Here is a 125,943-nt window from a genome sequence, read left to right on the forward strand (position 1 = left end):
CCTGTCACCGATGTCGTAGTTGACTTCCGCCGGGCTGAGCTTGCGGGAGAAGGCGGCGCATGGGTGGAGTCTACTTGGCGTCCCCTGCTGCTGCGACAACACCGCTCCCACTCCGGTGGTAGAGGCGTCCACCTCCACGATGAAGGGCAGCTCTGGATCGGGATGGACGAGTAGGGAAGTGGTGGTGAAGGCTTCCTTGAGGCAGTTGAAGGCGTTGGTGGCAGCTGGTGTCCAGGACAGAGACTTGGGCTTATTTCTGAGTAAACTGGTGAGAGGATGAGTGATGGAGCTGTAGTTCTTGATAAACCAGCGGTAGAAGTTAACGAATCCAAGGAAGCGTTGTAGTTCTTTGATGGTAGTGGGTTCTGGCCAGGTGGTGATGGATTCCACCTTCCTCTCGTCCATCCAGATGCCACTGTGGTCGATGATATATCCCAGGAATGATACTGTAGACTGATGGAAGGAGCACTTTTCTGCTTTGAGGAACAGGTGGAATTGACGAAGGCGGGTGAGGACCTCCGCAACGTGTTGGCGATGTTCGGCCTGGCTCCGGGAGTAGATGAGTAAATCGATGTATACTAGGACGAACCGATGGAGAAACTCCCGGAGCACCTCATGGATGAAGTCCTGGAATACGGAGGGGGCATTGACCAGGCCATACAGCATCACGAGGTACTCATAGTGGCCAGTAGGTGTAATGAAGGCGGTCTTCCACTCGTCCCCCTCACGTATCTGGATGAGGTTATACGCGCTGCGGAGGTCCAACTTCGTGAACACAGTGGCACCACGGAGATGTTCCAGGGCCGCTGGGACGAGAGGAAGGGGATATCTGAACTTTACAGTAATCTTGTTGAGTTAACGGTAGTCGATACATGGCCGCAAGCCTCCGTCCTTTTTTGCCACAAAGAAGAAGCTGGAAGCAGCAGGGGAAGTAGACGGCCGGATGTATCCTTGAGCGAGGGCCTCCTTGATGTAATCCTCCATGGCCTTCTCCTCTGGGATGGATAAGGGGTAGATCTTACCCCTTGGCACTGGTTCACCCAGAAGCAGATCGATGGCACAGTCCCATGGCCGGTGTGGAGGCAGCTTGGAAGCCCTTTGAGGGCAGAAGACGTCGCTGAAGGGGGCGTAACACTTGGGGATGTCGATGGAACGTTTCTCCACTGGACTCTCGATGGATGTTGCACAGATGGGAAGATCTGAAGGAGGAGTTCGTGGTACAGGAAGTTCAGCGAGGCATCGAGAGAAACAGGTTTCGCCCCACTTCAGGATTTCGCCTGTTTTCCAGGAGATGGTGGGATTGTGCTGCTCCAACCAGGGGCGCCCTAGAACCACATCAGCGGTGGAATCCTCCAGAACCAGCAGATGTAATTCCTCTTGATGTAGAAGTCCTACTTGCAGCTTGAGTGGTCCTGCCACAGTTCGGACGTGTTTACGGCTGAGAGGCTTGCCAGTTATGGAGTTGATCTGGTAGATCGTCGGAGACGGAGAGGTCTTGAGACAAAGTTGCCGGCAGAGGGCGCCGGAGACGAAATTGCCAGCTGACCCTGAGTCGAGGAGCGCAACCACTGTAAGGGAGATTTCAGCGGCAGTAAGATTGACGACAGTGGTGAGTGGTTTCATTTTCTGAATAAAAGGGATTATGGCACTCACCATGGGTCGAGGAGGTCGTGTGGGGCACGCTGCAATCGCATGCCCGGGAGCGCCACAATACAAGCACAGGTTCAGGGTCAGCCGACGATGGCGCTCAGAGGGAGTTAAACGAGAATTTTCTACATCCATAGGTTCGTTGGCTGGTTCTGGGGAGCTGACGGGTTTGGATCGGCAGAGGAGCATGTTGGGAAGAGACTGGTCCTGGTGCTCTTGGAGGCACGCCTGCATACGAGTGGCGCAGCGGATGGAAAGCTGGATGAACTTCTCGAGGCCGATGGAATCCTCGTATGCAGCGAGATGCAGCCGTACCCGGGGTTCCAGTCCTTGACGTTAGGTGGTTATCAAAGCCTGTTCGTTCCATCCGCTAACAGCAGCAAGCGTTCTGAAGTGCAAAGCATAATCATAAATTGACATAGATCCTTGTTTAAGATTGTAGAGTTTCTCACCAGCAGATGAATCTGTAATCGGTTTCCCGAAGACTTCCCGGAAGTGGGAAATAAAGGCAGGATATGATTGAGTGACAGCACCGCGTTGTGACCAGATGGAATCTTGGATGTGTCGTTCGGGTACAGGTGCGGCTGCATCTCCAGGACCAGTTCGCATTGCAGCAGGAATCCGCTGCAGTCCTCCACCGATCCTGAGTAAGGCGCTGGTTTGGCCATGGGACTGGCGTACAACGGAGGTGAAGGAGAGCTGACGGTGCTGACTGAGGTTCCCGCTGGTGCAGGTGAGGGAGAAGTGGCTGGAGATGGTGACGGTGGATTGGTGGTGATTGTTCGCCGAAGCGCATCCACCAGGGCTTGGAATGGGTCTGGTTGGCTCATACTGGGTCTACGGTGTTGGTCCGGTCTTCTGTTACGGTACACAGGAGTCAGACACAGATGTAAACAGGTAATGGTTGTTTATTGACACCAGTAGAGCAAATGGCAGAGAACAGGTAAGCAGTAATGGATATGGAGATGGATATAGAGGATGTATGGAGATAGTTACTGTCCTTTTCTTTTCAGATATGGAAATCCGTGAACACGCTGGAGCTGGAGATCGCTGGAGAAGGGTTGAGCACTCACACACAGGAGACGAGGAACACAGAGGGAAGGAGACACGCTGGAGACAGGCAAGTATGAAGCAGGGAGTCCTTGAGGCAAGCATTAACGTGAGTATCTGCAAACGAGACCGACGTGGAGTGCTGTGTGTGCGTGCTCTTTGTAGTGCTGTTGATTGGTGCAATGATGAGGTGCAGGTGGCGGTGATCAGTACTCTGGAGATGGGGTGCGCTGTGATTGGTGGATGTTGGAGCCTGACGTGTCTGTGACAGTAATAGGATCTCGGAGGATGAACGGATCAATACAGCTCAAATAACCATGCTGGAAACTCTGTGATGGGTCAAGATCACAGGGAAGGGAAGAAAGGATTTGCTTGATTCTGATTGGCTGGCAAACGTTCAAATATTTTCCAGGAAACACAGCTAAAGTAGATCCAGACAGGTCTTGACCACATTACAGTTCCATCCATATCACTTTGCCAAATTATTTCAGTTATTTCAAATGTCCTTACAGCCTGAAACTGAAAAAGAACCAAAGCCCAATAAAAGCAAATAAATATGACAAACAAAACGACAAAAATGACAAGCTATTTTCATATTTCTCTGTCTCTCTCTCTCTCTCTCTCTCTCTCCTATACAAATGCGCAAAACACACACCGTGACTTTATCAGTAAAATAGTTTCGCAACTGAATAATTATGTCATTTCTCAGTATCAAGGTCAAAACATTGCTGTTCTTGAAGCAATTAAACTTACAACTTCACTATTTGTAGAGACGCTGTGCAGAACACCATTGAGACTGAGAGACACACAGACACAGAAAATACACAAAAGCAAATGTACAAATGTCTTGAAATAAAACATCTGAACAATGTAATAAGGTGTGATAGCCATAGTATAAGCTAATAATTTACTCCAGGCCATTAAATTATTAAAATATAATGCAGGTACACCCAGATGTAACAGATTATCAAGGTGTAATGCATTACCTCCTCTGGTGTGCGCTTTTTTCTTCTTCTAATAATTCAACAGCCCGGAGTCAATTATTCCTTACATACTGAACCTTTTCTTCTAAGAGTGTATCGTGTGTAACATTATGTTTTTGGGGTGTTGCACAACATGAAATTTTACAACTATGTTTTTTACAACCTAAACTAACCTTGCCTTATCAAAAAATTGTCAGATTATCTGTTATGTATTTAAGAGACTAAGGCCTGGAACACACTGGACGATTTTCAAATCTTAAAGGGTTAGTTCACCCAAAAATGAAAATTATGTCATTAATGACTCACCCTCATGTCGTTCCAAACCCGTAAGACCTCCGTTCATCTTCGGAACACAGTTTAAGATATTTTAGATTTAGTTTGAGAGCTTTCTGTCCCTCCATTGAAAATGTGTGTACGATATACTGTCCATGTCCAGAAAGGTAATAAAAACAGCATCAAAGTAGTCCATGTGACATCAGAGTGTTAGTTAGAATTTGTTGAAACATCGAAAAATACATTTTGGTCCAAAAATAACAAAAACTACAACTTTATTCAGCATTGTATTCTCTTCCGGAATCCTTTCCATTGAATTGATTCCATTGAACTGATTCCATTGAATCCTTTCATCTGTCGGCGCTGGTAATGCACTTTTACGTCACCGTGGTTGTTTTTGGCGATTAGGACATCCGCGACATGCACACTTACGCACCATTTTAAAAAATATAGAAATACCAAAATACAAACAATGTAGAACAACTTGAATACAGTGTGCATCTCCCTCAGACTGTAAACGAAGCTCAAAGCATCAATTCAATGGAAAGGATTCTGGAAGAGAAGACAATGCTGAATAAAGTCATAGTTTTTGTTATTTTTGGACCAAAATGTATTTTCGATGCTTCAACAAATTCTAACTAACCCACTGATGTCACATGGACTACTTTGATGATGTTTTTATTACCTTTCTGGACATGGACAGTCTACCGTTCATACATTTTCAATGGAGGGACAGAAAGCTCTCTGACTAAATCTAAAATATCTTAAACTGTGTTCCGAAGATGAACGGAGGTCTTACGGGTTTGGAACGACATGAGGGTGAGTCATTAATGACATAATTTTCATTTTTGGGTGAACTAACCCTTTAACCAATTTTAAAACTTAGAGACCACAGACATAAGGGCAGTTCCAACCGATTTTTAGCATTATAATCCTCCAAATGTGCACACAAAAAGATTTGTCCGGACCGCGAGACCACACACCTGTCGATTGTAGTAACATTTCACAGTGAGACGAGATCTCACAGAGACTCAAACATGACTTGAGAAGAAAAACAAATGAAGAACCAATCAATGTCATCAGCTGGCTCTCATGGTGTGAGTTTTGTTTTATGGAAAGAATTGGGGATTTTTTGGACAAAAAGTCAGTTACGAGAAGCCTTGAATTGGGCCACACCCACCCTGTTTCTGCAAGCTCCACCACATGACTTTGGCAGATAAACTTTTTTATTAATATAATAAGCAGTTTTGTTCAAATGTATTTTTAAATAAATATAATAACATATATGCCATAACTATTTGATACAGTTTTTTATTCAGTAATTTTTTATTATTATTAAATGGAGTTGTATCAACATTACATTTTTATAAGCTTATTTTAGTTTAAAAAAAAAAAAAAAAGAATTTTAATTCAGAAATTAAAAAAAAGCGTATCATAGAAAAGGTGTATTCACGTCATACCGTATATCGCATTTTAATTTATTTTTGAATAAAATAATACATTGTCATGTCATCGACCCATCTGCTTTATTTCAGCTATAACAGTTGAACATTTGCATTTATCAACATGCGTGCATCCATCACGATGGATTCTCGCCAAACTGTCTCGACACAAATCGTTCTGGGATCTTATGAGTAACAGGGTGGAAAATGAGTTCCCACTTGGATCCCAGCCTCCGCCATTACCGCAGACTGATCGCTGGTGCGACTTTGTGCGATTTGTCCGTTAAAAGACTTCAAGGCCTCTTGGAAGATCTGGTCTAGCTTACTGTAGCTGCACACACATTATTTTCTCATTAGCCTGGGCTCTGCTGTATTTATATCAACATTCTACTGTGACTAAACCTATTTTCCGACAATAAAAAAATGGGTAAATCTCTGTCACTTATCTTCATTCAACAATGTTACAATTATACAGTCATTTGATCTTGATGTGTTGTTTTTTAAACTTCTCAGAGGAGGTTCTGCAGGCCTTTTGGAACAATCTACACTGACAGAAAACATCCCGACGGGTCTTCAAAACATCATTCTTTTTGAGCGATGCATTTAAACCCCTACTCGGTACTGTATTATGAGGCGGTAACACAAGAAGTTTTTTGGCTCAGCGATTGTGTACGTTTTTCCCTGTTGACGAATGTATTCCATCATTTGCTCGCTTCTTGGTAAATTAATTGTGATGTGGTGTTGGTCAGGGCCTGATGCGAAGGTGACTGGCGTCAAAACAGCATCTTTCAGCAGGGTTGAGAGACAGAAAGATGTTTTTGTAGTCTTTCATCAACACTTGATCATTCACAGCACTCCATGGCTCCTTGACAGATGGAGCACAACATGTCAACTGCAGGTTAATGCACTCACACAAACAAGCCTTCATGTGCACGACGATTGCACACTCATGTTGGCACTGTGCGCACAAACACATATTTGCATGAGACCACAAACATGTCAGCACTGAATGATGGATATAGACACATTTGGTTCTTCCCCAAATCAAAGAGGTTTATATCTAGCACACACAAAACCTGGGCCAGTCCAAGGCCTGAGGAGGGAAGTCTGTATGTCATTTGCTTGCTGGATCCTTTCGGCCAGTAAACTGGCTCATAGCATTGATTCTTCACGGGCACGTGAGAGGGGAACGAGAGAAATAGTCCAGCCACGTGCTGCTGTCTGGCTCTGTGTATCAGTCTCTGATCCGGCACTGTAACTCTGCTTAATATCACACACTGAAAATATGTACATTTTTTCATGTGTTTCCATGTTTCTTTCTTTTTCTTCCCTTTTTGGCTAGATGTCCCTATGGACTTCCCTCCATATGGTCATTTTTCTATGAGTCTGTCTGTTTGTCATTTTCGTCTAACCTCCATCTATCTTCTAACCTTTAACGCTATAATATAATAATAATAGCTATAGCCTAAAATGGAATTAGCCTATATCTTCATAAATGTATACAGTAGATATCAGATGACACCATTTCATTCTGCAATTAGATTGCTTCTGACAAAAATATAATTTGATTCATTATATTAATAGAGTATGACAGCATTAAATGAAAGAAATCACACATTTATATAACTTATTCTAAAACATAATGACAAACTGCTGCATTTAAAGGGGACATATCATGAAAATCTGACTTTTTCTGTGTTTAAGTGCATCTACCAATCACAGAAAATGTGAAAAAGGACAACCCAGTAACTTTGTTTTAAAAAGCCTTTCTCTGCAAGCATGTGAAAAAACTAGCTGCTCAGATTTCGGTCCCCTTGTGATGTAGAGAGGGGATTTTATTATAATATTACTGCCCCTTATGCTGTACGTTTCCAGCCACGGCGCCGTCATTTTGATTTTGCAAGCAAAAACGATGTACCAGTTCTAAGGCCATGGCAAAAGTTCAAGCAAATCATGCTAACTGTTCAGTCGTTGGCTGCACAGATGAGCACAGAACACTATTTAGAGTCTCGTTAGCTTGGATAGCCTGCAAGATAACTCTGGCAAGCTCAATTGCTAAAAAAGGAGCATTTCTGTCTGAGCGATATTTTTGAAAAATTTTAGACCATTCACAACATTTGATAGCAATCATAAACGTCAACTGGGTGTGTATGTTTATGTGTATGCTTTGTTTGGCAAACAGGTACACAATGTATAGTTGGCGTTCATACGGGTTTTGCACAAAAGTTTAACATGACTGCGTCCAGTTACGTCCAGTTGCAGAAAGATAATAAAAACATCATCAAAGTAGTCCATGTGACATCAGTGGGTTAGTTAGAAGTTTTTGAAGCATCTAAAATACATTTTGGTCCAAAAATAACAAAAAATACGACTTTATTCAGCATTGTCTTCTCTTCCGGGTCTGTGTATATCCGCTTTCACTCCACAGTGATGCTGCTTCTTCTTCTTCTACGGCGGTTGGCATCCAGCTTATTGGTGCATTACCACCCCTTTCTGCTCCGGACTGTGATGCGATTAGGACATCTGCGACATGCACACCTACGCACCATTTAAAAAAGCAGAGGGAGCAGAAGGGAGCGGTAATGCACCAATAAGCTGGATGCAAACCGCCGTAGAAGAAGAAGCAGCGTCACTGTGGCTATACACAGACCCGGAAGAGAAGACAATGCTGAATAAAGTCGTAGTTTTTGTTATTTTTGGACCAAAATGTATTTTCGATGTTTCAACAAATTCTAACTAACCCTCTGATGTCACATGGACTACTTTGATGATGTTTTTATTACCTTTCTGGACATGGACAGTGCACCATACCTACACTTTCAATGGAGGGACAGAAAGCTCTCGGACTAAATCTAAAATATCTTAAACTGTGTTCAGAAGATGAACGGAGGTCTTACGGGTTTGGAACGATATGAGGGTGAGTCATTAATGACATAATTTTCATTTTTGGGTGAACTGACCCTTTAAGCGTGAGCTGTTAAAGCTGGAAAGGGGCCGGAAGCAGCATTTGCATTTAAAGGGACACACAAAAACGGCATGTTTTTGCTCACACCCAAATAGGGGCAAATTTGACAAGTTATAATAAATGATCTGTGGGATAATTTGAGCTGAAACTTCACAGACACATTCTAGGGACATCAGAGAGTTATCTTGTGAAAAGGGGCATTATTTTATTTATTTATTTATTTATTTATTAAAGAATGGGCTTAGATTATCTGTGAATCACTCTCTATAGTATATAAACCAAATCACTTAACCCTTTGATGCACAACATGGGTCAAAAATGACCCGGCTGAGTTTTTATTTTCTAAATCTTTGCAAGAAATTAATTTCATCATTCAGTATTCCAGGTATTCCTCAATTAACTTGTTTTTGATCATCACAAATCCTCATTTTAATTTTTTCTTTCTTACTTTTTGAAAAAAAATCATTTTGTATCACTACCCTTCTAATGCGCAACATGGGTCAAAAATGACCCGTATTCATTTCCTATGTAATTTCAATCATGGTAATTTCAATCATCAAAATTTTTTTAAAAAAATTAAATATATAGCCTAATATATTAAATATAATAAGACTTACATCCATCAAATATACAAAAGTAGCCTTGTTAAGATGTGAAATGTGTGGCAGATGAACAGTTGTCTGCAGTAAATATGTTCCTACTTGCAAAAATTTGCAAATATTAAAGATTTCTATATGGGTCATTTTTGACCCATGTGTGTAAAATTGATGTAGAAACTGCATTTGTTTATAAAGTAAGAAAGAAAAAATAAACAATTATTTGTAGAAAATCAAAAACAAGATATTTAAGGAATACCTGGAATAAATAAATGACAAAATACATTTCTTTCAAAGATTCAGCGAAGAAACACTCAGTCATGATTTAAATAACATAGGAAATAAATACGGGTCATTTTTGACCCATGTGTGTAGAATTGATGTAGACAAACAAAAACTGTGTTTGTTTATAAAGTAAGAAAAAAAAAAAAAGAACATAATGGTTTTTGACAATCAAAAACAAGATATTTAAGGAATACCTGGAATAAATGAATGATAAAATACATTTCTTTTAAAGATTCAGCAAAGAAACACTCAACCATGATTGAAATTACATAGGAAATGAATACTTTTGAGTCATTTTTGACTAATGTTGCGCATTAGAAGGGGTTTTCATAGCTTGTGCATCAAAGGGTTGAATCATACTTCCTAACGCTACATATTTGAGAGAGAGAACAGTGCCTGTTTGAATGCTTTAGCTTGCAAAAAATGATGAAAAATACAATTGTTGAACATGTAGCTTGTTGCAAAAGCTACACTATTTTTTTAAATTTATCCATCCATCCATACATCCATCTATGGTGGGTTAGCTACTTTTAAGTATGAGTTCATTTCAGTGAATCTCTTTGTTCAAACATTTAGATAAACATTTCAAATTCAATTTCTATTTGAACAAGAAGACACAGATGTTTAAATGAATCTGTGAATCCATTGTTTCTTCAGCGAATCAAATAAATGAATGGATTGATTATAAAGTTGGTTATACACCTTGCTTTACTGGTGCTATCTATCTATCTATCTATCTATCTATCTATCTATCTATCTATCTATCTATCTATCTATCTATCTATCTATCTATCTATCTATCTATCTATCTAATGTCTGTCTGTCTCTATACCTCTTTGTTCCTTGTGTGCCAAATACTAAGCAACTGTACTTGGAGTTAATTGCTTCCATACAATAAAAACACCTGCATGAAATGACTGTTCCCTAAAACAGGCCGAGTGGAGACGTGTCTCTGAGAAACTGCTCTAACACAGATAAACAAACAATCAGGCACCCAGTAATCATCTTATGGGCCAATCTGGACTGAGGTTTCTGTGCTTTTGTTGTACTTAAGTGTGTTGAGTGCCCAGCATGTAAAAATTAGTGCACAGCAACTGATTACCCAGTCTGGCTGCAAGCGCCATAAATGTCATTCACACACTAAACTGTGTAAATACAGAGCTCCCCAGTGGTAGGAATGGTTTAATGCATATTACAAATTAATCAAATTCACTTCAAGCACAACTTCAAGCAATGGATTAAAAAAAGTACTTTACATATTAATAATGAATAAAATATATTTGCACAGTTTGGTCTAGTGATAAGAAAATATAGAACTCTTTTTCCAAGCACAGTTTTATTTTCTTTTATACACTTTTCTTAAAACACTTTTTGTACAAATCCACCTCTGAAAACTAATTCCAGAAAGTTGCGGAAAAAGCTCTGCTCCATTTATGAGTTGCAGTGATGGTTAAATCAGCTTAACGGCTGGGTTGCAGTCTCAGCAGAGCACGAGGAAAGCAGGATGAATAGGATGCGAGAAAGATACATCATTCACCTGTGCATTAAAAATTGTCTTTCAGCACCACATGCTGTCACCATTCTAAACAGGCTTTCCCAAACTTTCCAGAGACTCCCACTGAGCTCCATCCTTCACACATTTCCACATGAAGAATGCTGAAGCTTGTCTGTCGGGGTTAATCAACTCATGGGATGCGCACTGCAAACACATCTGTCCACACTTGTGCAAAGTGACTATGGATCAATCACATATTCAGCCAGGTTTTGATTTCACTGAATCTTCAGCTGTGCAAACTCAGCATTCACAACCTTAACTTCTGCAAGTCAAGATTCAGACATGTGCACAATGCACATCAATCAACAAATGAGGAGCCAAAACATCTCCAAGTTTTACAAATAAACAGCTGAGGGAATGTGGTTACTAATCCTAGCGCTAAGGGTGTGATGAGTCAGCTTCGCCTTACACCCCATGACATTTTCATGCTACATAAATGAATTATTCACCCATCCAGTTGCTGTGGTGAATATTTCTCTTTCCCACACGCCGATTTGATGTCACTATCCGCTTTTAGAGGTGCATGATTTAAAACACCGCCACTTCTCAGCCACTCCCGGCCTGTGTTGTCCATGCGTTTCCATGGCTCTGCTATAATAGTTCGCAGGGGGAGTCGGTTCTTGGATGGGGGCTAACTGTAAACGTGTTGTGGTTTTGGAGGTCCAGGCAACATTTCTTGCATTTCATCCACTGGAGGCAATTGCCGGCGAGGCCAGTACTGAGTGAGGGCTCGGATCAGAAACATAAGGCCTGCCATTTTTCCAGAATCACGCAACAGCTGAGTTACTTAAGGTTCTCATGAAGGATGAGGACAGAGAGTTGGCTCATAAGATATCCCAAGGAAGCTGCCTCACCATTTCCACATAATAGTGGCTCTCCTCTCGACAAGTGGGAGATTCCCTCTTTCTCTTTTTCTCCATCTGTAGGGGCTGAGCTCAAAAAGACACGCATCACAGGCGTTGAACATCCAAAGGTTATGTCACTTGTTCCATGGCAGAGTTACCTTATATGCCCGGTACTGGCACAAGGAGATGTTTTATTGATGACACTTGCTGAGTGTCTTCTGGACAACCTTTGAAAAGAGTTGGCAGAGAAAGGGATGAAGAGAAGGATAGAGAAGGTGAAGATAAAGATTAAAAAGGTATCTGAGGAAACCTTGTCCACTCCTTGACCTTGATTTTCCAGTCCATCTCAGGATCAGGAGTAATTGGGGTATCCCAGGGAAGTTCTGAAATTGCTTTACTTTTTCCACAGTCATGGTGAAACCAGTATTGCATAACCTTGGCTTGGTGAGATGGCACTGTGAACCAGGTTGTGTTTAGCATGCATCATCAAAACAGGGAAATGACAGTTTCTTTTTGTACAAGGCCCAAAATTTTGTTGGTTGTGTAATCAAGGGGACTTTCCTGACATTGGAAATCCATGTTCTTTTGGGGGATTCCATCACCATTGTGCTCTTGAACAAGGCACCAACAAGTTGCTCCAGGTAAACTGCAAGGGGTGATCCATGAACTATCAACATTGTGCCCAGGTGCAAAGCACCCCAAGTTTAGGTAGTTTTACAGAAACAGTTAGCGCAAATTCTTGTCCACTTGGCAGGAATTAGTCACTGCTGACAGTTCAAAAGTTGGTGCCTAGTGTCTTCAGATAATGGTTGTAGTCTACTTGTCAACAACTACAATCTTTCAAAAATACAATTTACCAACTTGTGGACAGTCCTGTTGTGCCGCCTGAGGTTAACAGTGCTTCAGAAGACGACATTGGATTGGATAAAAGTATCAGCTTAATGACAAATTGGTTAAGAGCCACCTCCCTCAGCGTGACCAAGTGTATTTAAGGCAACTTGTCATTAAGTAAGCTTTTGGCAGAGGCCTAGCAGCAGTAAGCATCTGGCCAAAGACGCAAATGTTATCTTAAGTATCTGAACATAGTGAAGAGGTTAATCTGACAAAGAATCAAAGCATTTAAAAGAGCTTTTCATAGAAAATGAAAATAAGCCTACAAACAAACTGTTTAATGAAAGCTAATTAAAACCTGGAACCTTCACTAGAAATAAAATTAGTTCTAATCCAACCTGGAAAGCATTTTGCACACAGTTGATGTTACTTGTACATGTGATTTCTGGTGCGTACAAAAAGTAATTTATTTACAAATGAAAAAAAAATCAAAATTGTAAATCAAACAATAAATCAAATCATTGTGCACTATTCTTTATTCGAAAAAATAGAACTCGTGCTGTGACCACCATGAAAATCATTGTGTAAATCAATACAATTAAAAATATACATAAATAGAACAATCTGTTGTGATAATGGAAGTTAACATTTAGAATAAATACATTTAATACACTTGTGTGCGTGGCAAGTGTTTTACAAAAGTAGAAAAATTAACAATTGCAGGAGTAACTAAACACAAAACACATTCCTAAAAGAAACATTGAAAAGTTGAAATCAATTATGTATAATGAAAATCCTTAATCAATAAAGCCACAAGGGCCAAAAATGTTAAATGTTTAAGCTGCAAACATAAATATGGAACTACTCTTCTGTGTATTCGTTAAAATAGTATACCTATTGCGAAACGTTCTCTCTTCAGTCAGTCCGTGTTTCAAGACACAAGAAATTATGTCTCACATTGCAAATAAAAACAAAGAGTAAGAATCAAAGTAAAGGCACTGACAAATGAAAAACCATAAGAAAGAAATACAGGCTTTCCATTACAAAAGAGAGGAACCAACATGATGCCTGGACGTATAGTTGTGTTATCTGGTGTGGTCACATACTGTATGCGTTACTAACGTGTTTATAAATATGGCCTTGACACTGCAGTAATAAATCAGCCCATTTGTAAAAACAGTAAACATAATCACAAATACAATGCTTTTCTACATTAGATCACAATCAGTCCATCCATCATTGTGATGGCTGCACACTTCTCTGTAATAATAAAATAAAAACTTTAGTCCATTTTCTTTCTTCACAAACTATCTTCCTGCAAAGTCCACCATGGCAAAAGAGGACTTCTTCTTGCATTCATGAAAAAAGGCAAGTGTCTGTTGAGAAAAATACAATGTCTATTGGTGCAGTGTCAAGGAAAAAAAGGTTTTTATAATGTGTATGGCTGTCAAAGTTAAACAAGAGAATAATTCCAAGTACCTTGGGTTTAGCAGTTTGCAACCTGGTTTGCCACTCTAATTAGAAGAGCTCTCTCGTCTAGCGTCAAGCGCCCTATAATGAAGACATACAACACAAAAAGTACACAAATGAACACAAAGCAATACAGTTTATTCATTACAGTGACACTGAATCAGTCAGTACATCAACTATTATTGTCTTGACTGGCGGCTTGAAATGAACTCCAGAGCTTTTCTGCCAGGTTTGAGTCTAAGAACCAAAGAATGTTCTTGGTTTGCTTTCAGACATGCATTATGTGATCTATTTTTACATTTATATATTCGTATACTTGTGTTTCCATGTGTTAGTCATGTTTATATTATTTATCTTGTTTATATTGCTGTCTAGTGCCTTAATAAGCAACATACTAAATAAACCGACCTTATACTGTAAGTGCCCATTTTGTATGTTCCGCAAGTGAAGCGCACAGGCGACCTACAGTCAGCCGTTAACATGAGGCTAGCTTAGAAATACACAGCACACACAAATATGGAGTAAAATAGTACTTTTTTATTGATGTTATTCTGGTACTGAATGAATTATACTAATAATCAACATTTATCATTCAGCTTCATCTGCCTTCCTGTACTTTTTTACTAAGCTTGTTGCTGCCGTAGAATAAGAACGCAGCAAATTTAAGTTGTTTAGAATAGCCCTCAAGTTGGGAAATCGCCTATAAAGACTGAAAATGCTCCTCCTACGTACGAACCTTACTAGGTTTTGGAACATAGCCTGAGTGTGTGTGGCCTGGCTCCAAACTACAGTGAGTGATCTGCCCTTTGCTTGCAGCTGGTATGACAGTTAACTATTACTCAAACCCAACATTCATTTTTCAGTCTGGTACACTCCACCTGTCTGGAACACTATACGGCACCTGGCACAGGTAGAACACCCACGAACGGGCCTGCTGTCTGGATTTGTCTTGCCATGCCATTGTAGCTCAGAACATTGAGCTCTTTTGAAGACATATTAACTACCAGTGCACAAAGAGTTCAATTCATATCCAGAAATGGACTGTCTCGAAAAAAGGCATACTTCAAGATACAAAAGACACAAAGCCATGCTCTTCAAAGGCATGAAAATAATTTTTCAGTTTAGTATTAAATGTTGCTTTTGGATCTGAGCAATGGCACCAGTTTTGAGTCACAATCATACCCAATTTTCCTTTTCTATAAAAAGGAATTCTGTTAGCAAAATGCATCAAGAACAACAGACCATAATATATATATATATATATATATATATATATATATATATATATATATATATATATGAAGACTTCAGATGCAAAAGCCTCAAAGTGATGTCTAAAATTTTCTTCTAAAATAAGCATTTTTATCAAGCTTGTAAGTTTAGGTTCAGTAATAACTGAACATAAACATAGGAGCTTGATAAAAATGCTTATTTTAGAAGAAAATTTCAGATGGCACTTAGAGGCTTTTGCATCTGAAGTCTTCATATTATATATATATATATATATATATATATATATATATATATATATATGAGCAATATCACACGAGTAGCCGTGCGATATGGCTGTATATCAGCACGCTGTGATTCGTCCGTAGTCCGTAATCTCAATTTGACAGTTGGACCAAGCCTCCGCCCACATAGCAAACAGACTTGGCCCAAATGTGGCCTCATAATGGCACTGCTGGCGTGTTGCCGGCACTGGCATGCATCATGTCAGCCAACCGTGGGCCATGTGTGGCAATGATGGCACTGCATGCATGACGGCAGACAACATTTGGGCCGATTGTGGATGTGAGGTGTGTGGCCCAGATCAGTGTAATGATTATGGGCCATACTCTGTGTACTGCATGCGTGACGGCAGACAACATTTGGGCCGATTGTGGATGTGAGGTGTGTGGCCCAGATCAGTGTAATGATTATGGGCCATACTCTGTGTACTGCATGCGTGACGGCAGACAACATTTGGGCCGATTGTGGATGTGAGGTGTGTGGCCCAGATCAGTGTAACGATTATGTGCCATACTCTGTGTACTGGACAATTGTAAGTATTTAGGCCTGCTATATTCAAGGCAAGATTTACCCCAATCCCCCCCACCCCCCTCCTCTCTCCTCTCTCTGAAACAGATGTAATGATTTTAATAATTAATAATATTAATTGACTTATATATATGTCATTTAAAAAAAAGTCCAGATTTGAAAATGCTACAAACAAAATATGATAACAAAAAAAATATTTTCCTAACAAGATAGTTATTTTATATATATATATATATATATATATATATATATATATATATATATATATATATATACACACACACACACACACATATATGTAAAGTTATAGTTACAACTGGGCGGTCAACTATTTATTTTGGCGCGATCTCCACGGTAACAGCAGCTTTTCTGGTTGGTGGATGAGGTTCACGTGATGCGTCGGTTGAAATTTCTCCCACTGAAGGGTGAAGACGTCTGTCGGACAACCGCTGTTCTAGGTAAGTGAAGTTATGTTTTGTACGACCTAACATTAGATGTTATGTTATGTTAGATGTTTTGAATCAATATTTGGCCGTTTGGAAAGAATTGAACTTAAAAATTTTTTACAAAAAAGCCGAGTTTTAACCGCATTTGGTTAAAACTCGCAGATTATTTTGGTTATTATGATTAATGAATTCCATCACTTGTAACAGCTATCTTTAAAAATAGAATAACAACCCATTTTTGGCGCTTTTTGAAATACATGAAACTCGGATGCCACTTAGTATTGAAGTGAATTTTGCCTATAAGGTAGCTGATTTAGCTAGTAGACATTCTTAAAACAATAAGAAAGCAATTTGTTATTTCGTAAGCATTTTGCATCAGTCATAGAATCAAATCTGGAATAATCATTGTGTCACATAAACAAAGACATGTTTTTGGTATTTGTAGGAGGTCATTGTTAGTTTACATTAACCTATGCAATAAGTAACTGTTTAAGACAGACCAGTACATTTTGAAATTAAATGCACTTTTTTTGAGGTGGAAATAAGATGTTATGCTTTAAATGCGTTACATTATCAGTACTTCAACAGTGCATTGGTTACTCTGTTTACACCACAGTTTCCATATCTCAACATTTTTAAGGTTTTTGTTTGCTAAAATGGTCTTATTTGTCATAATACTGTTGTCAAACTCTGACAAGCCAGTTAGTCATTCAATAGTGCCATATTATTGGCAATCATTTCCTGTAAAAAACACCAAAGCAACCTTATTTTTCATTTGTTACCTACATTTATTTACAGTAGATGGATGAATGTTTGTATATGTATTTATTAATTTTGTATTATTATTTTGTCTTTTAGCTGCTGTGAGGAAAAAATTGTCTGACACCACCCCAGACAGCAACATAGTGTGGCCCAGATCCGGCTCACATCTGGTACATGTGGTTTACACGCGGACCAGATGTGGGCCGGATCTGGCCCGACACTATGTTGCTGTCAGGGACAAGACTAATAGTCTGCTGGAATAAGGAGAGAGCACTTGTGGAGAAATGAGGGGCTGCAGAGCTGTACTTCACTTCCTGAGGACAGTCCTAAATAGGATCACGTTCTCCCTCACACATACAAACATTCTGATGTGTAAATTTGTTTTAAGTATTTTTTTTTTTAATTTGCTCTATATTTGTTGAGAGTAAAATTACATTATAATATCTTTACATTTCAGTGCTAGATTCATTCATATATTCATGAGGTGGTAATAAGATATGCTTTGATTGTACTAAATAAAATAGCCTTCACACAGTTACACAATTCTGAATGTGGTTATTATTATTATTATTATTGGCTTGTGCAATATTGTTAAATAAACTAATTTTGAGAATTGAATTTTCTTGTGACTCATTTGTTCACATGGTTTGGGTAAGATTAGGCTGGGTTATGGCTCATTTTTGGGGTTTCTGGTTAAAGGGTGGTGGTGATATGGTTAACATATGGCTGAGAATTGGTACCAATAATAAAACCTGTATTGGCCCAGTTAAGGGTGATTAACTGGCTGAGATTCAGGCCGGTTATGGCCCATGTGTGACCCCTGTCTTTAATCCAGTTCTGGGCCACTTCAGGGCCGTCATTATTTGCGGTACTTGGGCCGAGGGAAACGTGATTGTGTGGCCCGGAGCTGGGCCAGAAAACATTTGCTATGTGGGCGTTACTAACTCTAAAACGTCACTTTAGAACTAGTAACGAAGGAGTCGCTTCATTGAAACACATTGAATTTTGTACAGTATTAGAGAGAGAGAGAGTAGGCTATTACCTGTGTCTGGTATATTGCATTACATTCATTTTTCAAGTCGATGTCCATAATGTTATATCCTTTATACAAGTCCGTTTGAATGTCAGCTGAGGAAAGCGATCTTTGTATTTGTCCTTTTTTACATCCATTACACCACAGCGCTAAAACAACTTCCTTTTGCAAAAGTTCCTTTCAATTTAAAAGTTTCTTGTGCTTCACTGACTCATTCTCCTGTAAAGTGTTGCCGCCATCTAAAGGCGTATTAATGTAATGTTCACTCAATCCATATTACTTAATGGACATATTTATATAAAATCATATTTATTAACAATAATATTTAGAACAACAAATAAGCACAATTGTACAGTTCAGTCAAACATAAAGCACTAGTTATTAAAAAAAAATTAGGTCACCATTTACGCTTGTATGTGGGTTTTTACAAATATTTAACGAATGAAAAGGATTTTAAAGAGCGTGTGACAAAACCTCCTAACTCCATTGGATCCTCAAACTGTCAATCAAGCATCATTAATCTGCCTCACCTCCTGAATGAAGTGCGCACGCAGTTTGGACATGTCCTCTGTGCAATGCAAAGGTAAATAAAGATCTGATGTTTGAAAAAAAAAATTGTAAAGCGTTTTCTTTACTCAAAAAACCATATGTTTATAAAGTTTAATGTTTTACGTATTTGAAGAGCGGAGAAGAGTCTGATATGTCCCATCTAGTTGTAGCCAATATGCTATATAAGGATGTAACGTAACGTTTATTATTATCAAATTTAATATAGCACAATTCGACTTGCTCTGGAACAAATAATAGATTAATAAACCCAAAGATTGCCCGTTCTATGTACTCAAATTGAATTATGTCTCGTGTTTAACCACTATAAGAGCCAGCGGCAAATCCCTGAGGCACTGGCCGAGATTAAGCTGTTGTCGGCGGTAACAGAAGCACTGAACGGCCGCTGACGCACTCGAGCTCGCATCTCCGAAAACGTCAAAACAAATTGTAAAATAGGCGCTGTTATTAAATATGAGTCACATATTTCAGGTCTAAACAACAACATTCTCGCCTAAAAAACTATTAAAACTACAGTTCGTGGTACAAGAAGTAGTATTTGTAAAAATTATGGTTGATTTGATCGGCCGCCATGACGGTCACTTCAAGCGGAGTGATACAAACGGTGAAAAGGCAGTAGGAGTGCTGTTATCACTTAAATATCGCATGGCTATCAGCCAATCAGATTCGAGAACCAGACAGAACTGTTGTATAAATATATATATATATATATATATATATATATATATATATATATATATATATATATATATATATATATATATACAGTGGCATGAAAAAGTATGTGAACCCCTTGCAGAATCTGTGAAAATGAGAATTATTTTAATAAAATTAAAGGGATAATAAAAAAATGCATGTTATTTTTTGTTTAGTACTGTCCTGAGTAAGATATTTTACATAAAAGATGTTTGCATTTAGTTCACAAGACAAAACAATAGCTGAATTTATTAAAATAACCCCATTCATAAGTATGTGAACCATTGATTCTCAATACTGTGTGTGGTTACCTGGATGATCCACGACTGTTTTTATGTTTTGTGATGGTTGTTCATGAGTCTCTTGTTTGTCCTGAGCAGTTAAACTGAGCTCTGTTCTTCAGAAAAATCCTCTGGGTCCTGCAGATTCATCAGTTTTCAAGCATTTTTGCATATTTGAACCATTTCCAGCAGTGGCTGTATGATTTTGAGATTCATCTTTTCACACTGAGGACAACTGAGGGAGTCAAACTCAACTATTAAAAAAGGTTCAAACATTCACTGATGCTCCAGAAGGAAACACGGTGCATTAAGAGTCGGGGTGTGAAAACTTTTGAATTCAAATATCAAGGTAAATTGTACTTAATTTTTCTGCCGGGAAACATGCAAGTATCTTCTGTTGCTTCCGGAGGGCAGTACTAAATGAAAAACAACGATATTTAAACAAAATAAGAAAAATTGTGACATCTTCATCCTGTTCAAAAGTTTTCACACCCCGACTCTTAATGCGTCGTGTTTCCTTCTGGAGCATCAGTGAATGTTTGAACCTTTTTTAATAGTTGTGTTTGAGTCCCTCAATTGTCCTCAGCATGAAAACACAGATCTCAAAATCCTACAGTCACTGCTGGAAAGGGTTCAAATATGCAAAAATCCTTGAAAACTGATGAATCTGCAGGACCTGGAGGAATTTTCTGAAGAACAGAGCTCAGTTTAACTGCTCAGGACAAACAAGAGACTCATGAACAACCATCACAAAACATAAAAACATCAGGTAACCACACACAGTATTGAGAATCAATGGTTCACATACTTATGAATGGGGTTATTTTAATAAATTCAGCTATTTTTTTGTCTTGTGAACTAAATGCAAACATCTTTAAAATATCTTACTCAGGACAGTACTAAACAAAAAATAACATTCATTTTTTTATTATTTATTTTATTAAAATAATTCTCATTTTCACAGATTCTGCAAGGGGTTCACATACTTTTTCATGGCACTATATATATATATATATATATATATATATATATATATATATATATATATATATATCTTAGTATTTTTGTGACTCATGTGTCAGTGGTTCCCCTCCAGCTTTGGCACGTGTGCCTAAAGTTGCCAACCCCTGTTCTATAGAATTTATTGATTTACGTTTATGTGCTGCTGAGGTCATGCTTTACTGAAGGACAGAGGAAGTTCGCCTTCCAGTAAGTGATGCATTTAGTGGTTTTGCAGTCTGTTGTTTGGCTCGGGCCTCTTACTGGTCGCCACAGGGCATGTTAAAGAAAAGTTCTGGGTTCGAATCAAGTTAACACAGCATGTGTGATATGCAGTCGATTACCACGCAAAGTAATTCTGACTTGTTCCTCAGTTTTTCAAACAAATTGTGTTTATAGTAATGTACTTATGGAAGTCTATGGGGAAAAACATTCCGGAGGGTGTGAGGAAGAAATGTGCAGCTCAATATTGTTGTTAAAACAGAATTCTTTCATATAGAAATATGTTATTGAAAATGTAAATTGTTTATCCCTGTGTAAATGTCTTGCCCTATAGATTTCACTTGGACTGTGAATGCATATTTTCCTTATTTGAGCCTAAATATTTTCTGTGGTCATCGACAATATTTCACAGATGCTTTCCGTCGAGCTCAAGTTATATGGAAACCAGAGCATTCTGATATTGCACATGTATCATGGGATTGTATTTGAACAAACACTTACACTTGATGCTGTCTGACAAAATCTGCAAACTGGCGGTCCTTGGCATACAGCTCGACAATTCGAATACGGTCCTGGATTTCCTGTCATGAGAGCGGGAAGGTGAAAGAGAGGGCGAAGAAGATAGACAGTTATATAACTAAAGGAACTGACCTCTCCGCTCCAGTCCTCCTTTTACTTCTAGACGTCTAGACCACTTTAAACCAAGAGCAAAGGTGAGACACAGAATCTCATGAAAGGTTTTTTCAATTACAGGCACTTTTACGTCCCAGCAGTTGATTTATATTCAAACTAAAAAGTTTAAACTTTTTTTCTTTTGCTTACATCACATCTTGGAAACTTTTTAGATGTGTTGAAATGTTATTATGGAACATATTCAAACCTTTTTATTTATACATTTTATTTCTATATATTTTATTTATTCCTATTCATTTTACTCTTGTTCCAGACTTCCAATCTTAAAATATGAAACCCAATTATAAAAATATTGTTACATTTTACAAATAACGGAATTTAAAAAAAATTCATCACCTCGAAAGATATTTTTAATTATTTGCCAACTGAACTTAAAATGTGAAATTCCATCATAAAACTACTGTTATATTTTAATTCATACGTTTTCTTATCAATTCAATTCATAATCAATTTATTATTACTTTAGTTTTGACAAAACTTTTGTTGCATTGCTGTGTCTCGGATAACTTTATGTTGACTTTTTAAGTCGGAAAAATGTATTTTTAATTATTCTTCAACTGAATGATTAACGTCCAGATTCAATACAACACATCATGTGAGCTACTTCCTTTCAAGACACCCGTTCTAAAATTATGAAACCTCGTCATAAAAATATTGTTATATTTTACATTATTTTGTATATAATTACATAACTATGATAATTAAAAAACAAGCAATAGTACTGCACTCAATGCTCCATTAAATGATTTATGGTTAAACTGAATTGCAGGTGTTAGTGAATGAAATACATTTTCCTCTAAAACTGTTTAGTGTTTTCAGATCTGACTGTTACATAAGAAATATGATTTATCTACCCATCAAATATTGTTTTCCAGAGAGGACATGCTTGACCATTTTCTATTGTTAAATGTTGCCAGGATATTCTCCTTTGTGAATATATCAGTCACGCAGACCATGACAGTTTCATTGCTACAGAGAACAGTGCTTTAGTTGAAGGACATGGAGTGTTTTCAGGAACGTTTTTGAGGAATATTCTATGCAAACATGTGCCATGGTGACGCTATAACAACTTGCTAAGTAATTCTGCAGACCACTTGCATAAACACACACAGCTGTACCATCAGCGCTTGTTTATTTGTGTATTTATCAACAGGCTCTTATGGCTATTTGTAACTATTTTATTTTAATTCAGTAACAATCTCATTCAAACTTATTGATGGTTAGGTTTAATGGTGTCTGACCTTCATGCTTTTTTCTAAAAATCATAACTTTTTTATAAAAAACTGTTTTACAAGTATGCACATTTGTATGAATTCATACAAAGTTAATTTTGTTATTTGATGGATACGACTTTCTAAAATTGACTTTTAATTTTAATTATTCGTCAACTGAACAATCATGTGAACTGCACTTCCATATATTGTGTACACAAATGCATTATTACAGTACCTCTTTCGTAAGTTCACTGTTCTCATAAATGTGTCGTATTTCCTCGCTGCTGAAGTCTGTGGAGATCTCAGCACTGCCGGTGCTACACGCAGGGTTTTCTGGGTAACGGCGGTAGTACTGATTACAGCCCGTAGTTGCTTCGCTTTCAAACATGGGATTGTACTTAGTGGCTCTTTCTAGAGATGGCACTTTATCTGCATATCTGTGGAAATGTCAAGAAATAAAGTCAGATTACAGACAACAACATCAATGCATCAGAAAAAAAAGAAAAAGAAAAAAGAGCCTTGGTGCTAATTTGGGAAGCACAGGTTTGAATCTGATCCAAAACATGTTTCTCTTCCTGTATAATGTGATCTCTCTACTATATCTGTCAATAAATTAAATTAATAATTAAATAAACTAATCAAATGGGGAAGAAGAAAAAAAAAAAAAAAACTGTGGATATGCAAGATGTTATTAGCCTCAAAAATGCGTCAAGGACCAAAAAATTAAGGACCAAAAAATAATTATTAGATTGCTTTTAAAACTGCAAAATTGTGCAAAAACTCCAATGGTTTGTATCTGGAGTTGAAGATGCCCTTGCCATGGGTTCGTAAAACTAGGAGATCGTCCCACCTATTTATATCTGCCCAAAGGTCAGATAGTGGAGCCACGGAAAAAGTGAGTGGATTATCTAAGCCTGAGTGAGAGCGGCTCAATGTTCTACTGTCCCGGGATTCATTCCTCTATAACCTGTTGATCAGGATCACTGATAGATCCCCTGCAGAGACATTACGTCATCTTTTGTCTGCCAAGATCTCCCTGTTTGCCCTGGTGTTGGTGAAGCAAGTCTGCAGTGTTTATGTTTACAGACAAAGTGTAGATGCAAAAGAAATATAAATTAATATCTTTAAAAATAAAGAAATAATGGTATAATATTTTATAATAATAATAATTATTATTATTATCAGTATAACATTATTATTATTATTATTATTATTATTATTATCATTATTAGTGGTGGGTTTGGCTCTTGTTTTGAGCTTTTATGAACAAATAAAATTATTATTATTATTATTAGTGGTGGTGGTTTCCGCTCTCATTTTGATTTATTATGAGTCATTACAAAGTATTTGAGTTTATGAATAAATGAATGAATAATTAAACAAATTAATGAATAATTATTATTATTATCATCATTGCTATTATTATCTCTCATCTCAAGTTATTACAAACCAGTATACAATGACCCCAAAAAGTATTTAGACAGGCACACTTGGTTATCTAATTCAGTGTGGATTAAGTGTCCAAATACTTCTTGGGGACATTGTATGTTATCTAGAGCCGATGGATATAAAAAATTGGCATATCACCATATCAGCATAATGATGTATTTGATATAAAATGTCCAAGAACAACTTGTCCAAAAAAGATAATTGGTCCAACCTGCACATCACTTGCCTAAAAGCATTTGTTTCATAACGACCAAAGAGAACATATTTTGTGTTCCGGCCTATTCGTACAAGGTCATAAAAACAAAATATGCGTGTTTGTGCCATAAAATATTTCCATGCCCTCTATATATATGTTCCAGAGCACAGATTATTTGGTTCTTTTCGAACAGGTGAGGAAACCAAATGTTGTATTTTTAAATCTATCAAACATGTTGGAATACATACTTTTTTCCCTTTTGGGACCTCAAAAAAAAAAAAAAAACATTTCAGAGTGTTTATATTTACAGCCTTCATTCATAGCACTGACAGAATGATCTAAAAAGGCGATTCATGCTTCAAATGTGCATTACAACATCACACAAGTCAGTAAAATGAATTGAACCATTATTGATAATCCAATTAGCAGATTTGTAGTCCATTAAGGAGTTCTGCTTGTTCTGAAGATAATAGAAAAACATAAGCCTCTTATTTCATCGAAAAATATGATCTTATGATTTACTTGGAGCATTAAGAATGTGTTTGCTATGCTGTAAGCACAGTTTGTACCGTAAAGGGTCTTCTGAATCATCCGTGTCATACTGGTCTCGCAGAGTTCTGGCAAGGAAAAAGATCACGGCCGACGCCACGAGGAGGAACCCCGCGACCGAGGCAATGGCGATGCCAACCACCAGCGGTTCTGACACATACTCCTCACAGTGTTCGCCTCGATACCACCAGTTTTCACCGACTCGACACCTAAAACAAGATGCATGACATAAGGGTTAGTTAATTTCATTTTTGGCCGTACTGTTCCTTTAAGAGTTGTTTTTACAGCACACACCTGCAGATGGCTCCCTTGCCAGGTATGATGTCACATTTCCCATCATTCTGGCAGAAGTCTTCCTGAATGTCACAGATACTCTGACATGGCAGCCCGTCCACGCTAAAATAGCCAGCATTACAAACGCACTCTGCCTCGCCTGACCAGCGGTTGACTAAACACTGGGAGAACTCATTACACGCTTGGAACTTACACGGATCAGCCTGATCACCTACCGGAAAGAAAAACACAAATACACCCACACATGAATAATGAATGATGTAAATAGGATTAGCACAGACAATGTTTGCAACATTGTTAAAGAAAACAAAAGCTTTTAAAATAATTAAGTAGAAATAATTATCTAGAAATAAAAACTAAAACTGAAATAAAAAGAAACTAAACCTAAACCTCAGTAATAATGTACTCTTTGAATTTATGTCAGTTTCTTGAATGTCATGTAGTGTAACCACCAAGTAAAAAGTAACAAAATATTTTCCTTAAACCTGTGAGTGTACACATATTTTATTATTATTTGAAAAAAATATATATATATCTTTGAAGATAAAAAGTACTTTTTTACAAATACATGAATTATTAATTTACAAATATAATTAGGTTTTCAGTGAGTTGCACCACAACATTTTCAAATATAAAAAAGCAGTAAAGTATATTATTGTTATTTTGTTATTTAATAAAAGATTATGCAAATTCAGAAATTAAGACATGCTCATCATAGAAGATGTGTATTCAAGTCACTGTTTCTATGAACTGATTTATGTATTTTTAAATAAATGCAAATCATGTCATTGATTTATCAGATCTAATCAAAGTGGAATACAATGACGTTAGAGGTATAGATGTCAATTGGGAAATTTGACTTTTGCTGTATAAACAACTGTGATCTATTACAATGCTTTACAAATGTGGTGTCAAAACAAAGCTAGTTTTCTGATTTGAAGGCTTCAGCATTTGCCCTTTAGAGGTGCTGTGTTGACAAAAGAGCTCAGACAGAATTTACATGCCCACACACAGGGACACAAACAAATATGACTCACGTGCCTGACGCGTTGAGCGCTGCACGTCTCGCTAGAGCAAATCACCTCTAATCTGTCTGCAGTACAGAATCAGTCCACCTATCACTCATCCTAACAAGGCCTAATGTATTCCAAAGCCAGACTGGAATAACCCCAACCCTGTGTCCTCTGTCCCAGAAGCAACCTGCTCAATATCTGTAAATTACGAGGTATAGCCTATCTGTAAAATCCACAGTTATCAAAACTTGCTGGCAAAATTATAGGGTGTTTCTAGGATTGATATTTGGTTGCTAGCATGTTTTGGGTGGTTGCATATTGACAAAGACAAAAGAGTCCACCCCTAAATCTATCCAATAGTATTGTTCCTAGGTAAGTCTATATGATTTTTCGCCCATTTTAAAGCATGTTCAATTTGAATTATTCAGTAGTCTTTTAGTACTGCTATAAATTGAAGAAATGTTAGCTCCTGTAACATGTATGAGTCACTAAATAGCAAAATAAAACTTTTTTTACTCATAGTCTTAGGCTCAGACAAGTGGTATGATCTATATCTACAGTAATAGTACTAAACCATGAGTCATGACTGGTGATAGTGATTTTAGAGTTTTAAAAATGACTTCAAATTGGCAGAAAATGCTTAATATGGCAGGGACTCTATCCTTAAAATAATCAAATAATGTTTATTGAATATTGTTGGCAACAGGCAATTCCAAAAATTCACTGATGTCGTTAGCCAACCCCTATTTGTGTTCTGTGTTTTGTGTGTATATGTACAGTATTGAAGTACCTGATTCAACATCCAATGAATACTTGTCTATTGCAAGATTCATTGTTTGGTATGCAGTATTACAGAAGTCTTCTAAGATCAGGTACACTGCTGTTGTCACGCCATGGGGAACTGGCTTGCCAAACTTCATCCTGCTGTTTACCACAATGCTGCCATTCCTGAAGTTCAAGATCTCTAAATTCTGGAAATTGCTGAGGTTGGATTGTAGATATGGTACGAGCTAGAAAAGGCATACATTGAAAGGAGGAATTGAAGTGTATTCCAGAGAGCAGCAATTCAGTGCAGAGTCACACATATGGAAGTCAAGAAGGTGACTGAAGTTTCTAATTCCATCAATTATCTCATTAGTTAGTGTTCATAAAGGCAACTATGTTAATGGAGTTAACGGATAGTATGCAAAGCCCCTAACAAACTCTCCTAATGTTTTACAACAACAAACATCAACAAATCTAAACTAGCGTTGTCCTGTGTGTCAGTTTAGAATGCGCTTTACTGAATAGTTTACCCTAAAAATGAACATTTCGTCATCATTGAAACAAAAGATGTGAATGGTTACAGAGGTTATCCATCCCAAACATTCTGTCATGTTTAAAGACACTTGTCATTAATGACTCATGGCTTTCTTATTGATGCTTTGCTTTCCATAAATTAGAGCAAGGTAATTACCTAATAACATTCATTCCTAGCTAATTGGCTATGGCTACTTCTAAGCACCAAATATAAGATCACAGAATAAATGTGACAAATATATCTTACCAGCTCCAGAAATCTTTGTTCAAGAGCCTTGTATTCAGTAGAGCTCTTGTTGAACAGATCTTCAGAAAACATCATGTTGGTGACCCTGAGGCTGAAAAACACTATTAATGCCCTTCCAGGACTGGCTGGCAAGGCAATACTTGCCAAGTCTGACCCATGAGCAAACCCACTACCATTATCTTCATCATGGCTTGGCCCATCAAATGGGAAGATGTCGAATGAAACTTCAAATTCTGTTACATTGGGGTTAACTGGAGGAGGAACTTTCATAGTAGTACTGTCCGAATCCACTAGTTTTGGAGGTAGGATGAGGCCTGTGATGTCAGATTTTGACCCTACTGTGTGTTCTTGTACTGAGTTGTCTAAAGTTTCTCCAGGATTAACTATGTTGTCGGTAGGTCTGAATGTTGGTTTATAAAATGATGGTACAATGGTGGAACTAACAGTCTCCAAATGTTCTGAAACATCTGGAATGACAGAAATTGTGGATGACTGAAATATTGTAGTTGAATCCCCATCGTCAACATTCTCTGATAAAACGGGATTCTCTGAAACAGTTGCAACATAAGAGTGCACTGCAATAGTTGGAGTCTCTGGAGTCGTCTCTTGAAGAACTGAGTGAGTTGATGATTGGGTAGGTAGAGGTTCTGTGGTTGATTCTGGTTCAGGTTCATCCTCATCTATTGATGAATGTGATATCCGAGTGAACGGAGAGTCCTTCTCAGGAGACAGGGAAGCTGAATGATCTAAACTTGGTCTATCAGTGGCTATTGTTGTTGGGACTGTTGTTGCGACCAAGATCTCATCCCCAACTAAATCATCTTCTGACAGTTCAGTAACTGGGCTTTCCGTAGGCACAAGCTTGATGCTTTCCATCTCCTCATCTAGAATCTTGACTTCTTCATCTGATTCTTCCACCTCTGGCCATAAGAGAGCAGGTAACTTTGTGATACCTTGGGTTACAGGATGCTCAACAGCTTCTGAATAAGTGGTAGGACCTTCACAGAAACTGTATCAATGTTTAGGATTACAGGTAACTGTGTGGATGAAGGGATTTTATTTGACTTTGTTGTGGAGGCCAGCATTACAACTGATGCACCCACAGTTTCCTGACTCTGTTTGTTGTCTGTTGAAGTAGTATACTCATCCGTAGCTACTGCTGTGCTTGGTGGGATCACAGTGGGCGTAACAAGTCGTTCTGTATAGTCTTTATCAGTAGGTGAACTGACTGTATCAGGACTTTGTGATGAACCCACATCTTGAGCTTCTGCTGAAGTGTAGACATGTAACAAGGGTCGATTGGTCACATGTGTGGCCATAGTGGTAGATTCATCTGGAAAATAGTCATCATATCCTTCAGGGGCTACTTGGGTCTGCATAGAAAGCTCAACAGTCAAAGTCTCCATAGTCAAGAAAACTGGGGCTTGGTCAGTTGTTGTGTAGTGAGGATGGGTACGAATGTCTTGTGTCACAAGTACCCTGTCTAAGAATGGCTCTTCAGGTTGCAGATCTTGGTGAGGAGGCTCAAGCTGTTCCTCTATATTTCCCTGATTTTCCTGAGGTTGCTGTTCCTGTACCTCATCCTCATCGTCCGTCAAGACTTCTTGTGGTGTTCGTGACACCCAAGGCCAGATGTCAGGACCTAGGTAATCCCCAGAGAAACCTGAGCCCGAGCCCAGGTCTCTAAAATCACTATGAGAAGTCACCTCAACATCAGGAGGTTCCACTGGAGAAACTGGTGTCTTTTCTATCTTGTGAGGTGATTCTGTAGGTAAGGCAACTCCAGTTATCATGCCTGTGATAGGACTGACTGTAGTTGCAGTCTGTAAGAATCCTTCCTCTTCAAGAATACCATCATCTAAAACAAGAAAACAACATTTTTTTTAACCATGTTACTGCCTTTAATGGGGAAATAAATTACAAGAGATAAGACTTACTTTCTGCACCAGGAGCAGGTACACTACTTGTGGTCTCAGATTTAGAGGTAAACTCAATATCCAAATTCTTCAAAGACACTTCTGCGGGAGACAGAGTGGTACTTTCCTCAAAGATGATTACATCATTTGCATTTGTGTCCTTACTTTGTCCATCCATCCAGGGATCAAAAGTGTGATCAGGGCCAAAGAAGTCATTGTTTGTAATGAAGATGTCATTGTTGGATAATTCCTGCCCAGGAACATCTGGTGGTTTCTCAGAGGCAAGAACATTATCCTAGGATTTAATCATTAGTTAGTTAGTTAGTTAGTTAGTTAGTATTGACTGTTAAGAATTAAATATAAGCCAAATGATAAACCAAAAGTCCTTTTAACTTTCCATACTGTGGCCTATGTCCACTGAATGTCCTTATGTGTCAGTTATTAAAATTGTGTCTCACCATTTGACAATCAAAAAAGGTGGGCAGAGTAAGTGGAACAAAGTTTCCTTAAACTTCTCACTGAATTACACTAGAAAACATCCCCCCCCCCCCCCCCCCAGAGAAATGTCAGTGGAAAAATTGCATAGACATAGTTAAAAAAAAAAAAAAAAAGAAAAAGAAAAAAAAGATGCACATGATATTCACACCATCCTAAGGATCTGTTCCTAGATGGGTCATTGGATGATGCATATTTGACTAGAAAACAGTTTTAGCTGTTCCATACACCAGACACTCCCATTTAATGTTTAATCTTCAATCTTCCCATTTAATCTTCAATCTTCAATCTCCATGCATATTTGGAATATGTCATGTTGTATACATAATGACTGGCTGTATATACATTCATGAGTTATTCACACCATTTTATTTTCATGCAAGTAATGAGTGAGGTGCTACTGAAACTAGATCACCGTCAGTTGCACACATTGGCTTCATTCATGAAACACGAGCAGAACGAATTTCTGTGTAAATCATTCGTAAAACCATTCTTACGTAAACTGTCACATTCAATTCAGTGCGACAATTTACATAAGAATGGTTTCATGACCAATTTACACAGAAATTAGTTCTGCTCGTATTTCTTGAATTAGGTCCATTGATCATTTAATACAGGACAAATGGCTTGACTGTCTACACAATATCCTATTGAACTAGTTTTGAGCACCTTATAGTTAGGTTTCTAATTTGCCTTAACAGCTGACAACACAAACTAATATCCATCTTATACAGGACAGATCAGATAAGGTATTAACTTCTTGCATTGACTTTTAGTAACTAATATGTGTCTTTGGAGGCAAGCGTACTATTACCTGAGAGAGAGAACATGTTCCCAGATCCAGACATGGACATAACGCACCAGCCAAAACAAGACAGTAAATCTACTTAATAAGGGTATTGAAATAATTGCCAGTTTTGTCAAATGTAAGAGGAAAAACCGAGAGTAAATTCTAAGATTATTGCCATGTTTGGTATGCAACGTGTCTTTCTAATTAAACTACAGACTGCTCAGCTTCTGCAATAAATATATGTCACACTGAGATTAAAAACAGATTCTTTTCAATATTTCATAGTGCCTGAGCTAAACAATTTTCATAAAATAGCATGCTTACTTGTGTCTAGAGAATACTTGAGCTGGAAAATTGACTTGAATAGTTTTACAGACCTGCCGTATTATCCCATAGCTGTGCTATAATCTGTTTTAATGACATGCTATGAAAACCGAATTTATGTGCAAGGTAATCGTTCTTATCATGTAACAACAAAAACCTACATGTGATTGCCATTAGTGTGACTCATTTTTCATTTAACAGCTTTGGAAGGATTCACATTCACACTTGAAAGTGATTGCACTGCAATGAGGTGAAAATAAAACCTAAATCCTAAACTGCAGCTCTGAAATGGGATTCTGGACTGGACAGTCATGGTTACCAGTTTACTGGGTGGTCCTGCCAATGACCATTGACTCACCATCATGTCATTGGAGTCAAGCGGTCTGCTTGTTGGTTTGGAAGGCAGCAATGTCTCCACTGTGAAGCCAAAACAGAGACAAATCGTATCAAATTATACTTAAAACTGCTCAAGCACAGTTCATACCCATATTGACATTTCTTCAAGAGAGATTGGCTCTGAGGGCTGCAAGATTAGTCCGCCAAAACCAGAGATAAGAACCATAAAGGCTCCTTGCTTTTAAAACCGCATACAACCAAGCAGAGTAAGAAGATATCCAACCATTGTCAACATACTGCATTTTGGGTTCATTCAGCTACAGTTTGCAATTTACCACTGTGACAGAACACAAAGTTAAACCTGAATGTTTATAAGATACATAAATTAAGAAGCACTCAACTCAACACCCTGATGTCTTGGGCTCCCTATAATGGATCCACAATGTGCCTCTATTTCTTAGACTAAGAGAATGTCTTACCATTTTCCAGTTGCAAAGAATCAGGGTCCACATCCAGAGTGGCGTTTCTGATGAAATTCTCCTTGTGGAGGGCTTCAGTGATGTGGTTTCGGAAGTCTGTGATTGTGTAGACCACAGTGGGAAACTCATCGGGATCTGTGAAGGAGTTCTCAACCATGTTGGAATATATAGTCTCATTACTTATTCCCGCACCCTCGCCCTCAAGAACCACAGCGTAGTGCACCACCACTGCCAGGCCTCTGAGGAATGAAAAGAAAACAGTGACTCTTTGCAGTCAAAAAACAACATAATATGTTTTGTCAAAGGCTTTACTGGCTGTAAACTGGCCTCAAGGCAACATTTAGAAATAAATTAACAGCTTGAGCTACAGTAGAGCAGGCGTTGGAGTTTGTCATGGAGGAGCTTGCCATCTGTTCAATGATGTTTTGTCAGTTTGTCATATTTATTTGTTATATTTAATCAGTTGAATATCAGTTGTACAACTTTGTTTACATCATTCCTGTGCCTAGTAGTACTATTGAGGTATTGAAGTATAATAAATGGCTTGTTGGTTTTAGCTAGTTTAAAATGGTCTAGTTGTTCTTCCAGCACTACCAAGCTGGTGTTAAGCCAATCTGGCTAGCCTCTCAGCCTGGTTAAAATGGTTTAGCTCATCAACCTGCTGGTCTTTCTGTCTGGCCAGCTGAAAAGTGCCCAAAACATACAACAGACAGCATGGACAGGCTAAGAGACAGGCTAAACACTTTAGGCTGATTTAAACTGTTTCTGTTTTGTAGCAGTGTGGCTAAAATAAAATTCCAGTCTATTATCAAGCTAGTAACCAAATATGCCACAGAATATTCAGCAGCCAGCTGTTGGTTATACTATGGGAAATAAAAAAGAATTAGGAGTGAGGAGAGCTGACCTAGATTTTTTTTTGCCACATATTTTTCTACAAGGGTTAGAAAACCTGATGAGTTTATGACCAGATTCATTTTCTCTCCCATGACAGACAAAATCTCCATCAGGATTCAATTCCCTGGCACATCAGAAATGCTAATTAGCTTTATGTGAATTTAAGTGAGAACATCTCTGTTTTCAGGTGGTTTAAGGGGCCTCATGGAGCTCACAATATGCAGTTATCCATTGTGTGGTTTAACCGAGGCCTCACTGATAATCCACAGGGAAACCTTGCCATGATGACACTTGAGAGCCGAGAGCATTTAGCATTTAATCCCATCATGCTTGGCAACTGGACATGCATTTAGCACAGTGACTTGTCACACACACACACACACACACACACATACGATATATCACACCAAAATGAGAATGACCATCCTTTCAGTGGATTGATTTTGCAAGGCTAACGAGGCTGCAAGCACATGACCTTACCAAGAAAACAGTGTGAAAGTAATTTCAGAGCAATGCTTTATAAAACACTACATATGGTGGGTGGAAAATTCAGGCACATGAATTTCTCATTAGATGTTTTGGAGGAGATATGGGTCACGCAGCTGTGTGATATGGCAGGGTGGAGAGATAGATTTATCAGGTCCGAGTGAAACATTGCACAGAGTAGTGATAGCCCAAATAATATTAATATCTGTTTTCTTCATTTTTATATGTGATTAACTGTGACTTATAAAATCAATGCATTTAGATCTAGAGCCAAATAAAAGTTAGGATACTTACCCTTCAATGTCCTTCTGTGGCCTGGGATATTTTATTAAGGAAAAAGGAGTAATATAAATAAATTAACATATATTCAAATTTTTTATCTGTATGCACAACATAATCATGTAAATTACCATAAAAAATTACCTGAATTCAAGGACAAATATTTTCTTGAAACCTGGGACCCTTTCAAACACCCCTTCAATCTTCAACAAAAGAAAGGATAAGCTATAAACATACACAACTGTATATATGTACCCTGATGGGCATGAGATTATAGATTTTAACAATCTAAATGTTTCATTCGCCATATACTTTTATTACTTGTCACTATATATATATATATATATATATATATATATATATATATATGGATGCAACTCACCTTATCAATGAACAGTTCCGATAGATGTTGATAGTGGTAACTTGAAGGATCTCTCAGAGCATCATCATAGATTTCACCTCTCAGCTTAATACTCAGCTCCACAATATGGTCTCCGACAGGACGTACAGGTTTGACCACAATGTCATCAATTTCATTTCCAATCTATATTTTTGTTTTTATGAAAAGTTTAAGAGGAATTACTCAGTTCAAGAAGTTATATAAAAAGTCTTAAGTTAAATTATTGTTATAATTATAAATTATAAAAAAAAAAAAAAATGTGCTCACCATGTTGTTTTCAACTAAAATGTCATTGGAAATGTCCTGTGGCAAGATTTGTAATGTGGTGGAGAAAGTCTTTTGAATAGAAGTTGTCAAGTCATTCCGTACAACCGTGATATCCTCCACTTTCAAGATAGGAGTTGGGGTGTCATACTCAGCAGGTTGCAGTTGGACATCATGTATGTCAGGTGTTTCAGGTACTATCACTGGCACCTCTGAAAGTTCCGACAAAGATGTCTGAGATGTGACTTCAGGTGTCTCTGATAAGGCTCCACTTGTTTTCAGTATAACTTCAGGTGCTTGAGATATGACATAAGTTGTCTCTTTTATGACATCAGCTTCGACCTTAGGTGTCTCTGTTGCGACTTTAGGAGTCTCAGGTGAGGAGTCTCCTCTGGTCTCTTCTGTGACTTCATGTATGATTTCCACCACAACTTTTTTTGTCTCCTCTTTAATTTTTGATGGATCTGTAACTTCATGTATGTCCTCACTTATGGCAGTTGCCAGTATACCATTTTCCACCTCTGTAACAGTAATGACTGGCATTGTGTCAAAATGTGTTTCCCCACCATTTTCAACCTTTTTGGACGTTTCTTCTAGCTTATATTCCATGCCTTCAGTTACAAATGCTACAATGTCAGTTTCAGGGGTACCAGTGTCAAAAGAGGTATCAAGTGTACCCTCAGGTGTGATTCCAGTTGTGGCAACACTTGTGAACTTAGTAGAAGTTTCTGTGGGCTTCTCTTTAACCAAAAACCTTTCAGTACTTCCCTCAGATGATTCCTCTAAGATGGCAGCTTCAGTTACATCCCCTAATTCAGCAGTAACATGACTTTTTCCTCCCACAAAATCTTCAAGGGAGTTTTCAAGAACTGTTTCTCTGTCTGTGCCAGTGTCTTCAAATTCAACCCCAGAAACTTCTGTTGCCTCTGTCATCATCTCACCAGATTCCGTAATGGCAGTTATGTACTCATCCACAAGTGAGTCTCTCTCAGTTAACACATCGGAAGCTTCTGTACTTTCCTCTGTCACTTTAGTTATCTCTCCAGCTGTCTCCTCAGCAACCTCTGGGGTCTCGGTTATAATGTCCTCTTCCTTACCTAAATGATCCTCTTCAGCATCAGGTATGACATCTGTAGGCTCATAAGTCTCCTTCAACACATCATGCATACTCTCTGTCACAATATCTGGTAGTTCTTCAACTGTTGTCACCTCTGGTGTTGGTTTGCCCTCTTTAGTGGAGGGTGTCTCTTCCTCATCTTTATTAAGTAATGTTACAATTGTTATGTCTTTAGGTGTGTCCTCTGTTGATACAACAGAAGTTTCCTCAAGTAGGCCTTCCCCTGTATAATGTCTAGCAATCTCAGTTGACGTATATAAAGGTGTAGTGGGTGAAAGTTTTTCTGGCAGAGTGGTCACATATGTGATTTTGACAACATCCTTATCTGTCACAGCTTTTGGCAACCCTTCTGTGGAGGAATTATGCAAAACCTCTAACAGTTCTGTAGGATTTGTCTGCTTTGGTTCCTCTGGTAAGACATTCTGAACAGGAGATATATTTGTAGGAGAACCTCCTGGAGGTCTATCAGTGGACATCACTGTAGCGTCTGAGATAACATAAACATCTATGGTAACAAGTGCTGATTTAACAGGACTTTCAGTAACACCTTGCCCAACCTCAAGTTCAGTTTCTGAAATAAAATTTTCAATGTATTCTCTAGTTACTACTGAAGGAATATTAGTACTTATTCCTGGTGAGTCCTCAAGGGTTGTAGGGAGATCTGTCTCATACTTTGCAGAAGTAAAACCTCCAGTAGTTCTACCAGTGGGAATCAATGTAGCCTCTGACACAACATCAACTTCTTCATATTGAATTGTAGCATCTACTGTTTTAACAGGACCTTCAGTAGCACCCTGCCCAATGTCCAGTTTAGCTACTGAAATAAGCTCTTCAGTAGATTCACTGGTAACTCCTGTAGGAGTATTGGTAGTTATCCCTAGTGAGTCCGCAAAAGTTCTGGGAATATTATAATAATATTTTCCTGAAGTAGAATCTGGATTTCTATCAGTGGTAATCAATGTAGACTCTGAGACAATGTCAACCTCTCCATGTGGAATGGTATCACCTGCTGTCATAACAGGACCCACAGTAACATCCTGTTTCACAGTGGTCTCATTAGTGAGTTCGGTAGGTGAACTAGTGCTCATCCCCAGTGAGTCCTCAAAGGATGTGGGAATAACATACTGATATTTTACTGAAGTAGAATCGTCTGAAGTTACATCAGTGGTCATTAATTTAGATTCCGAGGCAATGTCCAACTCTTTATGTTGAATGGTAACAACTGCCGTCTTAACCGGACCATGAGTAGCATCCAGTCCCACCTCTGGTTTGGATTCTGAATGAAGCACTTCAGTGAATTCACTGGTGATTATTGTAGGAGTATCAGTGCTTATCCCTGGTGAATCCTCAAAGTTTATGAGAATATCATGCTCATATTTTTTTGAAGTAGAACCTTCTGGAGTTCTATCAGTGGTCAATAATATAGACTCTGAGACAACATCAACTTCATGTTGAATGGTAACACCCGCTGTCTTAACCGGACTATCGGTAGCATTGTGTCCTAACTCTGATTCTGAATAAAGCCCTTCAGTAAAATCACTGGTGACTACTGTAGGAATAGTAGTGCTCCTTTCTAACGAGTCCCCAGAAGTCGTGGGAAACTCATATTCATGTTTTCTTGAAGTAAACTCTTCTGGTGTTCCATCAGTGATCATTAATTTAGGCTCTGAGACTATGTCAACCTTTTCATGTTGAAAGAAAACATCTGTTGTCATAAATGGACTATCGGTAGCATCATGTCCCAGCTCTGTTTCTGAATAAAGCTCTTCAGTAAACTCACTGGTGACTACACTGGGATTAGTAGTGCTTAGTCCCAGTGAATCCTCAAAGGTTGTGGGAATCTCATAATCATATTTTCTTGCAGTAGACTCCTCTGGTGTTCCATCAGTGATCATTAATTTAGGCTCTGAGACTATGTCAACCTTTTCATGTTGAAAGAAAACATCTGTTGTCATAAATGGACTATCGGTAGCCTCATGTCCCAACTCTGTTTCTGAATAAAGCTCTTCAGTAAAACCACTGGTGACTACTGTGGGAATAGTAGTGCTTATTCCTAGTGAATCCTCAAAGGTTGTGGGAATCTCATAATCATATTTTCTTGCAGTAGACTCTTCTGGTGTTCCATCAGTGATCATTAATTTAGGCTCTGAGACTATGTCAACCTTTTCAACTTTAAAGAAAACATCTGTTGTCATATATGGACTGTCGGTAGCATCATGTCCCAACTCTGTTTCTGAATAAAGCTCTTCAGTAAACTCACTGGTGACTACACTGGGATTAGTAGTGCTTATTCCCAGTGAATCCTCAAAGGTTGTGGGAATCTCATAATCATATTTTCTTGCAGTAGACTCTTCTGGTGTTCCATCAGTGATCATTAATTTAGGCTCTGAGACTATGTCAACCTTTTCATGTTGAAAGAAAACATCTGTTGTCATAAATGGACTATCGGTAGCATCATGTCCCAGCTCTGTTTCTGAATAAAGCTCTTCAGTAAACTTACTGGTGACTACTGTGGGATTAGTAGTGCTTATTCCCAGTGAATCCTCAAAGGTTGTGGGAATCTCATAATCATATTTTCTTGCAGTAGACTCTTCTGGTGTTCCATCAGTGATCATTAATTTAGGCTCTGAGACTATGTCAACCTTTTCAACTTTAAAGAAAACATCTGTTGTCATATATGGACTATCGGTAGCATCATGTCCCAACTCTGTTTCTGAATAAAGCTCTTCAGTAAACTCACTGGTGACTACTGTGGGATTAGTAGTGCTTATTCCTAGTGAATCCTCAAAGGTTGTGGGAATCTCATAATCATATTTTCTTAAAGTAGACTCTTCTGGTGTTCCATCAGTGATCATTAATTTAGGCTCTGAGACTATGTCAACCTTTTCAACTTTAAAGAAAACATCTGTTGTCATATATGGACTATCGGTAGCATCATGTCCCAACTCTGTTTCTGAATAAAGCTCTTCAGTAAACTCACTGGTGACTACTGTGGGATTAGTAGTGCTTATTCCCAGTGAATCCTCAAAGGTTGTGGGAATCTCATAATCATATTTTCTTGAAGTAGACTCCTCTGAAGTTCTATCAGCATTCATTAATTTAGGCTCTGAGACTATGTCAAACTTTTCAACTTTAAAGAAAACATCTGTTGTCATAAATGGATTGTCAGTAGCATCGTGTCCCAACTCTGTTTGTGAATAAAGCTCTTCAGTAAAATCACTGGTGACTACTGTAGGAATAGTAGTGCTTATTCCTAGTGAATCCTCAAAGGTTGTGGGAATCTCGCTATTATATATTCTTGAAGACTCTTTTGGAGTTCTGTCAGTGTTCCTTAATTTAGACTCTGAGACTATGTCAACCTCTTCATGTTGAATGGTAACATCTAATGTGACAGGACCGTTGGTAGCATCCAATTTGACTTCCAGTTCAGTTTCTGAAATAGGTTTCACAGTGGCCTCACTTGTGAGTTCTATAGGTGAACCAGTGCTTATCTTTGGTGACGACTCAAAGGCTGTGTCAAGATCAGGCTCTGGGGTGATTCCAAGCATTGTTTGAAGCTCTGCAGGCCTAGTGGTGATTAAGGTTCGGTCTACAATGGTCTGTGGTGTGACATCCTGTGGATGTGTTACTGCTTCAGGAACCAGAATACTGACTGGGTGAGGAAAGAGAAAGAAAGAGGAAGAGGAAGTGGCAGAGTAAATATACATTGTAAGAGGTAGTTTGAGTCATTTTTGAATTTCATTTTGTAAATTGCATCTATTAATTTTATGTTGTTAATTTTATGTTGCTAATTATCTTCATGAACACTCCATGTACCCTATTGTTAAGATTAAGCCCATATAATTAGTTACACTTGACTAAATAGCAGAACTTTGTCTGAGGATCCTGACACCTCTACTTCATTACAAGCCACTGAGTACCTAAAAAGGATTAATGTCTATTCTGAGAGCATTGCATATCCTGAGCCAGAGAGTACTAGGTCTCCGTTGATATGACTGCAGGGTCTAATGTGGACATTAACAATAGATAAATCAGAGCATAACTTACTGTAAATTAACAGACTGCAAAATCAGTCAATAGAAATAAGACTTTCTGGACTTTAGCTGCTTATTTTGAAGTATTTATAAACACAGGGAATGTGAACACAGATCCATTGTTTAAGAAGCATATTGTTTTAAACAATGTTGTAAACTAGACTGACCTTTGCTTGTGGCCACGTTTGCTTGTATTGGCGCAGTAGTCGTTGTCTGATGTCTGTGAAAAAGAAGACAATTATGCATGTTTTTAAAGGTCGGTAACATACCCCAAAACTAGAAAATCTAAACTTCTTATTGCAAATGAGTTTTCCGCTTCAGGAAATGAACTGAACCATAAGGAATGCTATGTCTCTAAAGCTAGCGGAAAGTAAACTAGCTTTAGCAGGAACTAATGGTATTATTTAAATTTTTGCACACTGAAACTAGGGGTCTGTATCCACCTTTAACTATTAATGGGTGGTTTTGTCTGCAAAGCACCAGTGTGTGCTCAGAATTAGCTGCCTTAGATGCCTGGCTAAAAAAAAAAGGTGTTTCGGATCATTCAATTAGTATTAGGGTTAGGTTACATACATTCCAATCTGTGCTCCACACTGGCCATTTGTAGATTCATCTATGCTGCAGGACTGTACTAAAGTATGCAATATTATGTTGTTTTGTGCCTATTAGTAGCCTGGGAGTCCTACCTGCATTCAGGCTGCCATGAGCTGGTGGGTGTACTATCATAACACAAATATAGGAATTGTGTGATTACACTGTTACTTTTAAACAGTGGGATGTGATGTGGGTTCTTGTTTTTAGTCTATATTAGCACATAATTATGGTAAATGTCGATATTAGACAAATGTGCTGTGTTGACAAAGTTTGGCAGCAATTTGTGTGTGATGAAATTCAACAAGTGTACAGCTCGAAATGAAAAGTATTACCCTTAAAATATTATCATTTTCATGTACCATGATATTAACATGGTACTCCATGATGGTAAATATTTGGAAGAAGTTCTCACCTTGTTGATGTCATTGAAGCTGCTCCTACCCTCTGCAAAATACCATAAAAGTCAATGTGCTTCTTTTTTTCATTTGTAAGAATTTTCAGTATATTTAAACTGATAAGCTAAAAATGTTCATTTTATAATAATTTGTTCAGTATCACTACATAGACAAGGATACTTACACTTGAAATCAGAGCAAGGTGCTCAGCTGACTGGCTAAAGCTCCGGCCAATGTCAAACACGCTAACACTACTGTTTTGACATTTCCTCATCCAGATCTGGTACTCTTCTTTCTCGGGTAAGCGATCCCAGAAGATTTTGAAAGCCTCCCAAACTGTTTCCTGGCACACTAAGGTACGGAAACAAAAACAAACATATATACACATACAAATAAGCATGCAAACCCATACAATGCAAACACACATACACAGACTTAAATGAAGTGGGGGCGGGGTGGGGTGGGGTGGGGTGGGGGGGGGGTAAAGTACCTATTTTCAACTCTTTCTAAATATTTTTACAACATATTTTCACAAAGTATCAATAAAATAGTGTATAAAACAGTCAATTTTTGTTTGTTGTGCAGCAGTACATCGCTGCATTAGCTTTAGCAACATGCTAAACTGGAATCAGTCTCGAATTGAATCTCCATTTAAACATTTTAAACAATGCACTTTGTAGAGTTGCTGTCTATGTAGTGCACTCCAGAACACTCACTTACGAGGTTCAATTTCAGTTGCTGCCAGTGTAGACAGCAGACAGTAAGGCAGCTCACTAGGTTTTGGAAAAGAATAGTGAGAGGAACTATAAACAGTCGAGAAGAAATAATCTGCCAAAACACCAGCTACGAACTCTGCTGTAGTGGAAATTGACATCACTCATAATGTATACCCCTTTCATTTAGAAGACAGAAGTACAGAAATAACAGAATTATTTCTTTATTTCTAAATTAAATAAAGAAAAAGCAATAACTAACATATTGGAAACATCTCTTATCCTTATTCACACACGTCAGTTGTTCCAGACAAACTTAGTTTCTTTTATTTCTCAGTTTGTGAACCAAAATTACTATTTCGGTATGTGCCACATACTTTCTCAATGTACCCAGCAAGTGGAAAATGAAATGCACAGATGGAGGATGTTAACCCTTGCTAGACTTTTTGCGGCTCCAGTCAAAATGTTCCACCTACATCTGCCCGCCATACCGACTATATATGACGACTACCAGAACTCAAGTGCGTAGGAGGGCAGAGGTCACCACTTTTCCTGGCAGAGTGAAGGATCTGATCACTGTCTACAGTGATTCAGTAGCACTGGGGACTTCAGGAGCGCAAGAGGGAGAAATAGGGAATTCTGGCCTTTCCTACTGGAACGATACTTTTTGACAACATTTGACTTCAACAGTGCTAGACAGACACCTCAGACTCCTACTTTGTCAGATATCTTGAGCACCCTGCTGACAGCCATACCTTGGTTATCAGCTTTAATCGTTTATCAGCTTTTATGTCATTATTTACTCAACATTACGTTGTTTAAAACCTATATGACTTATATTTTTCCATGGAACTCTAAAGAAGTTCTGAAAGAAGAGCTGAAAGTCTAGGTACTTTTGGTTTCAATACAACCAAAATGAAAACATTGCAAAAAGTATCATAAAAGTAGTTAAAATGACTTGCACACTGTATACAGTTTTAAGCACAGTTATTTTTTTTTATTTACTTGTTAATTTATTTATTTATTTTAGTTGAAATTCACCAAATGCTAAGATTTGTAATTAATTTTAATTTTTTTTAAATTAACGATTCACTCAAATTGTTATGGTGATTATATCATTTGTAATAAAAATTGCATTAAATTATAAAAATGCAAAATAGACATTCATTAGTCATCTCAGACTTTTGAACCCCACTGTACATGTAATAAAGCATGCCCTATAATAGGTCACTGTGGCTAAACATAATGAACTTTCCATTGAAACACTGAAAGAATAACCTTTATGTAAAATGGCAACACTTGTTTCTCGAGTTTTCGTAATTAGATTCACTAGGGTCATCTGGGTCCTATTAATGCAAACAGCGTGAGACATTTTTCTCAGCGGTGGTCTCAAGTAGGGTTTAATACTTTGATTGCATCTAACTTCGCATGCTAATATGTGATCTTTAGAAAGAGCATGATGTGGAAAAGTGTGTTGAGTGTGTCTGAATATTTGTGCACGATTATATGTAAGTCAGAGACAAAGAGAGCGTGTGTTTCTGTCGTTTTGAAACCGTGGTTCAAAATATGCGGTTACTTGGATGATAATGAAATTGGTCAGGTTGGCTTAGTTTATTATTATTGATGAAAAGTAGAGCCGTATGAGCTCATTTTTCTCGAATAATGATCTCAAAGAGCATCCATTTACATTATAGAAGTCATCTGCAATGCACTGTACCTTTACAATTACCATTCTTGGTGACTATCCCAGAATCCTTCAAACGCAAGTCAAATTTAAATGTCTGGTTCTTACCTCGCAGGTGAAAGTAGTTGAGATGATTCTGTACCGCCTGCTGCACCGTCTCATGTGAGCAAAGTTTAACTCCATTGGGGAACAGAAGGTCTCTTTTCTGTCTGGAGAGAGCCATTTTCCCCTCACCAGACACGTAACTCAATGTTTTACCTTTACCCGCCACCAATGAGCGATTCAAAATGTCATTGGCGTCCAAAAAAGTTGTATATCCATTTGCTAAATAATCCTCATGAGTTCCAGCACCTGATGAAGAATGAAGAGTACATTTTAACAAGATTGCAAGCATCACAAAACTCCTCAAGATCCATATGTAGAGTAGATACATACCTGCATCTATGGAACAGTGTCCAGTCAACAACAATAGTACCACCACAGCCCACCAAATGCATTTAAAATGTAGATCAGGCATTATGATTCCTTATTCCAGCACACTTTAGAGAAAAAGTCATGAATTTTTAGTTTACTAACCACTGTAATTTGGACATCCCTGCTTACAGCCCCAAAAACTTCTATATAGAGTTGAATTAATTAGAATGCATTGTCAGTACATCCTTTCCATGTCACGGAGGGATGCAATCACGTAGCTTTGAGCTGACGTCTTCCCATGCGGCTTAGCAGATGGCTCTTTGGGAGATTTTTCTTGCCCACTAATCCTATTTGTTAATTCTTCTGAGGAAGCTTGTCGAGAAGTCAGTGATACTCCTTTATTGCCCACCTGTAGGATCCGTCTGGATGCAGAGACATCCAAATTCCGGCACAGATTGAATCCTGTAATTTGCGGTCTGATCCACTGATGAGTTCAATTATGAGAGTGGCTTCCTTGTGCTCCATTGCTGCTATTGTGTGCAATGGGATTTCAATCTGAAGAGGTTTGCAATGATATCATTGTATAAGGTTAATTGCGCAATCTACCGTGAAGCTACAAGGAAAGATCTCTTGTTAAGTTTTTGACTAGATGTGACATCTTTTTGGGTTATCCCTTTGTCTACAAGTTTGCCACATGCTGTGACCATACAGCTTACAGGGACTTCTTTATTGGGTTTTGGGTGTATTCCATCATGGCAAGGATAGTATGAACAGATGGCACAAGCATGAGCCAAATAATACCAGGTTTGGTAAGGTATCAATGGTTTGGTGGAGGATACCACAGCTGTTCATTCAACATATATAGAGTTAAATTTACTCCAAATTACGCTTTGTAAAGGGAAACTTTAAATGTTGGCTTGGCAAAGCCTTGTCTGAAAGCTTAAAGGATTAGTTCACTTTAAAATGAAAATTACCCCATGATTTACTCACCCTCAAGCCATCCTAGACTTTCTTCTTTCAAACGAATACAATGAGAGTTATATTAATAATCATCCTGATGCTCCCAAGCTTTATAATGGCAGTGCATGGAAACCACCTGTTTGAAGCTCAAAAAAGTACATCCATCAATCAAAAACATTCTCTACACGGCTCCGGGGGGTTAATAAAAAAAGCCAAATGACCATATGGATTCTACTTATGTCTAAAACTTAACAACGTATAACGTAGGACGTAGCGTAGTACGTCATGCCATAGCATGATACCAGTAGTATGTCGCTTAAGTTTTAGACGTTAGTAGAACCCCTTTGGCCGGAAGCTAGTTATGTTACTTCATAACGTGTTAAATATGGATATTTTTCTTACAAATACTAATCCCTTCCCTTCAGAAGGCCTTTATTAACCCCCCGGAGCCATGTGAAGTACGTTTATGATGGATGGATGCACTTTCTTGAGCTTCATATAGATGGTTTCTGTGCACTGCCATTATAAAGCTTGGGAGCATCAGGGTGATTATTAATATAACTCAGATTGTATTCATCTGAAAGAAGAAAGTCATATACACCTAGGATGGCCTGAGGGTGAGTAAATCATGGGGTAATTGTCATTTTAAAGTGAACTAATCCTTTAAGTCTAGTTTACAGTCTGAAGATAATGTAGGCCTTAAGCGGGCACGGGGTTCAAATCCGTTCTGTTTGAGACGTGACAGATCAAATCCTGTGTAGCATCTGCCATATCTGAAGCTTTGTGTTCTCTCACTCTTTCACTTCTTCCTTCTTTTATGCTTTCACTCATCCTAGGGGGGGGGGGACTAGGTGCAAAATTACTGGTAATTTTTCAAAGACACAACTGAGGGGCAGTTGTACTATAATTTGTGTAAAAATGAAAATAAATAGTTTATAATTGTAACTTTTTTGTTTAGATTAATATAGTTTTAAAACAGTGTTATTTTAGTTTTTGTAGGGTTTTTTTTTTTTTTTTTGCTATTACAGTATTTATTGTTATTTTGATTAAGCTTATATTTTCAGTTTTCATTTTAATTTCAGTTTTAGTATTTTGTTTAGATTTGTTATTTATTTATTTTTTACTTCAGTTTTAGTTTAATTGATTTCAGTACTTCAGCACTAACCTTAAGTTTTACAGTCACAGGTCCCCTTATCACAACTACTTTCTTCAGCAGGAAGTTGTGTAAGCGTTTAGGTAATGGTTGGCTTCACATGTGCATGGGTTTGTGTCCTGAAAGACAACTAATAAGAAAGAGAAAGGAAGGGCTGGAGCAGGTCATCACAGGCATCACTCCAACACCTTGACCTATTGGATTCAGACAGACCGCTTGACTACCTATTTATAAAACAAACCTTGCGCTTTTTTGGATTGCAATATTATGTCTGCCATCCAAGCACAAAAGACAAAGTTAGCGACAGACAGCGACGGTGACATTTCAAGAAGGTTTAACCGTTAGACGTTATTTATTGGATAAAATGGTAAGTAGTTGGATGCTCGCCCGACAGCGATCTGGGAGAGATCTGGAAGACTATCCAGAGAGTCAGATAAGGCTTTAATCATCACAGACACTTCCATTCACATTTACTGTATTTGGATGATATGATTTAGCAGGTAGTCACTTACAGTGTATATACTTCTTAAAGGAATAATTCATCCAAAATATGAACAGAGAGATGTTTTGTAGAAAGTCCTGGATGCTCTTTTCCACACAAAGTAATATGAGATGTGAGCTATGGGAGCTATCGAATATTGTACAGCTTAGCATTATTTATATAATTACCAATTATATTATTAATTAACATAATTATTATTTAGAAATACTTTCAACATCAATGTGAGTGCTGCAACTATTTTTTAAATAATTTTGATGCTATAATAATAATAATAATAATAATAATAAAGAATAAATAATAATAATAATTAAAAATAAATTAATTAAAAATTAATTATTTTTATTGTTAATAAATTATTGTTATTACTATTATTACTAAAACAAGGATGTGACTGTGAATCCGTTTTAAATAATTCTGATGATATAATAATAAAACAATCAATTAAATAGGACTGAACCTAAAACCAGTGGCCTATAAATTGTCAGAGTAGATTATGGGGTATGAAACAGGGTTGTGGGGGGTGTGCAGGATCCTGTCTTTTCAGAGGCTTTAATTCAGCTCTAATCTCAAAGTCTAGTCCAGATTTACTAATCTAGGGCCATATAGTGTAAAGTTGGAGCAGTGGGACCTGACATCGGCTCAGTCAGGCTACTTCCATTGTCAGACCTGATTAGAGGAAAGCTCAACAAAGATCCTAAATCCCACTGCAACATCCCAGTCAGGCCTTAACTTTAAAGCCACACACACATCACGGTTATAGCACTGCTGTCCAGCTATGATGTGGGAGAGTGAATACAGTGCTCCAAAACCATATACTAGAAACAGTGGCGTCCAATAGTCTTCTATATTGCATTTTTCTGTTTTATTATATATTTTTAAAAATTAAACTTTTTTTAATTTAAAAATTATTCTTGTACAGGTACAACAATAATCTCTTCCTTCACTATCCTCAGGAATAATCTCCCAGTCAACAACATTGAATTAGCGAGAGAAAGAGAGGGCACCCAGCAGCGGGCCGCTTTAAATCCCATTTCTATCCAAACACCGCCCATCTGCTCCGATTGCCAACACTCGCCCATTCTCCTTCAATCCAAATCCGTGCATGTGTATTCAACAGTTTTCCTCAATGAAGTATGAAGCATTTCCTCAATTAGCATGATGTATAATGATGACATTGGAATGATATATACAAAACGTACATCTCTGATTTCATCAAATTTTCTGCCATATTGGATTTTGTCCAAAACCTATTTTTGCTAACTAGTCCTAGGTTTTTCGTCCAATTGGAACCAAACCAGTGCATAAAATATTCTCTGAAGTCCGAATATTAATAATTATCACCCCAAAAAATTGAATTTTCAATTCACCATCGCGACAAGGCGCCAAAATGTTTGAAGTGGGTGTGGCCACTTTTAGTAAAACGGCTATAACTTTTGAACGGAACAAGATATTGGTACATATATGTATGAGCAGAGTTTGGCTGCTGTAACTATGCATGTACCCGTTAATCCAAATGACAACTGAAAATTGGCTTGTGGTGTCTTTGTCCAATGTGCCATCCATGATTGTCTGTGAGTTCAGTTGCATATCTTGAAAAACATGGCCGCTGTTGAACAATGAATTTTGAGCACCTACAGTATTAGACAAGGTTAACAGAGGCTGATCGGAATGAAACTCGGTGGGTCTGTTTGTTTGGCCCTGTTTACACCTGGTATTAGGAAGCAATTTCGTCAATTGGATCACAAGTGGATGATGCTAAATAAATAGGGTCTAGCGTTTTGAGCTTGTCCACTTTCAACCACTTCCAGAGGTAGTAAAAAACGCATTCAACCAGATTGCTCTCATATTGTAGACGCTCATGTGGTCAAATGCATTCGAACAGCTACAAAAGACTGTCCACCTACTGACCTAATGTGTAAACATTTTGGGAAGCGAGCTAGCGAGACGGGATTTAAAATTTGTCGACTGAAGACCCAAGTTTGGTTTGAAGACAACAAATGTACCAAGTACAATGTTCACTCACCACTCCTGATTTCTAAAACACACTCACAGTGTTTAGAGTGGTCTTGCGGCTATTAGCGCAGAAACAAAAGTTGCTGCTCTCCGTATGTTTTTCCTTCGTCTACAGGTGCGTTCATATATAACTTGCATGAACTTATTTTGTCAAGTAGATCAAAAGATATGAAAAAGCCCATAAATTTACCCACCCCATAGACCCTCCCCTCAAAGAAATCAAGTGGTTGAAAGTGGACAAAAGAGACGGATTAAAACACTAGGTGTAAACGGGAATGTGTCTCCCTCTTCTACTTGTGATCCGATCCATCTTAATACCAGGTATAAACAGTAGGGGTGTGACGAGATCTCGTGGAGGTGAAAAGCTGTCTCGCGAAATTGCCATGAAGGAACTTAAGGGTGAAATTAGAATAGAATATGCCACCGCTATACGTTTACATTATGTTACGGCACCGCCTCCACTGCCGTTTTGAGTTTTTGTTTTTATTTAAATAAAAAAACATTTAATTCAGTTGGATAGCAATTGGTTCAATTGTAAAAAAGTTCACTGATCACATGACGAGAGTAAGGCGAGATGACTGAGAAAACCATGACGGAGGATTTATTGCGCAACAGAGCTTAAATGTCTGATGTCTTAGTTTGTAGAATGCTCTCTCAACACCGCCGCTCCTCATTGTATGGGAGACAGGCTATTATATGTAGCATAATTTGCGTGCATCAGGGAGCTCTCGTTTTACTTTTGCTTTCGAATTCCCATTCGCCTGTGCTTTGTGAACATATAATAGCCTGTCTCCCAATAGAGTACCTCAGAGATGATGTGTTTTTGTAGGCAAACCCGGAAGTTAGCGGCGCACTATCGAAAGCCTATGCATTTTTCCCATAGACTTTTTGAAAATTGCAAAAAATAAGCTGTGTGTTTAACAAAGGGTTATGACACTTACACATTTTGTCTATCAAGATAATTTTTACAAGTTAACACAACATTTATACATTTTAAAGCCTAAATAAAGTCGTCAGATATAAAAAGCTAACAGTAGGCTATAACTACAGCACACCATGGTCGCAGATCAACCACCAAGCGGATCACCACCAGGCTTCCTCAAACTTTATTTAAAACAACTTTATTTAAAAACATGCTCGCTGATTATGATCTGCGCTGTGTATGAATACTTATCCACTTTTTCATGAGAAATGCTGTCCAAATGTCCTGTTTGTCATGATGACGTCTAAAGTCCCCGCCAAAGGAAGTAGTCCCTTTTAGCAACTTGTTAGCAACCGCCATTTTTAAGACACAATAAAAGTTTAAAAAAATCACAAGTGGGTTATTACTGGTGTGTTTTATGTCATAGATCAAAACATGAAAATAGTTAGAGGCTTTGTTAACCACAGACCTTATTTCAGGCAATTTAGCAAAAACCCATTCAAAAAACCCATAGACTTTAAGGCGATGGAATTGGAAGTCCTAAAATGCTAACTTTTAGCATTTCAGGGTTTTGCATACAAAAACACGTCATCTCTGGGGTACTCTATATCAAACCTATCTTAGGCTGGGCTGGGCACTTCTTAGATCTGGTATCTGTTTTGGTCTTATTTGCACATTAAATATTGAGAGAGTACATTGATTATGGTTGCACTTTTCACATAATACAACTAACAATAAACTGTTATTTTTGTTATTTACACTGTTTTTCAAACTCAGAATGTAGAACTGAAATGACATTCATTACAAGATGATTAGTTAAAACTTTTCAAAATGCACCTGCAGACTATTCATGAATTTTGTCATCGAGGATTTCCTAAAAATACTGTGCAAAAATCTTGTCTTGTGAACCCAATCTCATGTCTTGTCACACCCCTAGTAAACAAGGCCTTTAACTCATGACTCCAAAGGTCTGTGAGAATTTTTTTTTTTTAAATCTACTTTAAAATACCCACAAATTGCACATCTAGAAAATGTTTCTATTTACTACTAAATACTTTAATTCTTCGCTGTCATGCATCCAATTAATACAAGTCTAACCTATAATTATTTTCTTTAGAAGCAAAACACACATGAAAAACCAATCAGCATGGGCCATCAAACCTTTTTCCAACCAAATGCTTAAAGTAGCACAGCAGGGGTTGATAATGACTGTACAGTGAAAGCTAACTTTAATTTTCTTTCAAAAACTTTAATTTATTTTCATCACTCTCCATTTTGAAAGTTTTCCATTAATGAAAAGCATTTTAAATATATGCCAGGTACTGTATAAATAAAGTTTATGATGTTTATTATTATTTTAGTAGGCAGTGAGGGGGTCCAGCTGAGCTCTGGCCAACTCACACAAACATGAGAGAAAGCATGGCGATGCTTTGTTTCAATTTCATCACAGACGGTTCTGTTCTCTTCTGCCTCTGGAAAAAGGACTGCTTTCATGTTCTTTTTTTTTGTCTTTAATGGACCAAATACTGCATTATGGGGCTTCCAGTACTCCTTGAACTCTAAGGAACACAATGCTTGTTTGTAGTGATGGCACTATTGGTTCCAGCTGCGGCTGTCAGGAATATATATTTATATTTAGTGATGTTCAGTCAGTGAAAGCATCATGCCGAATAAGATCATTTGGAAATCAGCTGTCAAAACTCTTAGATCTATCTGTAATTGTAGCACTGATCTGAAGAAGACAAAGATGATCATAAAATAAAAGAAGAACTCGGAACAGGCAGGCAAATAACAATCCAAATGATGCGAGACAGAGTGCTATGCACAAACAATACCGGACAATGAGTGATGCAAACAGAGGAACTTAAATAGACAGAGATAACAAACTAAATGATAAGCAGCTGTGATAATTAATCTGTGTCCATAGAAACTAACAAATGGCGTGTGAACATGAACAAATGAACATGTGACTGAGAAAAACAAACTAAATGTCCATGAAACGGAAACTAAGATGAAAACCGCATCCAAACAGAACAGAACTGTGACAGTACACCCCCTGCTGGAAGGCACAACCTTGCGCTGTAGCAGATGCAGTGATGGAGGTATGGTGGGGGCTTGGGGGATGGATGAGGAGCCAAGGAAGGGCTGATGAGAGGAGATGGCGAAGGGCTGGTAAAAGCAGGCAGGACAGACCAAGGAGGCAATGATGGAGGAAAAAGCCAAGGAGATGATGGACAGAACAACCAGGTGGTGATGACCCAGAGCTCAGCCATGATGATAGCGGAGTTGACGCGGGGAGGAGCTAGGATGGTGACTTAGCAGTCGACCTCTCTGGGACAGCCAATGGAGAAGGAGTCGATGTCAAGGGAGCCCAGGGCACAGACGGAGAGCTGATGGTCCTAAGCAACGCAGCTGGCACTGGAGACCAAGGCAGAGCTACGCGATGGTCGTCCAAGGTATAACCGGAGCATCCAAGGACTGAGGTGGAGCCGGTGCGACAGAGGAGCCAGGTGGAGCCCGAGGGAGGGGGAGCCCGCTGGAGCTGAAGGGGTGGAGAGAAAGGCTCGTAAGTTCGCAGCACAGGCAGGGTGACGGCTGACCAAGGTGGAGCTGGAGGGACGAGGGAGCCTGGTGGAGCCGCAAGGCCAATGATCTCAGGTGGAGCCGAGGATGGGAGGAATCAAGGCGGCGCCAACTGGTCAACGGGCCGAGGTGGAACGAAGGGATCAGCAGCCGGAGGCAGAGCCGAGGGATCCTCACGCTTAGGTAAAGCTGGTGAGTGCACAGCCTGAGGCTTGACAATGCCACATGGCATCATGGGGGAAGGCGAAGGGCTGCAGGAAACCAACTGAGGCATGGCTGAAGGACTGGCTGTTATCTGCAGTGGGGGTAAGAGAAGGAGGCTGGGTGGGATCACTGATAATTACGTGTCTTTGCTGGGTGATGATACAGTTTCTCCGCTGGCTAGAACCAATGGTGATAATAGTTTTGATGATAGCTCTGATTATGGAATTTCATCAGGGGTGGTCGTGGGCTGGGCTCTGGGTCTGGCTGTAGTCTGGATCGGGGGTAGGCGACTCTCCAGACACCGGATGATGGCCTCCTTCCAATCAAGTCCTGTGGTGTCTGGGAGGTCTACAGGATAGTACGCCCCGACCCTGAAGAGACAAGAGAGACTTTAACGTCTCATCATCGAAGGCAGTCTTTACAGTGAGCTGACGGAAATGAAGGGCAAAGTCCATCAGAGGAAGCCCTTCTCGGGCTAGTGCGGTGAAATTCGCTCCATAAGCTCGGTATTCTGTAACGCTCAGGTTCAATGACGAAGATGATGAGTGGATAAGCACACAAAGTTTAATAGAATCAGCATGCGAGACAGATTGTAAATATAAACACAAACACATAAACACATTGAATACAAGCAGGAACTTAAATACAAAGAGATGATTAACATGATAGTATTTACGAGAAGCAGAGGTCCAGCGATTACATGCATTACCTGGAAAACCCACAGTACAGGATGTTTTGACTATGTTATCGCTTTCCAAGAAGAGGGGAAAAAATGGTGGCCTGAGTGGCTTCAACATGCTGTCGGTCAGATATGAAAATATGGATAATACATAAAGAATGTCCATGAGTATAAATTTGTTCTTCAGTCACTGAAACTGAATCAGAATCAATAGGGAACTGAGTGAAATACTTCACACTGCATGCTAAAGAGAAGAAACGCCAATCCAACTGAAAACTTCGCCAGGTTAGTGAACATAGTTCAATATTAAAAAAAACAAACAAACTGTGCATTCTGATTCTGACATTCCTGATCTAAATATTTTCAATAATTTTCTGTTTCTGACTGAACTTTTTTCCATAATTTTGGCAATAGATAAACTGTTAAATGAATGATCTTGAGATGAGTCCCTGTAGTTGTGCAATTTGACTCTTGTATTCTGATGTAATGTATATTATAAACTTGACAGGTGATATTTATAGTTTGAAAACTATTTTCTTAGTTGTTTAAAAGATTAAAGGGTTAGGCAATTATCAAAGTTTGATAAAATGTTTCATTTTCCAATAAAAGATGATACATTATTACATGATTTGTTACATTTTAATACTATATATTTCAATCATGACACTCTCTGAATAGTTTTAGCATGTTTTGAATTTGGCAATGTTAATGTATTTGGTCTTGCTAGACTAGGTCTGATATAATGCTGCTGCAGAGCAAGTATGGACTTGCTACTGCTAATAGATACACAGACTAGCAGCTGTAAGCATGTAAGAGTTGCTGCTGCTGCATAAATAGACACATAAATCCTGTAGCAGATCTAGGCAGGTGGAGCTGGGGAGGTGGAGGGATTCAGAGGAACTTTGATAACATGCTGCAGGACTAGATTACAGAAAACAATGAACCATTTAAATGTTGAGCAAGTAATCTCATTGACTGCAGGATCAGCAGAGGCCAATATGCTTGTGCTATGTGGAAATGATGTGATTGCTTGCTGACTGCATGTAAAGGATCTATCAACCTGCGCCCTCTAGAGTTTCATGACTGAACCGGTATTTAAATAAGAAATTCAAACTCAATGTAAAATATTCAACTTTTTTTATTCAGGTAAACTACATTTTTGTGCAGAAATCAATAAAACAGATGAAATTGAAGTCACATTTAAAAGCCATTTTAATACAAATAAATACAAAGTTAAATTATAAATATATCCTTTATCTTATAATCAGTAAAAAAACAAACGAAAAACAAAAAAACAAAATGCCCTAATTGTTGTTCGTTTACTGACAGGACATTTTCCCGCTGTTTTTATTTGAGGCTCTGCTCAGCTCCGCCCCCTTGTCTCCGGTACAGCTGCAGCACCAGCTCCCGTAGCTCCTCCCTCTTCCTGCGCACCTGATTCAGTGGAAACCAATGCTCCAATCGCAGCGGGAGATCAAAGTGCACCACTGGATTCTGGGCAGAAAAACCACAAAGAGGCACTAAGTGGAAGTTTAACAAATCAAGGACCGATTCACAACTATGTAAGCACACTATTTCCGTGGATTTCAAAGTATCTCAGTTACACTTCATGTTAAGGTGTCTGTGTTACAGTGTAATTATACATTTAAGTACAGAGTAATACTAATTAACTACATGGGTCAGGGTTAGGTTAGGAATAGGGTTAGGTTTGGTTGCATGTAATTATGCATACTTTATAGTTATTATATAGTGCCCCCCACTAATATTGGCACCCTTGGTAAATATGAGCAAAGGTGGCTGTGAAAATAAATCTATTCTTTTAGAATAGATTAGAATTTAGAATTTATTGTTTATTCTTTATTCTTTTAATCTTTCTAAAACTGTTACAGCTGCTACTGTTACTGTTACTGTTACTAATACCGCTGCCTCAACTAACTTCATACTTAAAAGTATATAGTTAACTGGTACTCAGTTCAAGGCTGCAAACAGGTGTAACATGAGTTCCTGAGATCCCAATCTCTTACTTATGTTACCGAGAAGCCCACTGAACGGCTGACTGCAAAATGTCAGACAACTTGGATGACCGATGTTTCTCTAGTGCTGTAAATTTAGACTGTACTCTGACATTGAGCACTAAGGGAACTAAAAAGCACTGACCCGCTACAAAAAGCACCAAGGTAGATGAGAACATTTTGGTATTAACCCAGTATTGTAGGTACCTGCAGGAAGCTCTCCACGTATTGCAGCAGGTACAGGCCACAGTCGCTGCTGTTGTCCTGCAGCGGGACTCTACAGAGACTCCCACTAATGCTTTCACTGGTAAAAGTTCGAGCGATTCCTTTCCGAACCTCCCATTCCACCTGCAGGTACCTGAGGGATGAGTCCAGGTCACATTTACAGGTAAATCACAGGGATGTAGTATGAAGGCACATTTAGTTCTCTGACATGACTGAACAGAATGAAACCTGTCCAAACTAAGGCTACACGACATATCGAAATAAAATCAATATGATGATATGGCTTAGTGTGCTTGTCAAATTGAGCAGATTGCGATTTAATTTAATAAATGTATGCACTACTGTTTTCAGAGAGAACCGCGGCATTTACCCACTTGATATCATGAGCTGCATGCGTGAATACAAGCTTCACTCTAAAACCAGCAGTGCATATTTTTATTTGCTGGGAACTTATCAAAATAAAAGCTTGATGGGTTACTGTTTGAGAATAAAGAAATTAAGACGTAAATGTTAGAATTGAAATTTTTAAAATTTCAGCTAAAATAAATACATTTTATTACAGGACAATAGTGTTAATATACTATATTTCTTTTTTAAATTTGTTTTTATTTGCAATAATAATCTCAATAAAATATTTTTTATTATTTTATAATCATACTGAATTGGTCAAAAACAATGGAAATGTGACATGAAAACTATAGAGGGTTGAATGACTCACTCGCGTAACAACGTGTAGATCCGCTGGTGGTAAGACAGCTTTAGAGAGTCCATGACCAGAATACAGGGCCTGTGGTTCAACCAAGGAAACAGACAAACAATGGATGAGATAACGGGATCAGGAAACCATCTCACCTGAGGAGCCCTCTTTTATCACGGCAGGCTAATACAATGCCGTAAAGAAGTATTCGGCCCCATGATATTTGCCTTCTGATGTTGTGGTGTATCAGATGAAGATCAAGAGACTGAATATTGAAGACTGATTTTTACCTCCTGCAGACGGTCTCTCTTGTGCAGCTGTGTGCGGTGCAATCCTAAAAACACACAAAGACTCATCCTTGCTATTATACTGTACATAAAAATCAGTTAACAAACTGAAGTTCAAAATGAATACAAACTGTTAACTGTCTATCCAAAGGTTATCTGACGATATTCGAATATATTTAAAATGTGTGTGTAGTGAGATTACCGGTAGTTTCACTCCTTTTCCTTTTGTTTGACGTGAACTGTCTGGAATTACAGTAAACAAACAATTCTCAAAAATATATACATTTTTTGTTATTAATATTTATTGTTATTTGTCCTTTTCTTGTGTACTTTCTACAAATTGGTTTCCCTTTATAATATCTGTGTTCCATATTTTACAGGCAACCATGTTATTGTTCAATTTTCCCCAAATTTGTGACCTACTAAGTGAAATATGAAATAAATAACTTCATTTATTTACTTTTAATTTAATATTTAATAATTATTTTGTAATCATGTTATAATTAGTAAATAATTATTTAAAAAGGACAAAAAATTTATTTTTAAATAAAAAATATTTTTAAATAATATTTTCTTTCACAGTTTAGTTAATTTCATTCATCAACCTCAGCCTTTGAACTCTGTTAACAATGTTATTGTTATAAAAAATATAATAATCAACAATCAATTTAATAATTAATTCAACATCAACATTGTTACAATAACAATAAAATACAATAATAAAAATAAAATAAATTATTAAAATAATAAATAAATAAATAATAAATACATAAAATACATACATATATTTATATTTTATTTCAAGGTGTAAGCAATACCTCTTTGACATTCCCCTGCTGAGTTTGCTTGGGCTGTCTGGCTCGCATCCCGGGACAGAGGGCCTTTGTCTCTCCACTGCATGTACTGTGTCTGTTCCAGACCGGGAAAACAGATCACCACGAGGTACCAGTGAGCCCTGGACAGACAGTAAACAGAACAGGAAAACGGAGAATACAGCAGAGGAAGTGGAAGTCAGTGATCTGTGATAAAGCCTTGTTTCTATTGCCAAATCATCCTGTAGCAGTAGGACTGGTTACTGATACTGCAAAAAAACAACCTTTTGATGTTATTCAGTATAAACATAATATTCATGTATCTGCTCTGAAATGGCAAAAAAGCATTATTTTTTAACATGATTTTTAATCTATCTAATTTTTTTTTTTAAGTTTTAAACTGTTCCTCATATATGTATTTACCAACATATATTTTCTCTAAAACTACTATACTATAAAATTATATACTCATTCATTTTAATCTGCTAAAATAAATTTTAAAAATATTAATATTATATATATTGACTGGGCTTTTTTGCTCACCAGCCATGCTGCTGTCACTTTAAAGGGGCTATATGTAAGATTTTACTTTAATAAAGCATAAAAACACCCCAATATGTTTGCAGATATTTAGGAAACATTCTAAGTTCACCTAATATTATATATATATATATATATATATATATATATATATATATATATATATATATATATATATTATTAGGAGAGAGAAGTAGAGAGTAGTGATGTGAAAGAATCAAGAATAGTTTCATCGAAATTGATAATTTTAACAGACTCATAGAAACATGCCATCTTATAGAAGGATTGCAAAACTAATCTAATGCAATGCTCTTATTTGCCACATAAAACTGCATTAAAATATGAATACTCACAATGTTGCTTAAATACAATTCGCCAGCAAATTATTGTGTAAATACTGTGCATATTTGCTATATCAGTCTTTGTACAAGATCTGCTAATCCCAGAACTGGGAGAATGGACATTCCCAAGTATGTGAATCATCTGTGCCATGTTATACTCTGCGAGTGAGTGCATGTCCATGTTTCAGTGAATGTCCTCTTGTGGCAATTTGCTTTTATGAGAACATGGAGTACTACATCAGAATTCCCTGTTCCCCCTCTCAGTTGACATTACAGACTTGTTTGACCTTGTTTCAGTGATTTATCCTCTCATCCATAAAGCACAATCCAACATCCTCAGCTGTCCTCAGATAGCAAAAAAATGCTGAACATTTACACGGAGCTTCCTTGTTCAGCTTGGTCATAAAAACAAAAGAACAGTCTGTAAAGTGTAATGTTGTAACTATTTCTGAGGATTTGCGTAATGCTCTGACGTTGAAAGCACACCATGGTTTCAGTTCATTTTGGCTCATTGTACTTGTTGAGAATTTGTACTCCTGTGAGTAACTGGAAACCTTACTTGAGTAAAAGTACAGATACCTTACATTGAATATGACTATTAACAGGTACAAGCCACCAATATCAATTAGGCATGCGACGGTATCAAATTTTCATGTTGCGATAATTGTTGAAGCTTATAAACACAGTAAACGGGAATATCACGATTTTTAAATAAGTTGCAAAAAAAGTGCTGTCATACTATAACAGCTTTAACTTTTTCTCATTAAAATACTGAACATTTAAATACAATAAAGCAATACACAAAAATGTATAAAGTAAACAAATGTTTCAAACCGATTAAAAGAATTATAAAGAACAACAGGTAACACATTATATTAATGTATCATTAGTTAATGCATTAACAATGAGCAATAGCTAGATATGTTACAGATGTTATTATTCATTGTTAAAGTTAGTTACAAAACACATCTGTTAGTTCAAGTTTGGTGCTAATCAAAATCAAGCATGTGTGTGTTGTAAACTTAAATTCTCCACTTACTCTTGATTAACTGGTATAAAAAGGTAGTCCTTGCTAAAGATGTCCACATGACGTGTCCATGTTCTCACTCTATGATGTCGTCTGTGTGGGGCTCTGTGGGAAAACACCCCGTAGACATTCACATCAGCATGAAAAGCACAATTTAGCAAGAAATTTCCAATGAAATTCACTAAAGGAACTTTAATTTTTGGGTGTACTGTCTCTTTAAATCCAGTATAAGCATTTAAAGAGATAGTACATCCAAAAATTTAAGTTCCTTTAGTGAATCTTGCTGGAAATCAAAGACTGTAAAAGGTCTTTGAGTGATTTCTTACGTGCTGCCAGTCTCCTCCGGGCAGCTAGTATCTTTTCGAGTAAGTTGTTTGTAGAAGAAGCTACTGAATATGTGAGATCTTTCAGCCACATCTTTGTCAGCTCTTTCCAACAGAAGGTACCTGAAGGGAGTATTGAATATTAGGGTAAGGGAAAATGTTACATAACATTTCACAAGCTCAGAAGTACCACTGGACTCACTTGAGGTAGAAGTCGATGATGACGTCGTTGAGAAACTCACCATCCTTGAGGCACTCCAGGTCCTCGGTTGTCACAGTAATGCCGCCCTTGGAGGGGGGAGGTGGGTACTGGATCAGCCTGGTGGAAAATTTTTCAAACAAGCTACTCATAGAAAATGTAACTTCAGCTTCCAAAAATACAATCCTCTTTGCTAATCATGACGTATCAATATTGACTTACAAATTAAATCTTAATTTCACTGCCTTTATGGAAACTTCAACAACTTGATGGAAAGTTAGTGGTATGGAAACCTCTCTAAAGGGCCAGGGAATGTCAATGTTTGGGTTCCAGCTACTGAGCTTATGTCTTAATCATTGCTTTCAGAAAAGAGGTGAAATGTGTCATTTCTGCACTAATTATGCATTAAGTCATTTTTGTTTGGTGCTCTAGTGGCACCAAACAGAACTGAAAAAATAATGGCAAGTTCAAGCAAGTTTTAAACACTTCCTCGTCTTCCACTGTACGGATAAACCCCAAACAAATGCAAGTGGTTAAGTCGATCAATATGTATGAATATGTATGTTTTCTATCAAAGATTTTCTTTGAAACACAAATACGTTATTTAACTTTTTGTATCTATTATTCAGTATATTACTATACGGATTAAAATCCTTGTGTTTATCATATAAGGGGGTGCTAGAGAGTCCACAAAAAAAAAAAAAAAAAAAAAAGGGGGGTAACATTTACAGATTTTTACATAAATATGAGTTTTGCGAAACTTCAGGGTGATGTGAACTTCCAGGCTGACCTACAAAAATACATCACTGCAGCACTCTATATCACATTTGTGGAATTGTATCATTTTTAAATGAGTCTGTATACATGAAAATACAACCCCAAATCAGAAAAAGTATGGAAAACACAAATTAAAAAAAAGAAAGTAGTGCTTTCTAAATTTGCTTTGACTTGTATTTCATTGCAGACAATGTGAACACAAAATATTTCATGTTTTGTCTGGTCAACTTAAGCCGAGTTCAGACTGCACGATTTTCAAAGTAGTCGGGTCACTGTTCTTTTCACACTGCATGACTATCTTGGCCAGCATTCAGTCGCTGCAGTGTTCAAACTGCACGATGGATCGGCGACAGAAGGTTTCAAACTGCATGACTTTACAATAGGAAGAATCGCCGACAGCTCTGTCTGGCACGCAAACTACGTTTCACAACCAAACTGAACTAGGAAGCTGATTGAGACACACGGTGGGTTTATTATTAAAAATAGTAGCCCGCAAGAAGCTTGAAATACGAATTGCCTGTGCGCTGATTTGCAGCGAAAACAACATAAAGAAAAAGTAAAATATGGAGAAGGAAATGTTTGGGGCGACGCGGAGAACAAGGATTGTGTGTTCTGCAACAACAGTTGGAGCAAAATACATAACTTTTCAATGTGCTGCTGTTGATGGTCAAGCAAATGTTTGTGCTTTGCTTCTGTATGATAAAATTGTAATGTTTATCTGAAACGAAGCCATGCTTGCTGATATTGTGGTCTATAACTCCTTCCCGAACTCCCCGCTGCTCTGTATCTTGCTCTCTCATTGGCTGTCGGTCATCGCCGATGTAGTTTTCAGTCAGAACACTTTTCACACTGCAGGATTTTGAATCGCCGACAGGTCCAGATATTTAGCATGCCAAATATCTCACGGGTGTCGGCGACTCGTCGGCGATTCTCTCAGATCACGTCTTTGCTCATTCACACTGCGTGATTGTCACTCGCGTGAACGAGCACCGATTTGCCTGTGATTTCGGGCATTTGTCGGTGATTTCTCAAAACTTGTCGGCGAGCCAAAATCGGGGCTAAAATCGTGCAGTCTGAACTCGGCTTTAATTTCATTTGTAAATATACATCCTTTCCTGTCATTCAGACCTGCAACACATTCCAAAAAAGGTTGGGACAGGAGCAATTTAGGGCTAGTAATCAGGTAAATTGGTTAAATAATTTGATTTGAAAAATCAAATTAAATAAAAATGATTTGAAACAGGTGATGTCAACAGGTGATTGTAATTATGATTTGGTACAAAAGCAGCATCTAAGAAAGGTCTAGTCCTTTAGGAGCAAAGATGGGCCAAGGATCGCCAGTTTGCCAACAAATACGTGAGAAAATTATTGAAATGTTTAAAAACAATGTTCCAATGTTCAATTGGAACAATGTTCAAAGAAAGATAGGAAGACATTTGCTTATTTCACCTTCAACAGTGCATAACATAATTAAAAGATTCAAGGAATGTGGAGGAATTTCAGTGCGTAAAGGACGAGGGCGCAAGCCTAAGCTGAACAACCATGATCAACCATCAGTATTTCAGGTATTTTTGGGGAGAAATGGACGCCGTGTGCTCCGGACCAAAGAAGAAAAGGATCATCCTGACTGTTACCAGCAACAAGTCCAAAAGCCAGGGTCTGTCATGGTATGGGGTTGTGTCAGTGCCCTTGGCAAAGGTAACATGCACTTCTGTGATGGCACCATTAATGCTGAAAAGTACATAGAGATTTTGGAGCACAATATGCTGCCTTCAAGAAGACATCTTTTCCAGGGACGTCCATGCATAGTTCAACAAGATAATGCAAAACCACATTCTGCACACATTACAAAGTCCTGGCTGCAGAGAAAGAGGATACAGGTACTTGACTGGCCTGCCTGCAGTCCCGACCCGTCTCCAATAGAGAACGTGTGGCGCATTTTGAAGCGCAAAATGCGACAACGAAGACCCCGTACTGTTGCCCACCTTAAGACTTGTTTGCAGCAAGAATGGGACAAAATTACACCTGAAACACTTCATCACTTGGTGTCTTCAGTCCCTAAACGTCTTTTAAGTGTTGTGAAAAGGAATGGCAACATTACAAAGTGGTAAATGCTTTACTGTTCCAACTTTTTTTGAAATGTATTGCAAGAACCAAAATAGGATATTTTTTTTTTTTTTTTTTTTTAAACAAAACAAAAAAAAAAACAATAAAAATCATGAGGAACACATTAAATAATGTGCTGTTGTTTTGTCTGCAATGAAATACAAGTCAAAGTAAATTTAGAAATCACTACTTTCTTTTTTTATTTGTGTTTTCCATACTGTCCCAACTTTTTCTGATTTGGGGTTGTATATAGCTGCCTTTATATTTTAGGAAAGTGGTACAGTATCATCATATTTGGCATTAAACATCAGCAGTACCTGCGGGGTAAGCTCTGTTGCCGGCTGTGGCTCCGCAGGGGTCTCCTGACTGTCGGCTCTCTGAGCCAGCTGCTGGTCCCACTTGCGTTCTCCTGTTGGGGTAAAGTGAACCAGGTCAGATCAGAATCTAAACAGTTGTTGATACTCCAAATGCTTTGTTTGGAGTGCCCAAACCTACCGACCTTCTCATTGGCTTTGGTTTCCACTCAAGCATGCAAATTACATTGGATTTTGTTGAAAAGAGGATTGTAAAAATGGGATGGAAAATGTAAAGAGAGCAAACATGATGTACTCAAAGTGTCAGTGGACTTGAGGGCAATATGGGTTCAGAAAAAGGAAAATGAAAAGTGAGAAGAGCGACGCTATGTGCTGCCTGTTTAGGGCTCCATTTCTGTTGAGCGCTGAGCCAGATCATAAAACACAAGAAAAGAAAGAAAGGAGAACGCGTCTGAGGTGGCCTACTTCCATCACTGCCAGCTGGCACCATCGAAACCGAAAAAGAAAGAAACGTGTCATGCCCCAAGAGTCCTGACGCCCACACGCAGATGTTGCCCCAAAAAAGACCCACATACATATTAAAGTTGTAGTATCCCCAAAATGCAGCAGCCATGAGCCCCCGCCCACATCATAAAGACTCTGGAGAGAGTGACACAACAGACACTTCCACAAAACCCCAGGGAAAGGGAACTGCTCAGCTACTATCTGTAAAAGCAGCCAACTTTCCTTCTCCATCTCATATATACACACCAACACAGCCTCCATGGACCATGGCTAACCTCACTCCTGCTCTTATATTGGGCTGTATAAATCCTCTGGTGCCTCTATCATGCCTGCACTCAAGTTCCCGCCAATATCTGGCCAACCCATTGAACACTGTAAGAGGAAGCAATGGACAGGGGTAAAGGAATGGATAGATGGACAAAGGAATGGGGGAATAATGGATTAATGCATGAAGGAATGAATGGATGATTGGACAAAGAAACTGAAGGATGGATGGATAAATGAAAAGATGAATGGATGCACAAATAAACTGAAGAACGATGAAAGAACCTGAAGAGTGGATGGATAGAAAAAAATAATAGATAATGGATGGATGGATGGATGGATGGATGGATGGATGGACGGATGGATGGACGGACGGATGGATGGACAGAAAAAAGAATAAATGGATGGAAAGTAGGGCTGCACGATTAATCGCATGCTTTTGTCATGCGTGTCTCGTCAGTAAAGCCGGTTCTGTGATTAGCGGTAAATGTCCATCACCTGCTTTCAAATGGAGCGGCACTTAATATACAGAGCCGTAGTTCGCGGACAAGCTACGCAATATCGCGTTCGTAATCGAAAGCGATTCATCTGCGATTATGAACACGATATTGCGTAGCTTGTCCGCGAACTACGGCTCTGTATATTAAGTGCCGCTCCATTTGAAAACAGGTGATGGACATTTACCGCTAATCACAGAACCGGCTTTACTGATGAGACACGCATGACAATCTCGTGCAATTAATCGTGCAGCCCTAATGGAAAGACAAAGGAAGGGAAGGATAGACAGATGGACAAAAGAATCGATGGGCAGACTAAATTATGGATGTATGCATGGACAAAGGAATAGATAGATAGACGGACAATGTAATCGATGTTTGGATGGATGGATGGATTGATGGATTGATAAAAGAATGGCTGGATGGAATAGATTAACTGGATGAACCAACAAAGGAATGAATGGATGGATAGATGGCCAGACAGATTTGAACTAACCTTTGCGGTGTCCTGTCCAGCATCCTTCACATTTTGTCCCAGCAGTGAGAGGAGGTGTTTGCCCCGTGGGTGATGATGAAGTTGATTCAGCCCATCTGCCCAGGACAGGGCATTACACAAAGTGCTCTGATTGTGTCTCAGGCCAATCACATCCATGAGAGACGCCAACAGGGCAGCCTCAAGATCCTCCAACTGACCAGTCAACACCAGCAGGACAAAAGGACAGGCTTGTCCTGGAAAAAAGAATAGAAAAATATATATAAACCACATTCTTCATTTCTTTTTATTAATTAAGTGTGTTTCATTTCATTTGTTATTTTGTTTGTCTGCATTTAACTCAGATCAGATGGTAGGTGATCCACCCAGAAATGCTCAATGGGTGGCCAACATTCAATAAAAAATAAATAAATAAAATTAGTTTTCCTCCATGCTAACACACAGACACGCCACATAATAGAATGCCAGACACATGAGCACCAGACTGAATGAATTAATCTTTTAATGGCCGCCGATCACACACACACACACACACACACACACACACACACACACACACACACACACGCTGCAGGTAATGCCTGTATGTTAATGCTTTAATACTGGTTGACGGGTCGTCACACAAGCTTCGACTGCTTCAATAACCCCATGGTGCCATTAAAACTGACTGCGCTCTCATTACAGAGATCAAAGGTGTGTTTATAATGTGTATACTAAGTAGGGCTTGATACATTTGTCTGTGCTAACAAAACACCAGGCGATAATCACAGCCAATTAGAAAATAAGGTTACATGTTTAATATACAGTTACGAGGAGCAGCATTTTGGACCACTGATTAATGTTATTATTATCATTAATAAATGTATTGTTATGCTATTTGGAAGGGCATCTGGCATAAAACCTGTGCCAAATCCAATGTGTGTTTCATAATCCAGATGAAAGTGGACACAGCAAATGAACGGGACTAACCCTAGGAAAATATTGTTAAATATTGTTATATTGTTATGCCACTTATTGTATAAATGTTATTTATTGGACATGTTATTGATGATAAATCACAATAAAGAGTATAACATCTCATTAGTCAAGCTGTTTACAGTAGGGCTTATACTATCTCTGATAAAAATCATAATTTAAAATGCATTTTTTAATAATAATAATAAATATTAGTAGTAGTAGATAAAAGTATTTGACAAAGCAAGAATATTTTTGTAATATTCCACAGGAAAAAAAAAAAAAATAATTAAAATGAGATTACAATACTAATATTTCTGGGTTTCTTCATTTCTTCATTTTGAAAAGTTCAAGCTTTTATTTTGGCAGAAAACCGCAGGGAGCTCTTAAAGTTTCTATTTTGTTGACAAAAGCCAGTTTATAAGTGCTTCTCATTACAAGTTTGGGAGAATGTTTGGCACGTTGCATTCCCAAATGCACATTATATGTGACCTTTTACATTTACTGTGAACCAAGCTGTTTAGAGATGCTGAAAACACAGAATCATGAGCTGTTTACAGTGCCACGCTTCACTCAGAAACACGCAGTGCATATATTTAATTAAATTACAGCCTTTATTATTTGATAATTGCACTAAGCCATATAGCAATTCCTTTTATATTTCAATTAATCATGTAACCCTAGTTTAAAGCTTCAAAGTAACATTGCAACTTGGCGTATTAATATAAAAATATATTAATAATATACTAAAATATATTGATTTGTTGTCATACTGTAGGTGTGAGTGTTTATAAGAAATTATTTTAAAATATTTAAAAAAAATTATGGATTTCAGATCTAGTTCTGCTTTAAAATGTTACTACAACAGTGCAATAGCTACAATTACATTTTTGATATCTATTATATAAATATTTTTATGTACCATATTTATGGTCTTTATTTATTGTCATTTATGAAACATGTTCACTTTATTTTGTTTCTTGATTACACAAGATATATTACTTTGATATTCATCTAGACAAGCCTAAACGCAGACAAACCTAAAGTTCGACACATGCACAGTACAATTGCTTTTCTATTCTCTACAAGACGTCAAAGGGCAGCACTGAGTTATGTAATTTACAGGACATTTGCTCGGAAGGATAGAAGAAGAAAAGTAATGGATCCGCCATTGTATGCAAAGCTTAAAACAAGAACCAAAACAAAAATCTGCACTCTTCTGCGACTACTGCACAAAACTATACAATATGACTATTGCGAATTGCCACCTAATGGAGTCTTCTATTTCAACATTCACCATGTGCATGCACTGTTGTATACGCACAGTCCATGCGGACAGAAAAATTGGGCTGCACCCTCCTGATGATGAAAATGATATCACAGTGTGTATGGACAGTGTTTGGATATTCAGCCAACGACTGAAGTATACTTTGGAGATAACATACAGCTCATGTGGATCCCTACTGAGAAACCTCCAGTACTGGCCTCACCTGAAGTGTGTACTGTGTGCAGCACAGACAGCTCTTTCTGAAGAAGCCTGGCTTGAGCATTCGACACCACGAGGAATAGGAGAGAAGGGGCGGGCTCTTCCGTGCTTGATAACAAACTGCCGTCACGGGCCAGTCCGCCATCCCACATGCCGTACAAGCATAGCTGAGAGCATGACACGCTAACGGCTACCTCACCCTCCCCATCCGCACCTACAAATACAAGAAACAAGCAAGATTATTTGACTTTGGTTACAGATAAATAAAGCTTTGGCGATGTATCATCTTAAAGGACTAGTTTACTTCAGAATAAATTTCCTGATAATTTACTCACCCCCATGTCATCCAAGATGTTTGTGATTTTTTTCTTCAGGCGAAAAGAAATTGTGATTTTTGAGGAAAACATTTCAGGATTTTTCTCCTTATAGTGGACTGGAGTTGAAGGTCCAAATTACAGTTTCAGTGCAGCTTCAAAGGGCTTTAAACGATACCAGGTGAGGAATAAGGGACTTCTCTAGTGAAAAATTTGGTCACTTTCTAAAAATAAAATAAAAATTTATATACTTTTTAAGAACAAATGCATATCTTGCACTGCTCTGTGATGTGCCACACATTACTTTAAAGGTCATGCGTGACGTAGGTGAAAGTTCCGTGGTAGAGCGAAAAACTCCATCTCATTTCCTCCTCCAACTTCAAAATTGTCAGACATCGTTGTTTTACCTTTTTTGTAAAGGCCGTTTGACAATCTTTACACATTCGCTTTGTAAACACTCGGTACTTAAAGGTGCTAAAGAGGATGTTTTGTTTTATACATTTTTGCAATATTACTTGAAACTGTCTCTACTAACTGATAAAAGACTATTTATTAGGTGCACTGAAAGGAATAATATTAATATACATCATCTGTGCACGAGGTAGGGCCTTAAAAACATCAGCCAATCGTTTACGCGATTGGCCTTCCGGCTTGTCAATCACTGCCATGACGTTCCTTGTGTGAGACGAGTGCGGCTGCGAGCTCCAGTAATTTTCCACACTCCACAGGCGCCGCATGCAATGTTTTTGTCAGGAGACAGGAGTAACAACTGCAGATTATGAGTTACCTGCGCTCATTTCAAAAACTCAGTAACAGTCTTTGGTTTCTCAGTCGACGAAAAGATCCTCTTTAGCACCTTTAAGCCTCTGTCAAGCGTGACCTTCAACCCGTTGGTAACCGTTGAAATCCACTATATGGAGAAAAATCCTGGAATGTTTTCTCAAAAACCTTAATTTTTTTTCGACTGAAGAAACAAAGACATAAACATCTTGGATGACGTGGGAGTGAGTAAATTATGAGGAAATTTGATTGTGATTCTTTTCAAAGGGTCATTCACACAAGCAAACAAAACAGACATCCCTAAAAAGTAAAAACAAAACTTTTGAGTAAATGATTGAATGATTCGCTTAAAACATGCAAAAAGACACTTGTTATAACCGAATCAACTGCGATGTAACCTCCAGAAAGTCACTAAACAAATCTTTTTGGTGAACGGACTCAAAAAAGATTCAAATCACTGAGATGAATCAGTGATCACCACCATTACTAGTCAGTGTCAGATAGTATTAGCGGGAAGGACAAAAATGTATTGGACAAAATTGTCAACTCATCAACTTCAGTGGTCTATTTTCCTGTTGATTTCTGGTTTATTTTGTTAAAGTCAACATAAATTCAAAATTGGCCTATTTACAAAAAAATATTTTTTTATATTTTATCAAAACGTAGTAGATAGTTCATCCTCGAAAACGACTTTCCTATTCCATGGACGTCACTCAAGTGGTGTCCAAAAATCACACACTAAGTAGCTACTACATTTAATGACACTGACGAACGAACTTTTCACTGTTAAAAAAGTATGTTTTATATAGTATGAATGTGTGTAGTATGAATGAAATCTGGACATATTGCATTCATCATGTTGTCATTGTCATGTGACCTACACATTCACAACTCCTCTCCCAAACTTTGGAATTTCGGTAGAAATAGTAGGTCTATACTATTTTATAAATACTACGAAGTCGGACATGCTACTCTTTGTTTGCTCTGTTTTTTGCCTACTATATAGAAGGCATTTTCTGACTGCGCATGCCAATTGTTAACATAGCCAATGATTTAACAAAATAGAAATGTAAGATTCTGGTATGTAACGCCCATTTGTTTCAATATAAAGTCTCACCACATACTTTTTCTTGTCAAATATCCTCTCAGAAATACATCATATTATTCAAGTCAATGACATGCATGTCAATGCTAACAGCTAAAAGCCACAAACCCATCATGAAGGCTTGATAAAATGCTATATTTCTCACTTGAAGCAGGATGGCCTTGTTTAAACGATTTGTTGTATTGTCTCTCTAGTGGGTAGCTTATGTACAAAGACCCTAGAAAGCTAAGAATAGAGAGCCACTTGTCTGAAACCATCATAAGCATCTTATACACAGACAGGTGCTCTATTGAACATTCAGTAATACGGGGATGACTGAAGTCAGGCAAACAAGTTCTCTGCTCTTCCTCTGTCTCACACACAGAAATAGAGCCTTAATCTGAGCCGTCTTAACGGTGAAACTAAGCAAGAGGAGGGAGAGAGAGGGTCACAGACAGTTGAGGAGAGCTGTCACCTAGGACAAAACAGGGTGAAGGGTCAAAGAACTCTGCAGTCTGCTGGACGCTGATCCAATGAGCCAATCGGGTGTAATTACACCTCTTCGCCACATGGGGCAGCACAACAGCGAAACAAAATCTCTTTCATTGCAGTCTTTGCATATAAACAATATATAAATGATCAGAAATGCTCACTGGATGTCCAAATTTGTAAATCAATATTACATTAACTCACTCTTCTCCTTGCTAATGTGCATTTTTCATACAATATAATGCGAAACGCCTGTTTAGACGAGTCTAGTTTTCAAAGCTCTTCCCGGCATGAGCACCAGACTGAATAAATTAGTCCTTTAATGGTCTCACACACACACACACACACACACACACACACACACACACACACACACACACGCTAAAGGTAATTCCTGTATGTTAATGCCCTTAATATCCAGCAACTTGTTGAAGGACTTCGCAAACAGAAGTAAACTAAATTGACCTAATTTCTTTTTTAAATTAATGCATACTAACATTAATTATGTTTCTGGCTTTATAAACTTGAATTTTAAGTGTTAAATAATTAGTGTTAAATAAATAAATGAAATCAATTTACATTTGAAAACATTATTTTATCATTGACATGTATTATTTAATATTAATTTTAAAATGATTTTTGTTTTATAAAATTGTAAATATATTATAGAATAATTATTAAATCACTTTTTATTTACATTTATAATTTATTTTTTAATATTCATTTTAAAATTATTATTTTAAAAATGTTTATATTAGATGTAAATATATGATCAAATAAATTATTAAATACTTTTATATTTACATTTATAATTTTCAAACTATAATTTTAATGATTTTATACATTTATTATTTAATATTCATTTTATACATTTTGTTCATTATTTTTATAAAATTTGATGTAAATATATAACTAAATTACTAATACATTAAATATATAACAATAATCAATAATTGAGTATAATAAATACTTTTATATTTAGATTAAAATTGTATTAGTATTAGTATTCATTATTATTTAACATTTAAATGTTTTAATTCTTTCAAAAATATTCATTTTTCAGACATATAAATGCAATTCTTATTGTTGAGCCCTGAGATAACAGAACAACTCTATTTAAATGTCTACTTTATTGGTCAGGTGTCTTCTTTCTAGGTTGTTCTTTCTCCTCATTTCACAATCCCTAAAATTTCACAATTCACAATCCCTAAAATCTGGTTTCTGAAACAAACAAAAAACAAACAAACAAAAAAAATATTATTACTTGTAAATACCTTTCAGTGGTACAGATATGCCTTCATCTGTGATCTATAAAGAAAGAGAGGGAAAACATCACATTAAGAGAAAAGCCAAACATGGACGGGATAACAAAGAGCTGGCAGGCTCTTAAACACCACACTACAAAGTCTGTCCATTTAACAGACTGACGATATAAAAGAGTCAATCTGGTGTTATTCTGCCACAGATGGAAAAGCAGAAAAGAACACAGTCACATAAATAAAATGGTCAATAAACCCAAACCAGAGCAGAGGACGTTCCTTCTGGGATTAGTTCAGATTAAGACAACAAACGCTTGACACTTTCTCTCTGTTCCAAAAGTGAGCTTTTTCGCTGCCTACATTGGCAGTTTTTTTCGAAGGCAGCATCCAAACTGAAATTAAGCTCATAAGTGACTGATACACAACAGTCTACATAGACAGTGAATATGCTTAATATTCAGCAGGAACCACAGAATACACAAAATTTGTATTTTATTTATTATATATATATATATATATATATATATATATATATATATATATATATATATATATATATATATATATATATATATATATATATATATCCTCCTGAGACCCCCAAATGTTTTTTTTTTTTTTTATTTAGTATTTTTTCACGTCATTATATTGTTTAGAGAATAAGAAACAAATGAAAAAATAACATTTTTTTTAAATTATATTTTATTCATATGTTATGATATGTCCTCTGTAGTGGACACCAGGACTAAGTTGTTTAAAAAATAAAATGACATGAAATGACATGACATGTATAGGCAAAAACAATGGGATTTTTTTTTTAATCACCAATCAATTTTTAGGCTTCAGGATTGTTTTTAACAAACTTTGTATAAAGATGATTCTCAACTATGTTATGAAACATATAATGGAATTAATTGATATACCATTTTACTTTATGCAGTATGAGGGTAAAATGGCCATACATCGGTTTTCCCATTCAATACAATGTATCTAATTTGCTAATGTGTTCTTGGAGCAACATGCAATGAAAAAAGAAGTGTAATAATGGGAGCAATAATTGGCAACATTTTCATAATAATATCTAATAATTAATAGGAATATTGATATATAATTTCTTTCCCTATTCACTTGTTGTGTCTCCTGAAACGCCTGATAAACATGATTTAAGTCCCGGTTTCCTCTACAGTGGACATGTATGAAATCAATGTTCTGTTTCATAACAGAAAGTCATATTTTGATTTGAAACCCCATAAAATTTTCCTGAGATGTTGATTTATAATAAACAATTTGAAAATTAATCCGATTTAAATAATCACAAAATATTATCATATTTCCATAAGAGTGCTAATTTTCATTTTTTTAGTCATATTTAAAGACCAAGAAGTTGTTGTTGTAATGGGGAAACCTCTAAAAATCTGGTATCTCTGCAAAGCCCTGAATGTGCTCTTTACAGGACATCCAGACTTAAAACTGTGACATGTATGATGTCAGAGAAAACCACTAAAATATAATGTCCACTACAGAGGACAGAAGTCTATTCCTGGGTCCCAGGAGGATATATATATATATATATATATATATATATATATATATATATATATATATATATATATATGTTTAACAAGGTATTCATTTTGTATGCATCATATTAAAATATAAGCTTTAAATCTTGAATTGTTTCTGTCTGGCAAAAAAAATGCATAAAAATTGTTATTTGTTAGTGCACAAAATTAAATTATATAATTTATATGAAAAATAAATTGTTAAATGCACAAATTAATGACGACAGAATTTGTATTGAATTGAATCATTTTGATTTAGCAAAATTGCTTGTGAATTGATTATCAGTGAATCATGAATGAATTGACAAAATAATCACATATATTTAAAATGGTTAATAAAACAATTTAACTATTGTTTTAAAACGATTTTTAATCAATATTATCAGAAATAAAACGTAAATTATAAACATTCTTATAGACAAGATTTCACACTTTGTCTACCATCATATATATTGTATTAATGATACATTTATATTAACATTTATTTATTATTAACATTTATCTTGTTTTAGAATTTTTAGAATGCTAGAATTTTTTATGGTAATGTGTGTGTATAATATATATATATAGCCATGGGCTGTCAAAATAACGCGTTAATTTCGATTAATTAATCTGAGAATTACACGTTAAAAAAAAATAACGCAGATTAATCCATTCCGTATTGACCTTTGAACCTGGAGCCGTTCTAGCCATAGACATCTGATGTCTATGGTTCTAGCCACCATTCGACTGTAAAATGAAGGAGGGAGACGACTGCTGCGCTGACGGACAGAACGAGCAGAGCTCCTCCCTCGTGCGTGCGAGCTCTCTCTGTCTTCAAAGTAAGCACCGTCTTTGCACTCTCTCTACCTCACACATAATAATCTAAATCAACTGACACAATGCTAAAAGTTCGTAAGACCGAATCCATGTTTCACGAGGTGCATTCGGAGAATGTTTTTCCTGAATAACCGCTGGGTGTGAATAGTGCTCAGAAGAACGTCACCTCATCTTCTCCGACAGGCGCCCTGCACGTGCAGCTGACATAAACCACACTTTCAGTAAACAAAAAGAAAATCCTATCCAGTGGTGAAGTGTTTTCTGTGTTGACAAATCTTTTGCGATGTCCTAATAACAGACACGATTCGCACGCAACGCGTCAACGTCCACTAAATGTCCAATTCGTGACCTAATGACTCATTTGAACAGATTCATTTTAATGAATCATAACAACAACAACTGATCTGTCCACACGGTCTATAATGAATCATTTACTCGAACAACTCTGAAATGAGAACATAAGTGCTTACCCCATTTAGCAAGAGTGGTTAGTAAAATTAGCCTTAATAATCCACAATATTTTCAGGTTATTTAAATGACAATGTGTAGTAAATTAGGCCTACCTATAAAATCAGTTAATTGAGTGAAGTGTGAGGAGTGAGGTGAAACCAGAACAAAGCAAGTTGTTGTTAGCTAGGTGCATTCAATTGTATATGGTAGAAAATTATATTATTAGTTAATATAACTTCTAAATGCTAATTTTTAATACTCTTCAGGTTTAGCAAAAAAGCATCTTCTCTTACAAAGCTATAAAATCACTTTTTTTTTTTTTTTTTTGCAAAGAGGGCAAGGAAGAATTACAGTGAGAGTGACGGGTACTTTATTGTCAGTATCGGGCTTGCAGATCACGTGGGTAGGGCACTTTTTACTGTTTGTGCATTGATTAATTTGAATTGAAATATTTAATACTTTCACAGCAAAAATTATGTATAAATAAATAAATACATTTATTTATTTATTTATTACACACACACACACACACACACACACACACACACACACAGTACCATAGAAAAATGGTTGTGTAATATATAAGAAAGCAAGAATTTAATAGAAAGGTATAATAGATCAATGTTTAATTATTGGATTATTTTTTTCAGGCTTCACATGGTAAAAAGTGGCAGCTCACTATGTTTTGGAACAGAGATACTGACCTGTTAAGCACATCCACACGTTACACACGCGTCGCTTCTGGCTACAAACAGCCCATACTCGTTAAACACATCTTAAACAAACGGCCTCCTTCATGAGACAATAACTATCCCTTAATGGCTCGTAAAGAGAGAAGAAAACACCTTGAAAATAACACTGTGTTATGTGATTTTGAAGAATTACAGGACAAACATTGATAAGCGGTGCTGTACTCCACTGTCAGGGCCAGTTTAGGTTGTTGTTGTTGTTCTAATAAATGCGAGTTTCTGCCGCTTTGCAGTGTTTTGGGTTTAACAGTTGGAATTTTCTGGCAAACGAACGTTTCGTTGGTCTCTTAATCACATCTGCAGCCCAATGTGGGCTAGCTGTTGTTTTGTGGTTTGTAGCAGGAACGGCCAATTAAAATACTGGAATAACAGATGTCCTTCATTAAACAAACAACAACAAAAATCGAACTGCGTGATTGGCCAATGTGCTGAACGAAAGTGCTGGAAGAATGTGTTGGAAAGGGATCTGGAGAGATCTGGAAGACTAAAGGGGTTTAATGTTCCTTGTGGTTGACTTATAATGTTAATACGTTTTTTGCTTATTTTATTTTATTTTATTTTAATTTATATATATTATAATTATTATTTTAAATCCTCATTCTGGACCTCTGAAATGATCAGTTTTTAAGGTGCGGCTCCTTTAAGGCTTGTCAGTAAATGACCACTGTTATGATTGGCTAATGTCATTGCATAGTAAACACTATCAATGGCCAGTCACTATTGCAAGCGAGTAAGTGTTTTGAAAACATTATCCATATAAATACGTTATTTATGACAAAGCATAATTAAATAATTTACTTACAGTTTGTGATGCAGCAGCTGTCAGATCCAATATAGCTGGCTGCTTCATCTTTTAATAAAAGTTTCTTTGAGAGCTCTCCATCACACTGTCTCTCATTCACAAAACAAAATGCTCCGAACAAACATATAATCCTGACGCGATCTTGGAAGACCTTTAAAATAAGGCAGCGGCTATTTGCACAAGCAATAGATGCTATTTACACTAAGTGCAAATAGCCATAAATGCCATTTACACTATTTACACCATGTAAAAGTATCAATTCTTTGCAAGAAGAGTAAACAGTAATTAGATGCCATCTATACGTTATATCGGCAGATACTTTTGCACCACAGTATTTTTGTACATTAACAGGATGCAATAATATCATAGGGTGTAAATCAGTGGTCTCAAACTAACGGCCCGCCTTCCCCCTCCACCCGGCCCACAACTGATCTCAAAAATAAAACATAATCCGGCCCGCTAAATTATTATTATTATTATTATTTTTCATTATTGTTCTCTAGTTGTCTCATACTATATTCCACATGCAAAGAAAAAGTCGCCGTTCTAAGGGACCATTCACATATCGTGTCACATAAGCGACCGTGCCACTTTCTCCTTCTTTCCAAAGCGCTTACGCTCCCGTGACCGTGGCGTCTGTCGTTGCTATGGAACCATGAACTGCGCTCTCCACAATAACGAAGTTTCTAGTCCTTGCATTCGCTCTACTACTATATATATTTATGGAGAAATAAAATATTAAAATAAATTATTGGATGAGAAATAAAAACCCGCCCTGTACAGCTATGATCAGCTATTCGGCTGAGCTATCGGTGTTGTTAAGGAAAGGCTGAAGCTCATAGGTTGGTTCTTGTCACATGAAAATTTGAGATGTTTTCATCTCGCCGCGGCATATGCCGCGCACACACTTAAGCCAGGGACACACCTAACGATTAGCTGGAACATTCTAAGACTGAACTGAACACACATACCGATTGTTTCCTTCGACTGGAGCCGATTTATATACTCACACATGGAATTTGAACACCAACTGTAATCCCGGACTGAACGCAACTGGCTCAGACTGGACGCGTTTGAGCGCGATCAGTCATAAGTATCAATTTACATTCATAATCAGTAGGGATGGGTATCGTTAAGGTTTTAACGGTATTACTACTCTTACCAATACTGCTTATCGATCCGGTACTTTAACGGTATTCTTATCGGTACTTTTTGTTTTTATATTATATATATATATATATATATATATATATATATATATATATATATATATATATATATAAATAAAAACAATATATATATAAGAGCTGAATTAACTTTGCTTTATATTATATGGTGTCTGGCATTTTTGGTGTTTTATATAATATACAGTAAGAACATGAACAAAGAAACTAAGTAAAACAAACTGACAAATACAATAAAACAAAGATACAAATGAAAAAAAGTGCTTTCATTTGTTCATGTGTTCAGGTAAGTATAGGCCTAGCCTATAAAAGAAATTGAAGTAAAGTAACCAAATGTAAAATAACACTGCATGGTTTTCACAGTATAAATTAATAGATTAATGCTTCTTAAAGCTAACTATATTCAGATGAAGAGCTGTGAGTGATTTTCTCTTTGCATTTTCTTGTTTGATTAACACTGATGGCACAATCATCAGAAGATGACTGCTGTCACTTGACAATAGATATTAACACACATCGGATTTTCTCCCAGCTGTTCATGTACACTTACGATATAAACTGCGTTTAAGTAGCTAAACACGCTCCAATCCGGTTATTTTAACATATTTGTGTGTGCATTTGATCGTTTGGACGTGCACCTGAAGCCCAACGTGTAATTTGTTTGTCTATTTGCGATCCGTTTTGGAGCGCGCGCACACAATTCAGCCTGAGGAACAGCATCTCATGCGCGGATTATGGTGCTTTCAACGTTTTAAAACGTTGATAATAATTATCAAACATTTACTGCAATTTAGCAACAGTAAAGATTGGATTTTACAACAACCACCGATTGTGCTGATTCTGACGTTAAGTTTGGGTTTAGGGAGGAATGAACGCGCACAGCTGTGAATAGAAGGTGTGCTAGACGAAACGCGGCTAGTTTTTAATAGTTTTACCTCAGATATCTTCTTTCTGATCCTTGGAAGCCAAAATCGAAATCAAAAATAAAATAAGCATAATATCACAGGCCTAAAGTGTAAGCAGACGTTTAGTTGTTTAGTTCTCCCTCTATCGTCACCATTAAACAGGGCTTTCATGTGAGCGGCTGCGCGCGCTGTAGCTCCTGAGCGCGATCTCTCTTCTGGATTGCGAAAGCAAAAATGCATCATACACAAATGTCCTAATATTACTGCATACAGACACAGCTGGCGACTCTGGCGAGATAGAATTCGCAAGATAATGTCTAATAGCAATAATAAATGAACGTGTATTTTCTTCATAATTTCTCCAGTACCGATAGCAGAACCGTTAACGTCAGAGCTTATCGATACACTGGTCTTTCATAATTTAGCCCCGGGGCCAATATAATACCGGGTTTCGGTACCCATCCCTAATAATCGGCCTTACAATCGTTAAGTGTGTGCGCGGCTTTAACGATTGTAACGGATTGTAAAAGCCTAATTTGGATATATATTTGGATATGTACTGCTGCAAGAAACCAAGCAATGAAACTGTTCAATTCCCATAACACACAATAACAGAGACTATTATCATCCTAATGTTTAAACCAGAAGCCCCATCGTTTGCAGAAGGACATCCAAAGGTAAGTACAAAAATGTATATATTTTTTTTAAAATATTCTAAACATTAATTCAGAATCCTTGTATCTCCAAATTTCGTTTGTGTATTTTTTCATAAATCGTTACTATTGGTCACCCTTGACATCTCTACATGGGTCTTCAAGTATTTAGCCAATGAAAAGTATTAAAAAGAGCTTGTGACTCAACCTCATAAATCCATTGGCTCTTCAAACTGTCAGTCAAATGCCTCTATCGTGAATGAAGTGCCGCAAGCTGTTTGGAGAGACATCTCTGCTTGTTTACAATATTAGGGAAAATAAAGCACTGTCTGTTTGAATAAGTACAGTGTTTTCTTTACTCAAGAAACACTATGTATAAAAACTAATGTTTTATGTGTTTGAGGAGCGGAGAAGAGCATCTTAGTGTAGCATTTGTCATTGAGCCATAGCCAATACTCTCTTAAATAGCCTGTGTGTAGCACTTTATCTTTAATAACATGAGATTTTGGCCAAATGTCAGAAAAAAAAAAAAAAAAACTGCATAACTACAATAAACTTTACAACCTGCTGTAAGTTGATGAAAACGTAACACACTTTCTGCCTCAGACGCGGATGTTATGCTATGATATTCTTCAAAATTTGCTGGTCAAAAACGTCATAACCCCATTTGAGCTTGACTTTGGTAAAATGTTAATATAGTGACATGTGCAAGTGTCTGACCATATATAAATTCATTAATTCATGTAGATTATTTCTACTGTTTTGTAACTTTTAACTTGAAATATTTTTCCTGATGATTTGGCACACAGTTTTCATACTCGATATGATTATACGAATTGCCCACCCTGTTTTATGAAGGTCCACACGTTTAAACACTTCTGTTCCCCTAGAGCCACTGTATACAGTGTACACGACATCAGTGATTATAAGGGGTTTATTTGCTTTTGACGCAACACTCACATCCAGCGTAGACAACTTACAGCCATTAAGCGACTGAACTTCAGTGTGGGGGAGGGGGTCTATGGTGCAATGATGTATAACTATTAGTTGATGTCTTGCTTTGGAGGCACGCATATGCAAATGTATTTGCATGTGTGACGTCTCAGATCCCGCAATATCAAAACAAGCCGTTTTTTGAGCTTGATTAAATAAATGCTTTGTTTATAAAGACGAGGACGTTTTATGCTATGAAACTTGCAGGATGTTTTACTAGTACAAAGACCTCTTATATAACAAAAGATCATTCCATGATCATTCCTTTAAGATCTTCTGGCTAATGTAAAATGGTCTGAGAGCACTGGTGAACCACTTTTCTAATTTAACACAATTATAAATAATATTAGCAGCACAAGACTTTCTCACCACAATGGTCCCATTAGCCTTTGCCTCAACTGTGTCGTAATGAAGTCTGGTGAAGTCCAGTTCCATGATGGAAGGCACTTCTACTTTGGTCGTTGATCTTTCACCTCTTCCGTTTGTCTTTGGGCTATTTTGGTTCCCTGACTGAAGCATGAAGAAAGAGAAAATAATCAGAGAAGAAAAACAACCTCAAGACCTTTTTACAGGTTAGCTACAACATTGTTCATGAAAACAGACAAACATTTGGCCAGAAATATCGCTCAAGTTTTTAAAAAAAAAAACGTCTCTCAAGATCTACTTACTTAAAACAGCAACATTTAATAAAAAACAAAATATAAATTCATATAATTTTGTAAAATGTACATTCAATTAAAAATAAATGTTAAGTAAAATAATTATAATTTATTAATATTTTTAATTATATAACTTTAATGTATAACATTTTCTTCAATATACACTACCGTTGAACAGTTTGGGGTAAGAATTTAGAGATTTTTAAAAGAAGTCTCTTGCACTCATCAAGGCTGCAAAATACAGTAAAAATAGTAATATTGTAAAATATTTTTAGAAATAAAATAACTGTTTCCTATTTTTATATATTTTCTTAAGGATAAAAAAAATATCGCTGCTAATGTTGTAAACTATATAGGGAGCCCTTACTTGCACATTACTATAATATTAAAGGTTAACAACAGAGCCGTTTATTTTTAGATATAATCAACACTCAAATAACAAATTGTATGCAATAAACTGCACATAAATCCGTTTTTGCATTAACTTCTTATAAAATTATGTTTTCACTCCAATTCATTGTTGAAATTTAATCATTTACAAAGTGGCTATCATTTTTATGACAGATTTATTTAAACACATTAAATCATCAAGACATCACTAACAGGTTAAGCAAAATATAATGAATATATAGGCTAATATAGTGCATTTATTTGGCAAAACAGTTCATTTCTCTAGAGAACTAACAAGTTGCGGACACTGAATGACTTGCCTGAGGTAAATGCTACATGACATTGTTTACAAGCCGTTTTATTGTCTTTCCGCTGTTGAAACACTAATTGAGCGATTACACAAGATGATACATTTCAGTAAGTTGTACTGTATCTTTCAACATACCTTCAAATGTTCATTCATGTTCATTCTGTAACTAGTAATGAAGAGGAAGGGAGAAAAGCATTCCCTCGCGCTCCGCTTGAACTGAGGCGCCACATTAAAGAGCATCAACAAGGCATTATTTTGTTTGAATTTTGTGATAAATTAGAATTTGAAAGATGACACTTAATTTCTTATTGAAAATAACAAAACGTGGAGCTTATTGTGATTATTGGTGGTTAATTGTTTACCGAAAATGTGTACCGTTACACCCCTAATTATTATTGAATCAAATGTCAAGGGAAAAAAATAGTTTTGTGACAAAGTAAAGTGAAGTCAACCTCAACAGTGGGCCAGGATGTACCGTGGATTAGGGCTGGGCGATGTATCGAATGCTTTTGTCACGCGCATTTCTTCAGTAAAGCCGGTTCCCTGATTACCGCTAAATCGCCATCACCTGCTTTCAAATGGAGCGGCATTTAATAGACAGAGCCGTAGATCACTGATAAGCCACGCAATATCGCGTTCAATATCGACAGCGATACATATCGATATTGAACGCGATATTGCGTGGCTTATCAGTGATCTACGGCTCTGTCTATTAAATGCCACTCCATTTGAAAGCAGGTGATGGCGATTTAGAGGTAATCAGGGAACCGGCTTTACTGAAGAAATGCGCGTGACAAAAGCATTCGATACATCGCCCAGCCCTACCGTGGATATATATATATATATATATATATATATATATATATATATATATATATATATATATATATATATATACACACACACACACACATCCGGGGCGCTGTTCGGCAGCTGTAGAGCTTCCTGCACTATGGATTATGGAGATAACTAGGAAATGGCTATTTTTAAATGCCCTATTTTTGCTGTTTTTCATCGGCAACTCCTTGCCCGGGTCTAGGCAAGGTGTGACCTACTCCAGAGAGCACCTGATATCTCTACATAGATATGCAGGACAGCTGGATATTGAGCTTTTAACGCACGATTGCCCTGAAATCGCACGCAAACCAAAGTTTGAAGCGAAGGAGGAGGTATGTGTGTCTTTGTGGACAGTAAATTGGCAACACAACTGCACATTCAAGAGAAAGTGTGCACTCCTGATTATGAAATGCTTTCTGTATCATTCAGACCATTTTATCTTCCAAGGGTATTTGGACAGATTACTATTATTGTGGTTTATATTCCCGGACCCAAATATGAGGAAGCTGGAATCTGTGGATCAACCCGACTTTATACTTGGGGATTTTAATAACTGTGAACTTTCCGGTCATTTACCAATGTTGCAACAGTATATAGACTGTCCTACACGGCTTTCGCGAACTGTAGATCAGTGTTATGGTAACATACCAAATGCTTATAAGGCAGTGTCCCGCCGACCACTGCATAAATCAGACCATAATGTTATTCATTTGCTGCCCACATATAAAGCCAAACTTAAACAAGAAAAGCCTACTGTAAGAGAAGTGGTGCTGTGGTCTGAAGACTGTAAAGAGAGACTGAGAGACTGTTTTGATGATACGAATTGGGACATTTTCTTTAATAACTGTGTAAACGCAAATGAGTTAAAAGAAACAATAACATTGTACATTATTTTCTGTGAGAATAATGTTGTACCAACAAAAACTGTTAAAATATATCCTAATAACAAGGTTTGGGTTTCACATGAGATGAAGAAATGCCTAAGTGAGAAAAGGGCTGCTTTTGTTCAAGGCAATATGGCACTTTTTAAAGACAAAAGACAAGAACTCAGGGCGATTATTGTATAATTGTATATTGTATTATATTGGATGCTTGTAAAGCTATGATGCAGAGAGACCCAGAAGCAACACAGCCTATTTACAAATACTGGTTTATCTGTGAATGAGTTAAATAAGTTCTATAGCAGGTTTGATAAAACCCACATATTTAGATAGGGCTGGTCAAGTGAGTAGCCATGTCTGGAATACCATCACTCTTATGGAGGAGGAGATATCTGGCTGTCTGGCTAGGGTAAACCCTTATAAAGCACCTTGCCCAGATGGTCTAAGAGGGAGGGCCGTAGCTGGGTGCACTTACCAACTTAAAGGTGTTTTTACTAGATTATTTCAGTTTTTGCTTGATACACATACTGTCCCACTTTCTTGGAAAATAACCACAATCATCCCTGTGCCTAAAAACAGCAAGCCTGTATCACCTAATGACTTTAGACCTATTGCCCTCACCAGCATTCTATGTAAATGCATGGAAAGGGTTGTTTTAAAGCATCTGCCAAACACCCATTTGTCAGATCAAAGCACAGAGAGGCACCGAGGATGCTACTTTAACTCTGCTCCATGTGATTAGCAAACATGTTCAGTATCCTGGCGCATTTGCCAGAATTTTATTTATTGATTTTAGCTCTGCTTTTAATACTGTTAAGACTGATATTTTATTAGATCGATTATTAAAACTTGATACCAATGGACACCTTGTGTTAATTTTTTTAACTAACCATCCTTAAAGAGTTTCTATACAAGGTACCATGTCTGATGAGGTTATTTTGAATACCGGGGTCCCTCAAGGCTGTGTGTTATCACCTGCATTATTTTCTTTGTATACAAGTGAAATGCAGATTTGTGAAAGTAATTTTAGGTTACTTAAGTATGCTGATGACATGGCTATGGCTATGGTTGTCTTATGGTCAGAGGAAAGGGGGATTTAGAGAGGGCCTACTTTAAGCATATAGGCCGCCTGGTAACATGGTGCAAGAAGAGTGCTTTGTCACTAAATGCTTTTAAAACTCATTGTTAGTACTAGGGAAAGGCCATCTATATGTCAGCCAGTTATAATTGGGGGCCAACATGTTGAGATTGTAAATAGTTTTAAATATCTAGGGATAATCCTAGACTGTAGTCTTAATTTTATTAAGCACACAGATTACATCTATAAGAAAACAATCCAAAGATTGTTTGGAGCTGGGGGAACTGTATATAAATAAGACCAGGAGGAAAGCTTTACAAATAACGCAGGACTGTATTCACCCTCTTCAACAATTTTTTTCAAAAATTCCTTCAAGCAGATGATATAGGGTACCCACAGCAACAATAAATATTTTTAAGAAATCTTTTATACCATTAGCTATTACTTTGTTAAATAAAAGTATGTATACTATGTAACTAAGGATTGTTCGGCTATTTATTCAGTAATATAACTTAAGTCATCTTATTTGTGGTCTTAGTGTTATTAGTTTATATATTTATTTTATGTTTATGTGTTTGTAATCCATGGGGCAGGTAGTTCTTGCAAGTTATGATTTTGTTGTATTGGATTGTGAAGTCAGTGTTTGAAGATGAATTTCCACATGTGTGGACAATAAAGATATCTAATCTAATCCACACACATGCACATACATTCAGTATGTATATACAGGCATACACACATACATATATAATTAATCGCGATTAATTGATTTGACGGCATTAATATAAAGTTTAAAATAACTTATTTTAAATACAAATTTTGTAACTTTATAAATGTCTTTACTGTCACATTTGATCAATTTCAAACAATAAAAAAAGAAAACTTACTAACCTCAAACTTTTGAATGGTAGTGTGTTAATTTTACATTGGAAAAATACACTTTTTTTTAGATTATATTATACAATAATAATATATGTTAATATTCAGTATTAGCTTATTCCATTAAATAAAAAAAAAAAAAAAAAAAAAAAAACATTTTATTGATATGGTACCAATCTAATGTAGAATTATTATGCAGAATATTACTGGCTCAATTCGAGTCATGTGTAGATGTAATTACAGTGACTTGCTGTCATCTGAATGTATTATTCTCAATTTCCTTGCACGTAATGACAATGAACAAAATCTGCTTTTCTTGAAATCACAAAAGAAAAACACAGCAGTCCTTTCCTCTTTTCAGAAACATGTTTCTTATTTCATTTGCATTCCAAACTGAACTTGACACACCAATCTGAGTCGTATTGCTCTAATCAACCTCAAACATCCTGACCCTGTGATCAAGAGCCGAAAGCTTCTCTCAAAGACTTTGAGTTGAGAATTGCAACCATCCAAAATGCTGCATTCCTAACTGCCTCTCATACAAGGGTCCCACAGTGGATTTGTTCGCCTGTCACAAAAAATAACGCTAACTGAAGATGTGTCCAGCTTGGAAAACAATACTAACCATGCTGACATGGAAATTTGTTGATAGAGTTTGGTGAACCGTTGTAAACAATGGTAAATTTGAAACCCTACAATCATACTGAACAAATCTAGACTTCAAAAGACAGATGTACATGAAGATAAGTTGAAATGAGTAAATATTTATTTAGCCTGGTTCTTCGGCACAGTTTCAAAGTTTAAACGAAGAGTTTCGAGACTGATTCTTGAGGACACAAAAGCTTTATCCAAAGAGTGTAGGTTAGGTTTTAACACTGACATTTGAAGATCAATCAAAGTAGGGATGTCATGAGAACCGATACTTCGGTACTAAGTCAGTATCAACATTTTAAAATACTTACAGTAATTGTTTTTCTACAGTATTGCAAGGACCGATGGTACCGAACATTTATGCACTATAGCATGTAGGCTGAATCTAAACAGATTATCAGAGCGAATCAGTCATTTTAAAACTTTCTGTGAGATGTAATTTCACAAACAGTTTGATTGATTCAGCGATACCGCGTGTTCTCTCTTTCTCTCTCAAAATGTGCAAATAGCTTCACATCCTTAGTATCCACATTAAAGGGATAGTTCACCCAAAAATGAAAATCCAAGATGTAGGTGACTTTTTCACCTTCTTCAGTTGAACACAAATGATGATTTTTAACTCCAACCGCTGCTGCCTGTCAGTCAAATAATGCTAGTGGATGGGAACTTCTACTATAAGAGTAAATAAAACTTGCATAGACAAGTCCAAATTAAACCCTGCGGCTCGTGACGACACATTGATGTCCTAAGACACGAAACGATCAGTTTGTGCGAGAAACCGAACAGTATTTATATTATTTTTTACCTCTAATATGTCCAACTGCGTTCAGCACTCGCTTAGTGAGGTCTGATCGCGCTCTGACAACGGCAGTGATGTCTAGCTCTCGTTGAAGTATAAGCGCGAGACATCACTGCCGCTGTCAGAGCGCGATCAGACCTTACTAGCAGAGTGCTGAACGCAGTTGGACATAGTGGTGTATTAGAGGTAAAAAATTATATAAATACTGTTCGGTTTCTCGCAAAAAACAATCGTTTCGTGTCTTAGGACATCAATGTGTCGTCACGAGCCGCAGGGTTTAATTTGGACTTGTCTATGCAAGTTTTATTTACTCTTATAGTAGAAGTTCCCATCCACTAGCATTATTTGACTGACAGATGGCAACGGTTGGAGTTAAAAATCATCATTTGTGTTCTACTGAAGAAACAAAGTCACCTACATCTTGGATGCACTGGAGGTAAGCAGATAAACATCAAATTTTCATTTTTGGGTGAACTAACCCTTTAATTTGTGCGAGCTGCAAAGTGCAATACAAGACTTTAGCGCACATCGTTTTACATCATGCCTATTTAAAAACAAGTGATTTTAAGCTATAAAGTAATCGCACGCTCTCTGAGAGACGATCAGTGTGCTCTCAACCAAAGCGCATTTAAAGAGTTAAAATGTATTAAAACCGTAAAAAGTTGTAAAATTTAATAATTTTCATATTACTACCATTTTTACTGTATTTTTTTGGAAAAAAATAAATGCAGCCTTGGTGAGCATAACAGATTTCCTTCAAAAATGTAAAAAAATAATAAATAATCTTACCAAACTCAAACTTTCGAACAGTAGTGTGCATATTTATCCAGCTTTAGGACACTTAGAAAACTGTATAAGGCATGGTGGAGTGAGGATTGTATTTTAAAAATTCAGATGTGTACAGCCCTTTTATACAGTGTAAAAAAACCTTGCAATTTTAATCTATTTAAAACGTAAACTTGTAAGAAACGTAAGAAAATAGACATTTGCGTTTAACACGCTTTTATTTTCAGTGTCAACGTGCTATTTTGTCAACGTGTTAAAGCATTCAGTATCTTTTTTAAGAAAACCAATTGTGTCCCATTATTTAAAACACAAACTATATTCTATTCACATCATGCATGGGAAATGTAAATATGCAAAAATTAATTAATAAAACAACTTTACCCACACTTAATGGACTTAATTTAATACGTCTTGACACTGGCCTGTGAATTGGTGTTTCGTCGGTGTTTGACTGGTAGAATTTTAAAATGGACCTATTGTGCTTTTTTACATTTTCAGCCTTCTTTAGTGTATAATGTTGCTGTTTGAGCATGAAAAAGGTCTGCAAAGTTACAAAGCATAAAGTCACTCTAAAGGGAGTTATTCTCTATATCACTAAACACTGTTTCTGAACTCCCTGAAATGCCTCCATTGTAGTCTTGAGTTTTCTTCCAGGAACAAACACATCACAATATACCTTAAGTCAGTCATGTGCAAAACAAAGGGACGGGACCTGGTTGAGTTCAGTTAGTAGTGTGCTAAAACTTGCAGTTGTGGTAAGGGGTGTGACATTTTCCAGACACGCTCAAAACAGTTGACGAGTCTCAACACACTGATCCAGCCAACCAAACAGAGCTCATTACCCTATTCAGAAGGAGGGGCCAAATAGACACAGGAACTACAGGGCTGCGTTTCCCAAAAACATTGTAAGCCTAAGTTGATCGTAGAACAATTGCCATCAACTTAGGCTTACGATGCTTTTGGGAAACGCAGTCCAGAGCGTTACTGACAGACTGGGAAGAAAGAAGCTGCAACAATGTCAAATGTGTGTATTATAGTAGAGCCCAAAAACAAAATCAAGACTTAGTAAAGTCTATGTATAAATACAGGCTCTTTAATTGTTGAGCATCAATAATAAATGTCACCAGATATGACTTTTGTTTAGCATCCTGGCTGGGTTTGATTCATAAATAAATTATTTATAAAATAAATAGTGACTTTTGTTATCAGCTTTAAATTAAATTGTGTGCTAAATGAATGCATGCAATGTTTCACATACGGTCATTAACTTCAGAAGGGACATATCTTAAATCTACACCTATTCTTAATCCGTTACCTGAGTGTCCTTGATCCCCTCAGAGATCCGCTGCTCTTGCAAACTTCCAGAGACGTCATTCATCTCATCAGCTCCTTCATCATCGCTGGACAGCACGACTGGAGGGGAAAGACATTGACCAATCAGAAGCAATGACCAGAATTATGTTAAAATGCCTTTGTACAAAGGGTCAGACGTTCTTGCTTCCATTGAAGCACACAGGTTGTTCTTTGGAACATGAATCATAAGGTTTTGCACATTGTATGCAGATAGTATATTTTGCGATGAAAACTTTTATATTAAATTAGGAAAAAATGAAGAATAGCAGTGGTGTCAGACTTATGGACCACACCGCACATGTCTAAACGTTCTGGAGGACAAAAAAAAACAAACTTCAGACCTAGATAAACTTCTGATGCTACATTTTCCAATGAGGTAAATGCAAGTCTTGACAGATGTTTCCTTCAGTAAACAGTTTGTATGTGTATTTGAAAAGTTCACATGATTAACATCATCAAGGGTCAAATGATCGTTTCTACACTGTGTTCTTACAATTCAATATTATGTTTGTAATAAAGTTACCGGCCAATTTTTACTTGCATTTGGCACTTGATGAGTGTTAATTTTGGACCATGTATTTATCTTTTTCTCTCCTTCTCTGTAGCAGAAGCCTCTCTTTGGCTGGGTCCCATTATGGGCTTTAGGAGAGAAATGGGGACATGGGTAATCCTCTCTCTTTTTTTCAACCTTCCCTTCCTCTTCCTGTCTACCAATTCATCAGAAAACAATAACAAATTCAATGTTGCCCATCTGTTTTTGCTATATTAAAATGGCTTGAATTGGACAGATTTGCAAACTAAGTGGACATTTGTTAGCCATTCGAATCAATCCATTCAAATCCTCTTTTTCAGATCATCACTAGAGGAAAAAGTAAATGTGAACTGAAGCTTTTAAGGATGAAAAAACACCATAAAATTAGTCTTATAAAGCCATTCAAAAGCTTTGTGTGAGGAAAACAAACGAAAATTCGAAAGAATAATTCTTTTGAGCCAGATCTTTCCAATTCATCAGCTGATCTGGTTCATATAACCAGTCTGAATGAACTCACTGACTTAATGATCTGGACTGGAACAGAAGATTATTAGTGAAGAATGAAGCTGTATTTCAAACAAAGCTGTCATATGACTTCAGAAGGCTTGGAATGACGCAAAGGTACGTAATTAATGACAGAATTTCAGTTTTTGGATGAACTATTCCTTTAATGTAACTATAATAGGGGATAAAGAGTTTAGGACGAGCTGATCATGAGGAGGAGGATGGTACATCTGCGTTCCTCTCTAGCAGACAGAGGTGTAATGGGCTTTACTCAGAGCTTGAGGTCAGGATTCTAGTAATCTAGATTGTGAGAGTGAATGCTGCTATTCTGCACACCGCACACTTAAAGACATTAATCTTTATAAGGTCATCCTTCATCCAATGACAGCTCAGAACAGACGCTGCCTCCAAGAACAATGGGACCGACTGTCTTGGTTGGTTTAATTCAGTTTCACTCTCTTTTTTTACGTTTACACTTAATCTGCATTTCTCAATCCAGATTCCACTTTGTGCATTGGTGGAAGTTTACTATTTTATTTAGGGGTGGACAATATTATCAGTTCCATATCAGTTATCAGAAAAAGCTTTTTTATACCTGTCAGGTTAATTCAGTTTCACTTCTTTTTGAGTTCACGCTCAATTTGAATTTCTTAATCCAAATTCTACTTCGTCTATTGGTAAAAGTCTGCTAATTTAGGGATGCACTATATATCTGTACAATATCAGTTATAAGAAAAGGCTTCTTTTTTACCTGTTAGGTCAATTTAGTTTCACTTTATTTTTACATTCACACTCAATTTGAATCTCTCAATCCAAATTCTACTTCATCCATTGGTGAAAGTTTACTAATTTACTTAGGGATGCACTATATTTCTGTATGATATCAGTTATCAGAAATAGACTTCTTTTGTTACCTGTTGAGTTAATTTGGTTTCACAATGTAATTGTGCAAGCTCATTTCCCCAATTTTTACGTTTAGATTACCTTTGCCATCATCTAACGCTCAAAGTTAATCTTTAGAAACACTAATAAATTAAAGAGGATGTCTAATGCTATTTCATACTTATTTACCCTGTTAAACTAGGGATGGGCATTTCAAGCAAAACTAATATCCGATGATCGCAGGGAATTATTTGATTATTATTAGAAAATCGCACCCCTCCCCCGCATGCACGCACACATGCATGTATAGGCTACACGCACATAGAGGGAGCGGGGGGAGACCATTCACGCTTTCAATCTGTATGATAAACTGTTTAATTAATTAGGGAATAGGCTTATAATATAATATAATAGCCATCTTAACTCATGCCATATAATGATTGTAGCATGCTGAAACATATTAATATAATAAATATAACCGGCCATTCATAACTATGCGGAGCAGAGCACCAGTTGGACCCTTTTCACAGACTGTGGTTGTAAGGAAAAGATAACCCTGTTTAGCTTCCCAAAGAACCCAGTGTTAAGGAAACAGTGGATGCAGTTTTTATTCTTGCACAACTCTCTTAACGGAGTTGTGCAAGTGTGTTTGTTTGTTCCCGGTGACAAACGTTTTGTAAACAAGGCCCAGTTCAACGCTGGATTTGCAGATCATTTGAAACTGAAAAACGGAGCAGTCTCAGCGATAAAAGTTCCCGGTCATGAGTCGGAACCACAGGCGGTAAGAAAACTGCATCAAATGTCTCTGTTTTCAAACGTGCATATCATGTAAACAACACAAATGTACATTGAATCAAAAGTTATCCAGGGATAATGCAAAATATATTGCGCTTGTGGCTCTTTAGCTTCCCCCACAGCACAGCTTTAGGAGCTTGACTGTTTTCGGAAAGAAGTGGTACAACTGTATCTGTCTTTTATAAATCTGATCAAATTAAAGTCTCTTCGGAGATATGAAGGATGCAATACTACTCTATAGGTACTCAAGATTAATATGAGATTGTCAGAAATTGTGTGTGTTATGTCCCCTTTAATTACACTGTTGAATGTAATCTTTAAAAAATCTCAAGATGAATATCCATTTTTATAATGTAAATTATAATGTTGTGATGCCTACATTCATTTGTAGCATTCATTGACCTCCTGACCATTTCCAAAAACAAGGTCTGGTGCCTCTGCCAATCAGAGTGTTTAAAACATACGTCTTCCATTAAAGACAAAGGCTCACGTTCACTTTTTTTCAAGTGTTTATGGGGTAAGTTGGCATACACGGCATGTAAAAGCTGTTAAATGAACTACCCAGAACCCTGGAGGGTAAGAAAGTTTAAATAAGGCAAGTTTGCCCTCGATGTTTGAGAAGTGGTGGAAAGAATAAAATGAAAAGAACAAACGTACTCGGCTCTGTGGAGCTGGGCTTGGTTCTCTTGTAGGTCTTGCAGAAAACGTGGGGCTTCCTCCTCAGTTTGTTGCAGTAAAAAGACCCAAAAGGGTCTTTGCTCTTGGCCTCTGGTGGGGAAGTAGGTGGGTCTTTTCTAACAGGCACAGATGTGGTGGCTCTTTCTCCAGAGGACCTCAGATGTCTAGCTGGAGCTTCCTGAACATAGCGGCCTGAATGGAGGCTGGGTTCATGACTGGACGGTTTGGAAACAGATTCTTCATTCGACACGGTTCCATTCTTGTTTTTGCTTGCTACATTCTGGAGTCAGAATACAAGGGACAACAGAAGAGAATAAAGTGATTACAGATGGCATAAAGGTTGCTTTTGAAAGATCTAATATTTTAATATTAATTAGGTAACATGACTGAATGCTTCAGAAACGCAACAAAGCAACTTTAGCGTTTTAACGTAATTAGTATGTATGACCTAACACTTAGGCTAGTCATGGTGGGAATCATAATTTTGCTACATGAGTACCAATGTCAGTATGACCAAAATAATAGGTATGAATTAACCTACTATGGTGAAAATTCAGCTCAAGTATATTAATTAGGAAGCATGGGAGAACGTCTGACCTAATTAAAGGGATAGTTCACCCAAAAATGAAAATTTGCTCACCCTCAGGCCATCCAAGATGTAGGTGTAATTTTTTTCTTCAGTAGAACAATAAGAATGAATTAATTATATGAATCACCACGTTTCAGCTAAAAATATTGTTCTACTGAAGAAAAAAAAAAAAAACTTTATTAAATTAAAAGCAAGTTTTCATTTTTGGGTGAAATATCCCTTTAGTATTTATGCCCCAAGACTTTGCCACAGTAAGATTTATACGAGCCCTACGATGGTAAAGGCTCAGATAATCAATATTAAAGGGTTAGTTCACCTAAAGATGAAAATTAATTACTCACCCTCATGTTGTTCCAAACCCTTAAGACTTTCGTTCATCTTCAGAAAGCAAACCTTTTTGATGAAACCTGAGAGATTTCTATCCTTCCATAGTTACTCAGCACGTTTGAGCTTCCAAAAGACGTCTGTTCTTGAGCTTCTACTTATGTTCGCTGATCAAAGTTTACATGCGAGTAAAAGCCTAAATTAAATCTGTGTATCATAAAAAGTGACAGAGTCCCTTAGGAAAATTTGGACTAAACCACTCAATTCATATGGATTAGTTTTTCCGATCTTTTTATGAACTTTCTGAAGCATCAAAGTTCCAATTGCGTAGCTGTCAATGGCAGGACATAAAGCTCTCCGAAAAAGATCTTCATTTGCATTCCGAAGATAAACGAAATGTTTTCGTTTATCGAAAATCGCGCGCGCACGCGCGATTATATATATATATATATATATATATATATATATATATATATATAAATGTAGGCATATGCCATTTTATATATGCATTTTTTTATCTTCTTTAACTTTATTAATATCATATGTTTATTTGCACTACCATTAAGCACAAGCGCCACATACTGCCAGGGAGTGAATTTGCACTTTCACTCGGCGCATCGCCGGTGAAAATCGCTTGGGTGTGAACACAAAAAACGTCTCGAAAAACGCTGACGATAAACGCATGCGATATTCGTCCCGGTGTGTACGGGCCTTTAATGTAATTAATGACAGAATTTTCATTTTTGGGTGAACTAACCCTTTAAGTAACAGGACTGGAGGGTTTTGAGGCAACATCACATCAGTATAACAATTATATTCAGATATATTTATTTATATTTGCATTAAGTCCTTACAAGTCCTTCTATGGTGAAGTTATTCTTCATGAATATTAATTAGGTAACATGACTGGATGGTCAGGGTGACCTCATTTACATTTATATGCCAAGACATTATTCTGGATGCTCTGTGATTGTTATAAAGCAATGTCAACCTAATTATTATTTACTAGCCAACACTTAGCCATGGTAGGATTTGTAAATTCACCACCAGTTTACAAATGATGTTATGACCTAAGGAATATTTATGAGTCCTACTATAGTAAAGGATCAGATCATGAATAACATAACACGACTAGATGCTCCTGGACATTTGAGGAAACCTCAGGATGACATAATTTATATTGATGAGCCGAGACTTTGGCATAGTACATTCTTCATGTAGCAACATATACAAAGTAAGTGTGATGTGACAACGTCATTTAAATTGATGACGTTGTACAAGTAGGTATGAAAATCCAAAAACCTTAAAGGTCCTCTAAGCGATGTCACATGTTTTTAGGCCAAAACATTTTTTGTCACATACAGCAAACATCTCCTCACTGTCCGCTAGCTGCCTGTCCCCTGAACACACTGTAAAAAAACGCGGTCTCTGTAGTCGCCACAAGCTCCAAAAACGGCAACAAAAACAAACTGGTGCAGCCTGGACCACGAAACATAATAAACATGCTCCAGCCAATAACCGACAAGAATGATTTTAAATACGCGTTCATGACTGTTTCAGGAAGCACGGAGGGGAGGGGAGGAGGAGGAGGAGGAGGGAGGATCTAGCTAGCCTCTGTTTTGTTTGACAACACTTCGAACGTCAACAGGAAGTTACTCCGCTCAGGATTGCTTAGAGAACCTTTAATTAATATTCATGAGCTAAGACTTTGCTGCAAACTATATTATGTTAAAATACTGGCTCATAAATATGAATAAGCTCAAAGTGACGTTGCCTCATAACCTTTCTGGGTAGAATGGTGATTTCATGAATATTGGTAAGGTAACATGACTGGATGCTCCAGGAAGCAACACCAGTATCTAAATAATATTCATGAGCTAAGACTTCACCATAGAAAGATTCATAATTTCACTAAATTGATCATATGCACGGTTACTTCCTGGTTTTCGTTAAGCCAGCTTGGGCATTTACGGTAAACTGTTAGCTGTCATTCTGTACTCGCTGTACATCAACACAAAACCATCAATGGTTGACAGTTATCACACTTAACTAATTTGCCAATAAATTTGCCAATAAACTGATTGCAATAAAGACAAAGCTAATGGGAACGTGTAAATAAGAAACATGGTGTCTATAATTGGACACGCGCACACAACATTTTTCCAGCACTTCAAATGTTATTTTTAATGTGATGACCAAAAATATTAGCCAACTTGTTTATCCTTCTAAAATTGTCCCCAATATTGCAAAACCAAATGTTTCAAGATGTAGGAAATACAACATTTGATAGAAAACACTTTCATTTAAAAATTAAAAAAAGACTTTAATTACCACTATAACCTGTAGATGGCGGCAGAGGAGCATTTATTAGATCATATTCGCCAATTCCTGTAATATTTTTTTCCACTTTTCACTGTTGAATAAATATTAAACATTATAAAATCACTAGGTTTAAACATAAATTGTCAAGGTAAAGTATGAAGTACTCACAAAGTCTCATGAAAAACATTTGTGAAGACTCATGAACTTGTGAACGAATCACACAGAAAGCGAGCACCACGCTCTCCTTCCCTTTATAATCACTGACTGAAGCTGTCAGCTCACTGATTTCGGCACAGTTGTGAAAACTCCCATTTTGTTCAATGAATATAACTAAAGTGCACAATAAACCTTTAATTTACAAGTGTGTGTTACAGTGTTCTTTTTTTTTTCCACACGAAAGTGTGAAATCTGATGGTTGAATTGAACTTTCCTTAGGAGAAACACTGAGGGATGCGTTCTTGTTTTATGTTTTATATTTGAATAACTAATTTTATGCTAGGCCTGACTATTTAAGTGACTATATTCTGATTATAAACTAAGTATTACACTATTGATGCTGTTAAAGCTACCTGAGGACACTGAAGATACCAGCTGGCTTATTTTATTGCAGAAGTTCTTAAGAATGTTCCGTGCATATGGTCAATTGAATGGGTACTACAGATACTTTATTGAGGTCTGGACTTGAATGGCCTTCACTAAACGATCAGAACACCATCTCACCTCAGATGTGTCACAAACAGAACCTGTGGACTTTAATTTACGGTCAGTCTGAGAGGCGTGATCCAGGTCCTCTGGAGTAGATGACCGCGGTGTCTCTTTTACCGGAGAACGGCCTTGTGTCCCTTCCATTTCTTCTTCCTCATGGAAAAGCCCACATGCCTCTAGTTGCCCCGGATCCAGGCCTAACAAGATGGAATGACAGAGAACTTGGTTAAAAAAAAAAAAAAAGAAAAAGAAAACTCTGGGACTTTACAAGCAGCACATAACCTTCTTCTAACGACTGTTTTTTCTCTTTACGCACTCTCCAGTCCATATAAAACGGCCTTATTGACCAAATATCATTCCTCCACCTTGGTGGAGGTCACATCAGCCATGAAACGGGGCTAAATCGCTCAAATCCCCAGAGACATGGAACTAGACAGAGTATAAGTGAGAGGGCCAGCGAAAAAGAGAGCAGCAGGACCATTTTAACAGATCCGTAAAGTTAAGCATTTGTTTATTTATCAGCGATCCGAAGCCAGGAAAACTCTGATGCCGTCCAATATTATGTAGAGCAGGGAGTGAAGGAGGGTCAAAGGGAAGGAGACAGCTGTGAGATGTTAAACATACTGCCTGAAGCACAACGGAGGGAAAGAAGAGAGAGACAAAGCTGATCATTAAGGTACTTAGAGATGCAGAATCTTAGTAAAGCCCAAAAATGGGGCATTTTCCCTCATTAGCTTCTTGATAATCTACATCAGATATCTCAGCCAAAGTTTACAGTTTACTTTAACTGCTTATTTAGTTTAACGATCCAACTCATTAGGGAGAAACCAAAGTCTCTTTCTGAATTACGCAGGAACAGTATTTTTGTATTTTTGGCAAGAGTCAGTATATAGGTCAATTTTAGTTTTCATTTATGGTTACTTTTATTATATATTTTTATATTTTCTGAAGAATACAGTGTGTACGCATGCAAAAGTCTGTGCCACAGCTCTAAAGTAGTTGCCAAGTAATAAAAAGTTATAAGTAATAAAATATATAATAAATTATATAAACAAAACTTATTTTATGATATAAATATATATAATTATGCATGTTAATAGGACAGTATAACTATTAAACTAATATATATATATATATATATATATATATATATATATATATATATATATATATATATATATATATATATATATATATATAGTGCTCAGCGTAAATGAGTACACCCCCTTTAAAAACGATTTAAGTTAAGTTTTAAACAATATCTCAATGAACACAAAAACAATTTCCAAAATGTTGACAAGACTAAGTTTAATATAACATCTGTTTAACTTATAACATGAAAGTAAGGTTAATAATATAACTTTGAGGACACATTTTTCAGTTTTACTCAAATTAGGGTGATGCAAAAATGAGTACACCCCACAACAAAAACTACTACATCTAGTACTTTGTATGGCCTCCATGATTTTTAATGACTGCACCAAGTCTTCTAGGCATGGAATGAACAAGTTGGTGACATTTTGCAACATCTGTCTTTTTCCATTCTTCAAGAATGACCTCTTTTAGAGACTGGATGCTGGAAGTGTTACTCTGTCTGACCAAAAATGACAGAGTATTTTAAGTTGTATCCGCTGTTGTCAGGAAAAAATTAAAGTGATCGCGCTAGCGCCTCCAAGTCTCGCAGTAAGGTTGCTATACTTCAGCCTCCACACTCTGCACAAACACTTGGATATGTGCCTAATAATAGTGCACATTTATCTAGGTTAACATTCGAGCGCACAACCATGTAAAGTTGCTACTACTTACATGTTTCAAATCATAAGCCATATTTAAGGTCATTGGATAATAGGCGAACGTTTGGATTTAATGCCTAACATACAGTAATTACCACAAGCACCGCCATTAATGATCTTTCCCTCATGGGCTGCGTGACTTTGCCACGAGTTGTTTGTTTGTTTGTTTTTCTGCGACTAACGACAAATAAAATTTTTGGTTGACAAAGCCTCTTCTTAGGTCAAACCAAAACCAAAAATACATTTAAAAAAAACATAAAAATCGACAAAACCAACAAAATTAAAATGAAAATGGCATTGGAAAATACAAAAATAAAAACAAATTAAAAATATTATGAAATACTACAACACTATATTATTGATCCTAAAATAACACCGGGACGTACCTCTACGAATCTTGAACGAGGAGCTTTCAGACGCCTCCGTATGGTTCTCATCACGGCTGAGAAGAGTATCGGACGCTCTTTTAGGTCTCCACCTGAAACACATACGCATACATGTTAAAAAACCCACCAGATCATAACAAAATCTCCTTCTCTGGACCATGTGCACTAACCGCCATACCACAGTTCAGATTCTCACCTGTTATTTCCTGTGAAGTCTCTCCCTGCCGTGGGAGTTTGACATTGCGGTCTGAAACCGGGCGTCTCGGACACCTTATTAGGCGTCCCGTTCACTCGAACAGGGCTGATTTTTATTGGCTGTTTGTTCATTTTAAAACTGAACACTCCACGTGTGGCTCCTCTGGGAATGTTATCTGAGCAGGTGCGTGTGATGCGGCCTGGTGTATGTGCGTCAGGTGAAAGATCCGGTCTCTCACCACTAAGTGATGGTCTGATGGGCCTGAAACGGAAGAACGGACAAAAATGTAAATAAAATGTGCCATTTTGCAATTGATGACATTTTGCTTTTGCTCTCTAAATGTGGCACAGATCCTTGTTACAATGTACCATAACTCTGACTTCTCAAATGTTGCACACTTAGGTTTAATACTTAGGGTTAGATACTGTTTAAAATCTTTTGACTTGTGTAACAGTGAAGCTGTTCTCAACAAATACCAGTTTCAAAGTAAATAAACAGCTCCATCTAGTGATGGTTTCAAAACATGTTATTTTAAGTCTCACCTCACTGATTCACTCCTCTGACCATCTTTTGACAGCATATTTCCAATAGAACTTGTTTTATGAGGTTTTCTTCCATTAAGATTGACAGAACCCCATTGCATCTGTGTAACAAGAAATGTTTTAACAAAAGGGCAAAATGAGTAGCTTTACATACAACTACAGTATTTGGCTTCACTTTTAAGAGCAAATCTATTCTCTCAGATGAGACTGTAAAGGCACGTTCACACCAAGGAGGATAACTACAGTGGCATGAAAAAGTATGTGAACTACTTGCAGAATCTGTGAAAATGTGAATAATTTTAATAAAATAAGAGAGATCATACAAAATGCATGTTATTTTTTATTTAGTACTGTCCTGAGTAAGATATTTTACATAAAAGATGTTTACATTTAGTTCACAAGACAAAACAATAGCTGAATTTATTAAAATAACCCCATTCAAAAGTTTGTGAACCATTGATTCTCAATACTGTGTGTGGTTACCTGATGATCCACGACTGTTTTTGTGTTTTGTGATGGTTGTTCATGAGTCTCTTGTTTGTTCTGAGCAGTTAAACTGAGCTCTGTTCTTCAGAAAAATCCTCCAGGTCTTGCAGAAATTTTTGCATTTTTGCATATTTGAACCCTTTCCAGCAGTGACTGTAGGATTTTGAGATCTGTGTTTTCATACTGAGGACAATTGAGGGACTCAAACACAACTATTAAAAAAGGTTCAAACATTCACTGATGCTCCAGAAGGAAACACGACGCATTAAGAGTCGGGGGGTGAAAACTTTTGAACAGGATGAAGATGTCACAATTTTTCTTATTTTATTTAAATATCGTTGTTTTTCATTTAGTACTGCCCTCCGGAAGCAACAGAAGATACTTGCATGTTTCCCGAAAGAAACATTAAGTACAATTTACCTTGATATTTAAATTCAAAAGTTTTTACCCCTCGGCTCTTAACGCGTCTTGTTTCCTTCTGGAGCATCAGTGGATGTTTGAACCTTTTTTAATAGTTGAGTTTGAGTCCCTCAATTGTCACTGCCACAGTCACTGCTGGAAAGGGTTCAAATATGCAAAAAAATCCTTGAAAACTGAAGAATCTGCAGGAGCTGGAGGATTTTTCTGAAGAACAGAGCTCATATATATATATATATAAATATATATATATATATATATACACCCCCACCCCTGGGCAAAAGGGCCAAGTCAAACTATTAGCAACAATTGCACAGATACTGCAGATAAAGTAACTTCATCTACGGAACAGTCTTCCCCAACTTGCAGACAGCTTTTTACAGGAAGAAGAAACAATGTTGTTCAACTCAGTGTTAAAGGCTTCCAACTATTCATGAGTAGTTGAAAAATGTATCCCAGTTCATTTGAGTTTAATGTGAGACCAAATATTCACTATAGGGTTCAAATCTGGACTCTGACAGGCGAAAACATGAGCCTGATGGTTAGTTCTCAAGCCACTTCTTGGTTGTCTTTGCAGTATGGGCAGGGCCTTTGTCTTGATGAAAAATAACATCTGATCATTCCTCTATACGTAACTTTTCATTTTTGTGAATCAAGCCATTCTGTAAAATTCTCCTGTACTGCAAAGCTCACCAATAACAGCAGCTAAAAAGGTTCCCCACACAATGACGCTGTCTCTTTCTTCATGCTTCACTGTGCATACATTTATTATTATATTTCTCAGCAGATTTTCGAAGACAGCGCTCTGGAGAATCACCATGCAACTCGTCTTTCATTGTTCTTCATCACTCCACACACATCTTTCCATATTCTGGCCAAAACTTCATTCTGTCTTTGATGTTTTTCTGAGACAGCAATGACTTTTTAAGTAGTGCATTTGCTTGAATTTTGCAAATACCCTGACCAATAATTTGTGGTTAAGACAAGTAAAAGCTTAGTGTTAAGTCATTTTGGGCTTGGCCCATTTTTTTGTGCCAGGAATGTAGACTTTTACCTTGTTTGAGTTGCTGTCCTGCAGTCGAGAAAGCGGAGACTGCATGTCAAGACTGCATGAATCTGACGGCTGCTTCTTTTTGGGGATTCTGAAGGGGACTGCCATCTAGAACAAATTAAAGTCACAATGAAATCAAAATGGACAATTCTTGTTTTTTTTTTTATGGAATACTGCAATATTTATTAAAAATCATTACATATGATTTATCTTTTGTCATCATTATTATTATTATTATTTTTTTTTTAATTCATGTGCCCTCATAATATTTAATCAAAATCACTTCCCCTCCCTTTTGCAGCAACATCTCATCTCTTCTCTGATGATGCATTTACTGGCTTGAGGGCAGGGCAACCTGTCACTCACATGAGATCCACCAATAGCAAACCACAACCATTTAATCAATTCCCCATGGACAAAATCAAGTCCCACCCTACATTTTTCCCCACCTTGTTCGAGATGCTATTTCTCTCGGCTACACGTCACAATAGGGAAGAAAAAAATCATTTGCTTCATGCAATTTTAAATAAATGTTAGGATATTCAAAGCATAATGTATTTGTTGCCCAGTCTAGTTTAAACCATAATAAATTAACTTAATTCACTATAGCATACAGTGTGTATGTTCGGAAATGTTTAAAAATATATATTTTTATTTATTTTATTAGTGTTTCCCAAAACGTTTTTAACAATAAACCATAACTTTGTTTCTTTGAACTTTCAGCATGATTAATATTGTTACAGTAGCCAGTAATTACAATGACTTTCAAAATAAAACAGATTTAAGTTTTAAAAATAAAACATGATTGTTTTCATAAATAAAAACATGTACACAGATATTCTGCTTTACGTGGCATTTATGTTAATTGACAGATTACACATTTCATATTTCTCTGGGGTTTTATCATTACTAAAAAGACTGAATCTGCTATCAATTTAAAAAAAAAATCCATAGTTAATGTGATGAACTACATATATTGTTTGAAAATAAATTGTGAGAAATGATCAAGCATAATTTGTTTTTGTATAATAATGTTTTCAGATTTTGTATCTAATGCAGTAACATTCAAAGAGACATATTTCTTACATGCTCTATAACTCTATAATTTATCAATTTACATAAATTACACACATTTTACGAATATGTATATATATATATATATATATATATATATATATATATATATATATATATATATATATATATATATATATATATATATATCAGTATATTTCTCTACTATGCATGTAAATTTAGTAATTGCACATATTGCTTTGAGGTTTTCTCATTAAAAAAGCCTGAATGTGCTTTAAAAAGTGCTAAAATATCATTAGATTAATCATGATAATGGCAGCCCAAATATTTTTAGATCTTAATTAATATATAAACCAACTTTTATATGCAAAATTTAAATCTTTCCAAGTAGTTCAGATTGGGAATCACTGTTTGATCTTTTTGTCTTCCAAAATTATTATTTATGACCTAATATTAATTTAGAAACTAGATGTTATACGTGTACCTACTTTACTTACTACTGTAAGTGAACATTAGTGAGAAAAGCTGTGAAATACATCGAGATAATCCAGTAGTTAACGTCCTCAAATACTTCATTTTAATGTTTATATCACTAATCAATAATCACTTATCAACTTATCATACAGTCAGATTAAAAGATAAAACACCATGCACGAGATATAATGATTAAAAATAGTGTATATAACCTCAAGAAACCATGGACGTGATTAATGTCAATCAGTGTAAGCGTTTAGCATTGGTTGTTGCACTCCAGGGCCATTAGTATTACACATCTGAGCTGATATTGGTTTTATAAGCTTGGTAAACGCCATACTTACAGCACACACCTGTCTGAGACTCGCTCTAGAAATATCAGGCATGGGCTTTGAACTGGTGAAGGCACTGATAAATCATTCTCTTCAGCAGAATAGCAATGAGTGCACTAAGAAGTGAGCATCCCTCTTTCTGTTTATGTGCGACGTTCTTCCCTTTCTTCTTCTTCTTCTTCTTCTTCTTCTGCAGTTGGCGGTTGTTGTGGAGCAGAGCAAATACTCTGGATCATAACAGCGCCATCTGGAGTAAGTTTATGACAAATTCAACAAAACAAAGACAAGTTAGGTCAATATGAGAGACTATATTTTGAAGAGCTTATAACAGATCCAGACAAAAATCAAGAATGAATGATCTGTTTCATATGATTGATCTGCCCATGTCATTAATGATATATAACATAATTATAGAGGCATCTTTGATGGAAATGGTGGTGTTATTGGTTTTATTATTTCAGTTTTATGTTTTTGCAGCGCGTGGCTCATCTGTTTCATTATACTGCTTTTAGATGAAGGTAAGCACCTTAAAGTACAGATTTAATTAAAAAATGAAACTTGTTGAGCAAAATAACGATATGCAAATAACAAAGACACCTATAAAACGTATAGTGTATTGTTTATATATTTTGTTTTTATCCATATTTTTATTATTTATTTTTACATGACAACAAATATATATTTAAAACAATTTAAAGATGATGACAGACCTTTAGCGAGGTAATAACAGCGCCTGCGCACCATGCAAATGATGGCTAAGCCGTCTTTCTTTTATTTCAGCTGAAATTTCAGCTTAACTTCTGCAATAACTATCAGTTTACATGATTATAAATTTGTACATCATGACCAGAAGGTACGTGGTGATGAAATTGTCGTCGTATAGCAGTAGACATCTTTATTCTGGCCTTTAGGACAAAGGCGCACTATCTTAGCTGAGGCTTTGTGCACTTGGGTAAAGTTGGTTTTACGGCTTTGTGCTAGCTTCGCTTTAGTCAGTATACATTTGTAAATATTGATAGATTTACAATGAAATGTGTCCTAAATATTCCCAGGAACAGAAAAATGTAATTCGCATTTATTTATTTATTTATTTATTTCCCCAAAATTGTCCGTCATTTTGCGCAGATAGTTAGCATTTATATAAATAACGAGCTTGCAGGGCTAACGTTAGTTGAGTATAAACAAAACGCGAATTCGTAGAAAAAGTAAATCAAGTGGTAGCCTACTCCATATATTTACGTCTAACGTTATATTATACACTATATTATATAACCTATGACGTTCTGTTGTGTATGTTATTATATAACGTCAAACAGTGCACCTGTTGCATCTAATTCAAGTTCAATTTAAGTCAGTAGGCTAATTGTATTATATAATGTAAGGTATCTGGTTTAAAAAGATCCAAATGCATCAATGTTCATTACCATTGATATAAATGGATATAAACGTCCAGTTAGTTTAAAGCGACCCAGAATTTCTTCATACTTCAGTATCTTCACACTTCTACAAATGATTCGAATATAAACTGATGTCAGTATAAACTGCACTACTAGAGGTTTCATCACCCACTTTTGTCATCTTAAATGACGTTTTGTTGACCTCTGTGTCGCTGTAGTACCTGTTGTTAAAGTCTGTCAGTCCCCTCAGGAAAAGAAGAAAGAAATTAACTGCTACCCTGAGGCATATCTTTAGTGGGAATAGTAGGTTATCACAGTGTTAGTGGTTGTATTGTTTCTGTGTGACTATTTTTGTGTTTGTTTTTGCAGTGTGCTGGTCATCTGTTTCTTTATACTACTTTTGAATGAAGGTAAGCACATAAAATTGCAGATATTATCTGAAACGCATTAGTTAACTTTAAAGTTGACATTGAATTTGTCTTTCACGTGTTCCTTGTCTTACTTTATTTTTCAGTGTTTGCAAAGGAAAGCACCCTATCAGTTCAGGGGTTTATCGGCTATTCGGTCGTTTTGCAGTGTCATTCTGGTAATGTACAACTTGAATCCATCACAGCACACTGGAGATATAATGATTTCAAAAATGTTTACGACATAGAAGATGGCAAAGAGTCGACTGGGGATCAAGACCGCGTGTACAGAGACAGAACTGAAATGTTCCCTGCAGAGTATATGAAAGGAAACTTCTCCCTCAAACTCAGGAAACTTCAAAACACTGACGGAGGGTCGTACTGCTGCTTCATCCCTAATATTAATAAACAACAGTGCACACAGCTTCAAATAAAAGGTTTGATTAAATGGTTGCTATAATTAGCTCCCATTATTTATGTTAAAAATAAATAATTGGTTATTATGACAGAATGTGAACTAAAGGTGAAGTGTGTACTTTACTGTCCCAGCTTAATGTGCATAGACAAGCGCACAATAAGCAGTTAGTAAATGGATGCGCTAAAGATTTTAAACACTGGGTATATATATATATATATATATATATATATATATATATATATATATATATGGGTCAGTGACAAATATGGTGCGGCAAGATGAGAAATTAAAAAATCTTTTAAAAACCTGTTTTAAAAGCATGCATCAGATACGTTAAAATGAATATATTGTGTCTAAGTTGATTTTATGTTGATAAAAATGACATTTGCACAATTTTTTACTAAAGTTAAGAATGAATGTACCTAAAAATGTCAAATGGTGTAACCGCCAAAGAATGAGAAATATTAAATATGTTATCCACCTAGATGGCACGTAAGCTCACTTATAGAAATATATACTTCAATTTAAAATATCAAATGAAAAATTATTTTATTAGAGTTATCTCTAAATGTAAATTTTAACGTGTTTTTGCAATATTTGGTGGGACACATGCTGAAAACACATTTGTTTTCTAAATAATCTTTGACAAATTATTTTAAAATTGTTTAAAATCATGTTATTACACTAAACTAGATGATAACATTTTATTCCACATTAATTTTTCTGTAAATAATTATATTTTTTATGAAAAATACTGGTTACGCCAATTGACACAAACCAGTTACACCACCTGACCATGTTACTTCTACAGCCAAAGGCCATTGTTTGTTGAACAAATTGACACTGAAAATCAAGCATGACAGTCAGCAAGTTAAGTTAAGTGGTTTCAGTGATGAAAAACAACATCTGACAAAAAGAAATAATCATAGTAATGAACAGTGAAATCATGTCTCATATATTTTCCAGTTAAAGGGTTAGTTCACCCAAAAATGAAATTTATGTCATTAATTACTCACCCTCTTGTCATTTCACACCCATAAGACCTTCGTTCATCTTCAGAACACAAATTAAGATCATTTTATCTCCCATAGAAAGCAACGAAATTACCCCTTTCAAGGTCCAGAAAGGTACTAAAGACATCGTTAAAACAGTCGACGTGACTGCAAAGGATCAACCTTAATCTTAATGGTTCAACCTTATTATGAAGAGACAAGAATACATTTTTTGTGCAAAAACAAAACAAAAATAGCATCTTTATTAAACTATTTTGTCTCTTCCCTGTCATTCTCCTATGCTGTTGACATGGTAAACACAGTGCAGAAACTCCAGGTTTTACATCAGAACACCGGCTCATTATTGGCCGGGTCCTGCGTCAGTCTCACACGCATGCGCTGTGCTGATCACGTGATCAGCTTTGGCCAATACTGAGCTGGCATTCGGACATAAAGAAGGAAGGCTTCACTGTGTTACTGTGTCACCTGCGTGAGGATAATGACAGGAAGAGAAGAGATTGTTGAATAAAGTCATAATTTTCATTTTGTTTTTGCGCACAAAAAGTATTCTCATCTCTTCATAACATTAAGGTTGAAACACTGCAGTCACGTTGACTGTTTTAACAATGGCTCTACAACCTTTCTGGACCTTGAATGTGGTAATTTTGTTGCTTTCTATGGGAGATTAAAAAAAAGCTTTCAGATTTCATCAAAAATAACCTTAATTTGTGTTCTGAAGATGAACAAAGGTCTTACATGTGTGGAATGACATGAGATTGAGTAATAAATGACAGAAATTTCATTTTTGGGTGAACTAACCCTTTAAGGAACAATATCTGATAACAAGAAATCATCAAAGTGATGATTTCTTAAAAAAAAAATATCTGATAGCAGGATCAGAATTCACTGGTGCTCTGTGATGAGCCACTGTTTCCTTGCTTGAAACTATATCAATTTATCGATTGGGGCAAGAGGGGCTCTGTTATGTCGTTTTAATTATAAAATCTTAGAAATTTAATGAATTGTTTTTTATAGATGTAAATTGTAGTCTTTGGTTAAATGCACAATATGTAAGACTTTTGGATTCAAATATCAAAAAACCACTTGGACAATTTTATATATTTTGTTGACTTGTGTACTTATATTATGCCAGATGTTTCCAAGAATGTTTAAACCTAGAGAAATAATAACCAGGACACGAGCCATGTCCGTGCGTCGCCTATCAATGACATGATACCCGCGTTAATCTCGGTTTCCGGTTTTATTTTGTCGAAACCACAGAAACACCAAAGACGCTTTAATATATTATGTGTTTTATTAGACAGATGAGCAACTGTTTGGATACATTTGTCGACAGAAATCTAATCATATTATATAGCTAAACACGTTTAGTCTTATGGTTTAAATCTTGTTTTCTTGATTTACTGTGAGTACCATGTTTTACCAAGCCTAATATGGATCTAGTTGACTGCAGTGTGCAACAAGTGTCTCATAGCAGCTGCCGAGCGAACGCACAGATGTAATGACTGAGGCAAATCAGACACAATTATTGGTTAGTTAACCAATAGTTTTAAGCTCACTCTGGAGTCTGTCCCCATCCCCCGGGAAGTTTTCAGTTACAAGTTTATTGCGCTGAGGAATGTGGTTGCCGCATGGAGAACAGAGTAGAGACACAGAAAATCTGCATCTTCCCTGCATTTTCCACACAGAACACAGACTCTATGGCATTAATGTATAGACAGACTGTGCTATAAATGATTCCTTCTCAGGAAATGGTATCCATTATTACTGATGTTGTATTGTACTCATTGTATTTACATGTTTGATGATTGTTAAATGTTATGACCTGCATGGTAACTTCAATCATGCCATGTTTAGTGTCTATACGTTCGTAGCGGGAAGATTTAAATGTTTGTGTATGCGGTACATCCATACCTGTGCAACACATCAGTATTAAAAGAATATTTAATAGTTCTGATTCAAGAACTCAGCTTGTTAATCTTTCTGGGTTGTAAAAGCCCTGACAGGAGGGGTGTTGCCACCCAGAATTACAACATCTTCATTGGTCCGGTCAACAACTGAGAGGTGTGACTTTGACCAGAGGTTAAAAACCAGCGAACAGTGCCACTCCATCTCTCTTCTTCCTTGCTTCTGGACCGAACAAATCTCCTTGCGGCCGGCCTCTCTAGCCCCGGCCGCAAGGCTGGTAGGCCCCTGGCCTACAACACCCAGCCATGTGCTCATCACCCAACAGACTGGCAACAACTTCAGATGATAACTTCAAGAGTTATCCTCAACCTGCAGATCCGACGCTCTTCAGCCTAAAGGCATCTTGCAAGTATCGTACATTTTAATGCTAAACAGCGATTTAGTATTGATTTGTAAAGACTTTACCTTTGCTATTGCTAAAAGAAACTGATGAGTCCTTTCCAGATTGCCTTTGACATTTCATGTAGCTCTAGTAACAGCATCTCTTCCGGTTCAACACTATCATTACTCATTCTGACTTGCGTGTGTGTGTGTGTGTGTGTGTGTGTGTGTGTGTGTGTGTGTGTGTGTGTGTGTGTGTGACCCTTTATGTATGTTATGTTATGTGTTTGTTAGTTTAGTTATGTGTTTATGAGTTAGTTAATAAAGATTGTGCACAATACACGTTTGGTTCTGACTCCGTCTGCTAATGAATTGCCTCTTAAGTGATAGATCCGGACTACGTGAGTAGTACAGTACAATAAGAAATATTATTTTTCCATAACTTGGAAATTGACATTTCTTAGAATTAATAAACAATCAACACTGAGCGTTCACTGGACGAACAGGTTAACTGATTGTAATGTTAATTTTAATGTAGCTACGTCCAGTTAATCTGATTAACGGATTTGCATATTCATAATTAATCATAATTAATAATCATAATGAGTTATGAATAATTATTAATATTTCCCCTTTGAGTTAATTTTCGCTACACAGAGTAGCATTATAACAAATTTGAACACACAAATGTGTGTAATATTTTAAAACAGAGCTGCTTTACATCACATACGCTTGACCTGAAGAAGCAGAAGCAGCGACTGCGGCATAATAAAAGCTGTTGTCGATACGTTTGACGCACTTGTCTTTCATTAGCAATCACTCCATGATTTTATATTGCTTACATTTTTAAGTGAATGGAATAGAAATATTGAAGCTAAACATTTCAATGTTGTGCAACATAATTATATATTATTTTACTGAATTACAGAGCTTTAATAATAAAGTTGTGGGTAAAGCACCACTTTCTCAAAAAAATAAAACATTGAACATTTGAAAATAGTTCCAAATAGTAGTTTAGTTTATATTACATCTTTAATCAGCAATATAAACTAGTGATTTTGACTAAATTTGCCCCTAACAGAAAGGCTTGTAATAGAAGTCAAATGGTGTAACCGGTTACACCATTTGACATTTCAATTTAAAACCAAATTTGACAGGTATTATCATGGACACCTATGTAAGCACATGGCCTTGGTGGAAATATTTCAAATGTAATTTTTAAAGTCAATACACATTTTTATAATAATGATTAATTATCAATGTATTTATGGGGTCATACCATTTGACATGTATACCTAAGAATACTAACCATACCCTAAAAATGTCAAAATATCTCATATTTTAAAGACAGTTACTAACCTTTGCATGCAGCATTTAGTGTCACCAGGGGTCCCTCTTTGTGATATAATTTCCTGTCACATGGTTTTCTTGCACAATATTAACAAAATGGCTCCTTGAATGGTGGTTACACCACCTTGACACTTCAGGAATTTGACTTGACTCCTATGATTCCCCAAATTATTTATAATATTCAGAACAATGGTGTTAAATTTATTTTTATTTACTATTAAATTGTTCTAATGTAAGATTATGCCAAACTAGATTATATGGTGTTTTATTGAGAATTTCACCTTTTTTAAACAAGATCAATTATTTGGTACCAAGTTTTTACGGTTACACCACAATGACATTTTTGCAATCAATCCCAAAATATTCTCTCAAAATTGATTAAAACCAGAAATTTTAGACTTGGTCCTCCAAAAAGAGAATGTATGTAAGTAATTTGTTAATTTATTTTGCAATTTTTACCCTTTTAAATTTAACTAAAACTATAAGGACACAAAAAAATGAGCGTCACGTCATTGACCCATATATATATACCCAGTGTTATGACCACTGACAGGTGAAGTGAATAACACTGATCATCTCTTCATCACAGCACCTGTTAGTGGGTGGGATATATTAGGCGAAGTGAACGTTTTGTCCTCAAAGTTGATGTGTTAGAAGCAAGTGTAAGGATTTGAGTGAGTTTAAGTCAAATTGTGATGGCTAGACGACTAGGTCAGAGCATCTCCAAAACTACAGCTCTTCTGTGGTGTTCCTGGTCTGCAGTGGTCAGTATCTATCAAAAGTGGTCCAAGGAAGGAACAGTGGTGAACTGGCGACAGGGTCATGGGCGGCAAATGCTCATTGATGCATGTGGGGATCGAAGGCTGGCCTGTGTGGTCCGATACAACAGACGAACTACTGTAGCTCAAATTGCTCAAGAAGTTAATGCTGATTCTGATAGAAAGGTGTCAGAATACACAGTGAATCACCATTTGTTGTATATGGGACTGCATAAGGTGCCCATGTTGACCCCTGTCCACCGCCAAAAGCGTCAACAGTTGGGCATGTGAGCATCGGAACTGGACCACGGAGCAATGGAAGAAGGTGGCCTGGTCTGATGAATCAGATTTACTTTTACTTCACGTGGATGACTCAGTTAGCTGGATTTGATTGATGGCGATTTGTTCAGGTTTTTGACGCTCATCCTGGGGTGTGTTTCCCAAAAGCATCGTTAGCCAATTAACATTGCAAGTTCCATCGTTACTAACATAGTTCAACGATTTGGCGTTTCCTGAAACCATAGGTCAAACGAACATTCGCAAACTGCATCGCGAACTTGTGTGGTTGGAACGACAGCTCTTGAGTTTTCTGTTTTTATATGTTTTTTTTGCTCGTCCACCATGACACTCGCTGTGAGAAATGCTGCAAGCGGAGTGATACAAACGGTGAAACGGTTCCCGACCGTGGTGATACTGGTAGAATATTGCATGGCTGGAAAAGGCGCTCTGCCAATCAGATTCGAGGACCAGAACTAACTAAAACAAAATAACATCTGTCAAAAAAAAAAAAAAAAGATTATAAAACCCAAAAAAACAACAATGTAACAAATTGAACTACAGTTGACTAGTTGGAAAACAGGAGGCGTGGTGCAGTTTAAATGTTTGTGTGTGTTTTGGAAACACAATTTTTCACTGTCATTTGATATTGCTTGTGGCACAGAAATTACACACTTCTCCTGGAGTTTTAGTGCATTTGCTAATGATCTTAAACACTGTGAAGTTCAGTGAGTCTGTACTAGCCTTCATGCTACTCTTTTTCATTCTTTTTTCATTGTTTTTGTGTTTTAGAGAAACCAATGGGAATCCAAGAGAAGCCAGGCACAAACTCTGGCGTTGAATCCAAAGCAGAGAGGATTGTCTCTCTGTTGATCCCTTTCTTTGCTGTTTCTATTCTGTTCTGTGTGCGAGTGGTAGTTTAGCAGTGTGTGCTTTAAGAGCAGAGCTACAGCAAGCTATTATTACAAATTACGTTTAATTAGGACTGTTGCCTAGTCTGTTCTCACTGGACCAGAGTGTGAAATGTATTTCATTAAGATGTATATTATGTATAGTTACATTTAAGTTCTTTACAATGTATATTTGTTTAATTTAAAATGATTTATTTTATATTTAATTTATTAAGCCTATTTATTTTAATGTATAAAGTTATACTTTACATAACAGATGTTTGAATAAGTTAACCTGTTAAAACTTGTGTTGTGTAACAGTATACTGCCTGCAGTGCAAATAAATTTGTTCTTGGAAACTTTGTCTGTTTTTGTTTTTTGTTTTTTTTGTTTTCTCAACTGTCGTTTTGACAAAATTATGTGTTATAATATAAAATTATAACCGCATAACATTTGCAGGTCCAACCAAATTAAATGGGTCAAAATTGACAATCTGACCAAGAACTGTCCGGGATACACTGCACGATTTTAGCAATCCTGTAAGATCATTATAAATCACACTGTGCGACATGGATCTACTAAACTTGGGTACGATATGCATGTAGGCTGTACGATGATGGAACCTATTGATTCGTAGGCTACGATGCAAGTGTCTATAGAAGAATAAAATGTCATCAGTATTCGCTAGAGGTAAACAAAAAGACCATGTTGAATCACAGTTGTAGTTTTTATGTGTGCTGAAAAAAAGAAAGCGGCAAAAGAGTAAGGGAAAAGAGATGTTGCATTGATTTCATATCGCATTTTTATTGGTTGGTCAGTAGACGTAGGTTGTAGCAGCAAACACACTGTGCGATGATTGTGCTGAATTTCTGACACTGTCAGAAAATGATCATAGGCTATCTTTGGTCGCAAGACTGGGAAAATGGCCATCCTTGAACCTCTCTCACTGTACGACATGGGACCAACGATTAAGAGCCACGATGACAGAAATCGCCACGATTGTTTCACGATGGCAGTCTTTCATCTGGGACAGCCAAAAATCATGCAGTGTATCCCGAGCTTTAAGCCTACAGTGTCAGAAATTCAGCACGATCATCGCACAGTCTGTTTGCTGCTACGACCTACGTCTACTGACCAGCCAATAATTATGCGACATGAAATCAAAGCGACGTGGCACTAAAATTTAAAACTGCTTACCTCAAGCTCTTTTCCCTTCTTCTTTCGCTGTTTCCTTTTTTTTCAGCACACATAAAATCTACAACTGCCAAAATGTGATTCAACATGGTCTTTTTGTTTACCACTAGCGCATGCTGATGACGTTTTATTCTTCTATAGAAACATTTTGTTTCAAAATGAGGCTTGGGGTATGTTTACAAACCCGATTCCAAAAAAGTTGGGACACTGTACAAATTGTGAATAAAAAAGGAATGCAATAATTTACAAATGTCATAAACTTATATTTTATTCACAATAGAATATAGATAACATATCAAATGTTGAAAGTGAGACATTTTGAAATGTCATGCCAAATATTGGATTTCATGAGAGCTACACATTACAAAAAAGGTACAGTAATGTTACAGGTAGCAATAAGGCCGGAAAAGTTAAATGTACATATAAGGAACAGCTGGAGGTCCGATTTGCAACTTATTAGGTCAATTGGCGACATGATTGGGTATAAAAAGAGCCTCTCAGAGTGGCAGTGTCTCTCAGAAGTCAAGATGGGCAGAGGATCACCAATTCCCCCAATGCTGTGGCGAAAAATAGTGGAGCAATTTCAGAAAGGTGTTTCTAAGAGAAAAATTGCAAAGAATTTGAAGTTATCATCATCTACAGTGCATAATATCATCCAAAGATTCAGAGAATCTGGAACAATCTCTGTGCGTAAGGGTCAAGGCCGGAAAACCATACTGGATGCCCGTGATCTTCGGGCCCTTAGACGGAATGATACTGTAATGGAAATCACAACATGGGCTCAGGAATACTCAGGAAAACATTGTCGGTGAACACAATCCACAGTGCCATTCGCCGTTGCCGGCTAAAACTCTATAGGTCAAAAAAGAAGACATATCTAAACATAATCCAGAAGCACAGGCGTTTTCTCTGGGCCAAGGCTCATTTAAAATGGACTGTGGCAAAGTGGAAAACTGTTCTGTGGTCAGATGAATCAAAATTTGAAGTTCTTTTTGGAAAACTGGGACGCCATGTCATCCAGACTACACATACTGCATCAATTACAACATCATGGCTGCGTAGAAGAAGGATCCGAGTACTGAAATGGTCAGTCTGCAGTCCAGATCTTTCACCCATAGAAAACATTTGGTGCATCATAAAGAGGAAGATGCGACAAAGAAGACCTAAGACAGTTGAGCAACTAGAAGCCTGTATTAGACAAGAATGGGACAACATTCCTAATCCTAAACTTGAGCAACTTGTCTCCTCAGTCCCCAGACGTTTGCAGACTGTTATAAAAAGAAGAGGGGATGCCACACAGTGGTAAACATGGCCTTGTTCCAACTTTTTTGAGATGTGTTGATGCCATGAAATTTAAAATCAACTTATTTTTCCCTTAAAATGATACATTTAAACATTTGAGATGTCATCTATGTTGTATTCTGAATAAAATGTTAAAATTTGAAACTTCCACATCATTGCATTCTGTTTTTATTCACAATTTGTACAGTGTCCCAACTTTTTTGGAATCGGGTTTGTACATGGCAACAATGTACTAAAAATAGAAAAGATTTTTCCTTTGAGTTTTTTCACCTACGAACGTCAACATTGTCAAAATGATCCCCGTTCACACGGATTTGCGAAAACGACTAAAAACGCTGTATTATGCTGCCAGGCCAATAGTTGGCAATGTCACTTTGTAAAGAAACACTACGCGCCTATAGCCTGAACGCATAATATGCATACGCATGTCACCGTTTTCACAAATGTGTTGTTTACACAGAGAGGTTAACGGTATCGTTTTCAAAAACTTGCTCTTTGAAACCCTCAGAGACTATTTACATGACACCATTTTCAAATAAACAGGAAACTTTTTTTATCCTTTTGGCCATTCATTTATGTGACAACAGCATTATGGGGGCTTGAAAACAAACTTTTGATAACGCGTTTCAAAGTGCAAGTGTTTTAAAATGATACTGTTATCATTTCCATGTAAACTACAAAAACACAAATCTGTGAAAATGGTGGCGTCATGTGCATGTGCGTTTACATGCTCAGGCTATAGGCGTGTAGTGGTTCTTTACAAAGTGACATTACCAGCTACTGGGCTGGTAGCACAATACAGTGTTTTTAGTTGTTTCCATGGATCTGTGTGAACGCAGATTGCTTTGACAGCGTTGTCGTCTATATGTTAAAAACACAAAGACATTTTTTTTCCAATTTTAGTACATCATTGTCATGTAGAGATTGTCCAGTTTATTACATTGTTAATATGATATAGTTTTATTTGCACACCTGACATTAACAGAATTGACAATGACAATGTTACAAGTTTCATCCTTGATACAAGCATTGATGAATACAAAGTGTGTGTCAAGTTATGCCATGATTGAAATCAAAAAAATATCTGGAATATAATTTATGTAAAAGATTATATTTTTTTTAAATGCAGTTGATAACTTAAATATATGAGGGGCTGGCAGTGAAATACTGATAAAAAATTCACATGAGAGGAGGACTTTTAGGACTTCAGTCACCTGTAACACTATCAGATCAGTTCTGATCAGTTTGAAATACAGAGGACTAACATGCTATTTTCTGTAATTCAGTAGAGTAAAATGTACCCAGGGTGACAGTACTCCATGCACAGATACTTAAAAAATGTATGGTATCAGAGTAAAATTATGTCCAACTCAGGCCGATTAAAGAGATCAGGGCCCGTATTTTTAAAGCTTCTAAGAATCCTCTCAGAAAGCTCCTAATTTAGCTTAAAAATTTCTATGTTGAATTCTTAGCTTAAGTGTGATTTCGGACCAATCTGAGAGCAACTCTGAGCAAGGAAAAGATAAAAACTTTCTTAGTGATTAGGCGGGGCTGACCCCATTGCTAGGTATGACACAGTCTTGACTGTGATTGGTTGGTTGTCTAAGAAGGAAAAAAAACAGGATCTATTAAGCCTTCACTTTGAAATTACAGGCATGATTTTTCACACATATTATATATATATATATATATATATATATATATGTCCCTTGTTAGGAGGGACACTACAGGCAATAAAACTTTTTCATGCACCTGTCAATTTTACGCTTTTTGGCTTTTCATAAAGTGTTTTTTCAGACTGGTGGAAAGAAAACATCCAAAATACACTTTTAAGCGTATATTTTATAGCTCTTTATCTATTTGTGTCTGTAGATTTCAATTACAGTACATATTTTTAAAGGCTGTTTTCTTAAAATGAGTTTTTCTCTAGTTCTGAGTCAGAAATCTCCACTTCAGAAGAACTTTATACACCAAACTTTACAGTTTAATTTATATCTATTCTGAATGTTTTCAAATTTCAGAGAAATTTGTTGATTATGTTCATTCATGTTTATTTGATGCTATAAATTAACTAGTAGGAAGAGATGATCGGTTCATGAGCCGCATGAATTGAGGTGCTACAGCGATCTGTCACAACACATTAAAGAGCCACAAAATGGTATTTATTGTTTAAATTTCTTTAAAAATTAGAAAATTTTAAATTTGAGACTGTTTCATATCGAAAGCAACCTGCTCTGTCTTGTATTTTTCACTGCATGAGAACATGATGGGCTTGTTTGACTTCATGCAGCGCTGACCGATCGGCGTCTGACTTGAGTGCTAGCAGTGCATGCCGGTTAGAAATTTTGTCCGACTTGAGAGAGCACCGACGCCATGTGACTGTGACATATGGCATCGAAGAGCAAAGAGAAATTTTAGATCACAGTGAACTCACACTAAACTAACAGAATGAGAGTTTAACCCTTTAGCGTTCCTGTAAAATTTGCCTAAAATGCCTAAAAAAGCATAGTAAATTGCATAAACCATTAGGAGTATATGCATGGTTTTGGTCTATTTTGAAAAGTATGTGTAACGCGGGTGGTACAGTGGAAAACTAACAGTTTAACACAATGATATCACAGTGGTCTCGCATGGTAAGCTTATAGTATGAGCACATAGTGATTGGGCAGTGACCGCACATTGACCTTAGTGCGCTGTGACCTCACATTGACCACAGTATGAGCACACAGTGAGTGCGCTGTGACCTCAAATTGACCACAGTATGACCACAGAGTGAGTGCGCTGTGACCTCACATTGACCTGAGTGCGCTGTGACCTCACATTGACCACAGTATGAGCTCACAGTGAGTGCGCTGTGACCTCAAATTGACCACAGTATGAGCACACAGTGAGTGCGCTGTGACCTCAAATTGACCACAGTATGAGCACACAGTGAGTGCGCTGTGACCTCACATTGACCTGAGTGCGCTGTGACCTCAAATTGACCACAGTATGAGCACACAGTGAGTACGCTGTGACCTCACATTGACCACAGTATGAGCACACAGTGAGTACTGTGACCTCACATTGACCACAGTATGAGCACACAGTGAGTGCGCTGTGACCTCACATTGACCACAGTATGAGCACACAGTGAGTACGCTGTGACCTCAAATTGACCACAGTATGAGCACACAGTGAGTGCGCTGTGACCTCAAATTGACCACAGTATGAGCACACAGTGAGTACGCTGTGACCTCACATTGACCACAGTATGAGCACACAGTGAGTATGCTGTGACCTCACATTGACCACAGTATGAGCACACAGTGAGTGCGCTGTGACCTCACATTGACCTGAGTGCACTGTGACCTCACATTGACCACAGTATGAGCACACAGTGAGTACGCTGTGACCTCAATTGACCACAGTATGAGCACACAGTGAGTACGCTGTGACCTCACATTGACCACAGTATGAGCACACAGTGAGTGCGCTGTGACCTCAAATTGACCTGAGTGCGCTGTGACCTCACATTGACCACAGTATGAGCACACAGTGAGTGCGCTGTGACCTCACATTGACCACAGTATGAGCACACAGTGAGTGCGCTGTGACCTCACATTGACCTGAGTGCACTGTGACCTCACATTGACCACAGTATGAGCACACAGTGAGTACGCTGTGACCTCAATTGACCTGAGTGCGCTGTGACCTCACATTGACCACAGTATGAGCACACAGTGAGTACGCTGTGACCTCACATTGACCTGAGTGCACTGTGACCTCACATTGACCACAGTATGAGCACACAGTGAGTACGCTGTGACCTCACAATTGACCACAGTATGAGCACACAGTGAGTACGCTGTGACCTCACATTGACCTGAGTGCGCTGTGACCTCAAATTGACCACAGTATGAGCACACAGTGAGTACGCTGTGACCTCACATTGACCACAGTATGAGCACACAGTGAGTATGCTGTGACCTCACATTGACCACAGTATGAGCACACAGTGAGTGCGCTGTGACCTCACATTGACCTGAGTGCACTGTGACCTCACATTGACCACAGTATGAGCACACAGTGAGTACGCTGTGACCTCATATTGACCACAGTATGAGCACACAGTGAGTACGCTGTGACCTCACATTGACCTGAGTGCACTGTGACCTCACATTGACCACAGTATGAGCACACAGTGAGTACGCTGTGACCTCACATTGACCACAGTATGAGCACACAGTGAGTACGCTGTGACCTCACATTGACCACAGTATGAGCACACAGTGAGTACGCTGTGACCTCACATTGACCTGAGTGCGCTGTGACCTCACATTGACCTGAGTGCACTGTGACCTCACATTGACCACAGTATGAGCACACAGTGAGTACGCTGTGACCTCACATTGACCACAGTATGAGCACACAGTGAGTACGCTGTGACCTCAAATTGACCACAGTATGAGCACACAGTGAGTACGCTGTGACCTCACATTGACCACAGTATGAGCACACAGTGAGTGCTGTGACCTCACATTGACCACAGTATGAGCACACAGTGAGTGCGCTGTGACCTCACATTGACCTGAGTGCACTGTGACCTCACATTGACCACAGTATGAGCACACAGTGAGTACGCTGTGACCTCACATTGACCTGAGTGCACTGTGACCTCACATTGACCACAGTATGAGCACACAGTGAGTACGCTGTGACCTCACATTGACCACAGTATGAGCACACAGTGAGTACGCTGTGACCTCACATTGACCACAGTATGAGCACACAGTGAGTACGCTGTGACCTCACATTGACCACAGTATGAGCACACAGTGAGTGCGCTGTGACCTCAAATTGACCTGAGTGCACTGTGACCTCACATTGACCACAGTATGAGCACACAGTGAGTGCGCTGTGACCTCAAATTGACCTGAGTGCGCTGTGACCTCACATTGACCTGAGTGCACTGTGACCTCACATTGACCACAGTATGAGCACACAGTGAGTACGCTGTGACCTCACATTGACCTGAGTGCACTGTGACCTCACATTGACCACAGTATGAGCACACAGTGAGTACGCTGTGACCTCACATTGACCACAGTATGAGCACACAGTGAGTACGCTGTGACCTCACATTGACCTGAGTGCACTGTGACCTCACATTGACCACAGTATGAGCACACAGTGAGTACGCTGTGACCTCACATTGACCACAGTATGAGCACACAGTGAGTGCTGTGACCTCACATTGACCACAGTATGAGCACACAGTGAGTACGCTGTGACCTCACATTGACCTGAGTGCACTGTGACCTCACATTGACCACAGTATGAGCACACAGTGAGTACGCTGTGACCTCACATTGACCACAGTATGAGCACACAGTGAGTACGCTGTGACCTCACATTGACCACAGTATGAGCACACAGTGAGTACGCTGTGACCTCACATTGACCTGAGTGCACTGTGACCTCACATTGACCACAGTATGAGCACACAGTGAGTACGCTGTGACCTCACATTGACCACAGTATGAGCACACAGTGAGTACGCTGTGACCTCACATTGACCACAGTATGAGCACACAGTGAGTACGCTGTGACCTCACATTGACCACAGTATGAGCACACAGTGAGTGCGCTGTGACCTCACATTGACCTGAGTGCACTGTGACCTCACATTGACCACAGTATGAGCACACAGTGAGTACGCTGTGACCTCACATTGACCACAGTATGAGCACACAGTGAGTACGCTGTGACCTCACATTGACCTGAGTGCACTGTGACCTCACATTGACCACAGTATGAGCACACAGTGAGTACGCTGTGACCTCACATTGACCACAGTATGAGCACACAGTGAGTACGCTGTGACCTCACATTGACCACAGTATGAGCACACAGTGAGTACGCTGTGACCTCACATTGACCACAGTATGAGCACACAGTGAGTGCTGTGACCTCAATTGACCTGAGTGCACTGTGACCTCACATTGACCACAGTATGAGCACACAGTGAGTACGCTGTGACCTCAAATTGACCTGAGTGCACTGTGACCTCACATTGACCACAGTATGAGCACACAGTGAGTACGCTGTGACCTCACATTGACCTGAGTGCACTGTGACCTCACATTGACCACAGTATGAGCACACAGTGAGTACGCTGTGACCTCACATTGACCACAGTATGAGCACACAGTGAGTACGCTGTGACCTCACATTGACCACAGTATGAGCACACAGTGAGTGCGCTGTGACCTCACATTGACCACAGTATGAGCACACAGTGAGTACGCTGTGACCTCACATTGACCTGAGTGCACTGTGACCTCACATTGACCACAGTATGAGCACACAGTGAGTACGCTGTGACCTCACATTGACCACAGTATGAGCACACAGTGAGTACGCTGTGACCTCACATTGACCACAGTATGAGCACACAGTGAGTACGCTGTGACCTCACATTGACCTGAGTGCACTGTGACCTCACATTGACCACAGTATGAGCACACAGTGAGTACGCTGTGACCTCACATTGACCACAGTATGAGCACACAGTGAGTACGCTGTGACCTCACATTGACCACAGTATGAGCACACAGTGAGTACGCTGTGACCTCACATTGACCTGAGTGCGCTGTGACCTCACATTGACCACAGTATGAGCACACAGTGAGTACGCTGTGACCTCAAATTGACCACAGTATGAGCACACAGTGAGTACGCTGTGACCTCACATTGACCTGAGTGCACTGTGACCTCACATTGACCACAGTATGAGCACACAGTGAGTACGCTGTGACCTCACATTGACCACAGTATGAGCACACAGTGAGTACGCTGTGACCTCACATTGACCACAGTATGAGCACACAGTGAGTGCTGTGACCTCACATTGACCACAGTGAGTGAGCACACATTGACCTGAGTGCACTGTGACCTCACATTGACCACAGTATGAGCACACAGTGAGTACGCTGTGACCTCACATTGACCACAGTATGAGCACACAGTGAGTACGCTGTGACCTCACATTGACCTGAGTGCACTGTGACCTCACATTGACCACAGTATGAGCACACAGTGAGTACGCTGTGACCTCACATTGACCACAGTATGAGCACACAGTGAGTACGCTGTGACCTCACATTGACCTGAGTGCACTGTGACCTCACATTGACCACAGTATGAGCACACAGTGAGTACGCTGTGACCTCACATTGACCACAGTATGAGCACACAGTGAGTACGCTGTGACCTCACATTGACCACAGTATGAGCACACAGTGAGTACGCTGTGACCTCACATTGACCTGAGTGCACTGTGACCTCACATTGACCACAGTATGAGCACACAGTGAGTACGCTGTGACCTCACATTGACCTGAGTGCACTGTGACCTCACATTGACCACAGTATGAGCACACAGTGAGTACGCTGTGACCTCACATTGACCACAGTATGAGCACACAGTGAGTACGCTGTGACCTCACATTGACCACAGTATGAGCACACAGTGAGTACGCTGTGACCTCACATTGACCACAGTATGAGCACACAGTGAGTACGCTGTGACCTCACATTGACCTGAGTGCACTGTGACCTCACATTGACCACAGTATGAGCACACAGTGAGTACGCTGTGACCTCACATTGACCACAGTATGAGCACACAGTGAGTACGCTGTGACCTCACATTGACCACAGTATGAGCACACAGTGAGTACGCTGTGACCTCACATTGACCTGAGTGCACTGTGACCTCACATTGACCACAGTATGAGCACACAGTGAGTACGCTGTGACCTCACATTGACCACAGTATGAGCACACAGTGAGTACGCTGTGACCTCACATTGACCACAGTATGAGCACACAGTGAGTACGCTGTGACCTCACATTGACCTGAGTGCACTGTGACCTCACATTGACCACAGTATGAGCACACAGTGAGTACGCTGTGACCTCAATTGACCTGAGTGCGCTGTGACCTCACATTGACCACAGTATGAGCACACAGTGAGTACGCTGTGACCTCACATTGACCTGAGTGCACTGTGACCTCACATTGACCACAGTATGAGCACACAGTGAGTACGCTGTGACCTCACATTGACCACAGTATGAGCACACAGTGAGTACGCTGTGACCTCACATTGACCACAGTATGAGCACACAGTGAGTGCGCTGTGACCTCACATTGACCACAGTATGAGCACACAGTGAGTACGCTGTGACCTCACATTGACCTGAGTGCACTGTGACCTCACATTGACCACAGTATGAGCACACAGTGAGTACGCTGTGACCTCAAATTGACCACAGTATGAGCACACAGTGAGTACGCTGTGACCTCACATTGACCTGAGTGCACTGTGACCTCACATTGACCACAGTATGAGCACACAGTGAGTACGCTGTGACCTCACATTGACCACAGTATGAGCACACAGTGAGTACGCTGTGACCTCACATTGACCTGAGTGCACTGTGACCTCACATTGACCACAGTATGAGCACACAGTGAGTACGCTGTGACCTCACATTGACCACAGTATGAGCACACAGTGAGTACGCTGTGACCTCACATTGACCTGAGTGCACTGTGACCTCACATTGACCACAGTATGAGCACACAGTGAGTACGCTGTGACCTCACATTGACCACAGTATGAGCACACAGTGAGTACGCTGTGACCTCACATTGACCACAGTATGAGCACACAGTGAGTACGCTGTGACCTCACATTGACCTGAGTGCACTGTGACCTCACATTGACCACAGTATGAGCACACAGTGAGTACGCTGTGACCTCACATTGACCTGAGTGCGCTGTGACCTCACATTGACCACAGTATGAGCACACAGTGAGTACGCTGTGACCTCACATTGACCTGAGTGCACTGTGACCTCACATTGACCACAGTATGAGCACACAGTGAGTACGCTGTGACCTCACATTGACCACAGTATGAGCACACAGTGAGTACGCTGTGACCTCACATTGACCACAGTATGAGCACACAGTGAGTGCGCTGTGACCTCACATTGACCTGAGTGCACTGTGACCTCACATTGACCACAGTATGAGCACACAGTGAGTACGCTGTGACCTCACATTGACCACAGTATGAGCACACAGTGAGTACGCTGTGACCTCACATTGACCTGAGTGCACTGTGACCTCACATTGACCACAGTATGAGCACACAGTGAGTACGCTGTGACCTCACATTGACCACAGTATGAGCACACAGTGAGTACGCTGTGACCTCACATTGACCACAGTATGAGCACACAGTGAGTACGCTGTGACCTCACATTGACCTGAGTGCACTGTGACCTCACATTGACCACAGTATGAGCACACAGTGAGTACGCTGTGACCTCACATTGACCACAGTATGAGCACACAGTGAGTACGCTGTGACCTCACATTGACCACAGTATGAGCACACAGTGAGTACGCTGTGACCTCACATTGACCTGAGTGCACTGTGACCTCACATTGACCACAGTATGAGCACACAGTGAGTACGCTGTGACCTCACATTGACCACAGTATGAGCACACAGTGAGTACGCTGTGACCTCACATTGACCTGAGTGCACTGTGACCTCACATTGACCACAGTATGAGCACACAGTGAGTACGCTGTGACCTCACATTGACCACAGTATGAGCACACAGTGAGTACGCTGTGACCTCACATTGACCTGAGTGCACTGTGACCTCACATTGACCACAGTATGAGCACACAGTGAGTACGCTGTGACCTCACATTGACCACAGTATGAGCACACAGTGAGTACGCTGTGACCTCACATTGACCACAGTATGAGCACACAGTGAGTACGCTGTGACCTCACATTGACCTGAGTGCACTGTGACCTCACATTGACCACAGTATGAGCACACAGTGAGTACGCTGTGACCTCACATTGACCACAGTATGAGCACACAGTGAGTACGCTGTGACCTCACATTGACCTGAGTGCACTGTGACCTCACATTGACCACAGTATGAGCACACAGTGAGTACGCTGTGACCTCACATTGACCACAGTATGACCTCACATTGACCACAGTATGAGCACACAGTGAGTACGCTGTGACCTCACATTGACCTGAGTGCACTGTGACCTCACATTGACCACAGTATGAGCACACAGTGAGTACGCTGTGACCTCACATTGACCACAGTATGAGCACACAGTGAGTACGCTGTGACCTCACATTGACCTGAGTGCACTGTGACCTCACATTGACCACAGTATGAGCACACAGTGAGTACGCTGTGACCTCACATTGACCACAGTATGAGCACACAGTGAGTACGCTGTGACCTCACATTGACCTGAGTGCACTGTGACCTCACATTGACCACAGTATGAGCACACAGTGAGTACGCTGTGACCTCACATTGACCACAGTATGAGCACACAGTGAGTACGCTGTGACCTCACATTGACCTGAGTGCACTGTGACCTCACATTGACCACAGTATGAGCACACAGTGAGTACGCTGTGACCTCACATTGACCACAGTATGAGCACACAGTGAGTACGCTGTGACCTCACATTGACCTGAGTGCACTGTGACCTCACATTGACCACAGTATGAGCACACAGTGAGTACGCTGTGACCTCACATTGACCACAGTATGAGCACACAGTGAGTACGCTGTGACCTCACATTGACCTGAGTGCACTGTGACCTCACATTGACCACAGTATGAGCACACAGTGAGTACGCTGTGACCTCACATTGACCACAGTATGAGCACACAGTGAGTACGCTGTGACCTCACATTGACCTGAGTGCACTGTGACCTCACATTGACCACAGTATGAGCACACAGTGAGTACGCTGTGACCTCACATTGACCACAGTATGAGCACACAGTGAGTACGCTGTGACCTCACATTGACCACAGTATGAGCACACAGTGAGTACGCTGTGACCTCACATTGACCTGAGTGCACTGTGACCTCACATTGACCACAGTATGAGCACACAGTGAGTACGCTGTGACCTCACATTGACCACAGTATGAGCACACAGTGAGTACGCTGTGACCTCACATTGACCTGAGTGCACTGTGACCTCACATTGACCACAGTATGAGCACACAGTGAGTACGCTGTGACCTCACATTGACCACAGTATGAGCACACAGTGAGTACGCTGTGACCTCACATTGACCTGAGTGCACTGTGACCTCACATTGACCACAGTATGAGCACACAGTGAGTACGCTGTGACCTCACATTGACCACAGTATGAGCACACAGTGAGTACGCTGTGACCTCACATTGAGTGCCTGTGACCTCACATTGACCACAGTATGAGCACACAGTGAGTACGCTGTGACCTCACATTGACCACAGTATGAGCACACAGTGAGTACGCTGTGACCTCACATTGACCACAGTATGAGCACACAGTGAGTGCTGTGACCTCACATTGACCACAGTATGAGCACACAGTGAGTACGCTGTGACCTCACATTGACCACAGTATGAGCACACAGTGAGTACGCTGTGACCTCACATTGACCACAGTATGAGCACACAGTGAGTACGCTGTGACCTCACATTGACCTGAGTGCACTGTGACCTCACATTGACCACAGTATGAGCACACAGTGAGTACGCTGTGACCTCACATTGACCTGAGTGCACTGTGACCTCACATTGACCACAGTATGAGCACACAGTGAGTACGCTGTGACCTCACATTGACCTGAGTGCACTGTGACCTCACATTGACCACAGTATGAGCACACAGTGAGTACGCTGTGACCTCACATTGACCACAGTATGAGCACACAGTGAGTACGCTGTGACCTCACATTGACCTGAGTGCACTGTGACCTCACATTGACCACAGTATGAGCACACAGTGAGTACGCTGTGACCTCAAATTGACCACAGTATGAGCACACAGTGAGTACGCTGTGACCTCACATTGACCTGAGTGCACTGTGACCTCACATTGACCACAGTATGAGCACACAGTGAGTACGCTGTGACCTCACATTGACCACAGTATGAGCACACAGTGAGTACGCTGTGACCTCACATTGACCTGAGTGCACTGTGACCTCACATTGACCACAGTATGAGCACACAGTGAGTACGCTGTGACCTCACATTGACCTGAGTGCACTGTGACCTCACATTGACCACAGTATGAGCACACAGTGAGTACGCTGTGACCTCACATTGACCTGAGTGCACTGTGACCTCACATTGACCACAGTATGAGCACACAGTGAGTACGCTGTGACCTCACATTGACCACAGTATGAGCACACAGTGAGTACGCTGTGACCTCACATTGACCTGAGTGCACTGTGACCTCACATTGACCACAGTATGAGCACACAGTGAGTACGCTGTGACCTCACATTGACCACAGTATGAGCACACAGTGAGTACGCTGTGACCTCACATTGACCTGAGTGCACTGTGACCTCACATTGACCACAGTATGAGCACACAGTGAGTACGCTGTGACCTCACATTGACCACAGTATGAGCACACAGTGAGTACGCTGTGACCTCACATTGACCTGAGTGCACTGTGACCTCACATTGACCACAGTATGAGCACACAGTGAGTACGCTGTGACCTCACATTGACCACAGTATGAGCACACAGTGAGTACGCTGTGACCTCACATTGACCTGAGTGCACTGTGACCTCACATTGACCACAGTATGAGCACACAGTGAGTACGCTGTGACCTCACATTGACCACAGTATGAGCACACAGTGAGTACGCTGTGACCTCACATTGACCTGAGTGCACTGTGACCTCACATTGACCACAGTATGAGCACACAGTGAGTACGCTGTGACCTCACATTGACCACAGTATGAGCACACAGTGAGTACGCTGTGACCTCACATTGACCTGAGTGCACTGTGACCTCACATTGACCACAGTATGAGCACACAGTGAGTACGCTGTGACCTCACATTGACCACAGTATGAGCACACAGTGAGTACGCTGTGACCTCACATTGACCACAGTATGAGCACACAGTGAGTACGCTGTGACCTCACATTGACCTGAGTGCACTGTGACCTCACATTGACCACAGTATGAGCACACAGTGAGTACGCTGTGACCTCACATTGACCACAGTATGAGCACACAGTGAGTACGCTGTGACCTCACATTGACCTGAGTGCACTGTGACCTCACATTGACCACAGTATGAGCACACAGTGAGTACGCTGTGACCTCACATTGACCACAGTATGAGCACACAGTGAGTACGCTGTGACCTCACATTGACCTGAGTGCACTGTGACCTCACATTGACCACAGTATGAGCACACAGTGAGTACGCTGTGACCTCACATTGACCACAGTATGAGCACACAGTGAGTACGCTGTGACCTCACATTGACCACAGTATGAGCACACAGTGAGTGCGCTGTGACCTCACATTGACCACAGCATGAGCACACAGTGAGTACGCTGTGACCTCACATT

General features: G+C 38.1%; 3 protein-coding genes and 1 long non-coding RNA gene across 6 annotated transcripts; 2 read left to right on the forward strand and 2 right to left on the reverse strand.

Annotated features, from left to right (window-relative positions):
- Positions 1 to 13,001: 13,001 nt before the first annotated feature.
- impg2b (interphotoreceptor matrix proteoglycan 2b) lies at positions 13,002 to 43,770 on the reverse strand. The gene is given in 19 exon segments (XM_048181486.1): positions 13,002 to 13,848; positions 13,952 to 14,023; positions 21,490 to 21,569; positions 23,131 to 23,332; positions 25,110 to 25,298; positions 25,384 to 25,594; positions 27,187 to 27,406; positions 27,943 to 28,893; positions 28,896 to 29,800; positions 29,880 to 30,153; positions 31,826 to 31,884; positions 32,283 to 32,521; positions 33,957 to 33,977; positions 34,086 to 34,144; positions 34,324 to 34,485; positions 34,609 to 39,370; positions 39,924 to 39,976; positions 40,930 to 41,096; positions 43,251 to 43,770. Coding segments are annotated over 18 exon segments (8,706 nt in total). The 5' UTR covers positions 43,366 to 43,770; the 3' UTR covers positions 13,002 to 13,848; positions 13,952 to 13,986.
- On the forward strand, positions 16,314 to 17,805 carry LOC125253817. Its single transcript, XR_007181549.1, has 2 exons — positions 16,314 to 16,440; positions 17,287 to 17,805. It is a non-coding gene; the product is annotated as an uncharacterized LOC125253817 (long non-coding RNA).
- Positions 43,771 to 53,692: 9,922 nt separating the features above from the next.
- senp7b (SUMO specific peptidase 7b) lies at positions 53,693 to 101,363 on the reverse strand. Of its 2 annotated transcripts, none has more exons than XM_048167980.1 (22): positions 101,161 to 101,363; positions 99,302 to 99,406; positions 97,345 to 97,445; positions 96,803 to 97,063; positions 96,607 to 96,698; positions 94,443 to 94,624; positions 90,467 to 90,767; positions 87,059 to 87,156; positions 78,843 to 78,983; positions 70,372 to 70,405; positions 66,435 to 66,644; positions 63,994 to 64,226; positions 62,236 to 62,327; positions 59,039 to 59,155; positions 58,840 to 58,959; positions 58,526 to 58,618; positions 56,612 to 56,748; positions 55,996 to 56,036; positions 55,797 to 55,840; positions 55,528 to 55,596; positions 54,792 to 54,942; positions 53,693 to 54,066 (listed from the first exon to the last, which is right to left on the reverse strand). In XM_048167980.1, exons 1-22 carry the CDS (start codon positions 101,191 to 101,193, stop codon positions 53,920 to 53,922), a joined length of 2,802 nt encoding a protein of 933 aa, XP_048023937.1. In that variant the 5' UTR covers positions 101,194 to 101,363; the 3' UTR covers positions 53,693 to 53,919. The 2 variants fall into 2 exon arrangements, with proteins under 2 accessions (XP_048023937.1, XP_048023927.1); XM_048167970.1 differs by having other exon boundaries at positions 101,152 to 101,363.
- Positions 101,364 to 101,849: 486 nt separating this feature from the next.
- Positions 101,850 to 110,296, forward strand: si:dkey-222p3.1 (uncharacterized protein LOC100007529 homolog). Of its 2 annotated transcripts, none has more exons than XM_048168005.1 (4): positions 101,850 to 101,992; positions 102,906 to 102,946; positions 103,051 to 103,380; positions 109,840 to 110,296. In XM_048168005.1, exons 1-4 carry the CDS (start codon positions 101,961 to 101,963, stop codon positions 109,968 to 109,970), a joined length of 534 nt encoding a protein of 177 aa, XP_048023962.1. In that variant the 5' UTR covers positions 101,850 to 101,960; the 3' UTR covers positions 109,971 to 110,296. The 2 variants fall into 2 exon arrangements, with proteins under 2 accessions (XP_048023962.1, XP_048023952.1); XM_048167995.1 differs by lacking the exon at positions 101,850 to 101,992 and adding an exon at positions 102,101 to 102,203.
- The last annotated feature ends 15,647 nt before the right edge of the window (positions 110,297 to 125,943 follow it).

The sequence above is a fragment of the Megalobrama amblycephala genome, linkage group LG2 (genome assembly GCF_018812025.1).
Source record: "Megalobrama amblycephala isolate DHTTF-2021 linkage group LG2, ASM1881202v1, whole genome shotgun sequence".
In the NCBI taxonomy this organism is placed as follows: domain Eukaryota; kingdom Metazoa; phylum Chordata; class Actinopteri; order Cypriniformes; family Xenocyprididae; genus Megalobrama; species Megalobrama amblycephala.

What these genes read in the sequence shown, in the direction of transcription:
- senp7b (XM_048167970.1), bottom strand. Translation starts at nt 101,193, where the DNA reads ATGCCTGATATTTCTAGAGCGAGTCTCAGACAGGTGTGTGCT. An exon ending in CTGTTTGTGACACATCTGAG is followed by an intron (nt 90,768 to 94,442) that starts GTGAGATGGTGT and finishes TTCTGACTCCAG; the next exon opens with AATGTAGCAAGCAAAAACAA. An exon ending in ATCATCGACTTCTACCTCAA is followed by an intron (nt 58,960 to 59,038) that starts GTGAGTCCAGTG and finishes TACTCCCTTCAG; the next exon opens with GTACCTTCTGTTGGAAAGAG.
- si:dkey-222p3.1 (XM_048167995.1), top strand. Translation starts at nt 102,166, where the DNA reads ATGAAATGTGTCCTAAATATTCCCAGGAACAGAAAAAT. An exon ending in TATACTACTTTTGAATGAAG is followed by an intron (nt 102,947 to 103,050) that starts GTAAGCACATAA and finishes TTTATTTTTCAG; the next exon opens with TGTTTGCAAAGGAAAGCACC. An exon ending in CACACAGCTTCAAATAAAAG is followed by an intron (nt 103,381 to 109,839) that starts GTTTGATTAAAT and finishes TTTGTGTTTTAG; the next exon opens with AGAAACCAATGGGAATCCAA.